The sequence below is a fragment of the Gymnoscopelus braueri genome (assembly GCF_963280865.1).
Source record: "Gymnoscopelus braueri genome assembly, chromosome: 18".
NCBI lineage: Eukaryota > Metazoa > Chordata > Actinopteri > Myctophiformes > Myctophidae > Gymnoscopelus > Gymnoscopelus braueri.
Genome location: NC_137618.1, coordinates 23,398,328 through 23,542,506, shown reverse-complemented (window position 1 = coordinate 23,542,506; position 144,179 = coordinate 23,398,328). Strand labels below are relative to the sequence as shown.

The 144,179-nt window shown below is 42.2% G+C and overlaps 4 protein-coding genes across 6 annotated transcripts; 2 read left to right on the top strand and 2 right to left on the bottom strand.

Moving 5' to 3' along the window:
* The first annotated feature begins 40,934 nt into the window (after window positions 1–40,934).
* Window positions 40,935–55,002, top strand: dcbld2 (discoidin, CUB and LCCL domain containing 2). The gene is made up of 15 exons (XM_080413110.1): window positions 40,935–41,277; window positions 42,826–43,050; window positions 44,136–44,273; window positions 47,376–47,427; window positions 47,523–47,595; window positions 49,417–49,550; window positions 49,765–49,805; window positions 49,917–50,114; window positions 50,333–50,457; window positions 50,992–51,136; window positions 51,259–51,393; window positions 51,492–51,585; window positions 51,679–51,728; window positions 51,842–51,976; window positions 52,078–55,002. Exons 1-15 carry the CDS (start codon window positions 41,181–41,183, stop codon window positions 52,497–52,499), a joined length of 2,064 nt encoding a protein of 687 aa, XP_080269236.1. The 5' UTR covers window positions 40,935–41,180; the 3' UTR covers window positions 52,500–55,002.
* tmem30c (transmembrane protein 30C) lies at window positions 54,995–60,790 on the bottom strand. Its single transcript, XM_080413111.1, has 7 exons — window positions 60,151–60,790; window positions 59,115–59,231; window positions 58,833–58,940; window positions 58,307–58,397; window positions 58,038–58,184; window positions 56,768–56,980; window positions 54,995–56,046 (listed from the first exon to the last, which is right to left on the bottom strand). Exons 1-7 carry the CDS (start codon window positions 60,346–60,348, stop codon window positions 55,859–55,861), a joined length of 1,062 nt encoding a protein of 353 aa, XP_080269237.1. The 5' UTR covers window positions 60,349–60,790; the 3' UTR covers window positions 54,995–55,858.
* A 117-nt stretch (window positions 60,791–60,907) lies between these two features.
* Window positions 60,908–104,626, bottom strand: cmss1 (cms1 ribosomal small subunit homolog). Of its 3 annotated transcripts, none has more exons than XM_080413112.1 (10): window positions 104,568–104,626; window positions 66,205–66,320; window positions 64,397–64,474; window positions 63,887–64,025; window positions 63,671–63,730; window positions 63,069–63,171; window positions 62,018–62,078; window positions 61,788–61,875; window positions 61,490–61,578; window positions 60,908–61,250 (listed from the first exon to the last, which is right to left on the bottom strand). In XM_080413112.1, the coding sequence occupies exons 1-10, from the start codon at window positions 104,614–104,616 to the stop codon at window positions 61,167–61,169; spliced, it is 867 nt and encodes a 288-aa protein (XP_080269238.1). In that variant the 5' UTR covers window positions 104,617–104,626; the 3' UTR covers window positions 60,908–61,166. The 3 variants fall into 3 exon arrangements, with proteins under 3 accessions (XP_080269238.1, XP_080269239.1, XP_080269240.1); XM_080413113.1 differs by having other exon boundaries at window positions 64,397–64,471; XM_080413114.1 differs by having other exon boundaries at window positions 104,577–104,625.
* Window positions 70,515–103,252, top strand: LOC308073879 (filamin A-interacting protein 1-like). Its single transcript, XM_080413109.1, has 6 exons — window positions 70,515–70,815; window positions 84,661–84,866; window positions 85,127–85,297; window positions 85,456–85,634; window positions 96,707–99,512; window positions 102,835–103,252. Exons 2-6 carry the CDS (start codon window positions 84,675–84,677, stop codon window positions 103,027–103,029), a joined length of 3,543 nt encoding a protein of 1,180 aa, XP_080269235.1. The 5' UTR covers window positions 70,515–70,815; window positions 84,661–84,674; the 3' UTR covers window positions 103,030–103,252.
* Window positions 104,627–144,179: the final 39,553 nt, after the last annotated feature.

Sequence of the window (144,179 nt, the reverse complement as noted above, 5' to 3'; positions counted from 1 at the left end):
ACCTCTCAGAAGGGAGTCACCAAAAACACTTTCCTTTGGTAAACATTGACTGAATTTTTCTTTTACCGTGTACTAGTGCACGATGATAAACACATTCTGATTCCATCAAAGAATAAATATTTAGACCAGTCTAGCTGGATGAGCAAATTACTACATTGGAACAACTGTATCCAAAAACATGAGTCTCCATGAGGCTGTCGGGTGTCTGATTAAATCTGTATGTTGATTTTGCTCTGCCAAAACAAAGGGCCACATTACATAGAGCACCACATAGTGAGAATACTTGACACTAGTTATCCCCTTTAAGTTATTTAAAATGAATTTCATGACATGCATCCCCCTGCCATCACCAACATATCCAGCTCACAGGAATGGCTTCTATCAACCATAACAAAATGTACACAAAATTCATGTTTAATGTGTCTGCCTTATGGGTGAAAGCATGCTGAAAGAATTTGTATAATGACTATAAATGTTGGCACAAACCATGTCCGAGACAGGGGGGAACTGTACAGTCCACATTCCCCAGTGGCCCATATATTAGTCAGCCCACTGTACCAACCACTGTTATTCTACTATACACACTGTGGCCATCATTGGATATCAAAATAAGGCCTGTGACATTAAAGGCAAGCATGTCAGATATAATTTACCTGTGAGAAATGTGGTTGCTAGATTTATGTTAATACAGACACATGAAACTGTTTGTGGTTTTAATATATTTGCATTCTAAAGGTGCCTGCATCACGTCATCATGACATTGATTTGTTTAAGTAAATCGTACAGAATTTAACACTTTGTGCACAGGCTTGAGAAAACCTGCATCCTTAAACACAGTATGCGCCCATGACAATTTTTTGCTGGACTGCAACAGCAGGGCAATCCCTATAAATGTGAATGTCGAAGACTGACTGAATGACTGAAGACGTTTACACCATTGGTTGGCCAATTGGCCAAATAACAAACTTGCCAATCGCAGGGCAATCATCACTCGCCTCAGACGGTTGAGGAAGTTCAAGGTCTCAGAGAAAGTCCTAAAATCCTACTCTGATACCACCCTGAGCATCCTGGCAATCACCATCTGATATGGGACTAGCTCTTTCCGGGATCTGCAAGCCCTGAGGAAGGTGCTATCCAGAACCCAGAACTTTTGAAGTAACCTGTGAAGTTCCGGCATCAAGTTCTGCTTACGTTTCCATATAACAAGAACCAACCGTAAATTGCGATTGGATACACCATTAATAACCCAGCAAGCACAGTCAGGACCCGGACCAATCAGTGACGTCTCGATTGGGGCTAGATCAAGTCAAACCAAGACAAGTCAGATCTGGCCCAGAATATCACCTGATTTCAACCAAAATTAATCCTGACCACAAAAACGTCACTTCCAGGACGTAATCTAAACACATTTCTCATCACCCAAAATTGCTGTCCAAATGTCCATATGAAGTCCCGGTGATGACGTCCTGTAAATGACGTAAAGATCATCCCCATATGGGCTGTGATCTGGCCTAGTCCTGAACGTCACCGGGGTGATGACCGGGCGTCATCATAACGTCATCATGACGTCATTGTGCTTGCTGGGAATCATTCCTTGTCAAGTATATTCCTTGCGGGTGATTACCAAAGTCACACCTATGCAGCATTCATTTAAATAAAACAAATCAATAAATAAACATAAATTGTATTTTGGCTCCAACATACCTTACTGCACAATCCATAAATCCAGATACTAAATTATCCCCCCACATTCTGCACATTCCCCATTGCTGCTAAAGTGGTTTACCTGAAGCTATTTTATTACATCCAGTATTATTATCTTATCAGCGATTCATACACAGTCCAGCCATACACTACATTCTGATCTACTGTTGTCTTGTTATTGAAGGAGAGAGAGAGAGATCACTGTAAATCGTATATACAGTACATACAGACCTTTCTATTCTATAGTCAGTTTTCCTTCTGTTTACTGGGACAGAAATGTCACAATCAGAAATGTTCAGGTGTTATGGGAGAAATGGACTGAATATATAACCCACTAACAACAATGGACATTTATGAATGGTCTGGATAATGATGATTGATTGTGAGACAAATGACCCCCTGCACTCTAACTGTGAATGAAAATCTGCACCAAAAAAGAGGGGGAGGGGGGAAGGCAGTAGACATGTCCAGGTGTCTTTCTCTTCGTCGTACAATTCCCTTTCTTGTTGCATAATTGTCAGCTCTCTGGGGCCTCAGGACAAGAGCCCTGAGGAGTGGAATATGAAACAAATTGTTGGTGGTCTCCTAGGAGGGTTGCGGGGGCCCCGTGCTGGGCGTGGAGGTGTTACATTATACTGTATGTTGCCATTTTTACAAAGTAGGCAGGCATTTTGGAATGGTAATAAACAGTTTCCATATACTCCAATTGATCCGAGGCTGTTACACCCTGCAGTGCAGGGGAATTGATTTCTGGACATGGAGGGTTTAGTTGACAGCATTTATTATTACATTTTATTTAAGTACATTGTTAGACATTATGAAGACATGGTCCCCACACTAACTAAACAGAGGAAAGGTTAATGGGACCAGTTATTTCATATTTTTACAAAACCCCCAAAATATGAATAAATAAATGATTCATTTTCTTCACTGGTTATCTTCAAGGTACTGTAACTTACTTTTACAAAAGCAATGGAAACATTATTTTCCTGTCCACCCATTCTAAGTGAGATACAAAGACTTTTATCGTTTGAAAGACACATTTTAAGTCGAGAATCCCTGAATCCTCTTGTCTCCCTCCCCAACCCCTCAGGCATCATTATGTTAAGTGTATATCAAGCCTCGTAAATACATGACATAAGTTTGATTTAGACACTGAACAAAACAAGATTTTGATAAATGCAGAGCAGGGTGATTATGCCACTGTCTCTGCCAAAACCACACTCTGAATCTCATCTTCTTTAAACAGTTGGAGATATATTGTACTAGGCTGGCTGAAGTGCTAACTCACCAGCCCAGCCAAAACCACATCTACGGTCTGACTGTTTCTCACTAGGAAATATAAACAGAGAGATTGCTACATTTACAGAGCAGACCCGGGGCTGGCACAGTTAGAAGATCACATGATACCGACACAACCTTTACCACAGGAAGCGATCCAGTATCACAGTGACAGGACTAAAATCAACCAAAGTAAAACCACATTAGGCTGATGGTCTAGTCCCAGAAAGACCCCTACAGTCTGGAGAAACCAAATAATACCACAAGAAGACAAATGCAACCAGATGGCTCCCACTGGACAATGGACACAGACACCATCTCCCATAGGCATGCTGAGGGTTTGCAGTGTTGGACAGTACGTGACTGACAGAACACATTCTATATGAGGACAGATATGATTCCTGAAGCATGACTTATGAGTATTTGAATGTGTTTGTTTCTGCACATAAACAGTACAAAGTATAGAGACAGAGTATGCATACATTACACCTGCATTACTATTCAACTATCACACAATAACACAGACTCTGCAACACACAATAACACAGACTCTGCAACACGCACGCACGCACGCACACACACACACACACACACACACACACACACACACACACACACACACACACACACACACACACACACACACACACACACACACACACACACACACACACACACACACACACACACACACACACACACACACACACACACACACACACACACACACACACACACACACACACTGATGAGTGATCTAAACCTATTTCCCCTGGCCTTTGCCTCGTCAAGCATTCTGCCCCATTGAGATGACATGGGTCCTTGGCTCTGTGGTCTGCCCAGATCTGACTCTTGTTTGTTTGGAGTGGGGAGTCCTGCCTCGGTGGCAGCAAATTAACCAGCTGAGGAAAAAGTGGGCACTCACCTCTCTTAGGCGTGGAGTCATGGGCAAACAGTCTGGTCTACATCCCAGTGGCACTGAGAGGCTTTTTGTATCCGCTGGGCTGCATGCCTGAGGCTTGGTATGAGGACTACTTACCAGCCATAACACTGAAAAACACATGGGCAAACTGGCTTTGTGTCAAACAGAAGCAGTGTGAGGAGACCCCCGCCACTACTAAAGTCTACTAGTCACAAGTTGGACACACCGACTGCTATGTGTGGCTTTAGGAACAGAACTCAAAAACACAACATGGCCTGCCCTATATAGTCAAATGCAAAGCATTAATATAACGCTTAAAGTGTCAAAACGGAGCCATAAGTGTCCGTTTTACACTTTCTTATATTTTAGCCTTTAGTTATATTTTAGTTTTTGGCATTGCCTTTCCACCACGACTACCCGTCTTCCAGCAAAAGCACGCATTATTTCCCTCCGCTGTTAAATTCCCCAAAAGACACATCTTCTCTGGTCAACAGGTGTGGCACCTTTGATACATGAGTGTTGAGACTGACACGGAAGAGCTTGTTTGTAGGAAATATTTCTGGCATATCTTCCCAAATGTGTAATGTAGTAGATCCTCAACTCTCCCAGAGTTGGTTCTACGGAGCAATACCATCACGTAGTCTAATACATATAAATGATATCTCTGACAAAGAAAATCGTTGAACTCCTTGGGAGACTTTACAATAAAACTTCACAATGTGTAACAGGACCTCCACGATTGGGACACACATGCGCACGTGCATATGCATGCAAACACACTCACGCACGCGCACACTCACACACACACACACACACACACACACACACACACACACACACACACACACACACGCACGCACACACGCACGCACGCACGCACGCACGCACGCACGCACGCACGCACGCACGCACGCACGCAGACAGCTCCCTGTTCCATATCCAAGGGGAATGACTCATAAGGACCTCCTAGAAGTTGACCTCTGAACTCAGTACAGTTATTGGTGCTTATTTAAACTACCTTGTGAGTTCAAACAATCCTAAACTGTCCCTCTCTGATCCCAGTTAAATAGTACTACTGTAACAAACAACACTGGTTCAAACATGTTAACTGTGTTTGACTTTGAATGAAATATGGCTGTGCTGCCGGTTTCAGTGGAAAACTATTTCTAATGGAATGAGTAGTTTAGAGCCTGATTTTCCTTTCCGTAATGTACTACTGTATATTGCTTGAGTCTGACACAATGCTGAGTAAAGAAGCCAAACTGAATGTTAGGCTATATTGCCAGGAGAGCTGGAACATGAAGTTTGATACTGGATCAATACATACAGTACAATAGTAGAGCTAATGTAGTCTCAACTCTACTATGCTAATTGACTTCAGACTTATCCCTATAGACAGAAAACCAAACATCTGTCGCATATCACTTTAAATGCCTTGCTATTTATCAGAAAATGGAACCTTTTACAGTGTATTTTGTTAATGTACTGTATGCATCAAGCCTGTGGCGTTTACATAGGGGAATCATGCAGAATGGAAAAGAAAATACACAGCACCTGGTGCTGGAATGTATCCAGCATGGATCTGAGTGGGGATCCTGGACAGACTGATAGGGTTAGGCTTCAGCCCCTGCCCATCCTGAGTCAGATCTGTAGTCAGCCAAGCGGTTCTAGACCGACTCCTGGTCTCAACCATTGAAACTAGCCCCTGGCCTGGCCCAAACCCCTGATTTCAATCCAGCCGCAGCCACTGCTGTCCCCCTGCCCCAGTCTCAGAAGCTCTAAACCCATCTTCAGATTCAGAATCAGGTAAAACAGAAACGCACCTTGTTATGCCTTTAACCAGGAGGAACTATATAACTGATATTTCATAAAAATATCTTGATTCTAAGGCAGGCCAATACTGATGAACATGAAAGGCTACTACAAAAACAAGAGTCTAAAAGCCCTCTAGTGTAGGGTGAACATATTTTAAAACCCCCAAACCGGAACCCGAAATCCATAATGCATCACCCTTGTCAACTATTTAGGACAGGTAAAAACACAGGAAGTACGATTATTATCAGTCCAAGATTGAGTTAACATTTGAAAGTTAATCATATGTTTGAGATAATTCAGAAAAAGGCCCCACAATATATGAACCTTCAAATTGATATGGTTGTAAGTGAACATAATTGCAACACAAGAGCAGGAACACTGCATGACATATCATGCAGTGTTCCTCATGTTAGAGGTAAAATAGCAAGAAGCTCCTTTTTCTACCATACTGTATATCAAGGGAGAATAAAGTAGGTTTATTCTTAAATGAGTTTGTTTCCATATATTTGTTTATTTCCATGTATTGTTTGTTTCCATCAAGGACCACTTTGGAAATAAGTGCTTTCTCTTTTAAGCGCTACCCTGTGGAATATTTATGTCACGGTGATAATCTAATTCCTAATTAAATCTAATTAAATCAAATCTGCCATCCCCACACACCCAAATATTTTTTCATTTGTGTGATATTGCTCATTCACTCGTCAATTCTTTAGCAGCAGCAGCTTGTTTGCTCGTTTGAGACCCAGTTTGAAAACTGGGACAATCCTGGACAAAACGGGACGTCTGGTCACTGTGTACTGTATGCTAGATGGCCCTAGAGGCTGTGCTAGTGTGCTACTCCTCACTCCCAAACAGGGTGAGTGGCTTGAGCCAACTGACATTGCCATCTTTAGAGCCTTGTGCTCTCTCCAGTGGGGCAAAAAAAATAAAAAGAAGACATTTTGACCGGAGGGTGGCGCTCGAGGAAAGGTCATGGGGTCAGCCATATGCTTAGGCTCACTCATTCTTCAGGGAACATGAATCCACTCAGCAAGTTCCATGGCAATCCACACATTAGAATTTGAGGTACTGCATCTTGTGTGTGAGAGGACATTTTTGGTGGCTTAGGACCTATACCATAGCCTTTTCGTCTAGCGTCACCCTAGACGAATGTGTGTGACATGTGTGTGTGTGTGTGTGTGTGTGTGTGTGTGTGTGTGTGTGTGTGTGTGTGTGTGTGTGTGTGTGTGTGTGTGTGTGTGTGTGTGTGTGTGTGTGTGTGTGTGTGTGTGTGTGTGTGTGTGTGTGTGTGTGTGTGCGCGCGCGTGTGTGTGCTTGAGCGTGTGCTTGTGTGTGTGTGATATGTGGCAGTGCTTCTACAGTGAAGAAGCAAACAGAGTTACATTCCTCTCCCGGTCAGGGCAAACAGCAGCTCAGGGAGGAGGTCGGACGCCAAACAGGACATACCCACCCATCCAGAGGCTCCATGCCTGGCCTCCTCAATGACTGACATGCACCACATCCATAAATGTTCCCTCTGAAACCTGAGGTCTGTTTTTACCTGCTGGCAAGGGTGTTACAGCTGCCGCTGGTTAAACTCAATAAGCATTATGAACAGTGAGCAGAGACTACAGTAATAATTCAACCGTCTGTATTGGCAGACAGAGGGGTAAACACACTGGCAGGGGTCTTTTAATGCCCATACTGTTAGAACACACATGCTATGTCTGGGATATATGCATTAAAGGCAGTGGTTCATACGGCTGATGTCATGTCTGTGGTATTCCGCTAGTGAGCCTGTAATGACTAATATGACTATAAATTAAATGTGATCAAATGCTGTGAAGAGAGACTCTGCCATCCATCAAACACAGCCTGTGAGCCTAGAGGGGTGTGTGGCAAACCAACCAAAAATACTGTGAAGGATCAGAAGAGGAGGGGAGAGAGAGAGAGAGAGAGAGAGAGAGAGAGAGAGAGAGAGAGAGAGAGAGAGAGAGAGAGAGAGAGAGAGAGAGAGAGAGAGAGAGAGAGACAGGGAGAGGGAGAAGGAGAAGGAGAGGTTATAGTGATATATTGATTGAATTGTGCATATTTAATTATGAATATTATAGCTTTTGAAATTACTTAATGTAATAAAAAAAAACAGAAATGTGCTACACAGACAGAGTCATTGTTTCAGTTACCGGCAGGAAGCACATTGAATGTGCATGCCTGTGTTTGGATCTGCGTGTGTGGCCAGTAGAGTCTGAGAAGATGGCCCAGTCTCTCACCACCTCCAGCTCTCACCTCAGCATATTTGTTGTTGGTGTGACCGTACCCCTGAGGCATTTATTGAAATCTATGCTAGACTAGTACTGTATACAAAATGAACCAAAGAAAGATACAGATTTGTAGAGGTATGCAGCACTTGTATTTGGATAGTGTGTGTGAGATGTTCAAGATAGAGATCGAAGATTCATACCTGGCCTGAGAATAAATTAAGCTTAAAAATAATGTGTGCAATAGGTGCCATTTGATTTTAAAAGGGTTTCTCTAAGAGTTATCAGTGGGCCATAAGCCAGATGTGTTTGCTTCAATGAAGTGTTTGTGTTTGTGTGTGTGTGTGTGTGTGTGTGTGTGTGTGTGTGTGTGTGTGTGTGTGTGTGTGTGTGTGTGTGTGTGTGTGTGTGTGTGTGTGTGTGTGTGTGTGTGTGTGTGTGTGTGTGTGTGTGTGTGTGTGTGTGTGTGTGTGTGTGTGTGTGTGTGTGTGTGTGTGTGTTCTAGCTGGCATGATAGCTTGGGCCTATGCCTCTGATGGAGTCCTCTGTGGAGAGTACACAAAACATCATCTACATTGTCTCTCAATCTAAATCATGGTCTAAACTCTAAAGCATGGTTTATACTATGTCATATGCCACAGTAGTGCCAAAAACAGCCAATTCTACAAATTCATAGATCTGTTATTTTCAGTGTGCAACACATCTTACGACGGAGTATAAAGTAGCATCATTTGACACGATACCTATACTGTATACTTTGTGTGTGTGTGTGTGTGTGTGTGTGTGTGTGTGTGCGCGCGTGCGTGCATGACTGGGCTCTTTGTACAGTTGTTTATCCGTGTGTGTTCCACACTCCAAGAGGAGTCTATAGTTGAGACAGAATGACACCCATCATTTACAGTCATCCCTGATTTGGAGTTTCTGTTGCTTATTATTTAGTAGGCCTACTCGTCTGCCAAAGTTCCTAGATCTACAATAAAGGTTCCAAGGCTCCAACCATCTGTGCAGAGCATGTGATGACTTATATTGATACATCCTCTAGCATAAGGATATACATGTAGGGATATTTGTGTAAATGGGTGTGCAAACATATGTCTGTATATTTGCATATATGCGTGTGTATGTACAACTGTATGTGTATACGTATGTGTCTCTAGCATCCCACAGGACGGGGTGCACGGACACTGTGGTTAACGGTCATATATAGTGGTGGACCACCGGCCACGATCCCCCACCAGGCCATGGGTGGTTCACTGAACCTGACTCAGCAAGGCACAGATGTTTATTTGCAGAACGGAAAAATTGAACAAACCGGTAGCTAGCTAGCTTTACCCCTGTGTCTCCCACACAGCCCCCCGAAGCCACGGACAACCACAGACAGACCATAGATATTTCAAACATAAGTGCAGATGATGGACTACACACAGACTATAAACACACACACACACACACACACACACACACACACACACACACACACACACACACACACACACACACACACACACACACACACACACACACAGAATCCCTCACACATGTGCATACATGTCTTCTACACTCATATAAACACACTGACACATGAACACAAACATGGATGCACACATGCATAAGTGCATGCACACACACACACGCACGCACGAGAGAGAACTTTCTTCATCTAAATCAAATCAAACCTAATTCATACATTAAAATGTAATACAATAAACTTTACATTAAGGGTCTAAACATGTGTCATTGTCTACTCACAGATTCAGCTATATATCAGACAAAACAGACCATTTAGCCTTTAATTGACTAGAACTAAAATGGTACCATCGTTGTCATTAAAAGTCCCTTGGTCAAACAGGGATTCCCTTTTCTTTTGCATGAGCGGTTTGGTCTCCCACATGGTAGACACAAGTTTGAATCCCGGGTGTTATAGTTGCAATTACCTCTCTTCATCAGAGGACACATAAAACTTGGATTGCAGCTTTAAGCCGAGGCCTCTACTATGTACAAAGGTACCATCTCCTGACAGTAATGTACTGCACTGGAACAATGAAAGATGACCATTTCAATCACATGAAAAGTCAGAGAGGAAGCACATATATTATGTTTTAATCTACCCTCGTGGCTCCAAAGCACACTAATAGAGTTTCATAATAGTTCCTGATCACACCAGGGACCAGAGAGAGCCCACAAGAATAGCTAAATGGCTGGAAAAGGGAATATTTCTCAAGACTCGGTTTTGTACATCAGACACCTGTTCCTTGATGTATCTTTCCATGCAGTATATAGCCGACATCTGGTTTGCATATTATCCTCCAAAGCTCTGCCAATGTAGTGCATAGCATATGTATAATACATTCACACTCACTCTCACACACACGCGCACACACACACACACACACACACACACACACACACACACACACACACACACACACTCTCACACACACACACACACACACACACACACACACACACACACACACACACACACACACACACACACACACACACACACACACACACACACACACACACACACACACACACACACACACACACACACACACAGCTAAATCCAGAGTGACAATTTAACTCTTAGAGTGTAAAGATTGACCCCTTACTCTGGGGTTCTTGAACACAAGTGAGAATGCCAGCCCCATCCAGTTACACTCGAGCCATGCCATGTCTCTCAGCAGTGCCCTTAATGCAGTTGTGTTTGGCCGAGCTGTGTGGCTGTGAGAAAGCGTCACCGAAGACTTCATCCTGACCACTGAAATGAAACATTAAGTATGACATCATCGAGAGAATCGGTGGCTCTTGACTTCAAGCAGTTAAGGTGCTAAAGCGAGACAAGGTCTGTTTGTCTTTCGCTGTCTTACAGTCTCACACTGGATCTCTGTCTGGTTTGGGCCTATAAGGATCATTTTGCAGTTTTGCACATAATTGTGAAAACATTTGTGGAAAGAGAAACGGCCACCATGCATACAGTAATGTAATGTTTGTTAATGCACGAGGAGGAAAGAATGATGGCACAGTCCAGAGGGGTGAACTTCTGCCCGACTATGGCAAAACTTGGTTGTGCCCTATACTGACATCTGGTGGATGTATTATGTTGTGTACTGAAGTGCATAGATTTAACTTGGTAACTACAGATGGTGTGACACTGCCAGCAATCTGAAAACTGAAGAAATCTGACAAAGTTCAATAGTAGTAGTACTCTTTAAACTGCATTGATCGCAAACACAGCAAACTGCATCAGATGGACAGAAACACTGTGCCAACCGTACTCCTACTTACAGGGTGTGTTAGGGGTTGACTAACCTGGAAACTCCTGACCTCCCCGGTCAGTGTCAGAACCTTGGCTGAATTCTTCAAAGTCCATGCTCTCCTTTACAGCTCTGTGTGTTGGAATGTCAATCATCTTTTCCTGGGGTTAGCTGACCTTCTAAGAACTGACTGGTCAAAAACTGTTCCATGCCTAGGAAAATTTTTAACATTTGCAGGAAATTCCAGTAATTTGCTATGGAACAATGAGATATTTATGTCATTTATAACCCATATGTGCTTCAAAGGCTACCATTTTTGGAGAAACCTTTCCATGTAGAGCGGAAAGTTGAGCACCTATCACTTCTAAACGCGTACCATTTAGTCCTATGTGGATAAAACTTTCAGACTGCCTACAGTATTTACAGTTTAAAGACATGTACAGAGCCCCGAGTGGCCATTGACAGAAGAAAAAAAAAGTCTCGTGGCCACAAAATACTATCTCATGGCCACAAAATACTATTTCATGGCCTCTAAATACTTTAATTCGAGGCCATAAAATAGTATTTCGAGGCCACAAAATTGTATTTTGTGGCCTCGAAATAATATTTTGTGGCCATGAGTCATTTATTTTCTGTCAATGGCCACTCCGGGGCTCCGTAAATGTGTACTAAATTTAACACTGTTTTTTTATGCTGCCATATTTCTAATCCCATCTCCTAATAATAACTTGGACCTGGTGACCAGATGGTTTAGATACAATCAAAGAACCATTCATCTCCACTTACGACATCTTCAAAAGGGACGGCAGACGGTCTAAACTCAGACCTGAGAGTGTGTGGTGATGACAGATGCTTAATTCTCTCTGAAGCATCATTGAAAAGAAGTGCTGGAGCACTAAATTCTGGGCCCTTTCCTTCATGGCCATCCTTTTGAAGTGCATGAAGCCCAAGAGAAGCCTGCATGGTTCTGCCTGTCATTTCCCATATTGGTTCCTGTGTTGGTTCTTGTCTAGACATGGAGCAGCATGGCCAGGGTCAGCCACATAATGACTTAAACTCTCTCATTCTCTTCTTTTCCATCTATGTTTACCCACTTGGCTGACACAAACTTTTCTTGACTTGTCTGACAACTATGTGTCTTCTTACATTTAACGTACAGCACAACTCTAACTATACACTGAAGGGTGCTCGATGTACAGTACATGTTGGTCAAAGAGGGATCCTAAGATGAAATACTCTATCGAGGGCTGAATTCTATGTCCATCCATGTCCATAAATTAACACGTTTCACTTTGTAATAATCTGTATTACTGTATGTCAAATGGTAAATTCAAATAAACATATAGTAAAGAAAATATGAGAGATATGCTACTGGGTCCTTGGATCCAGGCTCTGATAGTTGTGAAGGTATATGGATGGAATATTGTATAAGACTGATGTGTGTTCATACAGTATGCATCAACATTAATCAGGCTGCCTGGAGTAAAATACAGCCAGAGATATATTATAAGATTTGTGGAATGGCCAGCTAAAGCCAACTTGACATAGCTCTTTGTGTCCACTAAGTGGCATACTTTGGTCTCAGTGCTGCTTTAGTCTTAAATGCACAGCCCACCAGGTGTCCTCACTTACTGCAATGTCTCAAAACAAAAACATTATCCATGACACTTCAGTTCCACAAAGGAAATAATATTGATATTTTACAACAACCCGGAGTATTAAAAAAGACAGGTATAATAATACATCCAATTTATATAGCGCTTTTCTCCGTACTCAAAGTCGCTTGGCATATAATATTCGAAGTGTTTATGTAGTGCCAAGTACATTTACACATACGCAATAGACCCTTTTCAGATTTGTCATAACAGGGTAAACACAGCTACAGCTAATATACAGTATTGAATAGAGAGTACATTTGATTTATAGGTAGTTGGCAAGCATTGATTATATTGACTTTTTGCCCTTTGACATATCTAAATCCAATTTAGTTAATTGCAGCTGCTATGGCATGTCTATGAAAGGGGTTCATTTGTCCTCTGGCAGGAGCATGAACTTAACATAGCATGTCTTTTGGTATGTGTTCAGGGATGACGAGAAAAAGTGTTATCTACAGTATAGGCTTAAGTCTGCCCTGGATAAATTAGGCTCAAGCAGCGCGTTATCAGCTTGCCCAGGTTTCAGTGCCCACTGCCCAGCATTGGCCGGGTTATTATGTGGGTGAAATAGTCTCTCGCTCTCTCCCTCTCCCTCTCCCTTTTTCACTGGATCTAGCTCTGGTCTGATGTCACACAACAGAAACCGTTGCCTAACAATGCAGATTTTGCACTGACATCGAGGATGTCTATATGTGGGCATAATCTGCCCACCTGCAACAGACAAGACAGACAGCTTGAACTTCAGTAGATACCTACTTCTCACAACGGTTGTTCTGCTACAGTCTATTTACAAGAGCAGCAGCCATGTTTTAGGAAACAGAAGAAGAAATAGAAGAATAAAACATGCCATGAAGAGGAGATGAGGAAAATTAGACGCTTGCAGGGCCTTGCAAAGACCATTAGAGGGCAGCCAGGTGCTCAAAGTTCAAAAGGAGCACAATGGAAAACACAAACATAATTTACAGCATAAGCAGTTGAATTATAGCAACCATTTTCAAACAGAATGCATCATGAAATCTACTGCATCATATTATATACATTTCACTCTCTAGTGAGTGAGTGAGTGAGTGAGTGAGTGAGTGTGCGTGTGCGTGTGCGTGTGCGTGTGCGTGTGCGTGTGTGTGTGGGAAAGTCCCTAGCTTCAGATGGTCTTTTACCACAGATTGTATTATATTATTACTTAATGCATTTAGCTTATTTTACAGAAAGGACAAATTCCATCCTCTTTGAGGGAGGCAATTATAACAGTTATTCCCAAGAAGGGAAAAGACAAGCAAAAACGTGGCAATTATCGATCTGGCAGTGTTCTTAATTTGGAAAAAAAAAAAAAATGTTTTTAGCTTAGCTTTAGACTGGAAATTCTCTTAACTGACCTCATCCATCTAGATCAGACTGGATTTTCCCAATAAAGACAAACTGTACAATCAAAATAGAAAAATTCCCTCAACTATACATTTTTCAGAATACAAGGTTATGAGTGAATGTTAATCAATTTAGTGTCATATATAAATTGATTTATAATTTTATCAGACAAGGAACTTTACAATTAGGAAAAAAAGAGGAGGAATAGTAGGCTACTCCCTTGTCTAAGGAATTATTTCTACGTTGCACCATTGCTATGTTGGTGCAATTGGGAGTACAGACCAGATGGAAGGAATTTGAATTTGGAATGACTGATTTACATACCACAATAGCTGATAGAGGACTGGCAGGCTAATTCGGAGGGATTAAAAAAATAACCTGGATAAAATTATCATCATCATGTTAAAATTATGGCAGAAGGTGTTATGTCCTGTGGAATCCACAACATGTTCAAACTTTTTAGACGTGTGCTTATGATACAGAATTTCTTCCCAACAGAGGACATAAAGGCTTATATAGACTCTAGACCAGGTATATAGACTCCCTCTATATACCAATGGCCAATGCCTGCGAGACAGGTTTCCTTATTTTATGGTAGGATTTTATAGTAGGATATGGTTTTCAATCATTAGAGCACATAAGAATAACCTTTTCAGATACCGCCAAGTACTATGCCAATCAGGAGTGCAGACATACAGACTTGTCAGCAGCAGAATCTGAGTTTTATATCCTCATATCAGCCTTCAGTTCAGTACCAAACTAGAAAAGTGTGCTCCTGAGTGGAACACAGGTCTCTGTCAGACCGAGTTGCCAAACCCAGGGCCCGCAAACCTAGGAAGGCAGGCAGTCATCATAGCCAATTGGAATGGGATCTGAAAAATCGGACTTATCTTGAACACGTGACCCCAGAGATAATGTGTACCGATTTGAGTGAGTTTGAGCAAAAAGTGTCTTTTGAAGAAAAGAGTTGTGTCATGATCCAAGGAATCCAGGGGGGGAAGTATTTTGATTGTACGACCTATGGTTCAAGAGTTACAAGATTGAAAGATTTGTATGGAGGTTCTTCCTTGGCCTACTGTGAGCGTGCATGCAAAGGCGATCGGGCCACTCCCGCAGATTTTGGAGGCCAATTGCAGTCAATTGGAATGGAATATCTGACTGATACATCTGAGACAATGTCCATCTCTAGATTGCACAATGGTCTCTTATGCTAAAATGAAAACAGCTTAAACATGAAAGAAAAGTGGGAAAGAAAAGCAGAAATTGAACATTCTAAGGAGGCTTTGGGGGAATTTGCAGCTTTTGGTGGTTCTTATCTAACTCGATGGATTGGAGATAACATAGGCCTACTGTATATTACATATTATACTATATTTTAAGTCATCAAAGAGACACTGGTGTCTACATGACAAGAAAGAGAGAAAGTGGTAGTCAGCTCAGCTGGGGGCATTAAGGCCACTGTGGCCTCAGGGCATGCCATTTTAACTTACAGTAGTGTTTTGTTGTGTTTTGTTTTTATCATTCTAATCCTACACCCTTATTTTAATCTTTAATTCTTGTTGTACTATTATTCTATTCTGCCTTTTACTGTTGCTGCTGTAACACTGAAATGTCCCTCTGTATTAATAAGGTACAGTACTAACAGAAAGATCTCAAAGAAGAGAGATGATCACCAGTGTTGTCTGTACTTGTACTTTGGTGCACCTGGGTCTGGTTTTATTGGCTGCAGCTGTGTTGCTTGCATTGCAGTGTGCCAGCATCTGCCTGCACTTCTTTTGCCCCTCTGTGGTTTGTAGCCTTTGGGGTAGATGACTCATGGAGTTGGGATGGTGTTAAGTTGCACTTGAACTAAAATGTCACAGAGATGCTTTACTGTTGGAATCTCCAGATGGCAGGTTATTGATACCAGATCACATGATCATTGTAACTTAAATTGCTTGAAATGTCACTGCTGTTACCCCCTTTTTCATATCGTCTCCGCCAGGCTGGCTGGTCGAAGTCCAGAGAGTGGACACGGCCCTTTCTGTCTGTGTGTCCGTTCGTCTGTGAGCAGCTAATCTCCAGCACCATTGGACTGATCAGCGTTAAAGTTTGCACACAGTCACACACTCCCAGTAGGCCATTGTAGAAGAAACTCTGCCCCACATTTTTCAAATCGGCCTCATGGTGGCACTGTAACAGGCCACCTCATTTTTTGGCCTATAACTCCTGTACTCTATGTCGTACAATCGAAAACGTTCGCTTAGATTCCTTGAATCATGACGTCACTCCCCATATAGGCTGCGGCCATTTGTGTTAAGGTAACTCCGCACCAAACAGACTCGTCCAGACTATTGCAGACTACTCCAGACTGCAACAGACTGGTATTCGGTTGGCAAAAGTTGGCATTTAAGTCTGTCAGCCGACTGGCCATTCATGTGCTAATTTGACTTTTAGCCTGCCAGCGTTGCCAGGTCTGCTTATTATAAGCGACTTTGGGCTTGTTTCCCTGCAAAGCCACTTAGGGATGTTCCCAGCGTTTTTTCTTCACTGACGTGCAGTGGTGTAAGTAACTAGTACATTTACTCAAGTACTGTACTTAAGTACAATTTTGAGGTACTTTTACTTTACTGGAGTATTTCCAATTGTCTATACTTGTACTCCACAACAATTATTTGAAATGTTTAGTTACTAGTTACTTTGCAGATATAAATCATTATGAAACATACATTAACCACTTTAGCCCTATTTTATACCTATAAGCTATTTGAAAATAGCAGATCTACAAGCTCACAACGTGTTGCGATGCACGCGTTCTGAGCTTGTAGATCTGCTATTTTCAAACATTTTTGTACTTTTACTTTTGGTACTTTAAGTACATTTTTATACCAATACTTTAGTACTTTTACTCAAGTAAATGTTGAATTCTGGACTTTTACTTGTAACAGACTCAGAGTACATCTATTGCATTCAAGCCTGGAATTTCGTCATTTTAGGGGCATGGCCACTTGGCCTTTGGTGTTGTAATTTTTTGGAGGGCACAAAGGCCCTGCCCGGTCTTCCTGCCAGGGCAGGAAGGCCATCCAAAAAAATAATAATGATTTTTAAGTCCAAAAATGATTTTTAAGTCCACGGAAATAATGCATTTAACTTGAATGTTAAGGATCATTGTATTTTAATATATTATAAGAATAGTATAACTATCTGTGAAATATAACCCATTTATTTCACAAAATAATGTGTTGGCAAATGACCAATATTTAGTTATATAGGTCTCAATATGTCACATTCAGCCCTGGACTTCACTGACTGAAGTAGGGGTCACATTAATCACATTAGATTCACAGAATGTATTTTACCCACAAGTTATTTTCATTCAAATGAAATGTGAATGAACTTGCACTAATAATGACTTTAGTTGATTTTTCACTCTTTAAAATATAGTATTTCTTAATTATTAATAATTACAGCTTGTAGATTGGCTATTTTCACGATTTTAAATTGTTTTTAAATAATAATAAAAAAGGAACATACAAGATTTCCACCCGACAGCCATAATATAATAGCCAATATATGGTTCTGTATCAGTATATGAGTCCGTTTTTGCGGATTTCATTCTAATTGGCTACTATGCCTGCATATGAATTTCATGAGCCTGGGTAGGTCACCCTGGCTTGGAGATATGCCCTGTAGCGCACACTCCGCCAGTGGTGTAAAGTAACTAAGTACATTTACTCAAGTACTGTACTTAAGTACACTTTTGAGGATTTTTTACTTTACTGGAGTATTTCTAATTTTCAGTACTTTTACTTCTACTCCATACATCTCTGAGGAAAATATTCTACTTTTACTCCACTACAATTATTTGAAAACTTTAGTTATTAGTTACTTTGCAGATATAAATTATTACATTATAAAACATACAGTAACCACTTTAGCTCTATTTTATACCTAAGCTATTTGAAAATAGCCGATCTACAAGCTCACAACGCGTCGCGAAGCGACGCGTTGTGAGCTTGTAGATCTGCTATTTTCAAACATTTGAGTACTTTTACTTTTGGTACTTTAAGTACATTTTGATACCAATACTTTTGTACTTTCACTCAAGTACATTTTTAATTCGGGACTTTTACTTGTAACGGAGTACTTCTACATTGCAGTATTGATACTTTTACTTAAGTAAAACATTTGAGTACTTTTTCCACCACTGCGCTCCACACAGCAGCAGCAGGTGAAAGCAATTCACTTAAACGAGGGTTGTGTTGCGCACCAAAACTGCGCAAAACTAGGTCAAATCAATCAATCTCTCTCTCTCTCTCTGGGAGCAACAACGAGAAACAGTGAATGTAGGTTTTCATAGACATGGTCGCTTGTTTCTCTCACATAATCTGGCAACACAACACCGACAGCCCTTTGTTGTCACTGCCACTGCTCTGCCAGTCGGCTAAAAAGCTGAACATGTTCGGTCGGCTCTGGGTCGGCCGAAAAGGTCCCGACGGACCCCTAACCGACTGGCCGACGGACCCCTAACCGACTGGCCGACGCTTCCCGAAGCCAAATCGGCCCAAAGTCGGGCCGATTTGGATTGGTCTGGAGCCAGCTTTAGACTAGGTATTCTGGAATTTTTGGGCGGTGAAACCGCCCCTATATGTGAGGTTTGGACATCGACATCGATTGCACCCCCCCAACCCTGCGCTGTGATTGGCCACCAGTGTACCCCCCTAACCCTGCACCGTGATTGGCCAATCACAGTCTATTCAGGACTGTGATTGGCTAGTGAAACATGACACATAGCCCTATAAATAGGACTATGCACTTTTATGGTTTTTTTTAAGTGTACAATGGTTGGTCCACAATATTACTTTTCTTTAAGTGAACTTCCATCACTGTGATGACCACTGTGACCACACCGCCCACTTCACACTGGGTGTGATTTTTTTTTTAATTCAAAACACACTTTACAAATTTTGCCCAAAATTCACACAAATTGATACACATTATCCCTGCAGTTGTGTCATCAAGATTAATCAGTCCGATGTTTTCATTGGCTATGACTGACTTCCAAAGTTTGTGGGCCCTGGGTAAGCAACCCGGCCTGGCAGAGACCGGTGCTTCAATTAAGGAGCACACTAGTTGTTATCATTGATTTTTCTTAATGAATTCTCTATCATGACAATGATGACGGTGGCAATGATCCTTATAAGATGCTTATTAACCGTATTTGTTAATAAGGCATAGACCATAATAACAATTAATGAATAGGTAATAAGGCACTTATAAGTTCTTATAAGATGCTTATTAATGATATTATGTGTTAATAAAGCTATAAGTCAAAATAGCATTATAGACATGTTCATTGTTAAACATTTATAACCTTTTAAATACATTTGCAACAGTTTATAGACTGCTTAAACATAAGAACATTGATAAAACATTCATTTTCATTTTATGATTGGCTTGGCTGCAATCAATCAAATGAACCAGTGAAATCAGCCAATCAAATTACGTTATTGGAAAATGATCCGGAACAGGAAACAGGTATACCACCTTCCAGGATCCCGGGACAACAGTTATGCACAGAGCCTATAAAGGATGTATTAACCTTAAGACGTTGTTCCCACTTTAGACCAGGTAAATGCAAAAATCAAATGCCAAAAATCTAATGCCACTTACATACACCAGAGATGTAGTCATGTGATATAGCACCATCTGGTGGAATAGCAACAACATCTCTGGTTAACCTCAATCCCTGAATCACACTCTATTTAGGCATGAAGCATGAAGCCCAAGACAAACTTCAGTAATCAATCATTAACAAAAAAAATGACTATGCATGAAAGATGAAACATTAACAGGCAAGGTATAGGCAAGCCAAGTAGAATGAAATAAGCAAAACAAAACAGTTCAAATTAACGGATAAAAAAACAGTTGCCAATGGTGAGTTACAATCGCTGGTAAGTCAAATGTGCCACTGAGACACACATTTGCATGTAACACAATCCACACAACTCACTCATCCCATGGTCTAGGCTAGGGGGCAGTAGGGGTGTCATGGTGGATGCATAGACAGTCAGGGATCTCCAGCGCTCTCGATCTTCTGCTGTGCGTAGCAGGTTTTGGAAGCTGCAGCCACCTTGATGTTGTCCATCCAGGACTTTCTCTGCCTACCTCTTCTTCGCTTTCCCTTTACTGTACCCTCTAAGATGGTCTTTGACAGGGAGTCAGGGACATATGTCTTGTGACATGACCATACCAGGCCAGTTTACGATATTTTACTGTTGAGAGTAGAGGCTCCTGTTCTACAGCATGGGTGGTAACTAGCTGTCTAACGTAATCTCATTTGTTATGATTACGTCTAACCTAATCAATCATTCACACAACAGGCCCATTCTAATCATCCACTCATTTCACTGACAGTAGGCTACCTACTTTAGGAGAATCATCTTAGAAGCACAGAGGAACAAGGACTTAAACTAGTAAACTGATGGAAGAAGTTTTCAGTCACAGTCAGTAAGATAATATCTCACTGACTGAAAACTTCTTCCATCAATTAACTGGCTAATATTATGGGTTCAGGCCAGGGGAGTAGCCTACATTGTGTAAATTGTGACTGCAATTTGTTCTTGTTCGCGGATGACTCGGCCAGGGACAAGTTGCAGGTTGAAAAAGCCCTTAGCTCTGAACTCTATAGAATCTGCATCTGGCTCGCTGATTACAAACTATCATTACACCTGGGTAAAACTGAATCTATTCTCTTTGGGTTCAAAATTATACAGCCTCCATCTGGACTCGCTCAGACAGTAGAGCTGCCCACCGCTGCGTGTTCGAACCAATCAGCGGCTGCTAGGGGCGGGATCAGCCAATCACCTGCCAAGTAGCTTGAAAAAAAAAAGGGACCGCCCCTTCATCGATTGTGCTACCGAGGTCCCAGATGGAAGTAACCTGTGAAACAAATATGATACAAGCTTCTTCCATCTGGCAGAGTCAGGTTACCTCATGGTACCATGGCACCACAAAGGCCTTAAAAACAAGGCTCCAGACATCCCAAAACAAACTGGTCAGGCTACTGCTTGGCCTTACATCTACAACTCATTTAACCCCTGCTCATTTTGCTATGAGGTAGAGGCTCTGGGTAGAGGACAGCGTGCTGTACAGCAACTTGCAATGGTCCTGGTCTACAAGATACACTACACCACAAAGACACCCATGTACCTGTCAAACTACTTCCAAAACGTCAATGACGTCCACAATCACAACACCAGAGGGAGTTGCTGCTCTCTGCTAAGAGGATTTTAAACCCAAGAAAGCCTATGGCTTGTTTCCATTGGGGTCCTTTGTACTCAATTCATCGAAACATTTAATGACTATACACTACTATGCAAAACATCATATAAAGAGTTTGAAAACAAGAACAAAAATATGTACAGTAAACAGTTCGGGGGGGGGGGGGGGGGGGGGCTAGGCGTTGACAGGGGCCAGTTTCGAATTGCAGCCACCTGTAAGCTGTTAAGTGCTCTTTTAGAGCGGTTTTGAAGGAGAGTAGGGATTTACACTCCTCCAGTGCCCTGCTGTTCCTGGAAATATTCTTTGTCGTTCGGTTCAAAATCAATTCGACTGATTCTTATCATTACTTACTGTAATGTTGAGAGGGAGAGCTTGCTGAACACCGGGACCATTTCTATTGGACCACTTGGGGGACTCGAGCTCCGTTCCGGTAGCAAATATAACACATCCGGTTTCTGAGCTAGCAAATATAAGGTTTCCGGTTGCCTTCAAAGTAAGAGCATCGCATTTAATGTTTTATGAAAGACATACATGCATTTCGAAAAAGACATTTATACAGTGGTGGAAAGTAACTAAGTACATGTAATCAATTACTGTACTATGCATTTTGAAAAATACACGTATACAGTGGTGGAAAGTAACTAAGTACTACTCCACTACATTTCAGAGGCAGATATTATACTAGTTACTTGTTACTTTGTATATTTTTGATTATAATTACAAGACCACTTCAGCCCTATTTAAACTTTGGAAATTTGAAAATAGCCGATCTACAAGCAAAAGATTTTTATATTTATACAAGACCACTTCAGCCCTATTTAAACTTTGGCAATTTGAAAATAGCCGATCTACAAGCAAATATTTGTATATTTAATTACATTTTGATACCAGTACTTTTACTTAATTACATTTAGAATTCAGGACTTTTACTTTTGCAGAGTATTTCTACATTGCAGTATTGATACTTTTACTTAAGTAAAACATTTTAGTACTTTTTCCACAACTGCATTGATGGATGTAAATATAAGAATTAGCCTATACGCCCTAACAGGTCGTTATTGAAATTGGCCTTTGATCCACATTCAATGGGCACTTAGCACATTTTCCATACACCCATGTTTAACCACTGTGATTAGACTGTAAACAGGTTTCAGATTTAAATTGGAATGCCAAAGATGGCAATCCCCTTTCTATAAATAATAATAGTAGCTTGTACAGGTGTAACATGTGGGGGGTTTATAAACATATTTAACAATACAATACAGTGTGTGTGTGTGTGTGTGTGTGTGTGTGTGTGTGTGTGTGTGTGTGTGTGTGTGTGTGTGTGTGTGTGTGTGTGTGTGTGTGTGTGTGTGTGTGTGTGTGTGTGTGTGTGTGTGTGTGTGTTTCTCATGGCATCTGAAAAAAAATGACAGACATCTGTAAAAAATGTGCGTTGAAAGCATTTCATGCGCGCCTACTGTTTTTGCATTACCGCTGACACAGAAATGTGAGTCCCTCAATTCTCTTTTCGAACACACAATCATGGAAGGTGAAGGTCAACAGAGATGTACAGCATGTGGTTCAGAAATGAAGAGACAAATATGTTGGATTGATGCTCCTGATGCCATTACTCTTTCTGTGTCCCGTGTTGATAATGGTGGGACGGTGCTCCACACGCCTGTAGTCCCATCTGATATAATCGAAATTCCCATTCGTGACAGCAGTAAAATTAAGTATAAGTTGGGCTCAATCATTTGTCATGTAGGCTCAGTGGCCAAAGCCGGACACTTCTGGGCACATTTGCTTTATGACAATGTTGTAATTAGAGCAGATGATACAAATATAAACATCCTTCAACCAGCAAATGCATTGCAATTGGCAAAACCACATGGGTACATTTATTTCTATGTGAAATGTAATGATGCATCACTTAATGCTGTTATCACAATAGAGGACAATTTGGAAGATATTGGCCATGGTGTGGATGTGTTTTTTTGCAATGAAAGACCAAATCACAATATGTGTGAAGCCATACCATTACCAATACTAACATTTCTAAAACAGACATCTGCTTTCCAAAAATGTCACACACGGCTTGCAGCAGCAGCAGCAGCAGCGCAGTCCCCAGCATTGTTTAAAAGAGCGCTTGAGAAACTTGCCAACACTCAGGTGGTGTCATTAGTGTCTCGGCAATTTTCTATGACAGACGTGTACCACATATTAAACAGCTTTGTGAATGACACACTTGGGGCTCCTTTCCTTGGAAATGACCTGCTTTGCCTTAAAAGTCTTGGTCGCTATATTTGTACTCAATGTGGTGACCAGGCCGTACCATCTAGAAAGAACATATCAGAACTCATAGTGCAGCCACTTGAAGTGTCACAAAAAGGCATCTTGGACACAGTTGCCAAAATATGTTCTGCTCAACTTGACCAATGTGAAACATGTAAGCAGGACTTAAGCTTATCAACCTATCAAGTAATTCACAGCCCACAGACTTTACTTCTCCTGCTAAGATCTGGTGCAGAAATTCCCAAAACGTTCACTCTCTCCTGTCTGTACCACCAAAATGATTATGCTGTGTCCAGCATTTGTGCATTTTTTGACAAGTCACCATATGTGTCATTGTACACGTGTAAAGACCAGCAATGGCATATCATGACAAAAGCATCCAATGACACAGCAGGCTATACCTTTGAGCTGATGCTAAAAATACTGACCACAGCTAGTTGCTTTGTCGTGTCATACGAGAAAACTAATAGTGTGAAACTAATCAACTTTCAGCAGGTCGAACAAAAACATAAATGCACAGACAGATGCAAACAACACAAGCAGACAAGGGCTAGAAAAGGGAGATCCATTCCAACGGCAGCTGTGGAGAATAACGAGTGGCTGAGTGATAAGATGATCGATGAGTACCATAAGCTCTTGCTTTCGAGTGTTGAAAGAAAAAAAAATGCATTTATTTGTCCCAGCACTTTTGTAAGCCAACAGTTACAGAGTTTTTGGTGTGATGACATCAGTGTCCTCCCAGATGTACCACGAGCATCACGCAATTGGTGGAACTACGAGTTGGTGATATTGCCCGTGATGGTCCATTGTGGAACCTTGGGCCGTCAACCTTTACTTTATAGAGTGCAGTCAGAAGACAGGCCTTGATAGCCACAGCGTTGATATACTGAATGTAATAGATAAGAACTTCAGAATTCTCCAGGCGCTCAACCGAACGCTTGTTTGCATGCAGACTTAGATGTGGAGCGAATTGCCTTCGTGATATATCAGGTCGTATTGTTTTAATATCATTAATTTGCTGTTCTTTTATTCACATAGTATAGAGGGAATCTCCCTTGTTTGTCAATAAAGATGCCTTGCGCATGTAAAAGGTAATTTCTGTGTATGTCGTCTATAAACTGGACTTTAGGGTTTATTGAACCAAGAGTGACAGGTCTGTCACGGCACATCAGCTGGTGACCCCGACCGTGACCCTGTCCAGTCCAGACGACCGCTGGATCCATAAGATCCAAATAACAATTCGCCCATACACTATGTGCTACAATTCCTTGGGGCCCCAGGAAGGGTACACACGGTGCTATATGTGAATTGTATTATACCAAATTTAGGTCAATTATTAAAGACAATGTGTAAATATGATTGCATACATGTGAAGTCACCACTGAACAGCAGATTGAATGACCTTTGTGTTTAATACTTAGGCTCTGTACTCCCCATACCCCAGTTTGCCCCGTCAGCGTGGCTGGGTGGACCGAGTTGATTCTCGTTACACTGTTTCTCTGTATTCTATGATCTTATAGTTTACTGAGACACCACACTGTTTCTCTGTATTCTATGATCCTATAGTTTACTGAGACACTACACTGTCTCTCTGTATTCTATGATCCTATAGTTTACTGAGACACTACACTGTTTCTCTGTATTCTATGATCCTATAGTTTACTGAGACACCACACTGTTTCTCTGTATTCTATGATCCTATAGTTTACTGAGACACTACACTGTCTCTCTGTATTCTATGATCTTATAGTTTACTGAGACACTACACTGTTTCTCTGTATTCTATGATCTTATAGTTTACTGAGACACTACACTGTTTCTCTGTATTCTATGATCCTATAGTTTACTGAGACACTACACTGTCTCTCTGTATTCTATGACCCTATAGTTTACTGACACACTACACTGGTTGAGTTTGCACGGCTCTCTATTCAGCTAACCACGCCGGGTCCATAAGAGAAGATAGCGTGCAGCCTAAGTTGTCTCGTCATATGTCGTTGTTTGTATTTGTTTGTTTGTTTGTTTTGTCTTGTATGTAACGAACAAGGTTTAGACTTAAAGTGGAGTCTTGAAAAAAATATACACTGCGACCGAGTGAAGGTTTAGACTTAACGTGGAGTCTTGAAAAAAATGTACACTGCGACCGAGTGAAGGTTTAGACTTAAAGTGGAGTCTTGAAAAAAATGTACACTGCGACCGAGTGAAGGTTTAGACTTAAAGTGGAGTCTTAAAAAAAATATACACTGCGACCGAGTGAAGGTTTAGACTTAACGTGGAGTCTTGAAAAAAATGTACACTGCGACCGAGTGAAGGTTTAGACTTAACGTGGAGTCTTGAAAAAAATGTACACTGCGACCGAGTGAAGGTTTAGACTTAAAGTGGAGTCTGAAAAAAATATACACTGCGACCGAGTGAAGGTTTAGACTTAACGTGGAGTCTTGAAAAAAATGTACACTGCGACCGAGTGAAGGTTTAGACTTACAGTGAAGTCTTGAAAAAAATATACACTGCGACCGTTTGTTTGTTTGTTTTGTCTTGTATGTAACAAAGTTGGGATATTGTGTCATTGTTAAGTGTACATGTTTGTATCTACTGTAAGCAGGAGGTGTGCTGCACACAGACTGCTGGTCCGTTCTGTATATGTTCGTTACGCCACCGGACACATCCCCAACTGGTTTTTACACTGAACGCCTGACAAGTGGTGACTGACCGTGTGACTGCTGCAGCTGTATGTGTGTCCCACTTTGGGGTAAGTGTTGGAGGTGAATGCTTTGGAAATTGTGAGCGTATGAATGACAGGCGCACCCATTTTATACATTAGGGCCGTGGTTCAACATATTTCATATGTGCCCCTCGATCGTTGCCGGTCCTGGGTCCATATATGTAATTGGGTTGGGGTGGCCTTGTAGAGTACTACTGATTCTGGTTACTGTGGTGCATTCACAAGTGCATGGCTGCGTACCATTTTGAGTCTGACTCAGTGGGGCACAGTGATTTACTTCTGAGTGAGCGGCGTGAAGGCCTGAGGACTGAGACACTAGGGGAATATTTTCCAGGGGGAGGAGAAAGAGAAAGAAACTCAGATATACCCCACATTCACGTAAGGTGCATCCAAGACACCTACTACTGTTCTTTTTTGCTGGATTAAAAAATTTGAGTTATATTGAAGCCTATACCCCTGAGAATTTACATACTGCAGTGATCTAACGTCATTAATTAACGTATTTAAAATAAGATGAATAAATAAACAGTGGCCACCAGCTTCACATAGAGGGAGAGAAATAGTCTTCCTTCCTTGAAAGAATGGGGGGGAAGGAAGGCGCTGTGACCTTCACCCATTACCAGATGCCTGTAGCAGTGGCACACACACACTGATAAGATTCCCACAACACTGTCAGTGGAAAAGGAAAACAATTTTTTTTTTTTTCATGAGAATGCTCCCAGCTAAAATGTAGTCATGGACAGTGGAAGTAAATCTGGTTGAAATTAGTGACCCAACATAAGTGTGTAGATCAACTAAATTCTCTGTAGAATAATAAAATAAATGCAGACATATTGTACTGTGACCAAGCCCGCTTATATCCTTAATACTTCTACAAGCTTGTAGATCTGCTATTGTTGTTGCAGTTATGAACAGTCTGAAATGTGCGATAACTATTTAGCAATCCCAGAAATTAAGGACACTGATAACTAGGGAAGGCCACCCTTAGATTAGATGATTGGAGTCAGTTTTAAAAAATAAAATAAAAAAGCGAGGTCAGAAGAGAGTAGAAATATGACGTTCAAATAAATTAGTTTCTTCAGATAATTCTGCAGAAATATAGAGAAAACAGTAGCTTGCATACAATAATATTCAAATTAATCTGTATGTTTAGGTATGGGGCAACTAAATAGTGTAATTATATTTTCACTCAAATCAATTAAGTGGTATGAGTGAGTGACATAACTAATTATAACTTTAATAATAATAATCATAATAATAATAATAATAACAATAATACGTTTAAGAATGTAAGTGGGCAGAAAGCCCAAACGCTTGTAGTGTGAACTCTTAATTCCTTGTTTCATTAGCACGGCCAAGCTGCATAACATATACTGTAGTGGAGAGTGACATTTTGGAGTGCAGTGATCATAAAACATTAGTTGTTATAGACCAAACATGGCTTGCACGCGCACATGAAGGCCAAGAGCAGAACAGAGGCCTTACTGACATCACATGCACCATAGCGAGATTTGCCACACAGACTGCAGTATCAAAATACATTCAAGTGCCACAGACACAGTGCCTGTAGGTAATCCATACACTAAGTGACATATTCCCAAAATGGACCTTCACAGAAGTTAGAGATGTATTGATTCCACATTCGACGCTAACTTACAGCATGAGTGGCAGAGGTTCACTTCCAGCTGTGACCTGATGGGACATGGAACTGTACTGTGTGCGCTACAAGTGAAACACCACAACATAAACCATCGTTCTGGACATGACGTAGAGGGCCAGCAATAGATACAAGCTGTGACGTGGTTGAGACTCACTTCTGATGACACCTACGGGGAACAGACACCAAGCCTTGGGGAAGCTTGGGTTACTCAGACTTTGAATGTTTCAGAGACTTTACACTAGTTGAGGTTAGGGGGTAGGCTCCCCAATCCCTTGACTAGAACAGGCGGCAGCGGGGTCGCAAGGCTCCCAGAGCACGTTAAAGACGTAATATAGTGCTGGGGAGAGACTGAAGGGCCCCCGTGTTCTGTCAAGGATGAATCAACATCCTAGCTGTGTTTTCCGTCTAGTCGGTGTGCCGACTGCCGCTCTCTCCTAGGGTTGGCAGCACATGGTGCGTGGATGACAGTCCACACCTAACCGGACGGGAGTGCGAGACTCACCGGTTACAGGCAAGGCGGGTGAAAACGGTTAATATTCTGGTTCCCGTAGCCAAGCGGGGCCAGGACAAGACCGTCGGTTTCCTGCCTGGGGCGCCAACCACGTCTACGGGTAAGGGATCGCTATCGACTGGGTCACCCGCCGGTCGGATCGCAAGAAGCATTAATTCCATGGCGTGCTCCCCGACAGGAGGCGGGTGTGGTCGCTGCGTTCGGCTCAATGTACAGTCAGGCCATCACAAGCTGAAAGCGACCGCCGGAGTGCTACAGTTACTAAGCGAGTGATGCTCCTGTGATCGGTGGGCTTTGAAAAGAAGACGCCGGGAAGCAGGAGACTTGAACTCTCTATCCAGGGTGACCTGGGTGTAGACCTCAAGTGGAAAGGGGTCTAGCCTGGGACTGCGCCCCGGTGGGGAGGTTCGAAAGACTTAAGTGCACTACTATGCTATGGTCACGGACACATGACCTCTCGTCTCTTCAGCCAATGGAATATACGCAGCCGGGGTTGACCTCTTGCCCACTCTCTGTTGTTGTAGCCTCGACATGTGCAAATACATACATTTCTATCGATCTGGAGAGGACACAACACGATTTACGTTTATAGATACAATAGCGAGGGAGACACACACACCAGAGCTATTAGTGCTTGGTCGTATCGTTATCTAAAACATAATTCGTTCTGTTATGAACTTACACAACAATATGACTAAAACAATTACAGAGTGAACTTTAATAATGTAATAAGTGAGAAAAACAACCCTGTTGAGGGAGGTCCAATGGACTTAATTGACAAGTGACAAACTCTTGGAATTATTGCTAAATAGAATGCCACATTCAAACTATATTTTTCTCAAAGTAATCTAAGTATGCAAGGCCTGTTGTTTTTCAGTTTTTCTAAAGCTGAAACTATGAAGGCACATGTAACGACTAATTAAGTTATAAGTGTGAACATATTATATTTGTTCAAAACCAAAGACAAGACTTAAGTGAAAAATTAAGGGAGGACATTAAGATGATTTTAGTGGCGAGCGGCTCTAATTTTTTCCATATCGACACTGTGCAGTAGATGTCCTTTCTTATCAAGATGTTTACAGTTCAGCTGTTTCACCCAATTCAGTGGCTGTGTCAACAAGACAGGCACAGATGAACGAGACTGAAGTGCACAAGGGAACCTCAGAGTTGTGATAATAATTAAGTATAAGTGATTGAAATGAGAATGAGGTTAGGGGGTAGGCTCCCCAATCCCTTGTTCTCAACAGGCGGCAGCGGGGTCGCAAGGCTCCCAGAGCACGTTAAAGACTCAATATAGTGCTGGGGAGAGACTGAAGGGCCCCCGTGTTCTGTCAAGGATGAATCAACATCCTAGCTGTGGAACCGTCTAGTCGGTGTGCCGACTGCCGCTCTCTCCTAGGGTTGGCAGCACATGGTGCGTGGATGACAGTCCACACCTAACCGGCCGGGAGTGCGTTACTCACCGGTTACAGGCAAGGCGGGTGAAAACGGTTAATATTCTGGTTCCCGTAGCCAAGCGGGGCCAGGACAAGACCGTCGGTTTCCTGCCTGGGGCGCCAACCACGCCTACGGGTAAGGGATCGCTATCGACTGGGTCACCCGCCGGTCGGATCGCAAAAAGCATTAATTCCATGGCGTGCTCCCCGACAGGAGGCGGGTGTGGTCGCTGCGTTCGGCTCAATGTACAGTCAGGCCATCACAAGCTGAAAGCGACCGCCGGAGTGCTACAGTTACTAAGCGAGTGATGCTCCTGTGATCGGTGGGCTTTGAAAAGAAGACGCCGGGAAGCAGGAGACTTGAACTCTCTATCCAGGGTGACCTGGGTGTAGACCTCAAGTGGAAAGGGGTCTAGCCTGGGACTGCGCCCCGGTGGGGAGGTTCGAAAGACTTAAGTGTATTGCCTAGTGATAGCTAAAATAGGGCTTAAATAGAGTTAAGTGTTTTATGTTTTTATGTTACGTGAATAATAACATTATTTAAGCGAAGAGGTTTGCATTCCAACATTAGAAGTGATAGATTTTTTTGGAGCGATAAATTGATCACACTGTGGCAGGGTGGACAGGGTGAACCATAGCAAGATAAGTTTATAGCAGAAACACTAGATATCATACCTACTGGGGACATTTAGGCCCTTACAAGATACCAAAATATCTTATAAGTGTATCTAAATTTGTTACGTGAATTGAAAGGTAGTTGATTTCTGTTGCAGTTGAGTTAAGTGGTGAGGTTAGGGGGTAGGCTCCCCAATCCCTTGCCACTAACAGGCGGCAGCGGGGTCGCAAGGCTCCCAGAGCACGTTAAAGACCTCATATAGTGCTGGGGAGAGACTGAAGGGCCCCCGTGTTCTGTCAAGGATGAATCAACATCCTAGCTGTGTTTTCCGTCTAGTCGGTGTGCCGACTGCCGCTCTCTCCTAGGGTTGGCAGCACATGGTGCGTGGATGACAGTCCACACCTAACCGGACGGGAGTGCGTGACTCACCGGTTACAGGCAAGGCGGGTGAAAACGGTTAATATTCTGGTTCCCGTAGCCAAGCGGGGCCAGGACAAGACCGTCGGTTTCCTGCCTGGGGCGCCAACCACGCCTACGGGTAAGGGATCGCTATCGACTGGGTCACCCGCCGGTCGGATCGCAAAAAGCATTAATTCCATGGCGTGCTCCCCGACAGGAGGCGGGTGTGGTCGCTGCGTTCGGCTCAATGTACAGTCAGGCCATCACAAGCTGAAAGCGACCGCCGGAGTGCTACAGTTACTAAGCGAGTGATGCTCCTGTGATCGGTGGGCTTTGAAAAGAAGACGCCGGGAAGCAGGAGACTTGAACTCTCTATCCAGGGTGACCTGGGTGTAGACCTCAAGTGGAAAGGGGTCTAGCCTGGGACTGCGCCCCGGTGGGGAGGTTCGAAAGACTTAAGTGGTTGTCAAGAGACTCACGAGCACGTTGGGTGATGCCTAGCAGAACATTTATGACCACGGGGGTAGCTGCACGGTCCATGGCCTCAGAAGGGTGCACACTTCGGGGCTGTGCGCGTGTTGGCTCCTTTTGTGCTCTGGCTTGATTTGATTCACATACAGCGAAGTGAGGTGTTTGTGTGTGCTGCTCAAAATATCTCCCCCTTATGGTAATGGTCAGTGCGTTTGGTGTACATTATGAGAACATGCCGGGTTTTGGGTGCAGAGTGGATGTCAAGTGATTTCATACATTGCTGACATTTGCTTTACAGTTTATTGCCAGTTGCGGTGGGCTGACTGAAACCTACACTAGTGTCAAAAGAATGCATACTTTACATCATCGATTTTGGTGCTAGATGTATCCAATTACCTTGCTCATCATTGACCTAACGTTTATTTCAATTACCATGTGACCACTGATTGACCAAGGTGTGATTAAGGTTATGTAATTTTGCTGTCATTAACCTTCCATTTCTCTGAAACAGGTCATGGGTTGCAGAAGAGAAGTGTACAATTTTGTACAGCCCGAGGATAATGTCAATTGACCTGTGCATAAAGCACAGGAAAGTTGTTTTGTTGTGTTTCCAATTACATTTTGTGTATGGTATGTGTTGTTGTGTATGTCAAAAAGGGTAAAGGAGGGTGGCACCCTGGCCTCTGCACATTCCTATGCTGTGTGCCCTGCCGGGTGTCAGGTCAAGGAGGGAAATAATATAATAGCAGATTGATATTGAGATACATAGTATAATGTTAAGTGACTTGTAGAAACTTTCATGTCGAAGTGTTGTAATGTTGCCGTTAATTTTTGTTAAATGGATATGCTTAGACTTATGGCAGAGTGACCAATACAGAGACACTTAAGTGTAAGGAAGGAGAGACAGTGACACGCACACACTCTCATACACAAGCACGCCACAAATTAGATAGTATAATAGTACAAATACAGTCGATAGTCCAGATAGTATAATTAAAGTCCAAAGCATAATACGGGCCAAAGACCTAAGTGAAAGACTTGCCACTAGACAATATTTACTACACAATTTTTTTTTTTTTATATCAAGGAGGGTGACTACACAATAAATTTGACTAGTACCCATATCACTCTCAGCCAGACAGGAACATACCATTGTTTCATGGGGTTTAATCAGAGTGATTCTTTAGAGACAGATGTAGTATTGAGAGACCAAACAGAGAGATTTTTACACGGCCCGACATCTATGCTGCCCAAGGCCACTGAACGACCCCAGAATACATAATAAGTTTGATTTTGATTTTGATAGTAATGTTGGGGGATGTAATCTGATCGTAGCGATCTCCCTGGCAGCTTTAGGCACATTAAATATGGGCTATCCCAATACACACCACAGAAACATTATATTGCCACCTGGGCCCCAATGCTGAACTTGACGAAGAACACCCCTGCACGATATCTACGCCCGACCTTTGACCTCAAGGAGGGTACGGATCTGACTGGCGCTTGGGGGTTGGGGCCCCTGTGTATAATACGGGGGGCTCCGGTCTCAGGCCCCAGGAGGGTACGGACCCGGGGGGCTCGGGAGTGGGACCTCCGCCTCTTAGCTCATTCAGTGCCAAGTACATTCGTTAATGGCACTGGATGGGTTGGGGGGGGGCCTAGTCTTGGGCTCTGTCGGAACCTCCTCCTCCGGGCTCGGAAAAGTGACCACCTCAACCAGAGGAATTGGAGAAGAAACCAAAAATGCACACAGAGAAATAGATAAATGATTTTTTTTTTTAAATATATATATATTACACATGTTAGAATAGTTGCTTGTAAAGGAAAACTCAGTGGGAATGCCCCACTGAGGGACCCTAAGATTAGCAATGCAATATGGAATCAAATGATGTAATTGTCCCCAATAAGAGCTCATGTCCAGATGGTAGGTTTGGGACTGCCCCAGCCTAGTTCAGAGTTTCCCCTTCAAAGAAAAGGGTTTTCCTCGGCTCACATGACTCAAAAAGAGAATAATGGGACCTGATTTTTTAAACATGAAATATGTTATGCAAGTGGATAATTTCTATAAAGTACTGTTTAAGTGTTTAATCTTGTGTTGTTGTGGGTACTAAATTCGTACCCAAGGAGGGCTTGATGGTCCATTGTGGAACCTTGGGCCGTCAACCTTTACTTTATAGAGTGCAGTCAGAAGACAGGCCTTGATAGCCACAGCGTTGATATACTGAATGTAATAGATAAGAACTTCAGAATTCTCCAGGCGCTCAACCGAACGCTTGTTTGCATGCAGACTTAGATGTGGAGCGAATTGCCTTCGTGATATATCAGGTCGTATTGTTTTAATATCATTAATTTGCTGTTCTTTTATTCACATAGTATAGAGGGAATCTCCCTTGTTTGTCAATAAAGATGCCTTGCGCATGTAAAAGGTAATTTCTGTGTATGTCGTCTATAAACTGGACTTTAGGGTTTATTGAACCAAGAGTGACAGGTCTGTCACGGCACATCACCCGTCAACGCAAATAAGTCCCATTGGGGAGCCATCGCGGTAGATTTCACCAAAAAGACAGTGAATGGTGATGTTATAGTATTAGATGTTGTGATAATGGATTCACTACGTGTGCATGAGCAAGACCTGGTTAAGGCATTTTTTCCACTGCAAAGGTACTTAGCATTACAGTACTTTGCATTGTATGGTAGAGGTATGGGTATTACATTTAGATATGAGTGTTATCACAGTTGTCCCAATTTCATAGAACAAACTGACGGCAGCAGCTGTGGTATTTTCACTTGTTTGTTTTCCAAAGCTGTTCTGTTTGATGTGAGCCTCAACACTTTCAAAAGCCACCGTGAAAAGCGAGATTGTGTTATGCATGAGTTGTCAGGCAAAAAGATATTTATCTGAGTACAAAGTTAAAGCATGTACTGTGATTTACTGTATCTTGGACAAACTACCTAAAAGGCTCTGTTGTGTCTGTTGTAGGAGAACGTCACAAATGGAGGATGCGAGGGACCAGAACTGACATGTTCCCAAGACACCAGGAGGGAACGTCATTTTGGTCTTCCTTTTTTTCCTTTAGGTTTTGATTTAATCAAATGTTTTCTTCTTTTTTTCTTTTGTCTTTGTGCTTACTGTGATCATCTAAAAACAAACATTAGAGCACAGGACTATGCAATGTTTGGACTGAGCTGGTTCTGCTTTATATACGTACATCTATCTATTGATCAATTTGTGTGTGTGTGTGTGTGTGTACAATGTTTGCACTTTAAGTTTGCTGTGTTGCACTTTTGAGTGATGTTTGCACTTCAGTATATTGCATGTTATACTTTTTTATACATTTGAGTGATGTTTGCACGTTGGTACATTGCATGTTGTACCCGTTTATTATACATTTGAGTGATCTTTGCACTTAGGTACGTTGCACGCAGTACCATTTTATACTTTTGAGTGTGGTTTGCACTTCCTAGAACTTCCACATTTTTACAGTTTTGCATGATGATTGTGTTTGAATAATTTTTGCTGTTATTAACACACACACATATAGTAAATTGATCAAATCTGTGACTACTAAACTACTAAAGTAGCCTCTCAGTCCACCTTAAGACAATTGGCAATGTTTAAAAACAAATATTGGAAAATGTATTTATATATATTCTGTTTTTGATAATTATACACTATTGTCTGAAAACGGACCTTTTCTGACCCCTGACCTCACTGGACGGCCCGCCACTTTTCCAAATACAGCTCTCCCGCTTAGCGGAGAGTGTGGCGGTGTAGAGGGGCTCTCCCCGAACGCGTGCGTACCTCCGAAGTTCCGGCGCCAAGCACCGTCTCCTGTCCAGTGTCCAATTTGTATACACTATTGTCTGAAAACGGACCTTTTCTGACCCCTGACCTCACTGGACGGCCCGCCACTTTTCGAAATACAGCTCTCCCGCTTAGCGGAGAGTGTGGCGGTGTAGAGGGGCTCTCCCCGAACGCGTGCGTACCTCCGAAGTTCCGGCGCCAAGCACCGTCTCCTGTCCAGTGTCCAATTTGTATACACTATTGTCTGAAAACGGACCTTTTCTGACCCCTGACCTCACTGGACGGCCCGCCACTTTTCCAAATACAGCTCTCCCGCTTAGCGGAGAGTGTGGCGGTGTAGAGGGGCTCTCCCCGAACGCGTGCGTACCTCCGAAGTTCCGGCGCCAAGCACCGTCTCCTGTCCAGTGTCCAATTTGTATACACTATTGTCTGAAAACGGACCTTTTCTGACCCCTGACCTCACTGGACGGCCCGCCACTTTTCCAAATACAGCTCTCCCGCTTAGCGGAGAGTGTGGCGGTGTAGAGGGGCTCTCCCCGAACGCGTGCGTACCTCCGAAGTTCCGGCGCCAAGCACCGTCTCCTGTCCAGTGTCCAATTTGTATACACTATTGTCTGAAAACGGACCTTTTCTGACCCCTGACCTCACTGGACGGCCCGCCACTTTTCCAAATACAGCTCTCCCGCTTAGCGGAGAGTGTGGCGGTGTAGAGGGGCTCTACCCGAACGCGTGCGTACCTCCGAAGTTCCGGCGCCAAGCACCGTCTCCTGTCCAGTGTCCAATTTGTATACACTATTGTCTGAAAACGGACCTTTTCTGACCCCTGACCTCACTGGACGGCCCGCCACTTTTCCAAATACAGCTCTCCCGCTTAGCGGAGAGTGTGGCGGTGTAGAGGGGCTCTCCCCGAACGCGTGCGTACCTCCGAAGTTCCGGCGCCAAGCACCGTCTCCTGTCCAGTGTCCAATTTGTATACACTATTGTCTGAAAACGGACCTTTTCTGACCCCTGACCTCACTGGACGGCCCGCCACTTTTCCAAATACAGCTCTCCCGCTTAGCGGAGAGTGTGGCGGTGTAGAGGGGCTCTCCCCGAACGCGTGCGTACCTCCGAAGTTCCGGCGCCAAGCACCGTCTCCTGTCCAGTGTCCAATTTGTATACACTATTGTCTGAAAACTGACCTTTTCTGACCCCTGACCTCACTGGACGGCCCGCCACTTTTCCAAATACAGCTCTCCCGCTTAGCGGAGAGTGTGGCGGTGTAGAGGGGCTCTCCCCGAACGCGTGCGTACCTCCGAAGTTCCGGCGCCAAGCACCGTCTCCTGTCCAGTGTCCAATTTGTATACACTATTGTCTGAAAACGGACCTTTTCTGACCCCTGACCTCACTGGACGGCCCGCCACTTTTCCAAATACAGCTCTCCCGCTTAGCGGAGAGTGTGGCGGTGTAGAGGGGCTCTCCCCGAACGCGTGCGTACCTCCGAAGTTCCGGCGCCAAGCACCGTCTCCTGTCCAGTGTCCAATTTGTATACACTATTGTCTGAAAACGGACCTTTTCTGACCCCTGACCTCACTGGACGGCCCGCCACTTTTCCAAATACAGCTCTCCCGCTTAGCGGAGAGTGTGGCGGTGTAGAGGGGCTCTCCCCGAACGCGTGCGTACCTCCGAAGTTCCGGCGCCAAGCACCGTCTCCTGTCCAGTGTCCAATTTGTATACACTATTGTCTGAAAACGGACCTTTTCTGACCCCTGACCTCACTGGACGGCCCGCCACTTTTCGAAATACAGCTCTCCCGCTTAGCGGAGAGTGTGGCGGTGTAGAGGGGCTCTCCCCGAACGCGTGCGTACCTCCGAAGTTCCGGCGCCAAGCACCGTCTCCTGTCCAGTGTCCAATTTGTATACACTATTGTCTGAAAACTGACCTTTTCTGACCCCTGACCTCACTGGACGGCCCGCCACTTTTCCAAATACAGCTCTCCCGCTTAGCGGAGAGTGTGGCGGTGTAGAGGGGCTCTCCCCGAACGCGTGCGTACCTCCGAAGTTCCGGCGCCAAGCACCGTCTCCTGTCCAGTGTCCAATTTGTATACACTATTGTCTGAAAACGGACCTTTTCTGACCCCTGACCTCACTGGACGGCCCGCCACTTTTCCAAATACAGCTCTCCCGCTTAGCGGAGAGTGTGGCGGTGTAGAGGGGCTCTCCCCGAACGCGTGCGTACCTCCGAAGTTCCGGCGCCAAGCACCGTCTCCTGTCCAGTGTCCAATTTGTATACACTATTGTCTGAAAACGGACCTTTTCTGACCCCTGACCTCACTGGACGGCCCGCCACTTTTCCAAATACAGCTCTCCCGCTTAGCGGAGAGTGTGGCGGTGTAGAGGGGCTCTCCCCGAACGCGTGCGTACCTCCGAAGTTCCGGCGCCAAGCACCGTCTCCTGTCCAGTGTCCAATTTGTATACACTATTGTCTGAAAACGGACCTTTTCTGACCCCTGACCTCACTGGACGGCCCGCCACTTTTCGAAATACAGCTCTCCCGCTTAGCGGAGAGTGTGGCGGTGTAGAGGGGCTCTCCCCGAACGCGTGCGTACCTCCGAAGTTCCGGCGCCAAGCACCGTCTCCTGTCCAGTGTCCAATTTGTATACACTATTGTCTGAAAACGGACCTTTTCTGACCCCTGACCTCACTGGACGGCCCGCCACTTTTCGAAATACAGCTCTCCCGCTTAGCGGAGAGTGTGGCGGTGTAGAGGGGCTCTCCCCGAACGCGTGCGTACCTCCGAAGTTCCGGCGCCAAGCACCGTCTCCTGTCCAGTGTCCAATTTGTATACACTATTGTCTGAAAACGGACCTTTTCTGACCCCTGACCTCACTGGACGGCCCGCCACTTTTCCAAATACAGCTCTCCCGCTTAGCGGAGAGTGTGGCGGTGTAGAGGGGCTCTCCCCGAACGCGTGCGTACCTCCGAAGTTCCGGCGCCAAGCACCGTCTCCTGTCCAGTGTCCAATTTGTATACACTATTGTCTGAAAAGGGACCTTTTCTGACCCCTGACCTCACTGGACAGCCCGCCACTTTTCCAAATACAGCTCTCCCGCTTAGCGGAGAGTGTGGCAGTGTAGAGGGGCTCTCCCCGAACGCGTGCGTACCTCCGAAGTTCCGGCGCCAAGCACCGTCTCCTGTCCAGTGTCCAATTTGTAGACACTATTGTCTGAAAACGGCCCTTTTCTGACCATTTATCCATTTAGATAAATTATTAATGTTTAAAAAACCGTTTTTGTTACACAGAAACATAATATGTGTTGTGTAGAAACATAATATGTCGTTTAAATGCTTAATTTATAGTTTTAATGTGCAAATTAACCGTTTTTCAATGGCTCCTTTTTGCTCTAGAGTGTACTCTTATTCTGAAGAGATCGTCCACCGGAAGTCTTATATTTGCTCCGTTATATTTGCTGACTGAACACTGCTGGGGACACGGGGGTTGGACCGTGTTGCCATGTCCGCTTATTATAAGCGAATTTGGGCTTGTTTTCCTGGAGATCTGCTTGTTATACAGTCTATGTTGTAAATGCGTTTTTTGGGGCTTGTTTCTAAAGTGTAGTTGCTTATTTGGGGCTTTTTTCCTAATGTTGTTTAAACCAGTGGTTCTAAAACATTTTCAAGTCAAGGACCCCCAAATTAATATGTATTTGTCTGCGGACCCCCAACTGAAAATATTTTATGCCAGGGACCCCCATATCAGATTTGTGTTGTTAAAATGTTTCAAAAATATTCCATTTTATTTTGTTGAAAATAGCAGCTCTATAAGCTCACAAGGTCGCATCGCGACGCGTTTTGAGCTTGTAGATAGGCTATTTTCAAATAGCCAATGTATGTTTAAAGAGCGAAGGGCTCGCTTCTTTTGATAGACCTGGTTTTTCTTGTTTCTTTCGCAAAACCTGGCAACTCTGGGGTGGGAGGAGGAGCGGAAGTGGAGGAAGTCGTTCCACAGATTGGATGGATGTGTGTGTATTGTGTTTGTTAAATGTGTGTGTGCGTGTGTGTATATCAGTGTTGCCAGGTGTGATTATTATAAGCGACTTTGGGCGACTTTGGGCTTGTTTTTCTGGAAAGTTGCTTGTAAATATAGGTAGTTGCGGCGGGTTGTAGGTTTTTGGGTCTTGTTTCTAAATGTTTTGATTATTATTTAAAACCAGTGGTTCTCAAACATTTTCATGTTGATCCCCAAATCAATGTGTATTTGTCCACGAAAAAAAATGTTTCAAATGTTTCAAAAACACTCAAACATTTTTGCACTTTTTTTGTTTTTCTGTTTTTTTTAAGCCGGCATATATAAACACTATAGGTTTGAAGTGCTCATCATGCTCATGTAATGTGGTGCTTCTTTTGGGCTTGTTTTCAAAGACCAGGGTTGCTTCTTTTTTCATCAATATTTTTATTAGAAGTTATAGGCACAACATCAGTGTCAGTCAGTTCACATCTGCATGACTGCTTATATCAAGCTTATTCAGGTAGCCTGACAACTGAATGAATGACTGAATGAATGAATGACAACTTTCCATCATCAACACAGGATCTTTGGCCTATATACTTCCTCAAATGTTTTCACTTTTTTAAAAGCATACACATAGAAAACAGACATCAGAGAGTAAGAAGACAAAATTAAATAAAATAATATTGAAAAAGATATGGCACATAATCTTGCTTTTGAAAACAAATAATTGGTTGCTTGATTTGATTTGATTTATTTAGCACAATGTAAAAAAAACAAATAGCTTATACTAGGCCTCTACCTATGTTATAACACAATAAAAATACTAATAGAACATGATTTGTAAACAACAAAATATATAGAATTTACAAATAACACAATTGCAGTGTAAAAATGATTGAAATACCCGATTTAAATTAATTGAGTACAAAGGACCCCAATGGAAACAAGCCATAGTGCTTTCTTGTGTTTAAAATCCTTTTAACAGACCTTGCATTGAACTGTACTTCCCTGTGCTTGTCTTTGCAAACTTTTAACAAAGTATGCAATCAATCAATCAATCAATCAATCAGATTATCCATGACAACATTACTGTAGTAAAATAATAAACCAAACAAAAGTTATCAGGGAATGTGTGATAATGGATGTGACATTATGTGACCTGGTCAATCAGAACATCCTTCAATTTGTTCTTGTATAGATTACAAGAACCCCAGGGGTCCTTGGGGGGGATACCAGGGGGTCCCCAGCAAAATTAGTTACCATAGCGTCACAATCATTTTGACCACTTTAACCATATTTTATACTTTGGCTATTCAAAAGATATACAAGCTGCCGCACTATGACCTTGTAGATCTGCTATTTCTGAAAAATCCCTGGCACAAAATATATTTTTGTGATGGAGGGGGGGGGGCAGCCAAATACATATCATTTTGGGGGTCCTTGACATGAAAAGGTTTGAGAACCACTGAATTAAGTGAAGAAAGTTGTATACCCTGTGGCTTATTTCTCTCTCTCTCTCAAAAACTGGCAACACTGGTGTGTATGTGAGTGTGTAAGGCAGCCAGCAGTTGCTTCTTCGATAGTGTAGAAATCTGGGAATAGAGCACAGAATAGTTCAACAACAACAGGGGAGAGGCAGAGGGGAGCCACGTAGGTCTAGAGAGAGGACTCGGAACTGTCGGAAGTTTACACGGTCCCGCCGGTGTATATTTCCTTTGCTTTGTGAATAAAAGCGGTGTGAAGCCAGCATTATGCATTCGGACTGCAGGCTGCTAGTATGGGCGGTATAGAGCGGTAATGGTGGGCAGGGGACCGACAGCCGGGGCCGGGGTTCTCCTCCTCCTGTCTGTTCTCATCATTCTTCTCCACGCGAGAAGCGCTCGGACGCAGAAAGGTCGGTTCGATTCCACTCAATAACGGTGTCCGTTGACATTGACTTTATAACAGTTGGAGCTTGTTTATTATTGTAATGATGACGCACGATCAGATATACAGTGTTGTTGTGTTTTGGATTATTACCAGTGGTGTAAAGTAACTAAGTACATGTACTCAAGTACACGTACTTAAGAATAATTTTGAGGTATTTTTACTTTCTGCAATCTGCTGTATTTACAATTGTCAATACTTTTACTTCTACCCCACTACATCTCAGAGTAAAATGTTGTACTTTTACTCCACTACAATTATATGAAAACTTTCAGTTACTACTATAGTTACTTTGTAAATATTGATTATTATTACAAAACAAACTATAACCACTTCAGCCCTAACATTTTGGCCATTTAAAAATAGCCGATCTACAAGCTCACAATGCATAGATTGGCTATTTTTTTAAAGATTAGTTACACTCGTGAAATGGGACACTCTGCACAATGAGTACTTTTACTTTTGGCACTTTAAGTACATTTTGATGCCGTTACTTTTGTACTTTTACTCAAGTACATTTTGAACGCGGGACTTTTACTTGTAACAGAGTGTATCCACATTGCTTTGCAGTATTGATACTTTATCTGAAGTAAAGAAATGTAGCACCTTTTCCACCTCTGATTAGTACGCACAGACTAGTGGATCAAAGTTAACCAGCCTACCTTACATGGCTCTGTTGAACGTTCCTTCTTCCAGCCGATCCCGAATCTGCGAGGAAGAAAGACGGTGCTATTGTAATCAGCTTTCTTTCTTTGACTGTTGGTCATGTTTATATCTGTTATTGAGACCAAAGATGTGTTCTAATGTGTATTTAACAGCATATTATTCAGGTGTAGTTAAAAGATAAGTGAGGGGGGGAGGGGTCGCGGTGGGAGTATGTATGACAATACACATGAGGATGCATTGGTATTGTCATGGATTTCAACAACAGTTTTAAACGTCCAGTACACCATGGCTATATGGACATGTTCCTGCTCGTAAAATGTTTTGAGCAGGGTGGTGATGTCTTCACAAAACCCTGTGGAATGCCATGCAGTTGTTCAGTAACAGTTGTGAGTCAGGGACAGGGAAGCAGCTTTGTTTTTGTCCAGTTCATCTGGTTAACGTCCATGTAGAGACAGTTATGTAACACCACACAGACCAAGGATCCACTTAGCACCATGACACGTACTGTTCACTGTCGTTGACAATAACACATATAGACAGACTTACTCTCGTGCCGTTCAAGTTCACTATTATATTATAACTTGAATTGCATTGTGATTGACATGGTGATCGTTCTCCAAATCACAACTTTAAGTGCAAGTGAAGTAATTAGGAGTGGGTATGGTTTGTAACTTCTGTCTTAAATAGCGTCATCATGGGCTCTACAGGCACACAGGACAGGACTCATTTATCATAGTGCACCTCGATTCTACAGTTGCATCTCCTCCATTGCCCCCAAGGAACCCATTATTCCATTAATGTGTGTATGTGTGTGTGTGTGTGTGTGTGTGTGTGTAAATACATCTTCCAGGTGATGGCTGTGGCTCCACTGTACTGGGCCCTAGCAGTGGGACTCTGTCCTCTCTGGGTTACCCAAGGACGTATCCCAACCATACAGTGTGTGAGTGGGAGATTACCGTGCCACAGGGTAGCAGGATCCATTTCCACTTCGCAGACTTGGACATAGAGGACAGCAACTGTCAGGTCAACTACCTCCGCCTTTACAATGGCATCGGACCCCAGCGCAGTGAGATTGGTGAGAAAGAGCGAGAGACGGTCAATGTAGAAGGCTGTGGAATGCAGTTGGACTAGTTCAAAACAGAAAAAACGTTTTAGGTAGATCCGTTTTCATTTGGAAAATATAGCAGGTGACAAAGGAAAAACCAACAAAAGTGTGGTAGTAAGGTGCTTGTCCAAGTCTCTGGAACTCTACTGGAGAGATGAAACACCATTCTAACAAAATTGATTTGTTTAAGTCTAAGGGAACAGGTGGAACCAACCAAACCATGCCAGGAAATTACCCCAAACGGCATAACAGACATGTCCCGTTCCCTTGATGTACGGTGTACACCACACATGCAGAATATGGTGAACTATGATTCATCTGGTTTAATAGAAGCAGTACCTAGTCCAAAGATTCATTTTGCACAGTCAAAATAAGTTCACATACTGCTGTTTCTTCCGCTTCTTATTCAAATTAAAACGTAACAACCAACCCAGACTACAGATAAATCGGATACAAAACCTAAGACATAGACTAGTAGAGCAATAGCATATTCTTCAATATTCATATAACTTTTTTCCACATATCTGTAGACCAGTGCCTATGGTTTTTGCACCACTTAACACTCAAATGCGCATTCATCTTTGTAATGAGGGGTTTAAGCACTGCAGTCCTGTCTTACTATAACATCCTCTATAGTTGTCGACAGACCGATTCTCAGTCACCTGAGGAAGAGTTGCTTTTCTGTTTTCCTTTACATATCACACAAATTCACAAGCATCATGCTTCATTGAATGTGTGCTTTCCACCACCATGTCTGACCATATTTACTGATGTCTTACCCATAGATCGAAATGCAGATGTCACCCTTCCTATTAAAACACCAGTCAGTTGAGCTTGGATGATAATTGCTTAATTGTATCATGCAGTACACCTGTATGGATGCATCTGTATTTGTTATGTTACTCCAATCTGATTTAGTCAGGTTGTTTTGGTGTTATCTGGTGTTATTTTCACATATATCCTATCTAACTGTAAATCTTTAGGTGTCATTACCAATCATTTCTAGACTGACCTGAAATGCCTGTCTTTCTATGTCATTCTCTCCTGTGGAGCAGTGAAGTACTGTGGTTTGGGTCTAAATGTTGGAGTGCTGATTGAGTCCACGGGGAACCAGGTCACAGTTCAGTTCATGAGTGGAAGCCATCGCTCTGGACGAGGATTCTACCTGTCCTACTCCACCACAGAGCACACAGGTACTGTACCAGGCCCTCCATGTCCTATTCACTCAATGGCTATTTGTCATTTGTTTACCATCTTACTACTACATATTGGTCCCGACAGGGTTGATATTCCGTTGGAGTCATCTTGGGGTAGAACGTGGTCATATTTCTGTTTTGGCCAGACTGTTAGAGTTGCCTTGGCAATTGAATGTGTGTGTGTATGTGTTTGTGTGTGAAATGCAATGAGTGAGCGGGAGTCTCATGTGAGTCTCATTACAGTTGCCTCTGTCTATACCTCCTCCCTTAGCCTCCCCCATGGCTTTTTACTGTATTGGAATAATAGTATTGTTGTCCAGCCTAGACTTGGACAAATCCTGTGTTAATGTAACTCTGCGAGTGTAAAAATTGACACAATTTGACCTGTAATATGCTGTGTTGTGTGTGTCAAAATGTATCAATGCTTACTTAGATTTCTCTGTCACTGGTCTGTGCCCATATTCAGAAATGTGTGAGTGAGGTGAGGTAATTTGTGTGTGTGTGTGTGTGTGTGTGTGTGTGTGTGTTCATTCCTATGTGTCACATGTTGATAAAGCCATATATGTCCATGTGGTAGATTATTGGTGAAAGGATAGAAAACAAGGAATCTTTTCCCCGTTTGTCCATTAGACTGTAATGTAACAGTGCCTGTGGCGCCTAGAGGGCGTGAGTAAATATAGTGATGGCCTCATTCTGCAGTTTGGTGGCAATGGCGCACAGCAACATCCTCAGTGTTAAACCCTACAGCCAGGACCATTTGGGCCCATTTTTTGTACACTCGGAGTTAAATGAACACTGAGGATTTTAGTGTGCTCTCAAAATTTAATGGGGGGGGGGGTTATTGTAACATTGTAGTGTTTGCTTACCTCTAAGTACACACACACACACACACACACACACACACACACACACACACACACACACACACACACACACACACACACACACACACACACACACACACACACATGCGCACACACCAGATAAGGAGGTACTCTGTAGTGAATGGTACATCCTGAACAGCCAAATGTCTGGCATTCCAACCGCAGTGCACAGGGTCATCATGTAAATGTGGATCATACGTTCACTGCGTGAAGAAAGTGAATGAAAATAACGTACTCCTGGACAGTGATATGAGAACCACAGGATGTACTTGTACTGTGGCTGTTCAGAAGCTGCCCTGGTCACCTGCCACCAATGTTTCCGTTTCTGTGTTTCATCAGATTCACACTCAAAAGTCTTTTGTGTATACATGAAGAGTGACTCATATAAAAGTAGGTGTGTGAGTGGCGTGCATGTGTGTAATTTGAATCCAGCTCCCAATATGCACATCAGAGTTCTGTCTGTGCTGTGTGGTTATGGAGGGAGCATCAGACAGACCAGCAAGGGATAAGATGAGCAGGAAGGAAGATGACAAAATGATAGAGGAGAGAGAGAGGGGGTAGATATTGATTGAGATGTGAGGGAAATAAGAAGACCTTTGGGGGGTGGTTTAGACAGAGTCCTGATGTCTTTCTCCCACGAGAAACTTGGAGATCCCCTCTAATTGTGTCACTGAAAAAAGTGATTTTATTTTTCTCAACCTTTTTACTTTCAAGGACCACCAGTTTGATGTGCAAATTGATTAAAACAAAAATTAAAAAAATCCTTGGATCCCAGTCCAAAATAAAATCTTTGTTAACAAAGAGTGTGTACAAATGAAACCAAATGGAGTCCTAGGGGTCCATTTGTACACTCTCGGAATTACCGACCTGTAAGGGTCCATTTGGTTCCTAATTCTAACTATCAATCATTTTAGATGGGAAAACCTTCAAGGACTCCTGAGGGTCCCTGGACCCAATGTTGAGAACCACTGACCTATGAGTCTACATAGAAATGGATATGTGCTATTTCCATGAACATGTGCTCCACCATGCTCCAGGTTTACTGTTGAGAATGTACAAATGTAACCGATCGGGTCCAGTTGGTTACACTTGTTGACACTCAAGAGTTATAGAGAGAATAGAAATGGATAAATCTACTGTGTAGAGATCAGATTCCAAACAGTGTGCCGTGAGACTAGTCCAGGTGTGCCTTGGGATTTTGTGACAACCACTAATTATTATTCCAATACATACAACTATACAAAAAGTTATGATATTCTTTTTTTAATGACTATCAGTACTTTGTAAGCACTAATTTCCCAATTAGACGCAAATTCTGTACACTAAAAAAATATATTTTTTAACCACTTTCAACCTACAGTATATCCATATCCCTATATCAGGGTAATTTTATAGGCAACAGTTTTTTATTTTAATGTAATTTTCTTTTTCACAAATGTAAAATAGCATAACTAGCAGATCTACAAGCTCACAATGCTTTGTATCACGTTGCATTTTGAGCCTTGAGATTTTGACTTGCCCATTGGTGTGCCTTGGGCACAAAAGGGCACAATGAGTGGGAGTGATCAGTTTTTCTATCAGAGCTTGGAGGCGTACGTGTATTTTCTTGTTGTTGCCTTCATGAACAAGGATGAGCTGACAGTTTGCACAGCTAAGTAAATCAGTGCCGTTGCCATGGCGACTTGTGGTTCCTTGGGGGGGAGCGGGGGGGTCACTCATGGTTTTGACTCACCGGTTGGCTAGCCGGGTGAGTTGGCCTGATGATGTTGTAGAGACACAACAAAGGGTGACGGCCACCGTTGGGTAGAGTTTCCAACAACCCACACAATCCCGTTGTCCATTTATGGTGTATTTCATCATTGAAGGAAGCACCCTTCTCAATAGCAACCCCTACCCAATTCAGTGTGGTAAGAATTTCATGTGTGGGGGGGAAATTACTTTCCTATGAAGTTACTTATAAAATAACAATGTGGGAATACGTTCTGGACAATCTTGATGACGCATTCTACCATGTCGGTTTTTGGTTGACTGCACTCTAATTCGGGAAAAAAGAGGTGGGGAAATGCAGTCAAATGTTATTAACAGAACTAAAGAAGGTTTGATACAGTAGGAGATTTCTGGTAATTAGTCGTACAGAAGAATTGTCAGGACAGAAAATCTGAAGTTGATAAACCAAAAATACATTGCTGACACAAACCGGTTTGCTTCTTTGCAGATCTGATCACCTGCTTGGATAAAGGAAGTGATTTCACAGAGGCAGAGTTCAGGTAAATAGTTTGCTGTGTGTGCGCGTACAGTACGTTCATGTGATTGTCCTAACAATATAACGTAATGTACCGTAATGTGTTTCAATGTCTTTTAGTAAATACTGTCCGGCGGGCTGCTTGATGTCATTCGGGGAGATTTCTGGAACCATACCCAATGGTTATAGAGAAGTGAGTACATGAAAGACCTCTGGGTGTGACCTCATGCCTGTGGTTGTCCTTGTCTTCAGCCCCACATTCCCAGGTGAATCATGTTGCCCAGTGCCCCTCCTTATCTCAGCTCATCATGCCCAAGGCAACCACTCGTCCATCTCCTTCTCATTTGTCATGGGGTTGTTCCACCCCCCCAACCCCATTTCCCTCCTTTGTACCTCCTTTGCCAAGGAAACCGGTCTATACCGTCAATGGTATCTGTACCTTCTATTTAATGCGGAGCCCTGTGTCTCTTTTCTCTCCTTCACTCATTAAGCTCTGTGTAAACATGGCCTCTTTCCGCGGTATGCATGTCCCGGACTGATGACCTAAGTGCGCCCCCACTGTGTGTGAGGTCATGGGCGCCGAGTCTCTCGCTGATGACCTCATGCTCAGAGCTTGGGGTCTACAGAGGGTGGATGCGAGAGAGGGGGTGGGGGTGATGGGAGGACTGGGAGGAGTGGAAGGGGGGGGGCGTGTTTTAGGGGAGAGGTGCCCCAGAGGCGCAGGGGAGGGGCAGGGTCAGGAGGTGTGGGGGAGGTGAGCTAATTGTTTGGCCGAAGAAATGGTCCTCTCTAATCCAGTCCAGCTGCAAGAGGGTGCTGAACGGAGCAGCATGCAAGTGTGTGTGTGACGTGTGTGAGAGCGAGAGTGCAGAAAGCTAGACAGGGAATGTGACTGAGAAGATGAAAAATGCAGTGTGCGCGGGTGTGCACGTGCATCCTTGTGTGCATGTATGTTATTGTAAGTGCTATTACTGAAGAAATGGCAACAAAACATAACAGAAAAACCAAACAATGAATGTCTCCCAATTTCTTCATTACACTGTGACCTAATGGCAACTGGAGGAATGATCGAGTGTACGCATGAGCCAATATAGACGACAGAGGTCAACGCACCCCACCCACACGCTGAAGCTCTCCGTTTCTGTTTCGATCTGCCCCGCTTGAGCTTTTCCTACTGTCATTCCCACATCCAGCTTATCATGCATCGCTTTGGATGTGTGTAAGTCACGTTGTGTGTGTGTGTGTGTGTGTGTGTGTGTCTGGTTTCCTCTCATAGAGGCAGGGTGCGGTGGTTTGGAGCTGTGCTTGACGTTTGTGTTAGTGGTTTGGTACGGCACTCCTTTGGAAGTGTGGTGTTTTTTTTGAGGGGGGACGTTTTACAGTCACACGGGTAAGCCTTCATTGCTTGTGGCAGCTTTGTCTGTGTGAGTGTGTGTGTGAGAGGGAGAGAGAATGCGTGCACATGTTTATGCATGCTAGCTACCATATAGGTCACCAGGTTTTTCCCACAATCTTGTCAGCTGTGAAAAACCCTGTGTGCATCTTTTCCAGTAAAGTCATCCCCACTTCCCTCAACCAGCTGTTCATGGGTAGGAGCTATAGCGCTCGGAATGGAACCAGGCTTTGTCCTTTTCTCGTTGATTGGGCAGAGGGTTTGACTTGGAATGCAGCCTGCAGTGAATCATTACCAATGCCACTCAGTATTCCCCCTGCAGGGGGGGTGACATCATGCTGACTCATCAGCCTTTATCTACCACAGTATGAAGGTTGAGGGCTTGATCTCTGAACATAAAATGGCACTTCCCATTAAAGTCCCACTCCTCTGGCAAAAATCTGGCCCCTCGTTTCTAAAAATGTCATGTTATCGTGTTCCGTTTTGTGAAACATCTGTATGTATATCTGTTAATATTTTAATAAAGCATTGCATAAAGAAAAGGGTTACAAGGAGGTGCATATAGCATGTGTGCCCATTTCGCCTCCTATTCCCTTCCTATTCTGTCTGTCTTTTCTCTAGTCATCTCCTGTGTGCTTGGCGGCCATCCATGCAGGTGTGGTGTCGAACGCTGTGGGAGGGAGGATCAGTGTGGTCAGCAGTAAGGGCATCCCTCACTATGAGGGCACACTCGCTAACAATGTCACCTCCACTGGGTAAGACTCTAAACCACTGCAGCAGATTAGCTCTCTCCTCACTCCTTTCATGGCTTTCACCCTTGCCTCATCCATCCTTTGGTGGATCAGTTGTTTCACCTTGCCTCTCACCTCCATTCACTATTCATTCTCTAGTGCCATCTTTACGAGCAGTGTCTTTTGTTAGCTATGATTGCACATGAATCCTTCATGTCGTTCTGTTTTCTCTCCTCAGAGGTACCTTGTCAAACAGCCTTTTCACATTCAGGACGGACGGTGAGATTTCTTTGCCTCCGTTGGCCATCTCTTTTTAAATATTTACAGAATAGTTTTTGGTTAATGACGCTACAGTGGTGTTAATAGCATGAACCTTCTCTGTACTCTCAGGATGCATGGGAACACTGGGCTTAGAGTCTGGTGTCGTTGCAGATGTTCAGCTTTCTTCTAGCTCCGAGTGGGAATGGAGCAACACATGGGCATCATCTGGGGCACGCCTTAAAAAGGCAGGACTGCCTTGGGCCTCAGCTCAGGTTGACCAGCACCAATGGCTGCAGATAGACCTGAAAAGGGAGAAGAGGATCACAGGTACACGCATGACGTGCACTTCCAGAGGCATTTGTGTTACTGTTCCCCACTCACTATCCTTTTGTACAATTTTAAAGTCAACCTAAAAATAAGAAATGCAAAATGTGCTAAAATGCACTCCTTCAAGTTTTGATAGCTTTAGGAGAGTTACTAGAGCTGCACGTTCCACAGGTCCATCCAATCAGTTGTATTGTCCAACTTCCTCTCCATGTGCTTAGGCATCAGCACCACAGGCTCCACCCGGAGAGAGTACCATTTCTACGTGTCAGCATATCGTGTCCTGTCCAGTAACAATGGGCAAGACTGGCATCCTTACCGGGAGGTAGATTCTACTCAAGACAAGGTAATACAACCGGCCAAATCAATATTATGCTGCTCTCTAAATCTACATCATTGGCTTTTTCTGTCTCCAAATTACTGCAAATGGACAAAAATGTCACTTTAGAGGTTTTGGGGGAGGGCTGCACTTGGATTGTTTCCATAGTAACTGGTATCGACTAAGGGATGTTTATGGCAGGAAATGGGAGATGTCAGATGGCAGTGGTTTGAGTTAAGTGCTGTGGTAGACAAAGTCTGTACGCTGGGGCATTAATAATGAATGGAGATGGATTTAGTGGCTGCCTTGTTAGGCTTCAGCTACCACTACATATAGCACTCTACAGCGATTCTTACAGCATGTTATGGCAAACAGGAAAGTAGTTATTAGCTTGCCTAGCTGAAAACTAATCCGCTTATGCCTCATATTGTATGTGCTCATGGTTTGAAACAGGACCCAGTCCACTAAGGAAAATGTTTGGTGACCCCCCCCAAACCATGAACCTACATTAGCCTTTGTGTTTTAACCTGGGTAAGATGGTTTGTTCTCCTTCCTTGGTAGATTTTCCAAGGGAACACAAACTATCTGCATGAAGTCAGGAATAACTTCATCCCTCCGATTGAGGCCCGCTTTCTCAGGATAAATCCAACCCAATGGCACCAGAGAATTGCCCTGAAGCTGGAGCTGCTCGGCTGCCAGATTCCGGGTGAGCAAATGTGGTTGATAACTGTATCTGACAAACAAAAACAGAGATTTAAAAATGTCCCTGTTTTGTATCCAAAATATATCTTTACATGGATTTTTTCCCCTCCTCACATTTCCTTGTAGGGATAATGCGGCCAAGGATGTCTCAACCTCGACCAACTCGCCCACCTGTGGTCACATACACCCCACCTTATTATGGAAGCACAACTCGCACCCCTGACATCAGGAACACCACCATGCCTCCCCACACCAGCAATGGTAAGTGGATTTGATTATACAATGCATGTTAACCGTGGTTCTACAGTAATAATGCTCGTGATTCAGAACTCTTTAACATGGTGTTTTCCCTCTAATAGATGTTGCGCTGGCCGCGGTGCTTGTGCCAGTGTTGGTCATGGCTCTGACTGCTCTCATCTTGACAGTGGTCTGTGCCTGGCATTGGAGGAACAGGTAATCTCTTCTGTCTTCTGTGGAGCAGTGTTTTATTCCTATAGAGAAAAGACGAGACTTCAATGTTGTGTCTCTCCTATGGTCCCTGCACAGGAAGAAGAGTTCAGAGGGAACTTATGACCTACCCCATTGGGATCGCACAGGTCTGTTTGAGTTATGCAAGGATGCATTGGCACGAGGACAACTTCTATGATGCGTGCGCTCACTGTGCTGGTGTGACTCCATGCGTCTCCCTCTGCATTTGTTTCTGTTTTAGACTGGTGGAAGAGCATGAAGCAGCTGTTGCCTTCCAAGATGGCAGAGGGGGATGACTCCGTTCGATACAGCAGCAGTGAGGTGGGACGTCTCAGAGGGAGAGGGGTCACCCCTAGACTACATGCTGAACCTGCAGGTAGATACTGATAAAACAACCACTCTGCCTCCTGACCCTCTGCCACCACTGTGTGTTATGTGTTATTCATGATCTCACACTGCCCTTATCTGTGTCCTCAGAGTACGCCCAGCCCCTGGTGAGCGGAGGGGTGACATCCCTGGGTGCGAGGTCAACTTTCAAGCCGGAGGACACGTCTGACCCGGCATACACTGATCCTGACCTCTACGATGCCCCCATCTCACCAGACATCTACCATGCATATGCCGAACCCCTTCCTGCCTCTGGAGCTGAATACGCCACACCCATTGTGATTGACATTGGCGGCCACGTATCAGGGAGCAGCGCCATGAGCCAGCCAACCATAGTATCAAATTTCATGGGCTGTGGCCCCTCTTCCCTGCTCACACGGACAGACAATGGCCAGCCAGGAAGGTCGGCATATGATACGCCTAAGAGTGCCACTGGACAGGCCACTCCCACCGAGGAGCTGACCTATCAGGTGCCTCAGAGTAGCACCCAGAAGCCAGTAGAACAGGGTTGACGTACAAAGCTTGGATGAATATGGATTTAATTCAATCCTCACTCCACAGTCATAATGGACAAAGGTAGGGGGCTGGATGCACATGGGTGTGTGTGTGTGTGTGTACATGCATCTGTGAGCCCTGAATCCTGGGATTGAGTCTTGAAAGAATGCTACCTTAGCTTTAGTTTCCTCTGGAGATGTCTGTATGTGTATGTCTACCTGTCTGCGCATGGCCACAATGTGCTTGTGTAGTGCCATAAGTCCTATCACTGAAACCACAAAGATGAATGTGTATGTGTCAGATGTGAGATAGAAGGACATGGATAGAGGGACAGCAAAGAACCGACTACTAATTGAAAGAACTTGGTCCCCTCTCTGTGATTAGTAGTTTTTGTGTTTTGTCAAACTGTGATTGCCATATATTTTGTTTTACTGTCACATACTGAACTGGGTCCTTTTAAAGCTTAAATGATGAATGACACATTCATCAAATCGAAATGGTTTTTTTAAGGAAGTTCTAATGATGTTTTGCATAAATTCCACCATGTCCCCATGTAAACCATACCACGAGGAACATTTCTCAAAATTTCAACGGTACGTTTTTTTTTAACAATCTTTTCTCATACCTTCAAAACATGACCTAACCTATTGTATATTGTTTCGACAAATTCCATCAACACAAACCTGTGTGAAAATTACGTTAAAAGTTATTTACTGATATTTATTTTTCTTTGACATCCTGCTGAAAAGGAGAGACTCGCTTATTAAGGGGAAAAAAGCGTATCTGCCCAACCACTACCCTCATAGATTACAAATCAAAATATGGTTGCACTGTTGTCATGGTTACACTGTCATTGACCCCTTGCATTGTTGTGCCACACCTTGTTTTTTAAAAACTTTCGGTCATTTTATCGTCTACTCAGGCTTTTGTCAGCCCCCCAGACCGTTTTTAAGTTGCTTGATTCAGTATTTAGATACTTGATATTCATTTTATCAGACACGCCCCCTTCCTTTACAAAACCATTATAAATTTAAACTATTTTTAAAATGTTAGATTCATCAAAAACACTTGTCCTTGGTTCTGGTGACTCTCCCTCCTAATACGCGAGGGGGCCATGAGGGTTTTTTTTAATTACTTTTTCATGTATTTTATTATTATATATTTTTTAAATTTTCCCCCAAAAATATTTAAAATAAATGAAAATCGCCCCCCCTCGCGTTTCAGGAGAGCAGGGTGAGTTACCGGAACCAAGGACGGGTGTTTTTGATGAATCTAACATGTTAAAAATGGAGTTTGAAGTTATAATGGGTTTGTATAGGAAGAGGGCGTGTCTGATAAAATGAATATCAAATGTCTATATACTGAATCAAGCAACTTAAAAACGGTCTGGGGGGCTCACAAAAGCCTGAGTAGACGATAAAATGACAAGTTTTTTTTAAAGTGAAATATCCCTTTAACATTGTGATTGGTGGATCTGACCGACACATTGCCACATTCTTTGATATTGATGTTGACTTGAGGCAGAATTCCAAAGGGTCAAAACAAAGGAACTGCCCAAAGTAGAAAATGTCTTCTATTGGTCATCTATAATATAGATGACCAAATGTTGCCTTCGTCTTTTCTGGTCTTATTCACACCAAATTCGGAGTTTCGGAACTCCAATGCCACTAGAAATAGTCTAGCTAAACCCATGATGGAGCAGTCTGAACGCAACACAAAAAATAATACACCTCGACATTTAGGTAACATTAGTTAGCAGAGCTAGTTCTGTGATCACACAAAACGGTACAGAAGAACACTATTGTAATTGAGAACTTCACAGAACCCTCTCTGAAGACGAGCATTTCCGTGTGTTGTGCATATTTGTGGGTCCAGAGCGTTTTGAGTTGCTGTTCTGTATTTCATGGGTGTATCATATGTCTGTGTGATTACTCTGTATTCTCAGTGACTTGTCTGTCCAATTCCATATCTTTGTGTCTGTGAATGTGTGCATCAGCACCCAATGTCAAGCGGAGAGAGCCGTTATGTGTTTGGCTGTTTTCTGTGTAGTGATTGTTTTGGACTAGTCTATAACGTGGCTTGTAGTAAGACGCCTTAATTCACCGTCTGAATCAGCAATGGTAACTATTATCCACAGTAGCTGACCATCCGTCTGTAGAACTGGCTCTGCCAAGTACTTGCTGGCATTGCAGATGGAGTAGTTGTAGAAAAGGCTGCTCCTCACAGAAGGGATTGCTTTGTTTGGACATTTAGAACTGTCACAAATCTGAGGCTTTGGTTCGCTCAAGATCTAAAAGCGAATTTATACTTTGTTGAATGACCATGACACTCTGTGAAAGTAAACTGATTACAGTTGAGCGAGCTTGTCACGTGAAAATATCTATCTGAAAAACGTGTCAAAGTATAAATCATGGTTAAGGCAGTTTTGATGCAAGGCTTTGGTGCTGTCTGGTCATTCTAGAGGAGTTGTGTCTGTGTGACTCTCACTGATTGTATATAGAGAAATAAAGACTTTAAAAATAAATGGCTTTATTCCAATGCCCCAGTTCTTAAAACAGGTATAATTGCAGATTTTTTACAAATGCCACCACCAGCGATCAGAACCTATTTATCATTCTGACAATGCTGGCTTGTCGTATACATTTTAATGTTATTTAGAATACAAAATATTTTTCTCAGCAAATGGAGTGGTACTATTCCTACTAAGTTACATAATTATTACACAATAGCTTTTTTTTTTACGGATAAAAAATACAAAAATATCAAATTGAAATTTTAACTGAACAGAAGTGGCATACAGTAAACCTGAGCACGGTCAAATACAGCAATAAGACATGGTCTTTGAAGAATGCATGGTTCCATTCCATTTAGGGCAGGGGTCTTCAACGTTTTTCAGGCCAAGGACCCCTTGGTGAGAGAGATGAAGCAGGGACCCCCACTACATATTGTATAAAACTGTGTTGCAGATTCAACTTTTTCATAGATAGCTTAGACTTGTTTGACAGCACTATCATGTTGGATTAACGTTAATGTGTATTTTCAGACAGTTAACCACTTAAACCCTAAATACTATTTCTACAAGCTCACAACGCCTGGCGCGAGCTTGTAGATCTGCTATTTTTGGCAAAAGTTCTCCTCAGAATAGGAATGCTAGGATTGAAGTGGTTAATGTAAAAAAAAAGGAAGTCCCATTATCACACAGATTTGGCAGCTCCCCCTTTAGTAACTCTGTGGACCCCCTGTTGAAGACCCCTGATTTAGGGTCCATTTGCTTCCTCCTGATTTATACTTCATCTTACGACAGAGTATAAATTACCTAATTCTTGGGCCCTTTCCACTCAACTGCTTGGTAAACCTGCATGCCGCCTATTCCCCTTTATTCCTCCATGTTCCTTCCGTTCTTGCCAAACTTCCACCAGATAACAGTGAGGATGACGGCTAGGAGGAGGATCAGGCCACTGGTCACTAGGTAAGCTATGGGCAGGAAGCGATTCTGACCTCCAAACCAGGTCACCGTCGACAGCACTATCTCCTTTCTGCCCCGGAAGTACTGCACAGGGAAGTCTGGAGAGGAGAAGGTCAAGGCTGAAATAGCTGCCCATGAAAAAAAACACTCCTCTAAACATAGCTCACCAAGTGCTTAAAATACTCACTTTGTTTACATTTAGTTAATAACTAAAATAGAAACATTTTTAGTTCTATTTTAAGATAACGACTCAATACAGCCAATTCCTACCAACAGCAAACAGAAGTTGATATTGTGGAGCTGCCTTGTTCCCATGTTTGAGGGTGAGGGGAGTGTGTGTGGAGTAAAGAGTGCCTAAAGTTTTCAGTCTTTAAACCCAGGTTAGCGTTTATGCGTTTCCAATTCCCTCGTATCAAAGTCTACGGGGTTTTTGGTTAGATAACTGAAATAAGGAATCTGGATAACACAGGCTTAAATTATATGATGGCACCATTTTTGTCTACTCACTGTCTCTCAGAGGAGGGCTGTGGACAGTTCAGAAACCTGCAAACCAGTGACATCGGTGGGGATTCCAAGCTAATACTACAGCCTTTCTCTGGCTGGAAAGTTAGCATGCTGAAATGGATGCAATTGTTCTTACATTAATAAAAGCTACTCGGGATTGATGCAAATTGGGAACGATGCAGTCTGACCCAGTTATGCAATACCCTTTGTACATATGTGTTGTTAAGAGTATCCGTTGTACCCGTCTGTCTGTGTCTCTTATGCCCATATATGGGGATTTCGGTATCCATCTTTTACTGCTCAGTTAAAGGATACTGTAGGAGATCTCAACAGTGTAGTTCCCTGCTGGCAGTCCATCAATGAAGGGCTCTCTGGCACGGTTCACAATCCCATAGAGCTTCTTGAAGTTGGGGAAGGCCGCCTCCCGCATCCACACAATCAGGTCCTCGTTGATGAAGCCATTGTTACTGGGGTCACGGGGGGCCAGCTCATAAACGGGTTTCTTCCAATATGGAGGCTGTACTGTGCCTGTGGAGTCAGTGTTTACATTTCTAATGTGCAAATGGAACTTTTACGTTCAAGTAGATAATACCTACGGAGCTACCAGAAACTAGAATATATACTTTGTAACTTGTGTTTGTTAGTTCAGCCACCATGACATGGCGAGTGCAAAACACATGTAACGTCTATCTATCCGGGCGTTCCAGAGACTCAGGGCCTGAGTCAAATGTCCAGTTTGTTAAAATAGTGTGAACACTGTGTACCACACCCAGACGTGGATGAACATCCATCCATGCAAGGCCCACTTGGAAAAGGTAGTCAGGTACGGTAAGCATCATGTGTCAAATCCGACCGTACCAAAACACAGAAGTGGACTGGTATTTGAACTGTTAATTAAAGGCTTGAAAGATTCAAGGTTGTGCTTTATTGTTACATCTTGTGTACAGGTAAATAAGAGTAAAAGTGTTTTTTGTTCGGCTTCCTTCAGACAATGAAAACATCCAATCACAACTAGAAATGGATACTCAGGGGACAACAACAATGTGAATGCTGACCAGCGGGGGGAAAGGGCACTCGTGCACAGGCACAGTTCGAAGCAATCGCACCTACTGTGAAAGCAGCCTATACATAAACAGTATGTATGTAGTAGTGTATCTCACTGACTGCAAATATGTCCACCAGAGGGTGCTGCGGCTCAAATATGCATACCTCTAAGTACATTTGTGGGTCGTGAACCTATTTTTATGGGTCGCAAATAAAAAAATAATTTGCCTTTCCTGGAAAAAGTTTTTGTTATTATATCAAAAGATGTTTAAAAAAAACAGGGGGAAAAAGTCTGGAGAGAGACCCAGTGAAAATAACATCTACAAGCTCATGCGATGTGACATGTCGTGAGCTTGATGATCGGCTATTTAAAACATTTTATAAATTAGGGCTCAATTCATTGTGCATTTTTTTTTTTCAAGTTTGAGTTCCGGGAGACACCAAATTGATAATTTTTTATCATTTGGGTCTTGAGCTGAAAAAGTTTGGGAACCCCTGCTCTAGGCTGCCTTGTTTTTATATGGTTTTACCCCACATTTACCTTCAAACACCTGTGCCAGTGTCTGGTTCTCTGCCGTTGGGTTACGGAACTTGATGTTCTCGTCTGTATACCAGGTGATGCCCTTCCTATGCAGAGGGACGCGTGTTGCATTGCCATCAGAGCTGTGATGCGTCAGAGTGAAGGAGTCTGAGAGAACAAAACACAAATCAGCAGGTTACTGAGGAGGTGTGTTGACAGGAAAGGCAGAGGGTGAATGCAGTTTCTCAAAAGGTGTGTCGACAGGAAAGCAGAGCATGAATGCAAATTACCATTGAAAATACTGTTGGCCACTGCTCCACACGGGGCAATGGGGAGTCCGTTTGAATCCAGTCTAAAAGGCGTGCAGTAAGAACTGGGGTTCTATAGAGAGAAAGGTTAATGCAAATGCTGACTTTTTAATAAACACTATATTTTGTAAAGGATGGATAAAGTCAATATACAGTATAGACCAGTGTTTCCCAAACCATGGGTCATTTTATGGGTCACGAGTAAACATCCCTTTAATATTTGTTTCCCACATTTTGTTTTGAATTATTATAATTTCTAGAGATTTTCAAAAATGTCCCAAAGAAATTCAAATTTTCTTTACAAAAGAATTACATTTCAAGACATTCCATAAATTTGAAAAAAACGTCTTTGAAATCTGCGAAAATAGCAGATCTTAAAGCTCTCATCGCGTCTCAGAACTTGTAGATCGGCTATTTTCAATAGTTTGGGTCTCGATCTAAAAAGTTTGGGAACCACTGGTATGGACAGACAGACAGACGCAGGTTCTAGGTGGCAGAGCTACTGCACCTTTAGATTTGATTTCCTGCCGACCATCTGTGTATCGTCTCTGGAATCCATGTATCTGCGGAGGTTCTGGTGGAAGTTTATCAGGCCATAATAGAAATACACATTACCCTGAGACAAGAAATGGACAAAGTGTGATCAACATAGGCGCACAGAATATTGGTCACCCAAAATTGTGTCTTCAAATATAAACAATCTACATTATATGTTACAGGACAGGATTTATGGCAATGCAAATTAGGACACACGAATCTGATCTGAATCTGAACTTTCAAGGCCCCTCACCGTGAAAGCTTTTTCAATGGGAAACACCACTGTGCAGTTGCAGGGCTTTAATGTGTTGCTGACATTTTTACGCTTCTCAAAACATTTATCGCATGTACCGGCTGACGTGTAATCCACCTGGGAAGGAAGAGAGACAGAACAAATAAACCGAAAGAGAGACTTCTATTTTCACATCAAACCTTGTTTATATCATGCTCAACAAAACCTTGATCTTTTCTCAACATGACGCTCCCTTTTATGGCATCCGTTACTCTGCTCATCTTATCAGAGCAGAAATCACCTAAGCTTTCTCATACGGTTATTTATTTGCAGTGTACATCACATAGCATCAGTTTGTCTATATAAAAATGGGGTGTTTTTTTGTTTGAAATTTGTAACCTTAACTGCAGTGGTGGAAAAAGTACTCAAATTCTTTACTTAAGTAAAAGTACCAATACTGGAATATAAAAATACTCTGTTACAAGTAAAAGTCCAGAATTAAAAATGTACTTGAGTAAAAGTACAAAAGTATTGGCATCAAAATGTACTTAAAGTACCAAAAGAAAAAGTACTAAATATTTGAAAATAGCCGATCTACAAGCTCACAACGCGTCGCGATGCGACGCGTTGTGAGCTTGTAGATCTGCTATTTTCAAATAGCCTATAGGTTTAAAATAGGTTTAAAGTGGTTAATGTATGTTTCATTATATCATCATTTATATCTGAAAAGTAACTAGTAACTAAAGTTTTCAAGTAAATGTAGTGGAGTAAAAGTACAACATTTGCCTCTGAGATGTAGTGGAGTAGAAGTAAAAGTATTGGAAATTGGAAATACTCAAGTAAAGTACAAATACCTCAAAATTGTACTTAAGTACAGTACTTAAGTAAATGTACTTAGTTACTTTCCACCACTGCTTAACTGACTGTCAGACCAAACAGTATTTCAGGAAATGTGAGCACAAACACACAATTGAAATTTGTGTGCTCTACAGCGGGAGTATTTTCCGATGTCATACAAAGTACCAACTCATAAAGAGAGAACAACACACTCACCCACCTTCAGTTCCTGTGTGCTTTGCACGGTAATGAGCAGCCACACACCCAGCAGCATACACAGCACAGACATACAGTAGAAAAAGGGCAAGACAGTGCTAGCTGTTAGCATAGGAGACCAGGCCGGCAGCCTCTGCTGTTTGAAGGCCGAGTTGTCTGGCCTTCGAGCCAGCGGCCCGGATCTGGCCTTCACTTTGCCCATGAAGAGAAACTCTAGCTGGAGGCAAGAGAGCTATTCGTGCAGGGTTCGATAGCCAGAAAACTGGCAGCGTGGACAGCAACAGGGCGCTCTTCTCTTCCGTTTCTTTATTTCAGCAGCGTTATCGCTCTGTACACTCGCTCACTGCTGCTTCGCCTGCCAAGAGATTTCCCCAGCAGGCCTTGCACAGGGTGGAGAGAACTTTGGAACTGGCTGTAAGCTGTTACTCATTAACCACAATCTTTTCCTTTACTTCCTCTTTCTGTCAGCCTCGTCGATTTTCGGTTTTCCGTCTTTGTTTCTTCTGTATTGCTTCCCAGTTCAGCCTATTCCGGGATGGTTTAAAAGTTTATAAAACTGTGTTTTCTTTACTTAATCTATGAAAATGTGCACTTGCCTAGTTATCTGCATTGGTTCTTGCCGTCTCATTGCTGGTTTAAAGAAGTTTCTCACAGGATGTTTTGATAAATGGGACTTCCTAGTGGATGAGCAAACCCATGACCTCACATTCTCAGTGGGAGGGACATCCCTTGGTCAGAGTAAACAAACGGAGGGATGCTGGTTTCATTCAGAGTCAGTTTATTCAACCCATCACACTGGGAGATCATGTTGAACAATACTGAGTAAACAACATCACACGGTCGACATTGGTTCTCTGAAAATAGTAAAAGCACAACACAAGTTTCACACTGAGACAAAGGAAAAACAAACAGGATGGTGCGTGCGGGCCAGAGGTCACTCAGCGAATATATCAGTATAATGGGGCCAGCTGTAAATCAGTGACTGTGTGGAATATCAACACCAGGGAGCTTTATTTGCCCTCAGAAGAGACCAATTTTGACTTGGCCACCACTGCATCTGTTCACAAGACCAGTTTCCAGAAGCTTCAGTAAGTCCACTTTCACCTGGAGGAGACAAGGACACATATTGTTATGTATGCATAACACACAACCACCTTTGAAATATAAAAGGGGAAAATGTTATTTGTATAACATTTAATTCAATTACCTCACTGATTGAGCTCCCCCCACTCCCCCCCAAAAATAGTCAACATTCATAATCTCTCACACAGAGTAACACGGAGTGAGTCAACACTCAGAAAATGTCCCTCTCCATTTAAACCCAGCAGGGGGCACTAACTCACCTCTGCAACATCCACCATCCTGCGGAGCTTCTGGTCCCTCCAGTTCCAGTCCAGAACCAGGTAGCGTAGTGCCTGCAAGTTCAAACCCTCTGAGAGAGAGAGAGAGAGAGAGAGAGAGAGAGGTCAGAGATTATAAATGCATTTTTTAAATTCATTTATCTTTTATTTGCACTAACAAATTGTGCATGAAGTGCATGTACAACAATTCACAGCTGCAGAAGTTATAATTCTATTTGGCGTATTGTTTTAACACCTTTAGCGATTAATATATTGGTACTTCCATGCCCACAACATGTACCTCTATCAATGAGAGACCAGATTCTGGCGGGCGTCCCCACTCCGATGTGTGTGACGCTCTTCTGCAGAAGCTTCACTTGTTCGTCTACCTGTAAATTACAAGACACAAACACACAAACAAGACAGGACACTTTACTCAAGCAAACACCAGATGATAGTACAGTATACAGCAGATGCAGGCACAGCATACAGATAGTATTCATGACACAGGGTCTCCATCATCTCTGCTACCTTGATGTGTTTCGCAAACAGCTTCAGCACTCTGGCATCACCCTTGAAGGTAGTCAGCTGCCTGGTGATTACACAAAATAAACATAATACACATTACGTGTATAGCACTTTTCCAACAAATGCCTAATTTTAGGCCCTTTTCATAGCAGGGATTTTGACAGGTAAACACAAGCGACAGGTAATAGCATTAATGTGTGTGCATTTCATGTAAGTGTTACTGTGCCAGCATGGAGAGCCGCTGTACAGTTAATGTAATGCTGGCATACAGAAACACCCACTATTAATATCATTCATTACCTACCTCCTGTAGCTGTGTTTAGAAGCACTTTGTAACTTTGTTTCGAAAGGTGCTATATAAATAAAGCATTCTTATTATTTATGTGTATGTCAAAATGGCAGCTGTGAATTGGATCAATTGCAGGGCAAAATCCCTAGTCCCCTACTGGACAGCGCAGTGGTTGTGACCGGGCTTTTAAGGTCACACTGACCTACTTTTGGCACGTGACACACCACCTTGATTAGATGTAACCTTGCACCAAGTCTGGTCTTCCTAGGCATCATGGTATAGGAGATATGCTTCAGGCAAGATCTTGGAAAGACGGACAGATGGATGGATGGAGTGCAAAACTATAGTTGATCCCGGAGGACTGGTGGGGGACTAATAACAATGTGCTTTACATAGCAGCATAGACAGTACTGAGAGTTATATAATTATGAAATACTACGAGTGCACGAAAGGTGCGCTCCGGTACATAGCCTTGCATGACCTGTATCCCATAGACTGGAGGGATGATTGCTCTGATTATTAATATTAGAAAGTTCAAAATATTCAGAAATCCAGGTCCTTGGCCTGATGATGGCTGCGTGCACAATTAACATGACGCTGATCCACCTAGTAGTAGTTTGCGAAATAAGCTGCGGGCAGACAGAAAGACACACAAACACAAACATACAGGGCTAAATGCAATATCTCCGCCTGGCAGAGAATGCAAACATTACGGTTATGAAGCAGAGAACAATGGAACAGACATCACTGGTGTGTGTGACTCACTTGATGAGCTCAATAGTGCGGAGCGCAGAGCTGCAGACAATAAGCAGAACCACAGAACCCTTCGCTTCGTGCTGCTTTTGGGCCTTCGCCCATTTGGGACAAACTGAGTACAAGGCAGAAAAAGGGGGCATCAGAATTACACTCGAGACTCACTTCTTATTTTTTAACCCATTAAGACCTGAAACTGTGTCATTTTTAGATTTGAGCTAAAAAGCATTTTACACTTTGGGCTATTCAAAAATAGCAGATATACAAGCTACGAGCTTGGAGATCTGCTATTTTTGAAAAATCGTGAAAATGTGTGCAAATCTTTGAATATATATATTTTTAAAGCGAACATTTTTAACTCAAATCGTTGCTTCTGGGGGGTCCCTGGAACTAAATATTTTGATGGGGGTCCGCGGCCAAATACATATCATTTTGGGGGTCCTTGACATGAAAAAGATTGAGCACCACTGATATAGAAACATATGTTTTTCAGAAAACTGTTGGGATTTAGGAGACATGTAGAATCGGCTTCAGGTCTCAATGGGTTAATAAGAGAACTGGATTTGTCATGATAACAGACTGGAATTGTCATTGGAAGCTTTGCCCAAACTCACTTTCTTTCAAATAGGAAGACAGAGTGTGTGTCAAGTCATTACTGGTCAGGAAACTGGACTCTGGAAGACAACAGGATAGACAGAGACATGATGAGTCAGCAGGGCAGCATGCAGCGGTACAAGCAGCTTCCTGGTCAACAGGGAGACCCTGGCCCTGACTCATGCCAGTGGTAGGTAGCAGTCACTTCCAGGTCAACGGTGAGACCCAAGACTCACCCGGCAGCGCAAGCTCTTCCTGTTCAATAACGGAGCGCTTGTCTGAGAAGTAATTCACAAGAAGGTTCTGCAGGTCAGCCGGACTGCCTGGTTTGGGTTCAGAAGTGGCTAGGACATCTGTGATGGTCTTCTTCTTCCTCTGAACAGAACAAAATATAATATTCACAAGACTTTTGAACCAGTGTTGGTCAATGCATTTGTAAGCTATCCACAATAGGACCATTTATTCCCGTTTCCAGGTAATCAAAAGTCTCTTGCACAGCTGAATAAAATCTTTGTGACAGCGTTGGTGGAGTATACACGTACACAGATCAAATAATAAATAAATAAAAACACCCCCACACTTTCTTCACTTACTCAATAAAGATTTTTTTTTTATTGCATCGTACCTTCTTCAGCCATCTTTTTTTATTTTTTATTGAGCAAGTGAAGACAGTGTGAGGGTGTTTTTTAAATTCTTTTTGCCTCTTTCCAACATCACAAGTGTCACTGCAGGTTTTTCACTCTCACCTTCCTCTTTCTGGGTTTTTTTGTTGACTCTTTGTCAACCTCATCTTCTTTCTTCTCTGGAGCAACCACACACTCCTTCTGTTACAACCAGGTAAGAGGACATGTTTTAGGCTAAATTCAATGTAACCAGATCAATCAAACAAACCAAATATATCAGTCAAAAGATTAGGCACACCTGAAAATGATTTACGTGGCCAGAAATGATCAATGTTCATTCTACATATAACATAATTCCTGTAAAAACAGTAAGTTAAGGCAGGACATGTCAGAGACAGTGATTGGCGTTTACAGTAGCCAATGAGATGAGGTTCCATGACTCCATGACCTACAGTATAGGCTAAAATTATTAGGCTGTTCATAAACAAGCTGCGAGAGTCCTGCAACACGTTCGTTTCCATTTCTCCCCCGCACCCGTCTGTCACAATACTACGATAGATTGTTTACTGTATGTTGCTTTGTTGTCTATCCACTAAATGTTGTTTAGTTGTCTATCCACAACTGATAGAAAAGCCTGGTGACGTGTAAACATATCAGTTGCATACTGGGCCCTGATTGGTGCCTCATAACTTCGGGGGCAGCGAAATCCAATCTCCACCGAGTGGGGCCAGACTAATCTGCCGAGGGCACTGGCAGAATCGTCTGGTTAAATGGGGGTGGGCCATAAATATTATTTTCTCCAGGGGGGATACAATGCCAGCTAACTGAACAAATACTACAAAATATATAAGAATATATAATAGTCCATACCCGGGGATGTGAGCACTCTGGGATAGAGTGCAGATTTTGGGATATGCGCCGAGTATAGATTCAGAATATTTAGAGTCTCATAATTAATTTGGCGAAATATAACAGCCGTGTGTTCCTATGACTCGATCTCTGCCTCGCTCCGACAGTTAAACACACACTCACACACACACACACACACACACACACACACACACACACACCTTGCACCTTCGTTCTCATTCACAGAGAAGTTTTTCTCGACAGCCGGCTCGCCTCATTTCTCAACGTGAAAATACTTAGAAATAATGTACTTAGTGACACGTGGTGAAATCACACACAAATCGCTGGAATGTCAGAGCTGCAGAGCTCGCAGACGCTCTGCTCCATTGTATCAAAGAGTAAACAATATACACGCTAACGCTATTAGCACCAAGAGCTACGTTGTGTCTGCCGGTGTGTGTCTGTAAGCCAACTGTAGCCAGCGTCCCATAGCCTGCGGGGCTGTAAGTGTAACCATGACGATAGATCCCACAGCCTAAACTCCCAGTCTCCGGTGTTTACACAAAAGCGGTAATTAACAGTTTACATTTTGGGAAAGTGCAAAACGGGCTTCCTCACTCTCTGCAAGTGTTAATGCTCAATGCCCAAGTGCAAGTTGAGATCAATTGCTCAACTCACTGAGGAGAACCATACGGGACAGAGTGTGTGACGGACAGAGGTTTCCTTATTTACATAGGATATATCACCTTTAAGAGATATTATTATAGACGTAGAAAATGCATGTGCTAAAGTAAGGCAGTGTCCAAAATTTGCTGAATACCCAAAAGGGTACTTGTACTGTTGGGAGGTGCATTGTGGTGCAGCATTATGTTCCATGTGAGTAACAAACATTTAATTGGAGTTAACGAGATACATCATAGACGATTGACGTCTTAGAAGACTGACGTCAAAGGCTGGCCACATGATGCCCGAGATCCACATTGGAGCCACACCGTTCCCATCTGGATCCCGAGATCTTATGTTAAAAGATACTGGCAGTTTTCAAATTCACTACAATGCAACATAACACTACCACACTGTACCTTCTTTTTCTTCCCGGCGTTGTCTGGATTTTCTGTTACACTCTTCCTCTTCTTTGTCTGAGGGTTTTCTGTGGACTGTGTCTGTTCATCTTTCTCCTCCTCTTTCTCAGACACATCTGAAAAAATAAGACCAATTTCATCACTCAACACTGGAGGTGCTAAGACAATGTCGAAATGAACAGAACCTGTAAATCAAACCTGTAATTTGGTTCTCTAACTGAACTACAGTAGATACAACACACTGGCCCAGAGAGATAATATTAAGACAAGTCTACAGCTACAGTATATGAATACTTGTCAAATAGTGTGTTCCCCATTATCATCCCTACCATACAGTAAGTATTAAGACAAGTCTATATCAATACTTGTCAAATGGCGTGGTCCGTTTCATCATCCCTAGCCACTATAAAGACAAAAAGCAACCATTCTTCATGGATAACATCATTAAGAGGGCACACAAAGTGCAAAATGAAGTTCAGTCTGTTTTACTCAGGCCAATGTGCTAATGCTTGGGAGTGATTAGCAACTCATTAGGTATATTCCAGTGCATACTGCACTATATGGACAAAGTAGGACAGCACAACATACAGTGGATACCAATATAGCAGTCATTGAAACAAGCATCTAGTTATCTTTAAACCCCCTTTCACCAACTGCTCTCCTGCTCTTTACCCACTTTCAATAGAGGGCAAAGGAGACTGCTAGCTCATAAATACCTTGGCTTTAATTAAAAAGGGACAAATGCCAGTGTGAGAGGACTATAAATCTTTTGGTTTCCTAACAGTGTCCTTACTGACGGCGCATGATATCCAAGTTAAATAGAAATAGATCACAAAGGAATAGACAGGTGGAGAACTTCTGTCTAACCTTTTCAATGGCTGGGCCTAATGACTAGCACTTTGAGATTTGTTTCAAATGTATCAAGTAAATGATAAATAAAATGTATTATTATCATTATTATTATTATATTGATATACTTTGTCGCACGAGCATAGCACTCACTGAAAATACCATCCATAAACCAGTTTTCGGCGAGCGACACAGTCATATGGCAATCTTGGAAAAGTTTACAAAGTACAAAATGTATCTGGTGAGTTTGAGTTACAAACCACACACAACATCTGAGATAAAAAAGACTTGAGAATAGTACACACACACACACACACACACACACACACACACACACACACACACACACACACACACACACACACACACACACACACACACACACACACACACACACACACACACACACACACACACACACACACACACACACACACACACACACACACACACGAGAGATGATGGGCAAGATGGCCCGATAGCTCCGGTCTTCCACGACCTTCCCATACCTGACGGACCATACACCGTGGTAGTAAGTAAGGGAACTACTACGGCCAGAAGAAAAAAAGTGCAGGAAAATTGCCCTTAAGCTCAGTGCCAAGAAAACTTAAGTAATGGCATTTCTACTACCAGCGGGACAGAGCTCGAGGTAGTCAAGGACTTCAACTATCTCTGTGCCTGGACTTCCTCGACAGAACAGGATCCGATAGTTCGGAGGGCACTTGCATCAGAAACGTGGACCTCTACGGAGGCATCCTGTGGGTCACGGACAAGGTCAGAGAGAGAAGGATGAGGCTGGCAGGGTTTCGATTTTAGCTATAGCCATAATTTTATACTTTGGCTATTAAAAAAATAATAATGAAAAAATGAAAAATACATTTATTTATTATTTTATTTATTTTCACCTATGACATGCCAAAAATAGGGACACCAGGTTGAAAGTGGTTAAGGTCCTGCCTTGTACCATATAAATTAGCTTAGTCAGGCCATTACGCTTTCATTTCTACACTGAATAGTTATGCATGGCGTTTCCTGAGGAGGCTTATCCACTGCCCGTTTAACTGAACATGGTTATTCGTAGTAAGCCATCTAGGAATCCCCTAATTCACTTCAAAGTAGGCTTAGTGCCTAATGCTGACAGACGCTGGCAGATTAAGACATTTTTTGGTGACTACACCATGCTTGAATAGTTGACCTTAAGCATGGAATTGACAGCCGAGTTATATGAAGCGCCATAAGATTATATTTGGAGAAGGATTATGAAGGGAGCATGGTGATGTTTTTAGCCACAGTACATTCCCCCTGGGGACCACCCAGGTGCTGCAGTCCATTTCATTGTCAGAATATTTGGCATCCGCAGTAGTGAAATACGTTATAGATTCTGAGAATATTTCTGAATTTTTAAGATTTGCAAAAAAAAGAATTTAAAAAAAAAGAATTAAAAAAAAAAGCGCACAACATGTCATGTCGCGTTGTGACGTGTTCAAAACAATTGTTCATGACACGTTGTGAGCTTGTATATTGGCCATTTTCAAGAAATTGTGAAATCCTGAAAAATTCTGAATGTTTTCTTCGATTTGTCAAAACACTTTTTAAATAGCCAAAGTAAAAAATAGAACATAAATGGTTACGCAGGTCATAATGCGACCCAATGTTGCATAGTGACAAACTGCTCTCAAACACAACTCTGAAAGATCCGGATCCAGATCCACGGATCCAGTCCGGGTTTCATCCTAATAAAAATAGCAAAATCAATAGGAAGTTGACATTTTTATAAAAATAACTAACAGTACTGGGTTTGGTGATGTTCTAATCTATACTGTCAGAACCAGGTTTGTTTGCGTTCATTTTCCTGAGCCTCTTCACTCTACAATGTAAGTCAATCATAACATAAATTAACAATTTCTAGTCAATGGAGAAATTATTTTTGATTTCTTGCCCATCTTTGTTGTTACATCATGGCAAGGTAACTACACAACCCAAACCTCTACCAAAGTGTTCTTGCCCTTTGAGCCCTATTCAAGTCTACCAGGCCAATCTACAAGCTCACAACATGTCGCAATGCGATGGAAAAGAGAGATTGTAGATCTGCTATTTTTGATTTTTTTTTTAAATGACATGCCCCAAATAGGGACATATCGGCTTTATAATGTCTGACACCGATGTCATCAAAAAAGTCAAATAGTGGCCGGTATTATCGGCCAAACCAATAGTTCGATCTGGTTCTAACGACAACGTCCAGCCACCACCCTGTCCATGAGACCTCCCTTTTTCTCCTGTCCCCGTTATCTGTCCGTCCAATCTTTGTTATTACACCCTTCCCCCATATTGTCTGCTCTGCTCTCTATCACTCTTCATTATGGCCATAATGTCTAGAGAAGTAGAGGGAGGGAGAACGGAAGAGTAGCAGTTAATGCCCAATTCCTAAGAGTCTTAAAGGACAACTTTGTTTTTTTACAACCAAGGTTTATGTTTTAGATTGTAATTAAAGTAAATAAAAGATGAGTGTTAAAATTTTAAAATGCACTGCTTTCTATAGTTTTAGCAATTTTCGTGATCTTTTTTACAGTGGGCGGGGGCATTCTGTCCGGTGGCTAAATATGTATTTTTTTACTCAATAACCCGGTGTTTTATTATTTATTATTATTATTTACAGTAGCTCTTCTAGCCCCCAATAACTCACATCTGGCCATCAAAGACCACAGGACCATTTTTATTGTGTAAAAAAGGCATATTTAGCCACCGGACAGAATGCCCCCGCCCACTGTAAAAAATATCGCAAAAATTGCTAAAGTTGTCCTTTAAGATAGTGTCACACGCAATTATAGCAGATCTATAAGTTCAAAACACGTTGCAGCATCTGTAACATGATGTGAGCTTATAGATCCGCTATTCTTGGCACGTGACACTGTCATATGTCGAAGTATAAATCTAGCTTAACTCATTCACTGCCTAGAACGACTAAAACGACTTTTGTCCTTTAAGCCCCCACTGCCAAGAACGACTAAAACGACTTTTAATTTTTTCAAAAAAAAAAAAAATCTTTTTTTTTTTTTTTTTTTTTTTTCTTATTTATTTATTTAATTTTTAACCTAAAGACCAAGGAGATATGATTTGTTGAAGATCTAGACTCCAATCCACTTCCTTGTTAACTTAAAACTTAAACATTTTGTATCTTGGCTCCTGAGTACTTTTTTTTTAAATTGAAACATTTCTGGCAGTGGGCAAACGCAAAAATAAAAAGTTCTGGCAGTGAATGAGTTAAGACAGAGATGAGGGAAAGAGTGATTGGAGTTTTTTTTTTCTGTCCCCCTCCTGTCCATCTTTCTAGCCACGCCCATTTCTCCCACTTGCACCCCCACCTCAATCACTCTCTCTCTCTCTCCCCTCAACCTTTATCCTTCTTCACACACAGTCCCCCCCCACCCAACCACCCACCACCAATATCATTACGGACCAGCCACTCTCTGAAACCCCTCCACTCTTTGGCACACACATGCTTTCCTTGCATTCAACCTGGAGCGTTCTGACAACTTCTGAGAGAACGTGAGGACACGCAGTGGAGGAAGAGGAAGAGAGAGAGAGAGAGAGAGAAAGAGAGAGAGAAAGAGAGAGAGAGAGAGAGAGAGAGTAGAAATACCTGCAGTGGAGCAAAGGAATAAGGACTTGATTATTAGAGCTGCAGAGACAGTGGCATACAGCTACAGTAGCAGCAGAAACCCTGGCCTACTCCTGTTCTCCCTTGGTCCACCTGTCCGGCAGGTAAGACTTACTCTCCCGTCTGTCTGTGCTTTCAGCTCCTTGTCAATTAGATGTGGTTCTGGATGAGTTGTGTTTAACCTGTATATATCGGGAGGCTTTGGAATGTCTCCAGAGAGATGTCTGGCAATGATTATGACAATCAACTCAATTTAATGGGGAAGTGTGATGAGAATAGATATTCAAATCAAAAACCATCACATTTGTGCTTTAATGATAGATCAAGGTGACTTTATCATTTCATAGGTTTATAATTAGCGTAGAGAAGTAACTCATTTTGGGGGCGAGCTCAGTGAAATGATGAGCTGCATTTTAAATTAAACGTCCTAACTGACTGAAGCGCTGTGATTGCGCTAATTCTTTCAACATGACATGAAACTGCTCCTGACAAATGACATCGACCCAGTTAAAAGGTGCTGAGTGGGGCAGACAGATGACAGCTTAAACCCAATTCTAATCTCTTTAACACCACAAAGACATGCATGCCCTGACAAGCTGTTAATGACTGAGACCCACTGTACACCTCTGAGAGTGTGCGCGCGTGCGTGTGTGTGTGTGTATGTGTACAGTATGTGTATGTGTGTGTGTGTGTGTGTGTGTTTCTGTGTGTCCGTGACATGTTGCTGATTCAGCAAGGGATTGATTCTAGGATTATACCAGGGGTGAGGTATACCCTGAAAGTTACAAATGGGGTGGGTTCACTCAGTTGCATGCAAGCGCATGTGTGATGGGTGCATGTGGCTACGCTACGGTCACAGGGGGCATTGGAGTGGTGGTTTTCCCCTGTGAGACAGTACAGGCATCACATTTCCATGTGGAATGGCCATGGATGTGGCTCTATGAAAAGCCCTCTATTAATAAAAACACACAGATGCATGGCTGCAGCGTTTAAGAGCAGTGGACCTGAAAGCACGTGAGAAGTTAACCACTTAAAGGGTAAGACCACTTTGGTAGAGGTTTGGTTTGTGTAGTTACCTTGCCATGATGTAACTCCAAAGGTGGACAAGAAATGAAAAATAATTGCTCCATTAATTAGAAATTGATAATTAAAAATATGCTCCCCATTGACTTACATTGTACACTGAAACAGCTCTCAAAGTCACTCTTTTAGCCCATAAACGAACACAAACTAAGCTGATTCAGACAATATAGAACATCACCAAACCCAGTACTGTTTATTTTTTTAATAAAAATGTCAACTTCCTGATGATTTTACTATTTGAAGATCCGGATCCACCGATCCAGTCCAGGTTTTCTTTCAAATAAAAATAGCTAAATCAACAGTAAGTTAACATTTTTATTAAAAAAAAAACAGTACTGGGTTTGGTGATGTTCTATATTGTCTGAATCGACTTTGTTTACATTCGTACATGCTAAAAGAGCGACTTTGAGAGCTGTTTTACTGTATAATGTAAGTCAATGAGGAGCATATTTTGAATTATCAATTTCTAATCAATGCAGCAATTATTTTTTATTTCTTGACCACCTTAGGAGTTACATCATGGCGAGGTAACTACACAACCCAAACCTCTACCAAAGTGGTCTTGCCCTTTAAAGCCCTATTTTGATACTTTGTCGCACACATCGCATTGCAACACAAGCTTTTAGATCGGCTATTTTCATAATTTCTGGAAAATGTTTCCATCATGCCGTGTGATAAAAGGGTCCCATCATGCCTATGCATTAAAACAATGTGTTTCCACACAACTTCATTGTACCGGTTTAAGGGTCATTACACCTAAAGAGTTTGAGGTACCATTTTAACCACATGAGCCATAGTAGGCTAACGTTTGGTGAAAATAGCAGATCTACAAGCCCACAACACGCAGTGTTGCGACACGTTGTGGGCGTTGTGTAGATGGGCTAATTTTGGTGAAGAGAGTTGGTGTAGAGGGAAAAAAGGAAGGGGCCAAGTTTAAACCCCTGGAGGACACCAGTCTATGAAGTATATAGGGTTTAAGTGGTTATGTGAACTTTCCTCAAAAGAGCCAAAGAGACAGAAGCCCTCAAGTGACAGCCAGGCAGGCTTAAGACTAAATGGACTAAATATTAGCTGTGGTTTTCTCCGTCAACTGACATGGTGCAAGACGCGTCACAGCATTGGATTACCATGCGAGCGTGTAGGGGTGGTAGAGAGAACATATCTAGTGATACAGTATTTATAATTATGCCAGAAATGCCAGAGTTTAAAGGTTATTATTTTTGGAAATAAATACAATATCACATAATTCAAGTGTAACGTCTCAATGTTCATTAAAAGAAAATCAATCTTTGTTGTCCTTCTCCCCTGTAGGAGAGGAAGAACAACAACAGATTAGAGTGCTATTTAGAAATAAAACTCAAGTTCACAAATAGAATGGAAATCTAGTGAGACATGACACAGGTTAATTCATTACACATAACAGCTAGAGGACCTAAAACAGTGTGCAAATTGACCTACAAGGTTAAGTAAAAAAATGATCGTGGCAGTCTAGGATGAGCAGAGATCTGTGCTGAGAATCTGAATACATACTGTAGTGACCACAATATCCTCCGGGTCAGGGTCAGCACAGATGGTAGAGACTAGAGGAGGAGAGTCTGTGGGCTCAGATGAATACAGGTCAATTAATTTGAAGCTCAGATAACCAGAGATCAATAGAGGTGAATGGCTCTAGTCTGGCGGGGGGCTGGTATGAGGAGAAATGGGGGGCAGCTCAGTCCGCCTTTAATGGAAGATCAATAGCAGTGACCGGTTTTAATGGATGGTCAATGGATCCGAATGGTTTTAATGGATGGTCAATGGCTCTGACTGGTTTTAATGGGAATCAATCAAAGTTGTTTCAGGAAAGAGCTGAATCGCCTCCAGACAGAAAATGCAATGAAGGCTGATTGATTTTGGTTATGAGAGGGTTGGAGTGTCGCATACACATGTACTCGTACGCTTATATGACTTGCATGGAGATCCTGTGCTCCCAGTGTGCCTTCTTGGCTGTTTTGAGTGGTTGCTTCTCTTATGGGAGCAAATAGCCCTGAGTAAGCACTGGTAAAGCTCTTAATCACCAAAACAGTTTACTCTATTAGAGTGATTAAAGATACCGATCACACCTGTGGAGAGGTACAACACTAGACAAGACCATTACAAGCTGATACTAAAACCCAGACATATCGGATTACACGTTTAATACATGTACACCTAGCGGGCAAAACAACTCTCTTGTTGTGCGCGAAGAGCTGATTGCGAACGCGGAAGGAGGCGCGGCGAAGCCGCTCCTCCGACCAAGTGGAGCTTACTATATCATCGTGCTTGCGTTGTGTGTCTGTCCCATATTTATGGTCTTTCCGTCTGTGTTCACGCTCTCATTCTCTCATTGGCTCGCACCCCCATGTGACTCGAAACTCCGTGCTGAAATGCCAGCAGCTGCACTGCCTGTATACAGCCGACAGAGTGCGGCAGAGTGCACTACTACAGTGTGGTTGAAATATGGCAGCCACAGTCAATCTGCGTTCGCCTCCAGCGTTCGCACGTCTTACTTGTAGTGTGGGTTGTGATTCTGTTCATAGTCGCAATGCGATTTGTGTGTTTCCCTAAAAGCAATATAATACTGCTTTCTATTAAATCAATTTGTTGGTTGTTTTCCAAAGATCGATAACTCCTCCGGGGACAAGTAGCAACTACCCAATTTGGAAAGGTTAGATATTGGTTTGGAGGCCCACCGTTTTCCTCTCTCCAACGCCGCTATTGAGCATGTGCTATTGTTAAATCAATGGGAGAATTTAGGGTACACACACGCAAGCAAAGTAGAAAGCTATAGTGGAATGAGGCACTGGACAAAAGCCAGAATTGATTACCAGTGTGTGGTAGGACATTCGGGAGGGATGGAGCATTCCTTTACTCATCCTATTCAATCAATTGTCTTAGCGTCTCACACTTGCTGTCACTTGTTGGTGTCTACCCAGGGGTTAGGGAATGGAAGACAAAGCCTATGCCATGTCCTACATTAAAATGTTTTATGTTATCTACTAAGTCACGGTGAAATAAAGATAAATCAGTACAAAGAGCCGATGCATTGTCTTTTCAGATTTAAACAGTTGTCTAACAGGGTATACTGTAGCTAGTGATAGTTTCTTAACTGCCTTGTGGCATTGGGATAATTATTCACTCTATTGGATAGAATGCCAGTGTGCCTGTTAATTGGATGTGTGTGCACCTGTTAGGCTCAGAGCTGACAGACAGAGTTGCAGTACAGTGTGTAACCAGCAGGTGGAGCAGCAGTAGCATAGTAAATCTGACACCATTCTACTGAAAGTTAATAATTGGATCCTGATCTGCTCTGCAGAACAAAACAATTGCCAAATTAGTGATTATAAATCCTTTAGTGAAATGTTTTTGAGACTGCTGACAGAGGCCTGTATTCCAGCTATCATTTGCACACACATGCACACACACACACACACACACACACACACACACACACACACACACACACACACACACACACACACACACACTATCTCAGATCTGAGTCAGTAATGTGTTGCTAAACAGTATGACAAGCGAAACAATGAGAGCATGTCATGTACTGTACAAGCACTGTTGAACTATGTCAAACCAGTCTACACTGACAGATGCATAGGACCACAATGGAAACAAGTCCCCAGGAGACACTTTTACTTGGCCTAATGTAATCCAAATTGAAACCAAGGTGAATGCATGCCCCCCTCTCATTTCTATTAAGTGCATTAATCAATTTGTACATGTCTTTATGATGTGTGTGTGTGTGTGTGGAAGGGGGGGGGGTGCACGTATGGCCGTTCCCCAGCTGTTTCTCTTTTCTTTTATTGTTAAGCAATGCTCAGCAGGGCTGGGTTTATTGAATGCCACAGAGTGAAGCTACGACCTCTGACCTATGATGTCACGCAAGCTCCATATGAGGTCCATGTGTCTGCAGGGATTCTTCTATTGGCCTCTAACTGTTTATCTGTATGAGAACTTGTGAGGAATCAGGGAGTCAGGAACCTTCTACTTCTAATGGGACAGGAATGTACAGTGTTAGAAAATATAGCGTAGTTGCAACTAGCAAACAATTCTTAGAAGGAAAACTTTTTTACCTAAATCCCATTGTTCTCAATGTTTTGATGTGACAAAAAGTGTATTTCTCCACAAAATGATGACTTTGTGAAATGAAGTCAGACACATAATTTCACGTCATTGGGCTTACGTTCCATTGCTTGATGGCGCGAAGGATAGGGTATTTTGTGCCAGAACGTATTATTGATCTCCTCACAAAAGAAAAATGGGAAGTGTTTTAACCAGCATTTTTTTTTTACCACTATCAACCTGGCATCCCTATTTTGGGCATGTCAATTTGGGCGACTTCTTACATTAAAATTGGCTTAAGGAAGGACCAGCTGGCGGGCAGGCGGACCACGTCGTCACACTCATGTCCCTATGACTCAGCCCTAACCATATAAGGAGTTCCCAATGCAGCTACACCCAAATATGGAGTGTTTGTCTAACCTCACAAAAGAGGGCATTCCCATATATGGACATATGACATCAGCGATCTCCAAGTTCACTTGAGACGGCGCGCCTCTGTCGAGGTACAAAACCATACTTTATCTGCGGGAAAAGAAAGTCTGCAGTTGTCAGAAAAAAAATCACACCCTGTGTGAAGTGGGCGGTGTCTTCCTAGCTAACCACAATACTGAATGGAGTCAACCAATGATGTACAAAAGATAAATACATTTATTGAAACACTCTTTATGATGGACAAAACCATAACTTGAAAAAAACCAATATTTGGTTTTTTTCAAGTTATGGTTGCTTATATAGGGCTATGCACATGTGTCATGTGACACTGGCCAATCACAGTCCTGAATAGACTGTGATTGGCCAATCACAGCGCAGGATAACTCTACAAATTTCCTGGGCCCAGATCACAGCGCAGGAAAATGTACATTTTTCCAAATCTCACTTATAGGGGCGGTTTCACCGCCCAAAAAGAGTGCCACCAGACCAGATATATAATGTAGTGTACTGATGAATAATAAGTGCATCAGCACAATTCTGTTTGTGTCAATCACATGACATCATCCCAAATCGACGTTCAAATTCTTTCTTGTGATTGACTCAAACTTTGTAAGTGTTGTCTTGACATAAGACGCTAGTCCCAACCATCTGCCTGTCCTTACTAACATTTATTGGCATAAAATGAGGCCTATGTCCCATGACTGCAAAGGTTCAAAGAAGAGGTTCTACATTTCTCAGGTTTGGACTCAAATGAAAACATGAAAACTACGTTCCGTCATTCTGGAAAATAGGCCCGAGACAATATATGGTGACTCCTGCAACATCGAGCCCCCCCCCCCCAGTACAGCTGCAACTTATTTTGAATGCCAACTTAGTTAAAAACAGCCTGTAGGCTTTTCCAAGTCACTTCGCTCCATAATTCCTCTCTACAAACTAAATAAAACTGCAGCCAACTCCACCGTTTACCTATAGCCTTAACCATCCCCTCTACATCAATCCTTTGCTTCCTCCCCGTCTCCCAGTGTGGCATGCATCATGTGGATGATATTTGTAACACTCTGTGCTCTCATCTTTCACTCCCTATCAATCACCGCTGCAGGACTCTGATGCAATTTGCCAAGAATCTAAGATCTGATATACGTGAGGATAGGGGTCAAACATGTGTTAGTGTGAAATACGCACGCACACGCCAATACACACTCATGCCTATACGGGCGTGCACAGAAATCATGTCTTCCCCATCCAGAGAGCAACGCTCTGTGAAGGAAGACTTACTGAGCGAGTCAAACTTCCACAAGAGGACATGGGGCTTACATCAGAGCTAAACAATGCATACCGTATTTCATTACATCACTCTGGCAGCCAAATGGTCTCTGTTTTGCTTTCCACACCTAAAAAAAAAGGTCCAGGCAAAATCTTTTGATTAAGAGATCTGAATTACTAGATTATGGGAAAGCTCAGTCTGTCAAGACACTTTACTTATGCAAGAAAATGTTGTAAGGATTTAGGAGCAGGATTAAAAAAACAGGGGGGCCGGTATATCTCATTTCTGCCAGCCAGGCATCATAAGTAACACTTACGCCATACTAAAATTGCTGCATGAAAATGGTTTTAATATAATGTCAATGACGTCAACATGTGAGTGCTGGAAAGTACAGCGTGACCCCTGCGTCAAACTGTTACAAAACTTTTAGGGTTTGACTCATTCTAATCATTCGATTAACTTAGGCAATAAGCCTACAACAAGCATGATCTGGACTTCAAAGACCACTTAAAATGACGGCTCTGTGGCGGCTCACAGTTAACTGAGGCAACGACGGAGTGTGATTTTTATTCACACACATCTACAAAGTAAGAACAGATACAATCACAAGTTGAGCCAGGGGTTCGCATCATAAATTCCTAGAACTTGTTGAAAGGGATTTATAATGGCATTGGTTTGTAGTCTCGTTAGTCGACTCCTGCCATCGCTGCTCAGCAATCTTGAAAGGACTGTAGTGCTTTCAGCAATATGGAGGACAGGAGCGCTGCAGCATCTGGCACTTTCTCTTATCAATGCCCGTGATGGGGCGAGAGGAAGCCAAGCTCAAATATTTAACACGTTCTGTCAGGCGCGTCAAACAAAATACCTCAGGGCTGGGGGAAAGGGAAGGAAGTTCAGGAGAGAAAAAGAGGATGTTTGAAAAATTCCTCCTCGCCAAGTGCAATAAATTCACAGATGCAAAACATTTAATAGCCCTGGTCAATTCTCAACTATTTAGAGACAATGCTTTATTATTCCTCTATCCTTCACTGTCACCGATGATAAAATACAATTGGAATCTGAAACAAATAATTCATTCATGTTAAAACTGGAATGTCGCCCTAGTTTAGAATCACAAGACATGCTTGTTGTCATTTGAACACCTAATTTTCTTTCTTTTTTTAAAGATATTTTTGGGGGCTTTTCTGCCTGTAATTGATAGTTTACAGTGGAGATGGACAGGAAACAGGGAGAGAGAAATGGGGAGAGACATGCAGCAAAGATTGTCGGGATCGGGACTCGAACCCGCGATGCACTGTCAGGCTACTTTTAGAGCCTAAGTGGCGGTCCGGGCCGAACACCTCATTTTCAATAGGGCCTATTCAAAAGATTCAGTAAAAGAAAACAATGCACAGAACGACACCTGTGGAGGAACCTTTAACAGTAAGTTACTGGACTTCAGTAGAATCGTAAGGATTTGACTAACTGGATTTCATACAGCTATACTACAGTATACTGAAGATGACGACATATCTCAGCCTCAATTTGCCTCTGCATTGTCATGTAATCTTCTCCTCCTTTAAAAAAAAACTAGACCGGTGCACGACACGTTGGGATCTGGATCTCCATAAATGCCCATATATGCATATCAGTCGGATCAGTGGTTCTGGACAACTGCCAATCCGACTGACTTCACGCTGGGCACTGCACTGCCTCAGATCCTCTGCGATACACGCGTTTGCAGTTGATCGGTCAGCTAGTTAGTTTAGTTAGATGCAGTCTTACCAAAACATTTAGCATAACATGCCACGCAATATCTAATTCAATTGTGCGATCTTAACTCATTTCCTGCCAGAATTATTTCAGATTTTTGGCTGTAGACTGCCAGAGATTTTCCATTGAAAAAAAAAATTCTCAGGAGCCGAGATACAGATTTTTTAAGTTTTAAGTTAACAATGAAGTGGATAGGAGTTTAAATCTTTGATATATCATATCTCCTTGGTCTTTGGGTCTTTTTTTTTTTTTTAAATAGAACGCAGATCTGCGTCTTTGGCAGCCAGGCGAGAAATTAAATAGAACGCAGATATGCGTCTTTGGCAGCCAATGTGTTAATTTACAGACGGATGACAGCCGATCCGATCCGATGACAACAAATGCATGTGATTCTATACAGGTGTACTCGATATTGGGTCAAGATGGCAAGAGAAATATTTTCCTATGAAAGAGCGTTCATTATGGCGGCACAGATGGCAGGAGCTTCACTACTTAACTGGCTACGGTTTCCAGAGGAACAGTGACTAAAGTGATAACTGCATTCCGATCTATGGGAAAGACATTAGTGAAATAGGGTTGGAAATCGAAGGCACACATTAAATGACATGATGCTAACTACATTAGTGCAATATCTAAGACAGGAGAGCACCTCTTTCTCAGGTGACTGACAATGCAGGACATTATTTATCAGACTGTGTCTCACGAGCCAGACTGTTAACTCCCACAATTTTCAAATTCCGTCATACAGCCTGGAGCACGGAAGAAAATGATCAGAGGATAAAGCGGATGTGACACCTTCTTCCCGCTTCCGTTTCATCTTTGCAGTCGTGCACATTTGTCCTAATATGAATCATAATAATCGATGCAAATACAGTTTGCTGCTTATCAGAAATGGGAATTCTAAAATAACATGTAAATATATTTCAAAATATATTTTGTGAACGGAAAATAAAGAACAGATGACAGCTTCCGTTTGGCTTTTGGGATGTGTAGTTTCAGACTTTATATAGCATTCTGAGATTGTGTAGTTGTGGTAGCTGATCTACAAGCTTACAACGCATCACAAAGTGACGCGTTGTAAGCTTGTAGATCTGCTATTTCTGCTTTTTTTTAATATTGAAGATGTGTTCAACATAGAAACGATTATATAAAATAATTGCGATTATCTCAAATAATTGCGATTAGACGATGATGTAATAATTGTGACAGGCCTACCCCTCATTACAAAGACTAATGAATATTTAAGAGTTCAGTGGTGCAAAAGCCATAGACACTGGTCAACAGAGACGTGGGAAAGAATGATATGGTCATACGAGTCATCCTCACCATATTATCTGCAAGTGGGCGAGTGCTAGGGGTGGGACGATATATCGATATATCGCGATACTTTCTCCCGCGATAAATCATCGATATACTGCCGAAAAATATCGATATATCTTTTTTTTTTTTCTAGTTTGTGATACGTTGTTTTTCCTACTCTGTATTTGTGTAATGATGATTTTGAATAGTTTGGTGCTATTTTATGTGTTTATGAATTGAATACAAGGACTATCGTGATATATCGTTGGTGAATTTATGCAATATATCGTGATATCGCAATATATCGATATTTTCAGATATCGTGATATATCGTTGGTGAATTTTCATGCAATATATCGTGATATCGCAATATATCGATATTTTCAGATATCGTGATATATCGTTGGTGAAATTTCTTGCAATATATATCGTGATATCGCAATATATTGAACATCGTCGAATATCGTGATATATATTGTTATCGTGGGCCCAATATCGTGATATATATCGTATCGTGAGGTACCCATATCGTCCCACCCCTAGCGAGTGCATGTGTGGTATACACAAAGAGTACAGTACAGGCCTGAAAGCTTGATCCATTCCCTACAGTAATGAGTTCGGGTGACTCCGTTATGCTGTCGGGGGCATTTTCCTGCCTGGCATGGTTTGGGTCCACTTTTCCCCTTACAGGGAAGGGTCGCTGCAAAATCAATAAAGTAATTCTGAGTGATGGCCTTTATTCTTTGGAGAAACACTATCTTCTATCCTGAAGGGAGTGGGCTCTTCCAGGAAATCAATGCAAACATCCACAAGGGGTCAAATAAGGGTTTGATGAGCATGAAGAATGGTGTTCCATCCTCAAACCAGAACTGAGGGGTGTTCCAGAACTCTTTGGCTGCTTTATTGATGGTATCATATCTCCTTTACAATGACCTTAAGTGCCATGCCTGAGGTACGGCGCGCCCGAAAGCACAAGAGTTCAGCCATAAAAAGCTTCTGATTTAGTGCTGCAGTTTTGCACTGCAGTCAGTGTGCCAATTTGACCCTGGCACCAGGAGCCACTTCAGGGTCCAGAGGACAGACTGAGCCAGGGGTACATATGACAGGTGTATATAAAGTGAGTTCGAACAGGCCGAGGGGGAACGTCTACTAGCCAGAGACAGACTGGTAGAAGTGGAGACTCGCCCACTCAGGGTATTATTAATGCCTTCATACACAGGTGATAAACCTCACCATGGTTTATTACTGCTTACATAGCCAGGTTGAGAATGTCAGGGAACAGGTGACCATTCACTGGTCTCAGCTTATGACCATATTCACCTTACTGTAACATACCAGCTGCATGTGATGTGTGTGCACAAGAGCTGTGTGTGGGGTGGAGCTGAATGTTATTATTTCTAAGTGTTAATGGTATATTCCCAGGGCTGCTGGTGCCCTTCCGTGTAGACGGGGCATGCAGTCGGGAAAGGCTGCCCTAGGTACTAGTTTAGATAAATAAACAGAGGCGGCCAGCCACATGTGTGGCTGCCAACCTGCCTGCCAAGGGACAGCCCTCAGCGGGGTAACCCTGGTAACTGGAATTAAAGTTGACCTTGGGTATGCGCCAGATTTTAAGTCAAGTTTCAGCACGTGCCTGGTATTGTGTGAATTTTGTGTGTTTGTGCGCTTGGACATCATTGTGCTGGTACTGGTTAAATCAAATCAGTACTGCATTTGCCTGTCTAGACACCGCGGCTGTACACAAAATGAAGACAATCTGACGCACGTAAGGTTTGTGTGAGTGAACTCTAGAGGTGTTCAGACCTCATCAGCGTCAGTCATCAGGAGGCTGAGGGCAAGGAAACAGCAGCACGTGTCTTGGCTCGACAACTAGCATTAATGGCACCGCCGAAGGATAGGAAGAGGAGGAAAATATACACACTCCATTCCAAAGGAAACAGACCCAGGGCCGCCACAGAAACCACGTGCCAAAGATCACCACCTCACATCAGTTTTTCTGGGTGCCCTGTTCCGTCTTAATCCATCCCAATCTGAGGCTAAACCTTTTCACGTTGATTAATAAAGGCCTTGGCTCAGCAATCCAACATGTCAACCATTTCCTGTCATGGCTGTAAGAAAATAGAGCACACATTGAACTTGAACCTGGGCCGGCGTATATGACAGAGGAAGTAGGCAAGAAAAAGTAGGCAAAGGCAAAGCAGAAGAGATGATGCCATGCACCCGTGCCATACAGTGTTCCAGTGTACCTTGTGGATGAAGGGGGAAAGAGATTTGTATCTCTAGCTTTGTTCAGGCTGCAGGAAATTTTTAATTGTTTCTTAAATACGATCCAATGCAAGTAATCAGAATGGATTGGATTTGTGTATTCAGACATCGTTGACTTGACCCATCTGTACTGGTTGCTGTGGTAGGGACATGACTTGACAATACCTGAAAAATAGCAGATCTACAAGCTCACAGTGCATAACATGTTGGCGCATTGTGAGCTTGTACATCTGATATTTCCAGCTAGCGACGCAGTCACAATACTTAGTATGAATCAGGCATCAGTGTCTGGACTGAGACACGTCTTTAGAAATCAGATTTGAATCGCATTTCAAACCACCTATCGGACTTGAGAGATTTCCCTGTGGTTTTCTTTTGGTGTTCAGACTTGATAAAAACAATCTGATTCCAATCTGGATAGGCCAAAATTTGGATTTGGGCTGCCAGTCTGAACATACTGTAGCCTCTGATTTCTGGGTAAAAGTCCAAGCTGCTAGAAAGAAACCTTATAAAAAAAAAGGCCCGCTGTGCTCATGTTAAGAGCTTTATCATTCCTTCCATTGCCATAAATGAGAAGAGTGAAGGAACAGGGAGGAAGCATAGACAGCTCCATCTGTCTTAGTGATTGATACAGAGACGATAACAACTCTGAAGGAGGGAGGTCGCGCATGTCACTCAATACTCAAAAGAAGTCTCTCTCACTCTTGTCCACGCAGGAGCAAAATGAGAAAGTCTTCTATGCATCAAGCTTACAGTGTCTCACAAAGCATCGGTATCTGAAGGATTTTTTATTTATAGTCCAAGACAGGCTAAAGGGCTCCATTTTGTCTCTGTTTATCGTACATGATCAGTGTTTGTCCCTGATGCACCCGGGTTCACCTTGTTTAGAGGGACCCGAAGCTGCGCTCAGGCCTTGATGACAACAAACAGCTGTTGCATGTGTGTGTTTGTGCGCACAAGAGAGAGATAAAGCTTTCATTCATTACTGCTCAGTGCAAAAAAATATCTAAAAGAAAAAGAAAATGTAAGACTGTAAGATGATGTAAACACACAAAAAAACAATCTTTACTTCACATTAAAAAGGAAAAAATAAAACAAGGAAATACTTTTTCACCAGCACACTTGTGATTAATGTTTTCCAGAAAATACAGTGAGCCATGACTACCTATCTAAAAATGCTTGACATGTAGCTAGGCGGAGAAGTCCTTCCAATCCACCACCATTTGATTAAGGCTTGATGAGATCAGAGTATGAGAACAAAGAGATTAGCTCATGTTCTGCATTCTGGACATGCTCATTTTCTGGCTCTAAATATGGGATGAGGAGGTTAGAGAACGTAAACAGTGTTTAGCCTAGCGCGCACACGCACAAACGCACACACACACACACAGTAATGAAGGCACTATGCTGGCACCCTCAACCTTTCATATGTCAATCTGACCGTGATAGCTGTAGAACTGTGTAATGTGCTAAGGCTATGAGATGCGATGACATAAGCGTAACATAAAACAAATGTTAACAGGAGGCATGGGCCCATCTCCTGCACTAACACAAACTGTTATGACACTGCCTTAGGAGTTTAGATTAGCTTATGACATCATAGCTCTAAGCAAGTCCCTTATTAAACAACTGCAATGTCCACTTATTCATGACATAACTCTTGCTCTGCATAATCTTTTTAACCCTTCATTCGTCCTGTGCCCACCCTTCATCTCACCCCTCTCTCCTACTGCTTCTTAATTTGTCCTTTCCTCAAAAGGTGCCTTGTACGAGATGCATTCACATAGCAACACAAGCAAAATGGCTTCCTGGACTAAAGGTGGTCCAAAGAGATCCAACTCCCACTTCATTCAGCCCCAGGGCGATGGCAAGAGGATAGAGAAAGGAGAAGGCAGAAGCATGGGAGAACAGCTGTGCCAGGACGACTTACTGTACCTTCTTAGTATACTGGAAGCTGAGCTCCAGGTGAGTAATTTGAACCATTCACATGAGACACAATCACATCAGCGCTTCAGTTTCATGAGTGTCTGAGTCTCGCATGAGACCTCAAATCCTATGATTAACTCTCTGGAACAGCACACACACTGTCAATGTGACCCGGACTCTGATCATGAGCAACAGCACATCCAGATGCTTAGTCATTACAAAACCTGTGAGAAAGTTAAGTAAGTCTGTGTTTGCTCATGGCAATCCAAGAGCTCACTCCATACTGTTCATCACACCAGGTCAGAGATGAGGTGATTACAGTTTTGAAAGTGGAGAAGATGGATTGGGCTCTGCTGGAGGCCCACTACGGCATCAGGGGTCCAGAGAACGTGCTGCGCGCCCTGCAGAGAGACTCACTCCGGGCCCAGCAGGACCAACTGCAGGACGTCTATGAAAAACCAATGGATGAGGTAATGTTAACCACGACACACTGTGCCAATGACGATAAATCGCAGCCTTGTTTTTGAATTTTACAGAAACAACTTTGATTTAGAGGAGTTTGATACACCGATACATCCTCCACCATCCTTTGCATGGCTAATATTCTCTCCTAATGCTGCCCCTTCAGCTGGATCGCCTTGTGGAGTCCCAGAGAAGGTCATCAAGACGGATGCTGCAGCAACTGGTGGAGGTGGAGCGCTCCCACAGCGGCGCCCTCTGCAGGCTGGAGGAGCAAGAGAGGAACCACAGGGCCTTCATCCAGAAGAGTGACGACCTCACTGCTCTGCTGGAGCAGGACCGAGAGAGGTCAGTGGACCAGACAGCCAGGGGCCCTAAGAAATGCCTCAGCAAAGCCAAAGAGACAACTAACAGTGGGCTTGTGAATAGTTCAAATGTTTCCTCTCTCCAACAGGCGGGTTCCGTATTACAATCATGACTTTACAAATATCCAAGCAATTCAGTATTCCTCAGAGTGGAAGAGACACAAGGGTTAGAATTAAGAGTAAAATGGGACAAAAAGATCCCAATGGGGATCTAAGTATTTGAGCGTATATTGGAATGAGCCAAGTCTGTGCTCTGTGATGTTCAGGCTTAGATTCTTTTGGTGTGTTGGTCTGTAATGCTCTTCATGGCTGAGTGAGCGAGCCGAGCTGCTGTTGCCGCTGTGTTTCTTCTACAGAGTGTCTTAGACCTCAAGCCTGTACTTAGGACTACTGCACTCAGACACAGACCATTAGATCCCGGGCCTGGTTAGGCCTGTGGGCAGCCTGGCTTGGGTCACTCTCCCTTGTAAACACATAAACATACACTCACAGACAATTATATGTGCAACCTAAATTGGTACTCTCGCTCAACCTCCTAGCCAACACAACATCGAACAATGTAAGGCTGTCTCAATCGTCAATATGAAGAGTGATGTGAAGATGTGAAGTGAATGAGCATTTTCACTCATGAGTGGAACTGGTCTCCTAGACCAGTACCACTCATGAGTGAAAATGCTCAACTCTGGGAGAGATGGGGTTGGGTGGTATGATTCTGGTTCGAAATAACTAACAATCAAATGTGGCCTATGCCGATAACTGGGGCCCAATCCAAAAGGTGGTCACTGGTTCTGTAATTCCAGCTATTTGAGGCCCATAACGGTACCGTTGTGTTGAGGTCTCCGGTCGTCTCGGCTCATGTAGCACCAGAGTCCACTCTGTAATCTAGTCGTGTACGGACTGGACCCATACTGGGCTCTTTGCCTTGGGAGGAGACTACTAGTCTGCCTCATAGTGCCAAGCTCCAAGCACTCTGACGATCTACTGCAAGCAAACATGTTCAATTAAAGAGCAAAAATAGCCACGCCAAGGCAGGGGATTTGAGTTTACCAGAATTTGGACTTTCAAGTACAATGGAGAAACCTTAAACGTTGCACACGTGAAGACTCTGTGGTCCATCTCGGCCTAATGATGATTAATACATGGAGTAGACAGCATGTCTGTGGTGTGGTGTGAACCCAGCGTTGCTCATACATTCCTGGCTGATAGAACAGAGAGGGTTTTCATCCCCTGTCCTGCCCTTCTCTATACAGTCCATTAGGAACATGTGTCTCTCCACAATGCATTGTACTGCAACTTAGAAATGTAAACTCAAAGTTATGTGGAACAATTGACATGTGCAGACTTTTCTGTGACTGCGATAGTCAGGTCAAGAGAAGGTAACACAGCTGTGTGCTTTCCATGTGTGGCCCAAAGTTGTTCACTACATTGTCAATATAGGCCTCATCCTTTGTAGTAAACTCTCCCTGAAGCCTATTCTCTCTCCTCTCTCCTTCTGGCTGTCTTGTCTTCTGCCCCTCAGTCCTAATGACATCATGCAGGGAAGCAGGTGATAAAACACAGATGCAAAGACACAAACGGTCAAACGCACACACGCACGCACACCATTTACAGACATGGCTGTTTCTGTCACTATGTTCAGATTTGATACCAGACACACTTTTCCTCACCTTCCCCAATCAACCCATGATCGTGCTGAGCTGAACACAAACCAGAAGGTTTGTTCTGCTCAATTAATCAAATATTTTCAATTACGGTTTTGGCTTCGAAGAATGTGCCACATTCCGGGTTCATAATAATGCTCTCATTTTGTCTTGTGTCATAAATAATAGAGCCAGACCGATATATGGGTTTGGCTGATATATCAGCAATTTACTTTTTACCGCATTGTATCAGCTGTTTTAGAGTTCATCATTGATAAGAACAGCTTAATGGACCTCCAAGCTCACAATGAGGTTGGAGTTAGCTGGTTTCTGCCGGACAGCAATATATATATATATATATATATATATATATACACACACACACACACACATACATACATATATATATACAGTATATACATACATACACATTCTTCAAGTTGATTAGAATTGATTTACCACTTTTTGACAAAGTATTGGTCAAAACGTCAGTAATCAGTGGTCTAGGACTGTCCAAAATCGGGATCAGTATTGGACCCAAAACTCTTTAGTCGGAATCTAATGAATACAGTGCATCCCTTTCCTTTACAGTGGTGCGCTTTCGCTTCACCTTAAAAGCCAAAACTCAGTCTCAGTTAGGATGTGGCATGTTTAGTTCAGCTCAAGCCAAGATGATGGAAAGAGAGCCCCTGGTCAACAAGAAAGGCTAAATGAATTCAGAGTTGTTTGTCTGCACCACAAGGCAATATACGACCCATCACCTGATACTCAAATACAAAGTGGTATACGACCCCAAAATATAGGAGAAAAAAACTGAAAAGTAAAAGAAAGTTGTTTCCTAAGTCAAAGTGTAAATGATCTTAATATTGGCCAAAACAATTGTGATTATGACTTCTGCCATATTCAAGCAGCCCTAGGCGAGTCAATGAATCCCTTTGAAAAGCAGTAAGCACTCATTCATCCACAGGGTATACGACATGAAGTACGCGGCACTCCGCCTGACAAATCCTTTTCATCTACCCTCTCCACCCTCTACCCAGCTCATCCCGCGTTAGTGTTACATCTAGGCTCAGTAGTATCCTAAATATTTAACAGAAATAATTTGAAATTTCCTCCTCCTTCTGAAGGCTGTTCTCAGCCCCTTTCTTATTTTTCAAAGTGGGCTTCATGAGCCAAGTGAGCCACTTAGCTTGGACAAATACATAGCACAGTGACAGTCATGTCTCTCCATTCACTCTCCCATACAGGAAATAAAGTACACTCTGACTGTAAAATCCTGAATGTTAATTTAAGAGGCACGGGCCAGATCATAGCATGTAGTCAATGATAATAGCAGTGTGGCGTGGTACGATCCTTGTTGCGTGTCTAAGAGTAATTACATTGACTCATCAAAATGCAGCCGAACAGACCGTTCCAACCTCAGCTATCGGGGGGCATGCTTTAAGCCTGTGTGTGTGTGTGTACATCGTCTATGATCTGTCATTGAGCTAACTGGTTCTCAATGTTAACCATACACACATGTTCACCACACACACACACACAGGAATAAAACATGTACTGTATGTTCTCTCATCTGTCCACTCAAGCTGTGAATCACCAACACTTGCCAAACTACAAGCTGTACCCGCAAACCACTTCAACTCTTTCATATTCACCCCTAAATGATTATGGCCCTGACTCATCATCTTCAATATAGTTATAAAAAGAGTCCGAAATCCAGGCAGGCAGAGACACAAAGATGCGGGCACAAGAAGAAGGCAGAAGATGACAAGACTAGCCTTTATTGTCCCCCAATGGGAAATCAATTTTCCGCAGCACTGTACATATCAGACAACACATACTGTACAGTACAATAGCACACAATAACAGCAATAATATTGCTCGTTATATTAAGGCGGCTATGAATGTGAGTATCAGTCTTTTCCCAAAGCGAGCCTTAATGTATATATAGGTGTATTTTAAGTAAGGAATTCATTTTAATGGGAGACATAAATGTGGACATTTTAAATGTAAAAGGGCAGCATTATAATGCACTGGTACAATTTTTAAAAACAAATGGTCTTGTCCAGGTGATAACAGAACCCACAAGAATCACAGAGCATAGTCAAACTGTATTAGATTTAATAATGGTTTCTGATAAAAGCTAAATTTCTCAAAGTGGTGTAATTGTATATGGAATAAGTGACCATTTTATTACCTACTGTACGAGGAAAATAAGGAGATCCACCATTAACAGCCACAAAACCATTAAGTGTAGATCACTCAGCAAGTATAATAAAGATAGCTTCATAGAAATGCTCAAGAGAACAGACTGGTCTCGTATCCTGATGAGCACTGATGCCGACTTTGCAGGGTCGCACTTTCAGAGTACATTTCTTAATGTTTTAGATAAAATAGCTCCAATGAAGAAGGTCAGAATAAAACAAAGAACACAGCCATGGATAAATAAAGCCATTCTAGATACTATCTACTTAAGAGATAAAGTATTGAAGGATTTTAAGAGAACCAAGGTAACAGATCTATATAGTAAATATAAAAATCTTAGAAATAAAGTACAAAGAATGGTAGATGAAGCCAAGAGACATTAAAAAAAAATAATTAAGAACATAAAAGTGACTCCAAAAAGCCTTGGGCAACCCTGAAGTCATTAGGGACCACAGGAAAGCCCAAAACAAAAAATGATAAGATAGGTCTTATGGTAAATGGGTCCTTAACCTTCGATAAGGCTGGTGTTGCAGAGAACTTTAATGAGTTGTTCCACCACTATTGCAAATGACTTCCAGAAACTTCTTGTCAGTACTGGTGAATATGGTGAATCTCAATTCAATAATTATTATGAGGCCAAAGGGATTGGGAAAGAGCAGTTCTCTTTTTCACAAATATCAGAGGAATCCATTTTAAAGATACTTAGAGGACTAAATACTGATAAAGCCACAGGCTTAGACACCATCCCTGCAAAATATTTGCAGGATGCAGCAGGGGTGATAGCTCCATATGTAACACACATCATAAATCTCTCAATCTCCCAAGCAAAGGTGCCACACGATTTAAAAAAGGCTAGAGTCAATACCCTATATAAAAAAGGCAGGAGGGATGAAGTAAGTAATTACAGGCCAGTATCTATTTTAAGCATTCTTAGTAAAATATTTTAAAGAGTTATTCATGAGCAAATTTTAAGTTATGTTAACCAGCTTGATATTCATTATGATTTACAGTCGGGTTTTAGACAGTCGCACTCTACCGAGTCCTGTCTATTATACCTGACCGACCTGATCAAAAAGAAAGTTGACGGAGGCAGGTACTGTGGAATGGCCATGCTTGACCTCCAGAAGGCCTTCGACACAGTGAATCACCAGATTTTATTATATAAATTAAAGGCCATAGGTTTTAAAAGGGAGGCTCTGTCATTGATACAGTCTTATCTTTCAGATAGATTTCAAATGGTCGAAACAGGGGGTTTGCTCTCTAAGCAAAAAAAACTCACCTGCAGAGTTCCTCAAGGAAGCATAATAGGTCCTTTATTATTTTTGTTGTACATTAATGACATGGATGCAGCCTGCTCATGTCCTTTATTTTTGTATGCTGATGATTCCGCATTACTGGTGACAGGAGAGTGCCTAGAATCAGTTAGTCTCTCTTAAACAGATGGTTAAGTGATAACAAGTTATCCCTGCACTTGGGTAAATCTGAATGTATCGTCTTTGCTTCAAAGCACAAGTTAAAGGAGGTGTCCAACTTTTCAGTTGGATGTAACGGAGTACAACTACAGGAGAAAACTTCAGTTTCAGCAACCTACAGTATCTAGGCTGCATATTAGAACAGAGTATAAATGGTGAGTCGATGGCTCTTTCAGTCATTGGCAAGATCCATGCAAGGACTAAGTTCCTAGCTAGGATAGCCAAATTCCTTGATAAATCCACCATGAGGACACTGGCCTCAGCATTAGTCCAATGCCATTTTGACTACACCTGCCTAACATGGTATAGTGGCATATCTAAAAAAAACAAAAGACAAACTACAGACGGCCCAAAATAAATTAGCAGGCAGCCATAGCTGCGGTGTCCGCACCGCGACACCGTGACACCGCAGCTATGGCTGCCTACAGGCAGCGCTTCTGTGGATTCGTCTATACACAGGGGCGGAGGAGTGGAACAAAATCCCACACGAAAAAATTTGCACAGTCACTAAATAGTTTTAAAAAGATGTTGAAAAATTGGCTGATGGGCAAGAGTCAGGGGGCCCTGGTTGGTCTGCATTGGTCTTGTTGTATGGCTGGTTATTGGATGCGATAAATGTAATGTTCTATTTATTTCTTTATTTGTCTATTGTGCTTTGTTTTTTATGAATGTCTATGTTTTTGAGTACTGTCGTTGCAATGATTTTTATTTAGTTAAGGTAGAATGGCAAGTGTGTTGATAGTTAGAAACCATGATATAATCATTTATGTGGGACCTTAACGGAAATAAGTCCTTGGACTTTTTGTGATATCCTGATATATACTGTACTGTGCACCTCGGTGAATTTGTACCATAAATTATCAAATAAAATAAAATCAATGTTCTGTACCAACGCCCAGAGCAGTGTAGTAGGGTAAGGTGGTGCCTGAATGTGTGTGTGAAGTCCTGAGATTTCAATTCATGCAATGGCTTCATTGCTTAGTTCAACTTGGTTCAACGCAGTGAAGGAAGTGTTGTGTAGGCTCTGCCCAAAAAGGAACAGGACAAAGTAAACTTGGCCATACCCCTGCGGAAACCCACAGCTGTTCTGTCCATCCCACACACTTACACACATCTACCGTCAGCCTGCCCAGCCAGTAATGTGTCAGTGGGGAGAGACACGCATAAATTACCATTGGAGTCTGGAAGTGGTGACGCCTGCCAGAACAGAACCCCTCTTGGATCTCAAACTGTCTGGATCCATTCATTACCTCTGGTGGGTACAGGGGAGGGTCAGGTTTGGGCTGCACAGCTCCATTTAATTTCATCAACCTGCTGATAAGCGGCTGAGAAAAAAGGTCTTGCCTTGGGATATCCTTCCTAACCACACTGCTTTTTCCTCAGAGCATCCTCGACGTCTTCTCAATGACCTGACCTGTTGTCACAGTGCAAAGGCCAACCGTTGGGACTCATCACAATGGTTGAAAAATGATATATCGTTGCTGTCGGGTGGAAACCTTGCATGTCCATAACCATTCCTTTTTTATTATTAAAAACAAAAATTTAAATACAGAAAATAGCAGATCTACAAGCTCACAACACATTGCGATATGACTTGTTGTGAGCTTGTAGATCTGCTTTTTTCACTACTTTTGTGTGACTCTTGTATGATGAAGTAGGGCATTAATTTACTGAAAAACAAAAAGTTTAAATATGGAGAACAGATACAAGGTTTCTGCCCGACAGCAATAAAATAAATATATAATATATATATATATATATATATATATATATATATACACACACACACACACACACACATACAGTACATACTGTATATAGACATTTTCTCTTCTAAATAATATCCCTAGAAGACAGTAACAGCAATGAGAATCGAGGCAAGAGTCCAGTCTCAGAAAACAGTCCTATTACATGCCGCCATGTTTGAGGGATTTCCTGGAAATGCCTTTGAGGGATCCAATCATCATGCATGTAATTGAGGACAAGCAATGAAGCGGCCAGTCCCTCCTTGAGGGAAACAGGACCTCATGAACCCTGGTTTAGGAGTTGGTCTGTGGACAGAAATTGTTAGCAATGTGGAGGATTGCTTTCTCACATTCCATAACTTGCCTTACTGAAGCCTGTCTTTTCAAGCGTGTATACTAGTGGCCGTCACAGAACAATAAGGCATTCCAGTCCAGTTATAACATCTATTTGCACAATACAGTACACATATCGTTGCTGTGTCGTTAATGTTTTTTTCCCCGTAAATTAATGCCCTACTTCATCATACAAGAGTGTCGCACAAAGTAGTGAAAGTAGTGAAAGGTGTCGTGATGCGACACATTGTGAGCTTGTAGATTAACCATTTTCACTATTTTTAAATGTTTAAAATAATGAACAGTTTTGGACATATAGTACACGTTTTAACCCGACAGTGACGATATAATATCTATATATATTAATATAATAGCTAAATATATTACATGCTCCCCCCATTGATAAGGGTGCCAGTCGTGGACTGGCTGACACGTTCGCCAACAGCCACGTCTATAAATAGAAGTTTCCAGCAGGTCTTTGGGCTGTTTTGCAAATAGTTGCCTGATGACGAAAAGTCACAGGGGAAATATTTCACCCGTAATTGGGGAGTGGACTTGAGAGTTTTGCACAAAAGACGTGTATTTCCTCCTGTAAAGCAAGAACGACCAGCCATAATAAGCATTCCCAGTGGGGAATGCATGCTAGAGTCAGACTGAGTGACATTTGTATTCCTCCTGCAGCACTTGGCTATTAGGATTGGTAGGAGTGTGATCTAGCAAGCATAGAGGTGAAAGACCATTTTCCCCCCATGATCATTTTTGTCATTCTTATCATGACAGGCATGACTAGTAGTGAGAGCAATGGGGGTATCATCTGTCATTCTTCCCTGCTTTCCACCGAGCACCTTGCATTGATTAGAATAATCCATCAGAAGAGCAGAGATCAGAGTGGTGTCAAGGGGGGGCTGGAGAAGAAATGTGATGAATACAGGGCCAGCAAGGAAAGAGAAGAATCAAAGAAAAAGATACGAGTAGTGAGGATAAAAAAGAAGAGGAAAAAAAAACACGGGGGTGGGATAGAGGGTGAGGGTGAAGCAGAGCTGAAGAGTGAGAGAGCTAGAGCCAGACTGTGAGAGAGTGAGAGAGAGAGAGAGACACATATGGATGCAATTGTGTGGCGATGAGATGATGATGTCATCTCTCACTCAGGTTATCAGGCCCCAGGCGCAGGAGCTACAACACAAAACATGTCCTTCTCTTTAAGCGCACACACGCTCCACACGCACAAGACACATACAAGATCTTTTATTAGGAGGCAGCATGCTAGACCTCACAGTCATGTAGCCTGGCTCCATTGTTAACAAGTTTACTCAGGCTAATCCAGCAAATTGAAAGTGTTAGCCTCTTTAGTTTGAATTCTGATTGAGGGTTAGGCTTCCCTTTGCATACACACATCCTCTGTCCTTCCCATCAGCCTATCTGGCATGGCTGCACCATGACCTCATCTGGAATGGGCTGAACACACACACACACACACACACAGAGTTGAGGAGACTGTACAGTCCCATATAAGGTCTTGCTGATGATGTAATGGGCGCCTAGGGCTGCCAGTGGGGCTCAGTGTGCAGAGCACTTCTCATAATGTTTGGTTTTCCGGATGGAATGTCCACATTGCTGGGAACGCCGGGACAGGGAGAGAGAGAGAGAGGTGGGAGAACATAGGAAATAGAATCTATTCTCTGCGGATTTTGAGCACAGAGCCCAACAACACAGGTAGGAACAACCACAGGACTGTTGAACAAGACCAGAATATAGCCTTCAACAGCATTTAGAGGCATGACAAAAACTTTTGAACTCAGCGTAACAGCCAAGCCATCTGTTTTGGCAGTTTCTTTGTATCTTACAAAACCTAGTTGATGCCAAAGAAACAAAATAAAATATACTTCAGTGAGTCTAAATTATGTTAAAGAACAACTCTTGAAATAAATACCTTGGCTGTGATTTTCTTTAAATTAATCTTAGCCTTTTAGTCATATATATTTACATTTTCTACAGGCCTGCATTTTGTGTTAATTATAAACATTAAGAAAAATGTGACGGTGAAACAACTCAGTGCAACCTACTAGTCAGTCTGCAGTCTCAACTTACCGGTACCTTGCTTATCTGCAAGCATTTGAAAGGAAGAACTGGGACAAAGTGAATAAAATATCTGAATTCAAATGACTTTAATAGCCTGTATAAACTGGCAATAAAAACAATGCATTTTTGCACTGATAAATATATATTATTTTATCTAGGATATACCAGAAATTTTCATTTGTTAATTTCCATTAGTATTAAGGGGGTGTTTGAGGTTTGAACTAACAAATTGAGGCTATATCATAGTTAGGTGACTCTAAACATTGGAAAGTGATATGCCTTTGGTAGAAAAAGCCCATATACTATTATTGTTTTTTTATTAGTTTTTTTGTCATCAATTCTCATCAAGCCAGCAATTTACTTCACTTTGTGAATTGTGAATATGTAGTACACAAAATAAATTACATTACAACTACAATTCATTACACCTTTACTTTTAACTTTAATGTGAATACAAGTAGACGGTGTATAATCGGTGTATGTTTCTTGTATGATGTTTGAAAATAATACAATTTAGAATTCACAGCAGCTTCATTGCTATATGCAAAGTTTCAGCATTATGCTAGGCTAAAGGAACAAGGCTCATATCCAAATCAATTACAGGGAAACAATGCTGAAATGTATCAGGGTCACTGCACATACAACATTGTTCTACCATCACTCCATAGCCTTACTGAGGTTTTTTTTTTGATAGGGGCTCGGGCATACTAAATAAATAAGGCTATCCATCCTGCAGCTGGTCGGGTTCAACCCGAAGCTGTGTGCCATCCCCTCTCAATCTCATGGACGCCATCAAGAATAAAGCAGAAAAAAAGAAACGAGGAGAAGGGGAAAAAAAGCACATGGCATAAAACATGAAGTCAATAAGTGTGTAATAACTATATATGTGTATGCTGATATATGTCTGGAGAAATGTAAGTAGTGACAAGAGTAAGAAGACGTAGCCAGTCTGTAATTACCTAGGGAACAGGGGGAATTCCTGCCTCTGCTGAGCACAAGAGAGGGTAGATATAAAGGGGCACAGAGGGAGGGTGATGGGGTGCAGTCGGGAGGGTACTCAAGGGTTGAGGAACTTCTTAATTAACAAATGCTCCCTGCCATGGGACCATCTGTCGTGCCAGTCAAAACATTGTACAGAGCATTCACACACCCGAGAGCGGGCTACGTGGAGCAACAAGAAAACACAGTACCTACATATGTATACATGACATGGTCCTAAACATGGCCCTAAACACAGAGACATGTAGATAGACTTTGATACAAACATAATGAACAAAGAAAAGAATGTGTACAAACTTCAAGTGAAAGTGTGCACCACTCTAAAATAATTATTAATTGCTATATTACTTCCTGAAGGAAAGCTCCACATTTAAAGCAGTTTGTAATGAAAGAAGCATTCACAGTGGAAAAGAGAATAGTTAATTGTAACAGTTTGTCCAAGAGGTGAATTGTAAACAGAAGAACGTTGCCTTAATGTCTACTATAAATCAAGTCAGTTATACAATAAACCATTACCAGGCCAATAAACCAGCATTTAACTTTTTTTTACTAACATGATTTATTTGTCCCTTATCTCCACAGACTCAAATTGCTGATTGTAAAGGAGAAAGAATACCAGGAGAGAAAGGAGGAGGAGAGTAAAAGAGACATCTCAGCCCTGCAAGAGGAACTGACAGAGCTCAAAGCTTTTGCCCTGCTGGTCGTTAACGAGCAGCAGAGTCTGACGGAGCAGCTGGAAGAGCAGCGCCGCCGTGTCCAAGAGCTCACCGCCGTCGCTGACCACGCCAAGCAGGAGCTCGCCGCCACACATTCCCGTGTGAAGGAAGGCGAGCTTAGAGCCCTGCAACTGCAGGCGGAGCTGCGTAGTCAGGCCTCTATCTTACACCGAACCCAAGAAGCCATGACGGCCAAATTGGCCACTGAGGATGCCCAGAACCAGCAGCTTCGACAGCGGCTGGCGGCCCTCAGCCGTCAGCTGGATGAACTGGAGGGGACAAGGGATGCCCTAAGGAGAGCTGGAGACGAGCTCCAAGAGCTGAGGGACAGGTTGAGAGTGAGACGTGGGGAGGAGGCAAATGAGAGCGTGGCAGCGACGACAGCACCACCGCTGGGCCTTCTCTCAGAGGTGGATGCACTGAGGAGGAGGGTGGTGGAGATGGAGGGGAAGGATGAGGAGCTGATCCGCATGGGAGACCAGTGCAGAGATCTGGACCGCAGGTTAGGGAGGGAGAGCAGTCAGTGCCGCAGCCTGAAGGCAGAGGTGGATAAGCTCAACGGCAGAATCAGTGAACTGGACAGGATAGAGGGGGCTTTAGGTAAGAGCAGACAGGAATGCAGCACACTGAAGAGCAACTTGGAGAAAGAAAGAGGAATCACCAAGCAACTGTCTGGTGAGATAGACACTCTGAAGGTCAGGGTGAGAGAGCTGGACGCTGTGGAGGCACAGCTGGAAAAAACAGAGGGGGCACTCAGGCAAGATCTAGCCAAACTCCGAACACTGACCGTGGCTCTGGTAGAAGACAGGAAGACTGTGACCGAAAGGCTCCATCAGGCCGAGGCAAAACTTAGCGGGAGGGAGGGTGAACCAAAGGAGCAAAATGCTCCAACAGTGTCCATGGCAGAGAGAATGAGAGAGGAGAGGCAGCAGGTGTTGAGGTCTAAGGCAGGTCTGGAGGAAAGGATAAAGAGGTTAGCAATGGAAAATGATGAGCTGCTTGCCAGGTTAAAAGCAGAGGAGGAGAGGAATGGAGATCTGCAGAGCAAAGTCAACATCTTGAGGAAAAGGGCACAGGTCCTGGAAAGTAGAAGGGAAAAGGGGGAAACAGATGAGAAAGAGATGGACATCAATGACCCTCTGTCAAATAACACTAACCATGGCTGCCAAGAAGAGGATAATAAAATCAAAGAGTTGAGCCAGGAGGTGGACATGCTGCGGAAAAGACTCCAGGAGAAGGAAGTGGTGGAGGGGGAGCTGATAAGGGTACAGGAGGACTTTGAGTCCCTCGAACTGAGCTTTGGGGAGGAGCTGGAGAGGTCCAAGGCCTTAACAGAAGAGCTGGAGGAGGCCAAAACTGAGCTTTCCAAGTACCAGCTGGCAGAGAAGCAGGAGGTCAACCAGGAGCACCACCTCCTTCGTCGTCTCCAGCAGGAGCAGGTCAAGTCCAGACTCCTGAACAGGGAGGTGGATGCACTGAAAGAGAAGCTAAGTGGGCTGATGGGGACTGATGAGTCCATCTCCAGGGTCCAGATGGACCACTCCACCCTGCATAAGAAACTGTTGAAGCAGGAGGCCAGGAACAGAGAGCTGGCTAGAGAGATGGAAGAACTCTCTGGTGAGCTGGAGAGGTACAGACGATTCAGCAAGACTCTGAGACCTGGTGTGAATGGACGTCGTTTTTCAGACCTCCACCAGTCCACCAAGGAGGTACAGACTGAGCAAACAGATAGCCTGCCTCCAGAGTACAGTAACCTGTCTCCTCTAGAGTTCAATGGAAGCGACGAGGAGGACCCCAACCACGATGAGGGCCAAGCCATAAAGAGACGAAATTCAACTCCAGTGAAAGGCTTCAAAAGCCTGAACCACTCAAATAACAATGTGAGGCGATACAGCAGCCAATCAGCCAATGGCATGGATATGCACCTAAACGCTAACGGAGAGGTGATAAATGGTAACCTTGTCAAAAAAGGGGACGTGGTGCTAACACACACGCCAGGGCAGCCCTTGCACATCAAAGTAACACCAGACCACGGACTCAACACGGCCACTTTAGAGATTAGCAGCCCCACTACAGATGCTGCAACATCCTATACCAGCACAGCCGTCATCCCAACAAGCGGAGCCTCACCCAAACAGAGAATTACCATCATACAAAATTCTAACTTGTCGGCGGTAAAAACCAGGAGCTCCCCTTCCAGCCCCGAAAGAGCTCTGTCGCCACTCACCGCAACACCCATGTCTCAAGTTACAAGTCCTGATACATCCCGCTCTGTGACACCTGATCCCACCACCCCCCCTGTGCAGATTGTGACAGTCAGCACCTGCTCTCCAGAGCCCACAGAAGTTGCAGGTCAGACAGTCTTCAGGATGAGTCCAGAGCGCCAAAATAGCTGGCATGTCCAGAGGTCCAGCAGCACCAACATGAGTCCCAGTGTCTTCACCACAGAGGACAACAAGATCCACATCCACCTAGGAAGCCCCTACATACAAGGAGTGAATGGTATAGCCAATGGCAATCCCCATCCTGGTGGTGGGCCGTACTACTCTCTTCGTCAAGAGCAAAGGACTCAAATATTGACGAATGGTCACGTCACAGGTGGTGGCAAGATTACCAGTAGCATCACTATAACTCCTACTACCTCCCCAGTCTCACACCCCTCAAATATTACAGTAAGTGGCCTTTATGATTACCAAATCCAAACCCATCCTGATTAAATCACCCATCCCTCAGCCATCCTCCTTACTAGCATAGTGCTATATGAGCGACAACACACCCAGGTTTCTGTCCAAAGATATCAACCAATAAAAGATTTTGGCATTTGTTCCACAGCTACATCTGTAAAGCATTCTTAAACTATTAAGTGGGCACGTATAGCCTAGAATAACTCACTTACACAACCCTGTGTGCAGTATGTGAAATGTTTGCCTAATGCCTATGAGTGTGAAATCCTCAGCCTAACCACCAACAAACTGTGTGCCTTTTATAATTTTATGTTATGTTCATTATATTTTCCTCCCTGTTCATTAAAAGTGGTTTTTCTTGATTTCATTTATTTCATTATTTCAGTATACGTTTTGGCATGTGTTTGTTTAAACGTGTATTGGTAAATGCCACAATACCAGCAACTGTGTACAAAGACAATACTATTGTGCTGGAAGAATATCTACTAATTATAAAGCAAAATCAGATGACCATATTGGTTGACATCAAGAAAGTAAACACATCAATACTCCTAAACTACTCCATACTCTATTCATACAGGTTTAGTTAGTTTGGTACTGTACATATTGTGCTGTAGCGTCAATTAGGTGGACAGAGTGACGATTGGTACAAGACCAAGCACATAAAGATTACAGTCAATCATTGCGCAACATATCATTTTGTCCCATTGTGCTGATTACACAGTATAACAGCCTTTTCTAACTTCTTCAAGTAGTAGTAGAGCTAAGGTCAAGCCAGGAATTTACGATCTTTATGCAACTCACAAAAAACATAGCCTATTTCAGCAATTTTTTTTATTCACAGGCCAATTTTAAAGGAGTAGTTCACCCAAAAAATGACTTGTCTATCCTTTACACACCCCATGAAGCATTGAATTCATGGAGATGTTTTAGTTTTTATCACATTCCGAAGCCAATAATTTGATAACCGGCGGTCTCTCCGGTAGGAAACAAAAAGAGTCTCCTTTGTGTCTCCTACCGGATACATTAGCATCTTTATTATTATCATCAAATTATTGGCTCAGGAATGTGAAGAAAAAAAAATCACCAATAATTCAATGCTTCATGGGGTGTGTAATTGATAGAAAATAAGTATTTTTTTGGGGTGAACTACTCCTTTAATTCTCATCAAAGACACATTTGTAGTGTAACTGGAGGAACACATTGAAGATTAATGGCACAGAAAAAGCTAATTCATTCAAGTATGCGTTTGCTGTGCTCAGATATGCTTAATTTTGTACTTCATCATATGGTGTTGAGTGCCGAAGATAGCCGATGTACAAGTTGACAAGTTACCCATCGCTGTGCGACGTGTTGCGAGCTATTTTCGGCGTGTGACACCGGCACACAACAAAGTATAAATCAGGCTTTAAGATTCACAGGCTGATGTCACCACCCATCTCTCTTCTTAACCACCCTACAACTCCCTGCAATTTTGTGTGTGTGCTTGTGTGTGTGTGTGTATGTGTGTACGTGCACTCGTAGGGGAACATGCACTGCACATGTGTGAACGCTGAAGTCTTATCCCATGATAAGCTGGAAAAGTCTGCTAACATCAAACGCTCCCTGTTGGGTACATAAGCAATCATGTCTGTGAGGAACTGACTAGTAGGGAGAGGTCTTACGCTGTTAATTGATATCTTAAGTTCTGGCATTTCTCTTTTTTTTCAGTTTCAGAAAAAGGGGTGTTATGCTTTATTTTCATTCAACAGCGTGCACGACAACACTAACAAATCTGCCATCAACTTTTCCATTGTAACAGACCAACCCAGCGAGTATGGCAAGAACAACTTAACACAAGGCCTGAGTCATACCTAATAAATTGACTAATTCAGCAGAATAATGTTGAATCAGGTTTCCTCATAGCTTATGTGCACTGAAAAGTTACCCCTGTTGCTTGACTGAGTCTCATCATGATAACCATAGGGCTATATAAGGGGCTATTAAAAGGCCTCCTAAGGGAGGGACCCCTGCCAGAGAGTGAGCCATCCTCCCTAACAGATAGATGATGACAAATGTGAAGGAGCGTTTACCACCCTGACATCACCGGCTGGCGAAGCTAAAGCCAGATGAGGCATTTGACAACAGTTTGGGCTGATTATAGCGTGACAGAAGGCTCATGGGAGACTGCGTTAGAGTGTGACATTAGCACATTTAGCCACAAGACACATCAGCATAAAAGTCTGACTGCTCTCATGAGCCCAAAATCCATTCTCTATGTGCTCTTAAAGACATCAAAGTTTATTCCATCCTAAAGCTTAGAGTTCAGTTATTCTCATGTTCCATGTCCTCAAACTAAATTATTATCCATTCACTCCATCCGTGCCATTCATCCTTACCTTTTCTGACTTATAAACATGGGAGGAAGAATACAAAGTCATCAATCATGGTATATCTAAACAAATGTGGGTACTACTTTCATCTGTGTGCTGTAGGGGGTGCTATGGGGGGTCGGCGACCCCTTAGTTCTGGCGGGGCTGGGGGCTCCACATGCACGCGCGAGCACGCACCGTCAGCTGCGGTCTTGAAACCTTAAAGTTTAAACAATAGCCTCTCAAGGTTCGCGCCGTCAGCGGCGAGCCGTTCTCAATAGCGTCTACCTGGCTGCTTTGCATAACATTAGGCTACTCAGAAAAGCCATGGACTTGAATTGAATGTGTTACATTCCTCTCACAATGAGAGACAACAGTCTCTGCACTGCAGACAGAGTGTGGGGATCGCTTAGAAGAGGACCCAGTTCTCTGAGACAAGACAAAGACAAGTTGTCTGATTATTTTAAGTACTTATGTGTGGGTGAGTCTATGTAAAGGGCTTTTATATAAAACTAAAAGGAAAATAAAATTAATTAATTGAAACAAAAATAAAAACAATAAATTAACAATGCAACTAAATAATAAGATATAATTACATTAAAAATCACACGTTGAATACAGTATTTCAACTAGCACTGAGCTGATCGGCTATGTGCACATGCGTGCACGTGACGTCAGAAAATATAGCCCCCCTAGTTCAAAAATCCACAGCTCATCACTGTCTGTGTGTGTGTGTGTGTGTGTGTGTGTGTGTGTGTGTGTGTGTGTGTGTGTGTGTGTGTGTGTGTGTGTGTGTGTGTGTGTGTGTGTGTGTGTTCCCACATAACAGGATCCACTTTTAGCTACATCACTCCTCAATCAACCTTTATAAACACAGTCGGGGGTAATTGATTTTTTTTAGAAATATTTCCAGAAAATACTGCCTAATAGGTTGCCATGTTTCTGTTTCCTATGTTCAGATCCCTATGGCTATGGAATCACTCCAGAAGCCTGGCCCAACAAGGATTCCCAAGCCTAAAGGATACAGCTTCAACAGAGGGACCAACAGAGCTATGAATACTGGACAGAATAATATAAAACATCCCACCACATACACGGGGAAAAACACTGGTCTGAGAACGTCAAACAGGCCTAAGGCTACAACTACAACATAATAGACACAATGCATACTTTTTCCATAGAAAATGGGCAGGTATTACCTTAATATCCATATTAAATAATTGTCACATATAATGAGCATCTATCAACAACCAAAGAGCCTGCACAAAAACATGATTCAATTCAACACTATATGAACATACTCTATCCATCTAGCCTACAGAATTTGATAATTATGTTACTCGAACAACCGGTAGAATTGTGTGACCATAGAAAACATTTGTACAGCCAATCCAAATAAATGCCTTTAATGTAAATACATGACTGAAATGTGATTTTATCATCTTCAACACAGCGCAAACCCTCTGCTGTGGAGTTGTTAGGCTAAATAAATCCATCATAATATAACAGTGCAGGGCTGCCCTCTATTGGTATGCACCACGTAGTGAACTGTGCAGGGGCGCTGTAAGAATAGCCGAGGAAGAATATAATAATCATCATAACTAATGAACGCATAAAGTTGCTGTAAATATGCAATACAAAAGACAATTAGGTTCAAAATAAAAGGCGAGGCAGATGAATAAGTAATAAGTATGTACCATAATCCTTTTCGTGATTGACCCCCAGTGGTGTAAAGTAACTAAGTACATTTAGTCAAGTACTGTACTGTACAATTTTTGGGTATTTTTACTTTGCTGGAGTATTTCCAATTTTCAGTACTTTTACTTCTACTCCACTACATCTCAGAGGCAAATAGCTTTAACTTTAGTTACAAGTTATTTTGTAGAGTTTGATTATTATTACAAAACATATAACCGCTTCAGCTCTATACATTTAGGCCATTTGAAAATAATCTACAAGCTCACCATGCTGTGAGCTTGTAGATCGGCTATTTTCAAATGAAATTTATACATTTCATACATTTGAAAACTTGTGAAATGGGACATTCTGTAGCTGTAGAATACAACTCTCGTAGACGCATTTATGATTATCATAAATACGTCTACAAGAGTTGTATTCTACAGCTAGGACATTCTGCATAATGACTACTTTCTACTTTTGGTACTTTAAGTGCATTTTGATACCAATACGTTTGTACTTTTAGTAAATTTTAAGTCAATTTTGAATTACGGACTTGTACTTGTAACAGAGTATTTCTACATCGCAGAATTTCTACTTTTATTTAAGTAAAACACATGAGTACTTTTTCCACCACTGTTGACCCCACGTGTTTACATGGTAACACGTGGAACCCGGATCTGAAGACTTCACTGCATGTGCACGCACCGCACGTGAAAGAAACTCCAGTCGAAATGCCATGTTTTAAAAAGATATGTAAAGTAAACTCTGAATGGGATTTTATTGTAATTTCCAACTTCTCATTGATACTTGTTTGACAGCTGCTGTAAACGTGAACCGCATTAGCATTTGAATAGCTAACTAGCTAGCTAGCTATGACTACGCAGTGACACTAGACACTATAGGAACGGCTTTCCTTTAGTCTGTCGATATGAATGGAGCATGTATGTATGTATGAAGACCTCACAGCTTCATGGAGCAGAAAGGTAACGGAGTTCATCATTGTAAATAGTACCTGAGTTACCCTCGTGTTGCCACCACTCTTCGCCCAAGTCGTCTCCCATCTTCCTGTAGTTCTGATGTGACCAGTGTTGCCAGGTTTTGCGAGAGAAACAAGCGACCAGTTCTATGAAAACAAGCCCAAAAGAAGCGACTTTAAAATGCTACATGAGCAATTTAAAATGTTATCTATATTCATCGTCATATGTTTTGAAAATAGCCGATCTACAAGCGTTGTGACGCGTTGTGGGCTTGTAGATCTGCTATTTTCAGGGGGGGGAAAACTCAGTGAAAATCATTGAATAGGCCTAATAAAACAAAAACAATTTAGCACACATCTGGTATGAGGTTCCGCCCGGCACAAAACATTTTTCAGATAGGGGTCCACGGACAAATACATATCAATTTAGATGTCCTTGACATGAAAATGTTTTAGAGCCACTGGTTTAAACAACATTAGGACACAAATAACCACAACCCGAACCCCCAACTAACTACCAAGCAACTTTACAGAAAAATAAGCCCAAAGTCGCTTATAATAAGCGGACATGGCAACACGGCTTCCGAATCCTTCCTGTAGTTCTGAGTCTATCCAATCAAAAACTACAGCTGAGTGACTGGGATCAACTTGCTTTGCAGATTGTAGATCCTGTCTAGAGCGGATATGAAACGTTTTTGTATGCTTTTCATGTGGACATGACCGGATACAGTTGGGCTTTAGACCACATCTGAGCACCGAGCAGAAACCAGGCTTTCCAACAGTTATACTTTGAAAAGGCTAGTGCTATCATGAGAGACGGCGTCAGGGGGTGGTACGTGTAGGGTGGTGTTGTTGGTGGTTCATAAATGTCTGATAAATATGAACTGGACAAGCGTCAGTCATCCAGATGCAAGTTTATTTTCTTCCCTTTGTGAACCCCAGGATAAGCTATGCAAACACTGCATATCAGTTAATGTAGCATTTTTTTTAATACAAGATGTGGCCTTTGAGTGAAAAGGTCTTTGAAAACAAGACAAAAAACAAGCCAATAAGAGCCATGAAGTAAGTACGTTTTGCAGAGCGGCCCATAGGGCAGGAGTAGCTGCAAGCAACTGTCTTGCAGCTAGGGCAGGAGGATATATCTCATAGCTGTTTCTGTAGCATGAGGCAATTTGATGTCCATGTACATCCACTGGCCTGGACATGACGCTATATGTCACAGGGACTTACTTACCCCCAAACCTGCCTTTGATGGTGACATTAGGTCCCATGTATTTTTCAGAGTCTTTGGTATGACCCGGCTGGGGATCGAACCCCTAGCTCCCAGTCTCAGGGCGGACACTCTAACCACAAGGTTACGAAGCCCTAGGCCAAATGTTGTACAAAGGGGGATTTGTCTGGTGTATTTGTGTCAAATGGAATATTATTGAAATGGAAGCATAATTTGATGGAAGTATATTCACGTGCTTAAATGCAGTTGTGTGAAATTGGATGGTAAATGCTAATCCAGTTCTCATGACAGGGGAAGAAGACTGAGGCAGATGAACGAGAGAACGAGAGAACACAGAAGAGATCAGGTAGGCTACATAGCAAAATCCTCTATGTTCAATGTTCATTTAACTGAGAGTGTAGGCTACAAACGGAAACGCATGGACCGGCAGGTTTTGATTGATTGATTGATGTACTTTATTTAGTAAGACATGAGAACAGTACATGACAGTACATAACAGTACATGGAAGTACAAATTCACAATACAAGGTCTACTAAACTGGAAATCTCATTAAGCACTGAGCTTGTTTAAGATGAGAACCCCATGCACACAAAACATGATGACATATAAGAGACAGACAGATATACACACTACTATACAGAATGTCATATAATCAGTTTACAGGTAGAAAAGAGAGAGGGGGGGGGTAGGTTAGGTTAGGACATGGGGTAGGTTAGGACTTGGACAGGGGCCATTTTTATATTGCAGCCTCCTGAAGGTGTATCTTTAGGGCAGTTTTGAAAGTGAGTAGGGTTTTACACTCCTTTACTCCTTTTGGTAGGGCCTTCCACATTTTTGATGAATAGCATGAGAACGAGTTCATTCCCTTTGTTGAGCCAAATCTGGGTTGAACATGATTTGTGGAGCTGCCTCTGGTGTTATGATCATGGATTTCATTAATATTTTGGAAGTAGGTTAAATATGTATAAATGAATGCTGAGGATTTTGAGTCATGTCATCAGGGAAATTAAATTGGGTGAAAAAGAAACACTGTTGTACACACAATTGAGAGCCAATATGTTATAACTCAGCCATGAGAAAGAGGATGTCACGAGACTTCTTTTTGCTATGTGGTTGGTATGGTGTATGGCTGTAACTTGTTACGTTACAAACTAGAGATAAATGTATAGCTTTTATCTGCCTCATGTCATGACATTGCCATGTCAAATGTGTCTGGGCCTCAGATATTGTCAGCAATAATAATACTATTAATAATACCACATGTTTCATTATCAATATGATATTTATGATTAATGTCAAAATAATGACGACATAAGCTGCTTATTATGAATGTTTATTCCAAATTCCAAATACTGCAGACGCTTTTTTCCTGGATAAACCAATGATTTGCCCCATTTGGGGTATTTTCTGTGCACAGGACACATTTAACAGCTGTTACTAATTTGTTTTGAAAATGAGCTTCTAGTCGGCAGTGGCTTTCACTGAATCTGTAGTGCCTGGGTAGCTGAGCTATGTAGTTGGGGGAGATACTAAATGGTTAGTAATCATTGCTATCGAGTGTTTGTTCAGTAAGAGGTGTCTCCCTGTCTCTCCAGCTCTTTACTTACTTAGGCCTTAACATTTCCTGAGGAACATAGGCCATTGATGAAATGCCTCCATTTTAGTCTGAGAGATGGTCAACAATTATTTATTTGAGTTCAGGGGAGTTCAGGGATACAATCACATTTTAATCAATGTAATATTCAGGTTTTTATTTTCACTGTAATTCTTTTACTATTTGAAATTCGGGATCAACGACTCCCCTCCGCTATTATTTCTCTTGGTCTCTTCCTATCAACCAGCCAGACACATTTAGTCAACTGAGTAGCACTCCTCCTTGGTGCGCAAGAGACCTGTGTGTTCAATCCCTAGACTGACAGTCACGCATTTTGTGGCCATAGTAGAAGCAACTGCTCTGGCACTCATATCATTCCTCTGCGTTTGTTGTTCAGATCAATGATTTGCGATGCGAGGAATTTGGGGAAACGGTTTTAGAAGATTGCAGAGAAAAACCTTAGCAGTCTGAATTACCCTGGTGCAGGTCTGCTGATTCCCACTGATTGTGTTGCAAGAGATTCTATGCAATTCCTCGCAAGCAACAACTTGTAAAACATTTCTGATCACACAAACACATTGCTCACAGGAAACTGTTATTGTAACGTTATACACTTCCATATCTATCTACAGTATCAATCTATCTATCTGCACACACGCACACGCACACACACACACCCTTGATGTGGACTGTCACTGTCCAGTTTTAGGGATAGGCCCGCCTGCTGTTTTAACCCGGCTATTCAGTGTCTCAACGGTGCTGAGCAATTAAGCAAACTTGTTATTCGCCGCGCCTCCGCCCAAGTGGAGCCTGCTATGAAACTCTGCACGGCTTGTGACTGTGTCCGTCTGTCTGTGTGCAGTGCACTGCCTGGGTGCGGCCGACAGAGTGCGCCAGAGTGCAGCTACAGTCAAAACACACACACACACACACACACACACACACACACACACACACACACACACACACACACACACACACACACACACACACGTAAATACACAATATTTTGTTCGCTTCCAGCGTTCGCGCGTCTTACTTGTATAGAACACACTCCAACACATGCATAAGGCATGTGTTGGAGATGCAATTATCCCAAACCTTACCCGGAGAGATCCTCTTTTCAGTGCATGCGTGTTGCTCATGACAGTATAGGCTACAATAACTCGAGATTCTGGTTCGTAATCATTTGAAGCCACTCAGCGTGATGTACATTTGATTAATTGTGAGCAAAAAAAAATGGACAGCCGTGTGTCATGGTCACGCGTAATGTGGTGAGTCCAGTTCCACATTGATTGACAAAGTAAAACAAAAATTCTTAGGCCATGTATAATTGCATGATAGTATAATAGTTTTCTGCAGCCCGCACTGTAGTCACTGTAGGTTAATAATTAAGACATATTTAATCAGTTATGTCATTCATGAACCAGGTTATTTCATTTAAATGAAAACCGTTTGACCAGCCTCCGAGCCGGTCAAACGTCTTTGACGTCAAATTACTTTTGAGACTTTTGTCTCAGCAGCACTTAAAGTTCCTCCAGAAACCCCTCAGTATAAATATTGAACAGTCCCTTACTACCTTTAACCATACTAATCGTGCCTAATATTAAATTAAATCTATTCATTAAACCACACCAAGCCCATGCCTCAAGGTTAGTGATAGGAAGTTGTGACTGTTCTTATATCAAGTCGGGACCCAATGTGTATTTTGCTGGCCTGTGCAACAGGCCAGCAAAATACACCTTTGACCTTTTGTGCCCTCAAAAAATGGACAACACCAAAGGCCAAGTGGCCTTGCCCCTAAAATGACAAAATTCCAGGCCTGCCACTACTTATGGGATGAGGTGTTGTGCATGGACATGTTCTACAGCCATTTCAAACAGGAAGGAATCATGAACCCTAAGGTGTGTTTGGACTACAGGAACTGCATCCTGAAGCCTGGTGGTTCTAAGGACGCCGATGCTGAAGAACTTCTTGGGTCGTGAACCCAATCAGGAAGCGTTCCTCCTGAGCAAAGGACTAAAAGTTTCAACGTGTTCAGTTCATCCCTTGCGGAGGCTCCGTCCCAGATGCCGGAGAAAGGACTTAACGGTTTCAACATCAAAGAAAAAGAAACGAAAAGACAAAAATAGAAACGAAAAGACAAAGGCATTAAAGACAAGTAAAGAAAAGAAGAAGGAATTATAGGGTCAGCAATTTTGGAACAAGCTCACAGCGACCCACCACACTAATCTCTCAGCAACACTGACGAGCAATTTTCTATAATATAAACCTAGAGATGGGTACAAAATGATCAATAAAAACAAATAAGTTCTAAAGGCTTTCAAAAATAAAAATGAAAATAGCGGCATGAACGGTCACAGACAGTAATCAATGGTTCAGTAATATTTATAGTAAAGAGGTATTTTTCATTTGCCTGTTGGTATTTTGTGACTGATGACACAGCTACTTATGTCTCTGTTATCATTGATGTGATACCAATAGTGAAAGTAACTAAGTACATTTACTCATGTACTGTACTTACAGTAGGTACAATTTTTAAGTACTTTTACTTTCCTGTAGTATTTAAAATTTATTTTACTTCTACTCCACTACATTTCAGAGGCAAAATATTGTACTTTTTACTCCACTACAATTATTTGAAAAAAATGTTTTCGTCTAGTTTTAGTCGACTAAATGTACAGCCGACAAAAATGTATTTTGGCGGGCCTTGATGGCATCATAATGCCTGATTTTACATGCTGAAAATAGCCGGTCGCTGCGACACGTTGTGAGCTTGTAGAGCTTGTAGATCTGTACATCTGCTTGTAGATCTGCTATTTTTCAGCACCCCTGGGTGCCACACGTGGTCCCTGGTGCGGCTATTTTGATGGCAGACCCCTGACCAGTGTTGGTGCCAAGTTTGGTGCGCCTCGCAGGTCCGCATGTTACTTTTTTGACGTCCACCCGCCTGCGCACCCACCCACCCTCTAGGCAATTTTAATATAGGATAAACACTGATGAATTTGTACTGTACCCTTCTTTCTCTTCTGTTGTTTAACAGCTGATGGTGTGGTGGTTGGTGGGGTGGGTGGGTGGGTGAGGGTGTATGAATGTCTCGGTATACTTGTATTGTATGTATTTATGTCTGTTGTTCATGTTTTTATGGGACCCCCTCGAAAATGAGATGCTGCATCTCAAGGGGCAAATCCCTTCAATAAAAATCTGAAATTCTGTAATCTTCCAAATTCCTGTTTTGTCTAAAATAGACAAGATGTACCCGACCCACAGAGAAAACTCAAGTTTTATTTCCATTTTATGTTGGCTGTAGCCTGTCACAGGACCTGTTACTAATACCATAAAACTTGCTTTGCTAAATGTCAGCTCTTTAGCAAACACATTGTCTTTAGTTGATGATGTCATTGCTACTTATAAACTCCCACTCTCCCACCCTCCTCTCTCAGGGAACTAGGGTGAGAGACCTCTGAGCACTGACCACTGAGACAGAGATACGGCATGATGTTACCTAGTAGTGGTGTAAACTGTAAAGGCTCACAGAAGCTGTGCGTAGGAACCAAACATCAGACATCTTAGAGATAAACAGAACATTAATTTAGGAATTCTGAATGGTGTTAAACACACTGGAGAAGTGTTATTAGACAATTTCCTAAAGGCTTTGAATACTGGTTATTGAGCCTCTATTAGTGAAGCCTGCCCAGTTTGCTGGGCACTGATTTCGGCAAAACATCCATCCTAGTATTACTGGATTTTAGTGCTGCTTTCAACACTGGAGACCTTACAAATAATACTGCTAAACAGACTGGACAACTGGGTTGGATATTCATTAATTTGCTCAATTCTTATCTCCAACACAGGCCACATCATTTAAAAAAAAATCGCTTATCTTAATTATGTGGATGACACTGAAAAATGTCAAGCAAGAAATATTGCTGTAATTATAGATTCAGATATGAATTATAATTAAAGGACAACTTTGTTTTATTTACAACAAGGGTTATTTTATTAGTTTGTAATGATAATAATTTATAAAATCATATAAAAAAATTATGAAAAAAACAATTAGAGGATGTCCAAACAAGACTTAGAAAAACATATCTTTACATATCTCTCCCTTTTTCTCCAGTAGGTTAGACTGCTGTACTGGTCTTCCCTCAGGTCTCCCCCCAAAAAACTATCAAGACAGCTCCAGCTCATTTAGTATGCAGCTGCTAGAGCTCTAACTAGAACTAAGAAAGCTGAACACTGTACACCGATTACCAGATCCCTTCACTTCACCATTGAGTCATTGCTATATTGATGATTGTCTTTAAATCATTCAGTGGTTTAGAGACAAATACATCTTTGACTAGCTTTTACATTATGAATCTCAGGTCATATGGGGACGGTCTTCTAGCCCTTACCAAAGTTATAACAAAACATGGTGAGGCTGCATTTAGTTTAGTTAGCCACACATACTGTAGTACAGAACAAACATCCAGAGGATCTGTGAGTAGTAAACTCTGACTATATGCTAACTAACTGCCTAAAACATTGATGTTCTCCACTGCCTTCTATTAGAAAAATTCAGCCTACACCAGTTTCTTTTTCATGCATAATAGTGACTTTTAAGGTGTTTTTTGATGGAGTATTGTGTTGTAGGCAGAAAGTATACACAAAACAACAAACATAGTTTTCCAGTCCTGTGATGGAAGGATGGCGGGATATATCCAAGGAGCCATAGTCATGACAGGATGGCAGGTTAAACCCCACATACAATTTCTGTTGTATATAAAGCAAGCTGCATGCACATTAATATTTTGTCTGTTTGATTAAACCATAGTTTTTATATACAGTATAGAGGCATTGCTTATGTGTGTGCAAAGAAACACCACTGATAAACAGAGATTTGATGGCCCCTTTGGTGCATGGGTTAAAGTGCCACATGCCTCATAATTACACCATGGCATTTTTATCTATCTATCTGTCTATCCGTCCGTCCGGCCGTCCGTCCGTCCGTCTATCTAATCTATCTAATTATGTATATTTATGCTTTTAAATACCTTATGGAAAGCGCTTTGAATTGCCTTTGGATCCTGTTATGTGGGAACACACACACACACACACACACACACACACACACACACACACACACACACACACACACACACACACACACACACACACACACACACACACACACACACACACACACACACACACACACACACACACACATGTACTGTACACACGTGTACTATTTCACTATTTCATTGGAGAAATAAAGTAGTTATCATCTACGGTGGCATATCATCTAAATATAAATGGTGACTTTTGTTCTTTCCAGCTGACATTTAATTAAGTGTCAAATTAAAAAAAAGAGTATGATGTGTTATATTTGGTCCATAAAACTCAGATTTTGACCTTTTTACAAACGACAGATGCAATTATACTAGTGTAAAGCCTCATTATTCATCATAATCATCAGGTGATGCTTCCAAGGGAGGAGAGACACGCAGCCTACTCATCCCCTGAGTGTCTATGTACATTGTACATTACAGAGAACTCGTATAACCCTTCTTTGGCATTCACTGTCATTATGGCAGGACTGGGCTGTTCTCATTAGTCTAGCGCACAGAGAAGAAGGGAAACGGAAAAGAAAGAAGGAGGAGGACGTGATTGGAATGGTGCCCTCGTTCCTGCAGCTGTAGTGTAGAGGAGGGAAGGAGGGACAGGTCCTCTGAGAGTAATTGCATGCTTTTTTGTGTTTCTGTCGCATTTCTGGCTAGCACAGGCTGCGAGACGCTTGATTAAAGCTTTGCCACCAAGAGAGAGAACAGCCTGATTACTGAGGAAATTATACAGGGTCAAAATGATTATGCTGTGTAACCCTCAAAATGTAGGGAGAGAAAGAAGCAAATCAGGAAAGAGTGAGAACGGAAGGATAAAATGAACACATTGCACTGGGATCTGCCAACATTCAGGCAAGACAATGGACTTTAAATGGAAGCCTTGTATGTAATTAAGCATCATCCCTGGGAAAGACGGGCGTCTGTCATTTTCTGTCCAGTGTTTGGCTGTATATCCTCTTGCAGCAATATTCTATAACATAACAAGCCTTTTCCCTGCACCTCTGAGAAAGTAGTACCTGTACATTTGCTTCTGTCTGAGTTAATTAACCAAATAATTTGCTAAATGGTAATCGCATATTTACAGATTTAAAACAATTGGGGTTGAGCGGTTATAACCATCTTCTGATAAAAAAAAGGAAACAAATAGCCCTAACTTTTTACAGTTTAACTGCAAGGTTGAAAAAAAGAGGCAATTCTGTCTTTTTACCTCACCATTCTCATAAGGCATTTTTTTTGCAGGCTTGTTGCAGTTAGAACTGCAGACTGACTCCCAGTTTTCCCACGCACCTCTAGTGCTAATATAATGACATATTATTGCATTGCACCGTAAAGATCAATCAGAAAATGCATCAGTAATTTGAACCTTAGTGTCATCATCGGTGGAAAAGACAGGAACAATGATGAATGGAAGGATAGTGTTTGCTTTCACCGCTACAGGTCACATATTTAAAGAATGTGGTAAAAAAAAAAGAGTGACTTAAATGAAGACCAGCCAAAGTGTATTAGTTGTCACGTTGGTGTGGGGCAAGGGTTCAGCTAGATAGTCAGGGGTTGGACAGCTGCACAAGGAAGAACAGATAAACTGGAAGTGACCTTGAGCTTTCCAAAACTTCACCGCAAATAACTTCCTATGTCTCTGAATTACGACTGTATTCATGAGCATCTGGCTGTGGCTGACCCATGCAGGTCAGGAGGCGTGCTGCATTATAAATACTTGGCAGGGGTATTGTTTTGTTGTTGTTGTTGTGTTTTGCCTTTGTCCGTCTTTTGGTAAGGAAACTTAATGTGTTCCGTTTTTAATTTGTATGTATTGCCACCCACGGAGCAAGATTGATTGCACATTTATTTATTTAACTACTTAAACCCTATATAATAGTCCTCTATACACGATCCACTCCTTTTCCCCCACTCTACACCACATATCAGCCCAGAATAGGGACCTTGGGTTCATATGGTTCAGTATTAATGTATAGGCATACAGTTACATGTTCAACTAGAAAAGTGTGCTCCTCGGAGCACAGGTCTCCGCCAGGCCAGGTTGCCTACCCAGTGCCCGCAAACTTTGGTCATAGCCACTTGGAATGGGATCTGAAAAATCAAACTTTTACATCTTGATCACATGACCCCAGAGATGATGTGTACTGATTTGTGTGAGTTTTTCACGAAATCTGTAGGAGTAGTAGCAAATTAATATGTTTTGAAGAAAACGCACTATGGAAGAAAATGTTATCTAGCATTGCCATTTCTTCCTCGGTCTAGTGTGGATGTGCGTGCAAAGTTTCACGGCAATCGGACGCTGCGTTTATGAATTGAGGAATTTTGTTCAAAACGGACCACTCCTGTAGGAGTGGTAGAATCTGTAGGAGTAATATCAAAAGAATTGTTTTGCAAAAATCTGCCTCCTGGTGGCGCTATAACAGGCCGATGTAAAAGGGGCCTCCAGGGAGTGTGTGTGCACAGTTTCACGTTGATCGGGCCAACGGTGGTGGAGATTAGCTGTACATGGATGGATGGATGGACGGACGGACGGACGGACGGACGGACTGGGGCGAAAACATAGTATTTTCTGTTTATTAAAGAGGTGGAGAGACACAGAGACCTCTATTACATCACAAACATCACTTACCCTACCCTTTAAATGTAGCTATTTATTTTTTTATAATCTAAATATAGTTTTAGAATATAATTTGAAAATATATGCATGTTCTCTGGCTGTATGTCTGGGTATGTAGCAAAGGTGGATCAGTGTTTATGTAAATGTGTGCATGTCTATATTGCCACAGATGGGGCGAGCAAGTTAGAGCCTTCCTGTGGATGTGTCAGGGGGTCAGAAGTGAGACAGAAGGCATCCCAGTGCAGGTATCCTAATGGCATAGGTCCCAGTTACTGTCAACCTGCACCAAATGTCTAACCACATGGGTCAGGCTAGCTCAGCTGTCAACACTGGAGCTCCCAAGTCAACACTCAGGGTCCGATGGCCTTAGAGCTGCAATCTGCTCCGTGCACCTGATGGGAGACTGCACACACGGTGAAATGTTTTAGAGAGGTAGCGAGAGCTTTGAGGTTAGAACAGATTGTCAGAACAAATCCCCAGGTTATGTGCTGACATTTCAATGTACACTAGGTTCCGTGATCATTTAGGTGAAATGCTACTCCATTCAAAAACATGTGAAGCTACCACTGTTGAGATGCCAAGTCATTACAGAGATGACATTCTGTAATAATGTAGTATCTGCGATGCTTTTTAGGTTTGTGTACAGCAGGGCCCTTAGATCCTCTGACAATGGCCTGGGGCTATACAAAAAGGCATGTACAGTAGATGCAGCTTTTAGCTACTACAGTCCTAGCCTTTGAAATAGCCTGCAGGACGATCTACGGGTCTCTAAGATAAGATTATGATGAGACCTTTATTTATCCCGCGGGGGAAATTCAGGTGCCGAAGACAGTACAGCAGTTAAGAACAGGTTACAGGACAAGGAGAAACAAAAGTACAGTAGATACAGCATGATGGAGATACATAATATTCAGTCAACAAGAAATGTTAATCATAAAAAAGGAGGAAAGAAATTGTAATTGCATTGAAAAAGATTGCAGCATACAATATACAACACTATACAACCTCGGCAGTGCTAGCATAGTGCAAGACAGGTAACAGAACGGAGAACACACAGAAGCATACCATACTGGACTGCTTGTTATCAAGCAATTAGTCCTGAGCGGGATGAGCGATCAACACGATCCTCGATATACATCTTCATAGCTAACGGCACAAAGGACAGTCTCAGTCTACTGGTTGTCCCCGGGGGGAGAATGAATCTATCATTCCCCCTGGTGCTGAGCCTTCCCACAATCTCCAAGTGAAGAGGATTAAAGTGGTTGTCTATAGTAGCATCCAGCTTCCTCGCTACATGCACCTTCATCACCTCCTCCACTCCTTCCAGGGTAGTCCCCACGATAGAGCTAGCTTTCCTGACCAGCCTGTTCAGGTTGCTTATGTCCCCGGCATTAATGTAACCCCCCCAGCATGCAATCACAAAGAAGAGAGAGCTAGCCATTACAGACTGATAGAACATCTGCAGGATCCTGTTACACATACTGAAGGACCTCAGCCTCAGAAAGAACTGGAAGGTTATTGTGGGCCAGCAATGTTTGGAATTCAGTCATTATAGAGGTGAGTACAATCTATAGAAGTTAAGGGATTAATGTTGATGAAGTTGATTTGTGGGAGTGCAAACTTTAGGTGCCAATCTTAGCCAATCAGGATGGTCTATTAAAAATCGGACAGATCCATCTTGATCACATGACTATAGACATAATGTGTACAGATTTGCATGATGTTTGGACAAAATGTGTAGGAGTAATATTAAAACATTTTTTAATAACAATTTGCCTCCTGGTGGAGCTTTAATAGGCCAAATGGAAAAGGGTGGCATTTCTTCCTCAGACTTTCAAGGTAATCGGACGCTGCGTTCATGATTTAAGGCATTTTGTTCAAAGTGAACCACTCTTGCAAACTTTAGATGCCAATCTTTGCCAATCAGTATAGAATATGAAAAATCGGACAGATCCGTCTTGATCACATGACTAAAGAGATAATGTGTACCGATTTGCGTGATGTTTGGACAAAATATGTAGAACAATCGGCCTGCTGGTGGCGCTATAACAGGCCAATGAGAAAAGGGTGGTATTTCTTTCTCGGCATAGTGGGAATGTGTGTGCAAAGTTAATAGGACACTGCGTTCCTGATTGGAGGCATTTTGTTCAAAACTAGCCACTCGCAAACTGGAAGCCAATCTTAGCCAATCAGGATGGAATATGAAAAAACATACAGATCTGTGTTGATCACATGACTATGTAAAAAGTAAGCCATCATCCCCAAAACAAAGCTAATACAGGAGAGCTGTATTAGCTGTGAGTGGACATTCAATTTACCTGAATTAATCATAATTTGGAAAGTATTTTTCTTTCCCTCAGGGATCATAGATGGTAAAATATTCTTGTTTTTGTTATGAGATATGTGACATATCTGAATACACAGATGCTACTTGCAGGCGCTCAGAGGACAAAGCCACAATAGACTTTATAGCCTGAGTTGAATGACATTAATATATTTGCCCCTTCCTAATTAGAAGAGTAAGTGACAGAGGTGATAGTTGTTAATTCAAGAAGAGACAGTGCTAAAGACCGGAGGGCCAGCTGGAAACTTGGTGATACATTCGTCACCATAGCAACACCCCAGACACCTGCGTCAGAGGCCCTCTGTCAGGGTGAGAGGGCATACTGAAAAAACAAGGTGAGAACGGACCTGCACTTGTCAAATGAGACATAGCTATCTGTGTGATGTTCAATGACTCGACAGGATCAGGCCAGGGCAAAAAGAATATGGCAAATGCTGGCTGTGTAATTAAAGATCTCACACATATTTACTCTTAACCAGCTAGCTATTGCTCTTCAAAGGAAACTATGGATTAAGTTAATCATACGTAAATTCAGAGTCCCCGAAAAACTTCTAGCACCACTAGCAGCAGGGTTCTAAAGATTGCATCGTCAGTTGATCCGTCTGTAGAATACTTTAATTAGACTCATCCAAGACATCCTGAAAATTATTTGTTGGATTGCCACGGAATTAGGTGTGCACCTTAATATTCCTCGGAGGATGAAACCTACTTTGGTGAGCCCATGGCCTTTCATCGAATGCCTCTCTTAGGACACATTTTCCATTTGTCCTCAAGATAATTTCAAACTCTAATGAGAGGAATCAAGCAGTGCTCTAATCTAATGGCATAATTTCTTTAAAATTTTTTGATTAGGAAAAAAGTTTGGCCCACTTGAACATTATGAAAGATTTGACCGTGCAATTACATTTGTTTTATAAATATGCCAAATACCAGCTGCTGTTTATGTATTCATGTATCAGTGCTCTACTGTTTTATTAATGGACATAACAACTACAAAGACATCCAACTAACATAACATCTATTCACTTCATAGAAAATCGTCTGTCTATCTACACATTGGGTTGCTGACTTGCTAATTGATTTCTCATAGCAGTATTAGCATAAAATATTTATTGTCTCCACCAGGCCGGACGCCCGAAAGCCGGAGACTATGTTTTCGCCCCAGTCCGTCTGTCAGTGTCCGTGTGTCCGGCGTCTGTGAACAGCTAATCTCCAGGACCGGTGCGAAACTTTGCACCCACACTCCCAGTAGGCCAAGGAAGAACCTCTGCCCCAAATTCTTCAAATCGCCCTAATGGTGGCACTATAACTTAAATACGTGGCGCTCCCATTGAAAACAATTCAAAACATCCACTGCGCTTAGGAAAAACGCCTTGGTGGCCTTAGTCTTATTTTTTAGGTTGTCCTATATAGATGTATTCTCTTTGGACTGCCGCCATGACACATCCCTAACCACATACACCCTATAAACTTTCTTGTACTTCAAATTGCGAAAATAGTTCATGTTGTGAGCTTGTACATCTGTTGTTTTCGACGAATGCTGCCTATTTTTGACAAATGTTCGTCTATTTTTGCAGAATGTTTGCATGTTATGACATGCTCAGAAATGGGACACTAGGGTTCACGTGGTTAATTCTGAAAACCCACATAGACCTGCTTCTGTTGTAAAGGTATTTCAGATTCCTGCTGCCAGTGCCATAAGATCCTGAATGACACTTGCAAATGAGGTCAGTAATACCAATCCGACACAGACCACTGCTCCTCTATCCAGCTTCAGATGGCAAGGACAAAACAGAAAATATCTTCATAATCTTCATTATTAACAACTCATTCACTGCCACTGACGTAAAAAACGTAATTTTTCAAATTTGACCCAAAGACCAAGGAGATATGATTGTTTAAAGATCTAGACTCCCATCCACTTCCTTGTTAACTTAAAACTTAAAAATTCTGTATCTCGGCTCCTGAGTCCTTTTTTTTTTCGAAAAAAAAAAAAAAAAAGAATCCTCAAATATCACATGGCAAGCAATCCCCTTTATACATTTTTGTCTCCGCCAGGCCGAAAGGCATGGTGAGAGAGTATGTTTTACCCTCCGTCCGTCCGTCCGTGTGTGTGTGTGTCCTGTCCGTGTGTTAGCAGCTAATCTCTGGTACCGTTGGCCCAGTCGCTGCGAAACTGTGCACACACACTCCCTGGATGCCAATTCAGAACCTCTGCCTCAAACTTTTCACATGGGCCTGTTATAGCGCCACCTGGAGGCCGATTTGTGCAAAACCCATGTTTTTACATTACTCCTACAGATTTTATCCAAACGTCATGCAAATCGGTACACAGTATCTCTATAGTCATGTGATCAACACGGATCTGTCCAATTTCCCATATTCCATCCTCATTGGCTAAGGTTTGCTTCCAAAATTTGCAGGATTGGTCCGTTTTGAATAAAATGCCTCAAATCATGAACGCAGCTTGCGATTTCCGTGAAATTTCACAAACACATTCCCACTAGGCCAAGGAAGAAATTCCACCCTTTTTCACATTGGCCTGTTATACACATTGGCCACCAGCAGGTCTAATTTAGCAAAACACATTTTTGGAACAAAATGCCTCAAATCATGAATGCAGTGTCCGATTGCCGTGAACGACCTAAGAATAAATGGCACCCTTTTCACATTGGCCTATTATAGCGCCACCAGGAGGCCACAATAACGTACCTGACCTGGCGGAGACCTGTGCTCCGAGGAGCACTTTTTCTAGTGTTATTATGTTTTTGTTACAGGCATTTGCACTGTGAGTGTTTGCTCAAAAGGGCCTTAATAAAGCTTCAAGTTAATTGTGGTGTTATTGCACATTTCATGTCTTCTTTCACTTGAAACTTGAAACCTTCAAATCAGAACTTTCAGAGAAGTAGCTGACTTTTAGGATTGATGCACACACACATGAATAGAAATATACACAGATGACCCACTCATAATACTACTGACTGGTCAACTTGTCAGAACAACCTGGAATACTCTACACGCTATTTGATACACCTCAGAGACAACAAACATAGACGTGCAGAATTGTAGAAGCGCCTGTGAAAGCTCATTGTCAAATTATCAATACCAATTGTCCAGAAACTCAATGAGAATATTGAGTTAAACCTGGGCCAAGAAAAGGGAATGAGTCAAATGTCTGCTTCTATCGACCATGCGTCTACAATACAGATATGACATTTACCAACATCTGATTCACTCCATTGTTACAGACCTCTGTATTGGTGTTGTCTGCATTTGTTGTATTTATCCATGCGTTTCAATAGGATGGAGCACAAATGTATTTATGATAGCAACACGGTAAAGGTTGCCATGTTGAGAGCTGACAAATTAGCCTCTCCCAAAACTGGGGGTGAATACAGAAAAGCTTTCAAACTAATATCTGATCCTGTGTAACCACTTATTTGCCCATAGTTTGGTATGCCATTATGCCACCATGATAGTTTTTACTGAACTCGGGACTTACATTGATGACATCATACAGATGTGTAGAGCCCTGCAGAAATATTGGCATACGCTACTTAATAAAATGACCTTAAAATGCTCTAAAACACCACATTTCAATTATGGCCATGACAGTTTTTGTTCTTGAAACTTGTGAACTGTCTGGATCATCAGTCATAAAATATTGCTGGAGTCCTCCATCAAATCTTTTAAGTATTTTTACCAATTCAACAAATCTTCAGGTTGTAATGCTTTTTGTTCTGGTGTGTTGTGGATGACAATATTTTGAGACATAGAACATGCAAATATACTTCTATCACCCCTGTCACTACTTTTAAGATGCAGGTACAGGTAGGATAAGTAATGTAGGTTTTTACTTGTTAATTTTCCCAAGAGGTCAAAGTGGAAAGCTTTCACTGTGATCTTGAATTCGCTGTTGTTTTTCTAGATAACAGAAAGGGACATTCTACTGTAGTTTTTTTTAAATATATTTGTTTTTGATATATTTTGTATTTTTACTTCATTGTTTTATTGTGACTTTTATTGTATGGTGTTCGAAACAAATTGGAGATGATTGACTTTTAAGTTATACTGAATGAACACATGACTTTGCTAAATGTGATTAGCTGCGACCAGTTCATCTGTGTCATTTTATATTTTAACCACTTTAACCATTATTTTATACTTTGGCTATTCAAAAATAGCATATATTCTGTTTGTAGATCTGCTATTCTTTTTTTATCGTGAAAATTTGTGCAAATCTTTGAATATAATATATATATTTTTAAAGCGAACATTATGAACTCAAATCTTTGCTTCTGGGGTCCCTGGAAAAAAATATTTTGAGATGGGGGTCCGCGGCCACATACATATCATTTTGGGGGTCCATGACCGTTTGAGAACCACTGATACAGAAACATACGTTTTTCAGAAAACTGTTAGGATTTAGAAGACATTTGTAGAATCGGCCTCAGGTCTTAATGGGTTAAACCAAACTGATGTGTCCTTTATCAAAGCTAGCTTTTGAAAACTTTGTCAACTTAGATATTGAGGAGAATCAAATCATGAAAATGTATATCTAGTGTATGAGATATAAAACACACACACACACACACACACACACACACACACACACACACACACACACACACACACACACACACACACACACACACACACACACACACACACTGTACAGTATGCTTTATGTAAGTTCTGTAAGTAATCACTTACGGATGTGTGGGTTCAGTGAGCTATCACAGTATCACACAAGGGGATGATGGAATGGAGAGATACAGAGGGTGATGATCAAGTTTGACTAGAAGCAGAGCAGTGAGAGAGTAAAACCTACATTATACTGTACATTGTTGCGCAGTGGTGTCGCTTGACTCGCTTGCAGAAAATAACAGATTTTCAGGCTAACAACACGATTCAAAGGCTTTAGCCACAATGTCCCTGAGGTCATGAATAAATAAGAAAGGAATAGTCAGGACGTTTTTCAGCTCAGTACAGAACATCACAGCGTGGATATCAGAGATAAGCAACATTGATTCACTCCTCTCTCCCTCTTACCCTCTCTCTCTCTCACACACACACACACACACACACACACACACACACACACACACACACACACACACACACCCACACACACACACACACACACACACACACACACACACACACACACACACACACACACACACACACACACACACACACACACACACACACACACACAAACACAGAGAGAGAGAGTATATCTCCTCTGTACATTAGTATGGCTTCCCTGTAAGACCAGTCACCAGAGGGAATTTTTATGCTGCAAATTAGGCTGGATCTCATCCTTAGAGAAGCTATTAGCCCCTTACTCCCTCTCTCTGCAAGTATGCACTCAAGCATGTGTGTGTGTGTGCGCGTGTGTGTGCATGTGTGTGCACGCATGGGCATGTGTGATGTTATCAAGGAGTGTTCACTCTCTCTTCATTACAATAGTCTGGGAAGGGAATTCTCTTCATTTGCACAAGAATTAACTAACTTGACAAAGACAAAACACTACGATAAAATACTACTACAGGCATCATTAGAGCCTGTGCTCAAATAGCATACAAAATTCTAGCGTTTCTGCATTGATCACTAGGCTTTGCTATACACTTCACTGTCAGTGTGGGATAGACTGTTTTGAGGTCAGAAGGAGGACTTTTCAGCAGCAAAAAAAACCCAGAATATTGGAGATAGAGAGTAGGAGCGGACAATGTTAAAATATGTTTTTTACGAGCCATATTGATAGCCATATTGATATATATATATATATTTTGTATACTGGTAGTAGTACAGCCACATACAGTGTACAGCACCCATAACTGCTGTGCATCTACAAGCTGCAGAGAAATGTGGAGAGCTAGAGTTAGACAGAGTGGTCTGTATTTACCTGTGTAAAGAGGTTTGATGGTTGGAAGTGGAACTGACTTTGTCCCATAAGCTTGTCATCTGAAAGCTTCTGTAAACAAAACTTAATTGCTTCTATAGTCTATTTCCAAGTCGAATGCTAAATTGCAGTTGTTCGACAAAAACTGCTCGACAAACACTTGATGGTGTTGTAGAGGAGAGGGTTTTACAAATAGAAACTCAGAATTCTGCTATTCTGCTGTCGGGGGTTGATAAGGACAGGAAACTCACACTGGCACACTATCTGACTGGAGACTATTCAGCATCTGGTCAATATAATTGCAACACCAGTTCCACCAGTTTACTCAATTGATGGTAATGGTGCTTGTGTAATATTATTGGTAGATATCTCTGTTTTTATTAACCCATTTGTAACTCTGAGAGCATACAAGTGGAACCAAATGGAACCATACAGGTCCATTTGGTTCCACTTGTACACTCTCAGATTTAAATTAACGCTCGTTAAGTGTACGGTCTGTAATAGTTTTGTTAAGCAGCGAATTGACCTATATTCCAAAAAATAGCCCAGTTGAAATGTTAGGCTTTCAATTGTCTTATACAAAATAGTTGTAACTTTTCCCTTTTCTATTAGTGTATTTAGTTTTGAACTGACATTCTGTTAATTTAAAATACCTATTTTTCTCTCCGGCTGCAGTACTTGGAGGTCATTCATAACACCACCAGTAGATGGAGCTGAGATACTCTCTATGCTCATGGGTAGCTCTGCACAAAGTGTACTTTGCTTTGTTTGTGTGTGTGCTGTGCATGCATGCACATTCATGGTGGGATCCACCACCACAAATCATTTAATGGATTTTCAACAGGGTAAATGTGCATTTAGAACCCAGTATGCATATTTGCATGTGTCTGCATGTTTGTGTGTTTTTTCTGCTCAAGTGCTTTGAGTCAGCCTAGTTAGCGGCATGGTCACATGGATGGACAAGTTCTCTTTGAATTGTTTGCTCTTATTTGAAGTCAGAGGGGGATAGGACACTGCACTCAGAGATAGGCCTTCTTCTCAAGGAGCCCTCGACGTGAAGTAGCGCTTCAGAGGCCATGTTATAGGAGGCTAAATTAGGGCTTTAGTTCCGCTCAGAAAGAATAGACTTTGGTGAGTGGACGAGTGTCTCTATCATCTCTTCATTTTTTCTATCAACCCTCTGGCCCTAAGGAGCATCTGTGTTCCCCTCCTATTTCCCCATATGCCCCATGCCTCTAAGCCTGGCCCCCAACGCCTGGGGCAAATCACTTATTCATCAGCTACATGCATTAACAATCATTCATTTTCCATCCCACCAACAACCTGAGTAGTTTTACTGAACCTGCTTCAGGTCTACACAAGGCTGCTTGCAAATCATGCAAATGCACAGATGTATGTATGGTGCATGATAAGTGACCTCAACGCACACACAGACACAGATTATCAACAGGCAACTGCTGAGGCACATTATATACCCGGTAGTACAGCCAGCCCATTCTGTCGTGTTGGAATGGTGTTTGGGTACCATTGGACTGTAACTATAGACCAATAGTCATGCTGGCAAAGTAGGTAACTTCATCTTAAGACACATAAAAAACCTGTGGGTACCCTGGTGGCTCACCTGGCAGACCACACACCATTAAGGCTCAGTCCTTAAGCAGCCGACCCGAATTCGAATCTGACCTGAGGCCCTTTGCTGCATGTCCGTCCCCATCTTGCTCTTCTACCCTTTACTGTCTCTCTCCACTATTGCTATTAAATCAAGGCTTGAAAATGCCACAATAAATAACCAAAAAATGAACTGCTTAAAGGGCCACAGTTTTGGCAGCCAGTTATAACAGAGAGCATTATCGTAGTTGGGATTCAGAATGCACGAGTGAGACTGAAATGAATTCCATCTGAGGCTGCAGTACAGGTTACAGGGTTATCACTGAACCACAGACATCAAAATCCAAGTGGGTGCCATTCCAGCTACACTTTCTGAGGTAACTCTTGGTTTTTATGAAACATCAAAGGCAGACGTAATGGGCACAGGAGGAATCAAATTCATGCATCCCAGAGGTGCATTTCAATGGATGTGAGCTTGAGCCCTGGAAAGCTATAGGACAAGATATGAATGGTAATTGGTTGATTGTCCTCCGTGGTGTCACGGTGATTCTGCTGACAAATGTAAGCTATTCACATGTGGCCGATAAGAAACAATTGCTCATGTGGAGGAAGGCAATGCCTCTGCTTATACCCATCAATGTCTTGCCCCGGCTGCAGTGAAGCACAGATCATGGAGTGTGTGTACGTTTGTGCATGTGTGCACAAAAGCAGCTGCATGTGTGCAGTGGAGGCAGTGAGGCAATGACGAGCTGTCATTCCTACCAGTGTGCACCTGTCTCTATGCATGACGTTTATATGTGGATGATAAAACAGAGTGTCTGTCTGTACGTATGACAGTCACTCAGAGACCCAGCTTAAAGACATGCTTCAAAGCATAGCAGGTTTCAGCCACTCCCAGAGCAACATGCCTTTGAAGCCTCTTTTCTTGCCCTCCTAAAGAGGCAGATGAGAAAGAAAGAGAGGAACAGGATGGAGAATCACTGTTTTTAATATTTTGCAATGCCTCATGCGGTGTTTACCTTGCTGGAACTTAAATTGCTTTTCAGCCAGGAGAGAGATGCTACTCCCTTGATGTGAATGTCTTCAAAGCATTTCTCCACCCCACTCATCACACATGCACTCATTCCATCGCCCTGGAACCGCCGCTTTGTGCAGCTTAACCTCTGAGAAACAAACGGCCACCAAAACCAACTAATACACATACACTCACGCATGCAAAGTTGCGCACGCGCGTACGCACGCACGTGCACGCGCACGCGCGCGCGCGCACACACACACACACACACACACACACACACACACACACTGCAGCATTTTAAAGGCAGGATAGTGGTGCCCAGAGCCACATTAGCATGGCAAACTCGGCGTGACAGCAGTTTTGCTACAGTGCTGTTAGTGATGGAGTGAATATGCTCACAGTTTGGGCTGCTCTGGGGGTAAAGCAGCTCCCTCCAAAGTGTGTTATCATGTAGCCCGGGGTAGAACTGGAGGGGGCTGGGGGAAGAAGGTTTCCTAAAGATGGGGAGGGGATGGGAGGGTGGGGGAGGGATGTGGAGAAGGGTTGAGGGTGGAAACTTGGAGGTAATCTGAATTCTAGTTCAAAGCCGTGGAACGTGACTGCAAAAAACTGAGAGAATGATAGAGCTGAGGAGGAGCCAATATGCAGACTTATAGTGCAGGGAGTTTTTAATGTGGGCTGTTCATTGAATGGGTCTCTTGGCTGGTTGACAGTCAGTCCACACATGAGTTTGAGTGAGAGAAGAGGCGACAGCACTGGGCTTATTGGAGAAGACAGAGCGAACGCAGCCATCAGCTCCTCCCCTCCTGTGAGAGAGTGCAAAATCACATTGAATAAATGGATAGTGCTCTTGAACACTGCCTCTGCCACACGCACACACATACCCTCTGGCTGCGTGAAACACATAATCCCTGTTAACAAGTATTATCATTCATTCACATTCCCTCCCTTTTATTCATTATTCACTATTCGTGCTAACTGCTACAAGCTCTCTGTTATGCTAACTAATAAGCTACCACAGGAGGGGACATCGTAATAGTTCTCAGCATTCCTCTTCATAATGTCACAACTGATATATTTCAGTTCTGCACGTCTGCTAGTATTTTACAAGACCATAGTGCATATCATCGCTGACGGGTGGAAACTGTTACTTTTCAGGAAGTGGAAAAAAGTGGAAAAAAGAGCATGTGTTCCAATGGATCTAATGTAGTTATAATTAGTCACAAGCTATAGTTAATACTTTTCATTGGTATCCTATAAATTATTAAAATTGCCTAATGGGCGGGTCGGCGGACCGCGTTCCTTGAGGTCCCCCCATGGGCCCCCGTCACCATATATAGAGTTCACCATGACTCAGACATAACCATATAGAGTTCATGTTCGTGCATGCTACACCAAATATGGCTTGTGTCTTGCTGACTGTGACAGCATGACATCATACCCAAACAAACCTCTAGTTTATAAAACCTGTTAACCCCTAATACAATTTCCAAAGCATACCGTGGTTTGTTTGATTTTTGAGGAATTGGATTCTATTCATTTTAGTATGGTATGACAATCTACTTGCAGAGACTTGACAGCTTAGGATAATCCAACAAAATAAATATCACAGTGTGCAGTTACTTTTTGTCAAGGTTATGTTATTGTATTTTAATGAATTTGTGAACCACAGCAAAGTGATGATTTACAGGAGAGGTAATAAAAACTATGCCTAATATGATTTTTGTCAAAAAAGAGCTAACCACATATGTAGAATCTTCAAGAGCTAAGTAGTAGTAGTAGTAGTAGTGGTAGTGGTAGTGGTAGTGGTAGTGGTGGTGGTGGTGGAGGTTTAGCCCTCCGTTACTCCAAAGGGTTGACTCACCACCACTGTTAAACCAGTCAAAATAAATTCACCGAAAAAGGTTACAATGGAGGTTTTAGGATACGTGTTTTAACTATGTTTAAACGTTTTCAACATATCAATTCTTGTTATACACATCCCTGGCTTTTGTTGGGAGAATTTTTAAATGAGCTGCAATTACCCTCCTTCCCCTTAATCTTACAGCCAGCCACTCAGCCCTCAATGTCCTGCCTCCTGCACACACAAAGGATATTTTTCCTCACCTTGAGCTTCAGGTATTCAAATGTACGGAGCTCCGTACTAATGCAATGAATAAGGTATAAGTGTCAGGCTAGAGATTGGTGAGGCCAAAATATCTTTAGTTACAGTACATTTGTTCACCATTTTTGTTCAAAAACAATACGAGAGAGCAGCTGTTCATGGAACATGAAGAAGGGAACTCAAATTTATAGGCTACACCAAATCAGAGCTCACATGTGAAGTATAATTTATTCATAATTCTGTGATTGAAATTAAATGTCGGTGGGACAAATGCACCTTTATTAATTTGTGGGTGAAGTTTGGGTGTTGCCTATATACGTATATAATGTCAAAGTATAATTACATTTTCCAAAGTACAATACTTTATGAGTTGAGAAAATTTGATAATCCTTCAGTAAACTGTTGGGTCAATCTAAGCAAGTGATACCTCACTCTGTACCTCTAAATGTACTGCCTTCAGTTACATTTTAAAGTGCACGTTGATTTGAAAAGTCTACCTATAAAATAGTCCCTGGAGGGGATAGAGCTTTGTTGAACCTAAGGGAAATTCAGTTGTCATAGCAGCATTGATTTAATTACAAAATTTAAACATGCATGACTTATTATCCACACATGATGTTTAGCCTAGGCCCGAGGGTGACCAGACGTCCCGGTTGTCCGGGATTGTCCCAGTTTCAAGTTGTGTGTCCCGAGTCCTGACAATTATCTCTAGAACACTAAAATGTCCTGCTTTTCAACATTCACCACCCGGTTTTCCACACAATTAAAATAATAGTTGTTTCCAGCGGTTGCATAGACCAATCAAAAAACATGGAACAAGGCATTGCCTGTCTGAATTAAACACTGATTTGTGTCAATCAGATATATGCAACGGCTACGGTGCATATATGTGTGTGCGTGCGTGACCGTGGATGAACACGTGTACACGAACATGCACATTCATTTAAGGGTCCCGGTATGGGGGGTTGAAAATATCACCCTAGTTTAGCCAGCATTATTAACTCAGCTAGTCAGGTGAGGTAGGTAATGTTTTAAAGACTTTGCACACATTTGAACTATAATGTGAAATTTAACAATGAAGCCATTAATGGGAAAATGATCTATGTTTTTATACAATATATGGCTGAAGCTGTAAATAGACAATGACATATAATAACAGCAGCACAGGTATGGTCCATTAATAGAAATGTAGCTGAGAAAACTTTACTTGAAAGTGTTGACATTTTTGTATAATCTCTACAAATTGGCAATGTTTTTTAATAATATCCCACCTCTAAAACTTCCTTAAAGGGATAGTTCACAAAATAAATGACTTTTTTTTCTAAAGATTAATCACCCCATGGAGTCTTGAATTCATGGATATTGTTTAGTTTTTGTCGCATTCCTGATTGATTGATTGATTGATTGAAATTTTTATTAGGCAAAAGAATGTAAAACAACACAGTTACATTTATAATGCTTTTGTCTAAAAGGTCCGGCCAAAAAAGTCCTTGCGGACTTGTTTCCAGGGTTCCGGTAGGAGACACAAAGGAGACTCTTTGTGTCTCCTACCGAAACCGCTGCCGGTCATCAAATTATTGGCTTAGGAATGTGACAAAAACTAAAAAATCACACCCAGTGTGAAGTGGGCGGTGTGGTCACAGTGGTCATCACAGTGATGGAAGTTCACTTAAAGAAAAGTAATATTGTGGACCAACCATTGTACACCCCTAACTTAAAAAAAAACATAAATGTGTTTTTTTTAAGTGCATAGTCCTATTTATAGGGCTATGCACATGTGTCATGTTTCACTAGCCAATCACAGTCCTGAATAGACTGTGATTGGCCAATCACGGTGCAGGGTTAGGGGGGTACACTGGTGGCCAATCACAGCGCAGGGTTGGGGGGGGTGCAATGTCCAAACCTCACATATAGGGGCGGTTTCACCGCCCAAAAATAATCGATAATCGTTAGAAAAAAAGTCATTTTGGGGGTGAACTATCCCTTTAATGCATGTCCCTTATTGCAAAACCCTGAGGTATTTTATCTTAGTTAAGACTGCATGTAGTCAATGTTGACCACTCCTTTATCTAAAATGCAATATTGTCATTCTCTCTTCTCAGTTACTGATTTTCTCATCTTTTCATCATACTCTGCTCTGTAATTATGTTCTTGTAGGAAAGTGTAGGAGAGAAAAATTACATATTTTCCCAGATGGGAGGAGAAGAGAGACGCAACCTGTTAAACTGTCTAATCAATTTCAGCAATCAGTTCGAGGAGATATTTATTAATATACAGTGTAAATTCCACTAAGGCACAGCTGCATTATTTTTTCCCCCCTTCACTTATTGTAAAAACAAGCCAGGAACCAGGTGTTCATGTTGGCAGGGAATAGAAATACAAAACATCATTGCAATTGAGAACAATTACTCAGAATCACTCAGCTTCAAGACTCTCTCTCCATCATTGAAAATGTGTACTGTAACTTGTATGCAGTGTTGTGTGCTGTTCACAGTTTGTTTAAGTCCCCTGCACTAACAATTAACGTCATACATGATCTATAGAATACAATGAGTCAAGTATGCTTTAGAAGTAGTATGATGGCTTATTTTTTTATTAAAGGTAACATTGCTTCCAGAGAACAAGACACAAATATACTGGTGTGGCTATGCCTGTGAGACTGGGGACAGTGGGCAGCCTGCCCACTGAATTCGTTTAGAACACAGAAGACGCTTCACCTCCACTGACCCGTCCACACTCAGAGTTAAGCCCACCCGTTTCCATGGCAGCACACAATGAACTTCCTGCAGGTCCCAAGGGGTCAGTTAGTGTTCCATTATTCACCCAGTGACATCATCATTAGGGGACATCAAGCACCAGTAGCTGCCACCTGGGCTTCCTTTCAGTGGCTACAGTGAGCAATAACAGTCAAGGAGAAGCCGTGCAGTCAAAAGAGGACACTGACAGGTCATGGGAATTTACAAATAGGTCATTGGTAAAGCTGAAAGAAGAAATTAATCTCAATTAATTAAAAGGTTATGGAAGGCCAAAGCCAAAGGTTTGGAGAGCAGCATTGGTCTGCTTTAACAGCATTAACAGGGAATCTGCATCCACAGAGAAAATGTACATATTATGTGTACTGCAGCATAATATGCTACAGTAATTAAGTAGTAATAATATGCTGTAAACAAAAGTTAACATTATTAACTTTTGATTACCTTGGAGACAGTCATAGATTAGATTACATACTTGATTATACAAGCACATTCATGGGGTGTGGTGGTGAGTGTGGCCTATCAGAAAAAGGTGCATAATCTTTGAGGAAATATTTGTCATGGGGCAAGAAAGAACTGGCTCATAAAAATAGACCAAAACCAATAATCTCAGGCAGTTTCCCCTGTAGGTCATGCACCTCTTGTGTCAACATGGTAAAGACTAACACATTTCACGATACACACACAGGCAAAGAGTATAACATCAAATCTTTAACCTGTAACACAACTCACGTAATCTATCTTCTATATTGCCTATGTAATAAGAACTATAGGTCAAACATCCCGCAAGATTAGGCTTAATGAGCACAGCAGTAACATTAAAGGGGGTGATGTTACATCGCCCTTTGTGCATCACTTCTGTGAGCATGGCCATAAAATCAAAGACCTGAAGTGTGTTGGCATCGAAAAAGTATGGCTCAACTGCAGAGGTGGCAATTATGAAAAACAATTCCTGCAAAGGGAATGCTTTTGGATACACAGTTTAAAAACACTTTTTCCCTTGGGCATGAAGAATGTAACATGGCTAATTTCTTATGATTGGCACCGGGATAATGGCGCAACCCAACAATAATCAAATACATTAAAAAGCCTGTGGTGGGTGATTTACAATTTGTTTATGTAAACATTAAAAAAAAAATATATATTATAAAGTAACAATTCTTTAAAATTAATAAGCATTATTAGGAAGACTTTGTCCCAAATTATAATTCGATAAACTTGGGCCCCGCCATTTTCCTTTCCAACTACAGTATACTGTTCAACAGTGATGGAAGAAGTAGGCTACTTACTGTATATGTTTTACTTAAGTAAAAGTATCAATACTGCAATGTAGATATACTCTGTTAAGTAAAAGTCCTGTATTCAAAATCTACTTAAGTAGTAGTAACGGTACAAAAGTATTGGCATCAAAATGTACTTAAAGTACCAAAAGTAAAAGTAGTCATTGTGCAGAGTGTCCCATTTCCCAAGTTAAAAATGTATACAAATCTTTTGAAAATAGCAGATCTACAAGCTCACGTTGTGAGATCGGCTATTTTCAAATAGCTGAAGTGGTTAATGTATGTTTGTTAATGATAATCAAAATCTACCAAATAACTAGTTACTAAAGTTTTCAAATAATTGTAGTGGAGTAAAAGTATAATGTCTCTGAGATGTAGTGGAGTAGAAGTAAAAGTATAGAACATTGGAAATACTCCAGTAGAGTAAAAGTACCTAAAACTTTTACTTAAGTACAGTACTTGAGTAAATGTATTTAGTTACTTTACACCACTGCTGTTAGCAGTGTTGTAAACTAAGTAACTAAGGAAGGAAAGTAGGAATTAAGATGCCTTATCAACTAACAGTCCAAGCTGATTTATGAACAGCATTTACGCCTGATGTCCCCAGCGACAACTGTGGTTGTTAGATTATGTATTTATGTATTTGTGTACATTGTCAATGTTAATGGATTACATGTCTACTGTTTATACTGTATGTCTATATATGTTGAGAAGTGAGTCAATTAATATGCCTATTAGGCGACATTACCTGCAGACGTGGGCTGTCATCTTCACGTTGAAGTGATCAGTAATGATAATTGCCACCTGAACACTGTCACCTCCTCTGTAAAAGGAAGTAGATGCCTCCAATATGAAGAAATAAAAGAAACTCACTGAACTTGCCACTCTGAGTGCGACCCTTCACTTGATTACCAAATGGCAAGAACTTAAAGGTAGGGTAAGTGATATTTTTTGGTTTTTGGCTAAAAGCACAATATTCTGATAGTAATCATTGCTATAGAGTGTTTGTTCGGTAATGGGTCTCCCCGTCTCTCCAGCTCTTTAATAAACAGAAAATACATTTTCAGGTAGTTGAAACATTTTCAGCCAATTTGTAGAGAGTATACCCATTTTTAGTGTTCCAGTTTCAATTTTGTCTGCTCATTTCTTTGTGTTATCACTTCCAATTTCACTTATTTAATCTGTATCCCGACTGAGTTCTCTATCCTGATTCGATAAAATTGGTATATAATTAAGAGCTGGAGAGACATGGAGACAAACACTCTATAGCAATGAGTACTATCAGAATATAGAGCTATTTAACTATTCAACCAAAGAAAATCCCTTACCATACCTTTAATCATCTAACTAAATTAGTTTTTAAGGGATGTTAGGGATCATTGCCGACCCATGCTGTTGTCATTGGTAAACGTTGGTGGTGTCAAATTCCACAGCACACACTTTTGTGCCATGCTGCACAGGTTTGATGAAATCTCGTCAAAATATGAAATCGGACCTTTGAGTATGCATGGCACCGCAACACCTTTCGGGCAAGCTGCCTCCTTGGCGGAGGTCTGCACTCTACTGTGTGCATTTTTCTCATTTATTTTTAACCAAGTTACAGAGACTGGCTGAAGTTCAAGAACAAATCATTGACTTAGTGCTATTTGAGCTACAAGATCAGAAATGTTGTGATGTTTGGAGCTCTATGAACACACAATTTTTAACGTCCATCTTAGAAATATATTATATTGGATACTAATTTCACTCGTTTAGATAAAAGAGCAATAGTGATAGTGTGTGTGTGTGTTTGTGTGTGTGTCTGTGCGTGCGTGCGTGTGTGCATGTGGTTATGGGAGTATCGTAAAATGATGAAGGTGATTGGAAACATTATTGATAAAGATTGATGGCGTATTATGAGTCTCTTCTCAAACCCTTTTCCTTGTCCTCTCTCTCTCCCTCTACTACAGAGACCATAAAGTGGCCCTTAGGGGGTCACATCATCTGTCCTTCCAAATATCCTGTTTGTTTATTACAACCATCAATATGAAATAGGAGATAAACTCATAAAATACCAGACACACAGATGGACAGAGATATATAAAATAAAGCTTGGATGGGCTCGCCACTCAAATGTCTGACTTCAAAGACCTTTTTCCTTTTTTCTTTTCCTACCATTTTAATGAAGCCTTCTCTGAGGGGAACAGGCAGTGAGACTCTCTTTATTAGAGCACAGCCACTAAGGGCCCCCTGCGGACCCACATAACAAAGTGTGTCATTAAAAATTAACTTTGGGTGGAAGAGACTTAGCCACAGAGGAGAGAGGGCAGTGCAAGCTTAGAACAGGCAGGCCCAGAGTTTCGAGGGCTGAGGAGTGACCTCAGCATTGTAGGGTCTAAGAAGCACCAGACTGTTATCATAGCCATACAGGTCCACACTCTCCGAGTTGAATCAACACTGAGGATATTTCCGTGCAGTGTCCACTCTCTAATGGCACAGTTCTTTGTATGATGACAATGACCTACGATGGAGCCAAATATCCAAAGCTGGGGACGGCCTGAAAATAAGTAAGAAAGATAGGAATAAATGAACAGAAGAAGGGGGTAAGCTAGATGAATTCAGTCCTTTCATTTATTTGACAAATTATGAAAGATTCCCATGTTCTATCTACAGTATAGTAGACCCTTCCCAACCTGTGATTAAACATAGTGATGCCCTTGATTATTGGATTTGTCAATGGAGGGAAGTATTTTCTTCTAGAATAATGTCAGTAATAAGCACCTCCCAATGTCCCCCCCCCCCTGTATGAATGAATGAATGAACCATTGTAAAGCGCTTTGAGTAAGTTTGAGTACTTAGAAAAGTGCCATAAAAATGCAATTCATTATTATTATTATTAGTAATAATGTCAGACTGTCAATAAAGAGGATCCTAGTGCTGTTGATTTGATAACGTAACGATGAGGTAAAGAAAGATTCACAAACATTGCTGAGGTTTGAGCATCATCAGGTAACTTGGGGTCATTTCGCAAAACAAACAAAAAATTAACATTTTAATACAACTCTTCTCTGCCCTTCAGTGCCCGCCCTCCAAATCTTATGCCTTCTTCGAGCGTACCTGCGTACCTGTTTCCCTTTAAGAGAGCCCTTTCAACTGAGTGTCCAGCCTGAGGCAGAAACAAGCCCTCCTGCTGCTCTCACACTGCAGGTGCAAGGTTGGCCACTTCCACAGATGTGGGATCAGCTCGCTCTCTCCCGTGGCAAGTTTTAGCCATGTCAAATTGAATGGATGGTGCTGAACTCTGAATTGGCTGTGATACCTTGCTCTCACCCGACCACCAGAACTCATGTTTTAGGAAACATTCACCTGAGATTTGAGGAAGCTGTGCAGTGCATTTCACATACCAACCTATTCCCCATGCAGAATAAAATAAATAAAACTGATTCCAGCACGTATGACATGGGTCACTGACATACATGTGGGTCAACTGGTTTCAATGCTTTGTCATTGGAACCACTAGGTGGCACACTAACTGGTGTGTTAGTATGCAGTTTTTGGATGCTCCCAGAGGCAGCAGGCTGGCCAGCAGGCAGGCATCCATCTCTCCTCTCGCTTATCAAAGTCAGTCATGGCCTCTCCTCCTGTCAATTCAGACAAACCGTGGATGTCTTGAGAAGGACAAAAAAAATAAGTATGCTGTTCTTTTCTGGAAGGAGTCTGGGCAGGGGGGGGGAAATTATGGTATTCTGCTTCCCCTCTCTGCTGTCATGCTCTATGTCACATTTCTCTTCCACACAATGGCTGTGGGGGAGGAGGGGGTTAGAACACCCGTCACCCTAATGGCTCCCCTTCCTATCATGATGAGGTAATAAAGATCCCCCCCCCCCTAAAATAGGCCAATCTGTGTGTCTGCCACATGAAGGAATGCCACTGCACATGTTCCGTGTAAAGTGGATAAAGCACTGGAGCCTGAGTCATAAGGCTTGGTGAAAAGGAACCACGCTCACCAGTGGGATTTCCACAGCACTAAAACCGGTACACAGTAAAACTCTCAGTGTTCATTTAACTCCGAGAGTGTACAAATGTAACCAAATGGATTACATTTGTGTACTTTCAGTGTTACAAATAGTTAAATTAACAATTGGTTAAATTGCTCTGTAGTATCCCCCCGCCCCCCAAAAAAAAAGAATCACTGTGACTGCTGATATTGCACTGCTGGGGGCATTTTTCATGGCCGATTACATGCATATTCATTAAGATTATATTACATTTGATATGGATTTTTCTCTCTACTTAAATGCCATCTGAGCAATTGAAGAGACTTTGTGACCGGAATGGACAATGCTGCGGTTTGATTTCCAAACAAGCTGTTGGCCAAAAACCAGCAGTGGGCTTTTCGGAGAGCAATGACTAGATCGAGTCAAGAGTTCACACGGTCATCTCTGGCACTGACCTCTGACTCCTGAATCATTTTCTTGTCACAAGACTGTGGTCTAGAATTAAGTGATACTGTCGGGGCAGCATTATGAAATTGCTTATCGCTTCCCTTGTGTGTCTGCAGGCTTTGGTTCTTAGGAATTACATATGAAATCCCATTTGTGTTGAAAACCCTCATATAGCAGGGCCTGACAGACTGGGTCATTGGAACTGCTAATCATAAGGCTTTGACATTACCTAAATTCTACCCCTCTGATGCACGTGTGTGTGTGTGTGTGTGTGTGTGTGTGTGTCTGTCTATCTGTGTGTGCGCGTGTGCGTGCACTCCCATATGCACTCATGTAAATGCGTAGTTAGTGTGTGACTCTTGGTCATTAGCAGACAGAAACTGTTTCTGTGTGTCACAAATACAGGGGTGGACGGGAGAGAAAGAGGCAATTTGGATCCTCATTAAATTTTCAAAAGTCCTGATGGCTCTCTGAAAATTGAACCAACTGTTCCAAAGCAACGTTAATTTTATGCTACAGTAAGTGCAAATTAGTTTCACAAAAAATATTTTTAATCACACTCAGCCAAGTTAATTTGCTGCTCCCCCTTAACCCCCCACATCCCCTCATGAACCATGGTGACTCTTGCTGTGATCTGTGTTCACCTCAGGTCTGCCCGTAGTCTAAACCCTGTGTTTCTTTTTAAACAATCCTCTACCATCCTTGCTGGTGGTCTGATGTACTATTCAACTGTACCAGTGAGTGCTGGTTTCCTTCTAAAGGGTCAATATTTTCAGATAACCACGTACCTTTGACGTAGTACGCATACCTAATACGCATATTACAAAAGATACTGTATTAAAGCTGCACTATGTTACTTTCCTGTTCTACCCCGGATTTGACCTGCAGATTGACAGATTCTTGTCCTGCGCAAGTGCTGAAAAAGGTTACCACTAAATAATAGAGCATGCCTGTGTGCTCTGGGGAGAAATTGAATTTTGACCTTGAGGTCAAAATTCATATCAAACCAGGAACAGGATCATGTCAAAGGTCGTGTCCAACGAACCTAACCGTATAGTTTCAACAGAAGGGCAGGGAGACAAAGTGCAACCACCACAATTGTATACGTTATATATTGTATTAACATACTACACGCTGTCCTTAATCACTGCAACCCTATACTCTGATGTACGCTGAATAGCAACAATAGTTTTCCTTTTCTGATCGTTTTTGAAGTTTTGTAATAAAATTCTTGAAATGACTTGAATCCCCCTGAATATTTTCGCCCATAGTGCCATATCCAAAATATGGACACCAGGTTGAAAGTGGTTAAAAATAACAACTACTAACCCCGACCCATTCAATATAACTTTAAACCTTTTTGGGAAACATAAAATGCATGTTAACCCATTAAAACCGGGAAAGCATGTGTGTCATTTTCGATTTTAGTGTTGGCTATTCAAAAATAGCAGATATACAAGCTCACAGCACGTCACTTCGTGCAGCGCTGCGAGCTTGTACTTCTGCTATTTTTGAACATTTTTGAAAAAAAGTGTTTGAAAAATGTTGAATAATTTTGAATTATGAAAAAGTGTGAGAACTACTGATTTAGAAGGCATTAAAATAGTTTTTGTATGTGTGTGTAAAAGATGCTGTTCTCAGCTGACTGATTCAGTTGGCACACTGGTTTCTAGGTTGAGTTGGGGGTAATTAGCCTCATGAACTGTATCTTGTCATTGATTATCTCTTGTGCCTGATGAATTAAATTCTATATGTAATGATGCATAGCAACATGGAATATCGAGGCAACCAAATGAATTACCACGAGAACGAGTAAATTGTTCGTCATGGCAACAGAGATCATAAATAGAATGCTGGGCTGTTCCTGTCACTCCAGCTCTGGAACATTCCTTAATGTAAGTAGGTAGGTAGTAAGTAAGCTCAAGTAAAGAACTGATCTAACTTGACAAGCAGGCAGGCTTCTTGGATAACATTCTTTATTTTTTTATTATAAAAGTGCGCTCCTCTGAGCACAGATGCAGGGCCTCTAGAACAGTGGTTCCCAAACCTTTTAGCCCAAGACCCAAAAGGGAAATTTGATTTCTCCCCGGCACCCAAACTAGTGAAAATAGTTGTTCTACAAGCACCGCATTGCGTCATGAGCTTGTAGATTGGCTATTTTCACTTCCGCGTAAAAGTACAATTTGTGGAATTTATGGAATCTCTCTTGTTTTAATTGTATTCAAAAATTGTTCACATTTCTTTTTAACTCATTAACTGCCAGAATAAAACATTGTCTATAGCCGTGTGTCGCCGAGTGTCTTTGTTTCCATCGGGGTAAAAAAGCGCAACCCACTGTTGGGAAACACCTCTAAAAACGCTTTCACTTCTGACCATAGTGGAGGCACAAATATTTTTTTTTAACCATATGTTGTAGAAATGCTATTTCCCCCCGCAGCTTCCTTGAGTCCTGTCAGATGCAACCCACAATTTAGGCAGCCCTTGGTAGGCCACCTACTGGCGGAATTATGCACTCCGCGGAGCACCCCTTCCTAGTTATGTTTATTCAACACACTCGCCAACAAAAAGTGAGGTAAAAGTTAATTGTTCTGGTCATCTCTTGCTTACGTGTGTTCTGACACCGACACCCCGTGGTGATCTCTACCTACAGTCAGAGCAATCAACATACAGTTCCTTCACCCATCCATTTAACAAGTATACTGCTATAATGTGCATAATATTCTGTTTGATTTATTTTTTTGTGTACTATGGTTGTTTTCACATTTTCCTATTATGCAGAGGCTACTAAAATGATCAACTATATCAGTAATTAAATACTATTGTCTTCCAAAAAAAATAATTAAAAAAAAGTGTAGTTTTTCGTTTATTAGTTCACTGGCCCTCATTTAGCAATCTGTCTGAGTGCTGCTGATTGAAATCTATGCATAAATTACTGTTATTGTAAACAATTGCATATAGTATCAACAGTGTGAACACAAGGGAATATATTCCTAAAACTGTTAATCAGATGAGGGATCAGGGAATGCAGGCTCATGCAACATGTTCATTAACATGCATTAAAATCAAGCTGTCCGTTAATTTACTCATTTGCAGCATACAGTGAACAGTTGAATTTCCTATGATTTGTGGATAGCAACCCCATCATATCAGAGCTTGCAAATGTTGCTGTGGACTTGCAAAAGACCATACTTAATTACAGTTGCATATATTCTAAGTGAAGAAACACATTACTAATAGATTCAAACAAAGTGAAAACAATTGTTGCTTACTGTACATGCAGGTCTACTGTGAGCAGGTTGTTATCAATAAGTAGTAGTACGTTGTTTTTTTTAAAGAAAAATAAAGAAAACACCAAATGAAAGGTGAATTGCATAGGATTACTGTGAGAATGACCCTTTATTGGTCGGAAAATCACCTCATAATATCCCCCAAACCAAACACAAAATAGAAAGGGGCACTCTGTGGTGCACATATCTCCATCAGATCTGGTGATCTCTACACTGCAAAATCAGAGTTAATTTAACTCTCAAGTGTGTAAAAATAGACAATTCTTTCAATCATAATTAAATGATCACTCAGGACTTTACTGTGTACCACCGTCAGGCCCAACTTTCAATATTGAAATAAGCATATCTCCTGAATCTTTGGTTATAGAGACACAAACTGTGCTATGTGCATTCATGCTCCCAAGAGGAACTGAAGATTACATTACATTACATAGTGGCCATCAGGATACTAGGATTATCTTCCCAAGCCCTCACCTTGTGCCTAGCTGGATCCACAGTACACGATGGTGGCCTTTAATGTCAGGTTTTGCCTCGGGCTCTTATAATGCACAGCACTGTTCTGCCATTTCATGAATGATCAGTTTTAAAACACCACTTGTCTCTAGGAATTGGCTGATGTAATGAGACATTGATTCAATAGAAAAGGTTGTCGGATATTTACATGCTTAACTGAATTGCAATGAAAGGAGTAATCAACCTTTAATCAAATAGATGCACACATGAACAAATGTCATACAACGGCTCATTCTCACTGATTTCTCTCTCTCTCTCTCTCTCTCTCTCTCTCTCTCTCTCTCTCTCTCTCTCTCTCTCTCTCTCTCTCTCTCTCTCTCTCTCTCTCACACTCTAGGTAGTTAACAGCCTGAGGGTCTGGAGGCCTATTACTATCAATGGCATCCTGTTATCTATTGATTTCCTCATTCCTCAGCCAGTATTCTCACTGATTTAAGCTAATAGTTATTGGCCACTTGGTTATTATGGAAACATGATCAGCTCTTATTCAAATGGTCAATATAGATAAAGAGCTGTTTTACTGTTGCCAGACTGAAGCATGGAGTAACACCCACCACGACCAATCGATGCTTTGGAAAGCTACAGCAGACACAGTGCTGTCTATTTTAGGCACATTAATGTGCCCTGAAGTCTTTTGTAGGTTAACTTCATTATTACCTTTGTGATTGCCTGACGATAATCTCCTGCGTTACACTCCTTCTTCTCTATTGTTCTCTCAGTAACCATTAAAAGAAGAGCTGATGGGAGACTGGCGGAGGTGGGGCGGTTTAATAACACACTACCTGGATGAAAATTGCATTTAATCGTGCTCAGACATTGCCAAAGTGAAAGGAATATTGGAAGAGTTAATTGGCTTTTAAACAGTAGGCTGAATGGGCCAGTGCCCTTTCACCATGTTCACTAGGGCTGAACGCTGGCGTTTCGTCTGCTGATAGACATTAAAGAGATTGCGATAGATGGTCCTTGCCTATAAGCACCTCTTTCAGCCGAGTACAAGGTCCTCACAGCACTGTGACCAGTCAGAGGTTGTTGTGATTTTTCTGTGTCGTCTGTTGTGGGACTGCAAATTGGAGCACAAGGCAATATCCGCATCGACTTGTTCATTTCTCCAAGTTTTGATACTGCAGAGCAGGTTGATCTGTGCCCTGAGTCCCTGCGACACGGGCATTGAATCCAAGCCTGTCCATCAAAGCGGAGTCCAGAAGGCCCAGCAGAACAATAAAAAGCCTTTGGGAAAGGCGCCAAGTCCCAAGGTTGGCCCTTCTCCGAGATTTTGCACTTCCTTCAAGAAGTCACGCATATGTTCCCCGGGGCAGGAGGACGCATGGCTCTGCCTGGGAGAATAGGGAGAGGAGGATGGAGGAGGAGAAACGAGGATCTCCATCTGTCTGTGGATCCGGGGGCTCACAGACCGTTACATCTCCCCCTGGAAGAGGAGGGAGTCTTGGGCAGAAATCATCATCCATCCTTCGTTTTTCTCAGCCCTCCGGCCTAGCACTCTATGCTGCCATCTCACAGCCAATGTTTGCCAACAATGGGATGGACAACAAAACCACATATGGCCACAGAAAGCACATACGGTTCACACTGCTCCATGCCAGTTTCAGTGTTACTGTTGATGATTGGGTTTGACTGGGCTATAATTATCAAATCACTATAATAATACTAATAATAATATAAAATAATTCTATGAATTGTATTCTCAGACACAATTTGGGGTTCAACACCACCCCCCACCCCCCAAATATCTGCTGTCCCATCTGGTGCTTTGTATAGGTTTTTGTGTGTACATGTCTATAGTGAACACACGTGTAAACATGTAGTGTATGTGTGTATATTTGCCTATAGTGCTGCTTCTAAAGAGGGAGTTCACGCCCCTCTCCCTGGCAGAAGCTGGCCATCTGTCCAAGGGCTTTGGAGACAGCCTCTGTCTGTTAAGCTCTATAACCCTTATCTTCATGCCATGTCTCACACGCCCATGCCACTCTCTGAGGATTCCTTTTCACACCAGGAAGTGAATGGATGGAGAGATGACAGACGGGATGTCTAGCAGGCCTGGATCTAGGGGAAAGTGTACAAGATAGAAAGGCGGCAGATTGCATGAAAAAAAAGAAATGAAAAAAGAAACCTCCACTAAGCTGAATTCGGGTTTGTCAATTCGCCAACCCAACCGGACGTCTATCACCATTTGTTTGGGCTCAGATCCAAAATCGATATCTTATTATCGACGAAGCCGGGAGTTTTGATGTATCTTGTTGTTTTTCAGCGCGAAGGTTTGATCACACATCACTGGTCCTGGAGTGTGAGGGACTGCGGAAGCATTAGTCGTGATGGTATGAGGCAGTAGCTCAAGGCTGGGGATGCGTTTTGGTTCATTGAGGATGGCTCTCCACAGTTTGTCATGTCTCTCTCTCAGTTCTCTCGCTGACAGATGAGAGGCCCTTATGATTATAAATCAGGCCCGATGCGGTGATTTCCCCCTCAGGCACAGAACAGGGCAGCCCTGCTTAACCACAGCAAATATCAATCATAAATGAGACCGGTACGCATTATGGACACATACAGATACGCCCATGCATGCACTGACGTGCTGACAACTTGTTATGTATTGCATATGAAGTGAAAGAGAGGGAAGATTGTGAGACTGACAGGAGCATGTTTAAAGAAAAAGTGAAAAACCCCAAACAGATGAGAAGGAGTAGTGGTAGTGGAAGTCAGTGACAAGGGGAGGAGGACATATGGCAAGGATTTTACAGGTCCATTTAACTCTCTCAGAGTTAAATCAACACTCAGGATTTTACTGTGTGGGATATGGGAAGCGCTGAGACAGAAGGAGACGCGGTGAAACAGTGAGTGCCCATAAAAGCTATAAAAGCACAGTTTCATAATTGAAATGATGTTCAACTGACAGGGACGATGTTGTGTATTTACTACAACAATTCAGAGAAGAGGCACTTCTCACTCTGTGCCAGGGCCATAGCTCAGTGTGAGAGATCCTTAGAAAAGAAAAGAAAGAAATGAGACTGTAAGTGCAAGATATGCAGAGGGACTCAATCGAGCTTGGCAAGACTGACTTGCCATTAAACAAAGAAAGACTAATTGCCAGGGCTAAAAAAGTGCAATATTGTCCTGGATAGCAGTTGTTTCTCATAATGAACAATATAATCAGATCTAATAGGAGGGCCTATTTTTCCTTGGGCAAAATATCCCCACTGCCTTCCTGGTCTTAACTCCCCTGATTCCTTTGGCTGATATTAAAACTCATGCACTGATTCCTGTAATGCTAACGCCAGACATTAATTCATAGCATAGCATGGAGCCTACACATTAAGGTAATATGCACAATGATGACGGAGTGGGTGGAATGGAGAGCAAATTGTTGGGTTGGTTCAGATAAATGTGTCAAGCTATTAGAACCACCATGTTTACAGGTCTGAGGATGAGGGCTCGAGTCGTGACCCCCCCTTATCTGAATATACATACTGTACTGTAGGTAATCATCTGTTTTCTGGTGAGTCTATAGGGAGGTTGCTTGCACATTAAAGCATGCTATATTTATACTCATCCATGTGCGCTGCACGCACGCACACGCGCACACACACACACACACACAAACTGCAAATTAAAACATTGTTGCCATGGCTTCATGAAGTGATTCCTCGCCACAGACTTTTCAGAACGCTCACCGCTTCACAAACACCCTCTTGTTCAACTGAAAGGTAGACTTCTCTATTGCTCCGTTAATTATCTTAATTACCCCCCCCCCCCCCAGACACACACACACACACACGCACACACACAAACACGCCATTTTCTCTCACTGTACCCCTAGCTGCCCTTCTCTTTTTCTTTAACTCTATC

Bases quoted from the DNA above. Each gene is read 5' to 3' on its own strand.
- dcbld2 (XM_080413110.1), top strand. From the start codon at position 41,181: ATGGTGGGCAGGGGACCGACAGCCGGGGCCGGGGTTCTCCTCCTCCTG. The intron at 47,596-49,416 runs GTGAGTACATGA...TCTTTTCTCTAG, and splicing joins TACCCAATGGTTATAGAGAA to TCATCTCCTGTGTGCTTGGC. The intron at 51,977-52,077 runs GTAGATACTGAT...CTGTGTCCTCAG, and splicing joins ACTACATGCTGAACCTGCAG to AGTACGCCCAGCCCCTGGTG.
- tmem30c (XM_080413111.1), bottom strand. From the start codon at position 60,348: ATGGGCAAAGTGAAGGCCAGATCCGGGCCGCTGGCTCGAAGGCCAGAC. The intron at 58,398-58,832 runs GTGCAGTAGCTC...TTCTCTCTATAG, and splicing joins GCAGGAAATCAAATCTAAAG to AACCCCAGTTCTTACTGCAC. The intron at 56,047-56,767 runs GTATCCTTTAAC...TCTCCTCTCCAG, and splicing joins CACTGTTGAGATCTCCTACA to ACTTCCCTGTGCAGTACTTC.
- LOC308073879 (XM_080413109.1), top strand. From the start codon at position 84,675: ATGCATTCACATAGCAACACAAGCAAAATGGCTTCCTGGACTAAAGGT. The intron at 85,298-85,455 runs GTAATGTTAACC...CTGCCCCTTCAG, and splicing joins ATGAAAAACCAATGGATGAG to CTGGATCGCCTTGTGGAGTC. The intron at 99,513-102,834 runs GTAAGTGGCCTT...TCCTATGTTCAG, and splicing joins CACACCCCTCAAATATTACA to ATCCCTATGGCTATGGAATC.
- cmss1 (XM_080413112.1), bottom strand. From the start codon at position 104,616: ATGGGAGACGACTTGGGCGAAGAGTGGTGGCAACACGAGGGTAACTCA. The intron at 63,172-63,670 runs GTGAGTTTGGGC...CCTTGTACTCAG, and splicing joins GTCTTCCTATTTGAAAGAAA to TTTGTCCCAAATGGGCGAAG. The intron at 61,579-61,787 runs GTACATGTTGTG...TCTCTCTCTCAG, and splicing joins CTGGTCTCTCATTGATAGAG to AGGGTTTGAACTTGCAGGCA.